The 107,377-nt window shown below is 33.8% G+C and overlaps 1 protein-coding gene across 3 annotated transcripts; it reads right to left on the bottom strand.

The window, feature by feature from the left end:
• Positions 1-37,374: 37,374 nt before the first annotated feature.
• LOC124369863 lies at positions 37,375-84,197 on the bottom strand. Of its 3 annotated transcripts, XR_006923119.1 has the most exons (8): positions 83,951-84,197; positions 71,486-71,659; positions 69,025-69,224; positions 63,785-63,938; positions 56,967-57,235; positions 52,639-52,869; positions 47,789-47,993; positions 37,375-45,229 (listed from the first exon to the last, which is right to left on the bottom strand). XR_006923119.1 is itself a non-coding variant. In XM_046827992.1 (7 exons), the coding sequence occupies exons 1-7, from the start codon at positions 83,991-83,993 to the stop codon at positions 47,940-47,942; spliced, it is 1,125 nt and encodes a 374-aa protein (XP_046683948.1). In that variant the 5' UTR covers positions 83,994-84,197; the 3' UTR covers positions 47,592-47,939. The 3 variants fall into 3 exon arrangements, 2 of the variants coding, with proteins under 2 accessions (XP_046683948.1, XP_046683949.1); XM_046827992.1 differs by lacking the exon at positions 37,375-45,229 and having other exon boundaries at positions 47,592-47,993; XM_046827993.1 differs by lacking the exon at positions 37,375-45,229 and having other exon boundaries at positions 47,592-47,993; positions 52,639-52,854; positions 83,951-84,195.
• Between the last annotated feature and the right edge of the window lie 23,180 nt (positions 84,198-107,377).

Raw genomic sequence — 107,377 nt, 5'->3', positions numbered from 1 at the left:
TAATCATATTGCATAGTAAGGTATTATAGTATTGCATCGGTATGATAGTTTTGGACCGAGTCCATTTGGCGCCTCTAATACTCTGGATACAATAAAGAATCTGCTTGGCAGAACTGCTACTGTAGCATTGTCGTGGATATATCACAACGCATATAACGAACATTACGTCATGTGTAGGCGTACCATTCAAATGATATTGCTTTTGATACACTGACATTGTTCCACTTCCTTACAACCCCGGACAGAATCGATAGACTTTAATATTTACTGTGGAAACGTATCATTTACACGACATATCAAAGCTGGACAGAAATTACTTGGCTAACCTAGTAAACTAGATACCATCGCGATAAACAATATGTGGTGCGTTGTCATATGATTCACAAGATATTGCTTTGCTGTGATGATATTACTTGGCATCTCTACTACTAGGAACAGTATCGATGGACATTATACTCCATGCTTGATGAGGACACGTATTATTTACACGGGATATCATTGTTGGACAGAAATTAGTTGGCAGACGTAGTAAAATAACCCAGTAAATTTACTAACCTAAATCGTAAGTCGAGATACTAAAATGCGTCCTTCTCTGATATATCGCGATATAGTATATCGTGGTACTACGCGGTATTACTTTGCTGGAATGGGATTACTTGGCAGCTCTACTACTATAGACATTATCGGTGGACAGTATTACTTGGTGTAGAGACGCATTATTTGCACGAGATAGCATTACTAGACAGAAATTACTTGGCAGATCTAATACTCGATCGTCGTGATACTACAATACGTGGTGCACTGTCATGTCATTTTCATTAAGCCAGAATCTGGTTAATACTTTCTCAAATAATAGAGTGGGAAGTCAATGTTATAAATTAGTAACGAAATTTTATTTCAGAGGACTGTTACGTTGTAGTACCCTTGTTAGCTCACTGAAACTGTTATTATCTTATTATTGCTGTGAAACCTAACTTAATAAACAAAATTGTGAATATATCATGTGGTAAGATATTACGACAAACATTTAATCTGTAAACCCTTCATTTTGCATGAAACTTGATTTATACATAGAAATGAATGGCCTTTATGATGGTTCATGTCTAACCATGGAATTTGGCTGAGCGTTAACGAAGCCTATCACTCAAGAGGCTGACACAATTTCTCTTTTGTCTGCCGCAGGATTTAAAAATGTATCTTCTTTATGATTGTCTGAAATGAGCTGCAAATTAAAAATATTCCAAAGCAACCCTTGCGAAGCCTGTTACACGACAAGTGGTTATAATTTATTTTTGCCTTGTTGTTAAACATAAATTGTTGTAAAAGTTCTCAAATGCTCATAATTATTTTTATATAGACTAATGATAAGACAGTAATATGTTAGATATGAACAAAAATACCTAAATAATAATTTTACATCAATAAGTGCATGCACATATTTTACAGCCATTTTTTCAAAACTATGCAGTTTTTTAATGTAATAAAGTGATGTAAAAGGAACCAACATTACAATCTTCCTCCAATATTTCGTTTCACTGTTGACGAATTATTATATCAATCTCATGTAACTTGTCTGTAAAGACGCACACCTTTTCCTACTTTACTTCAAAGGTCATTAGAGCAGCAGCAGCGGTTTCCTTGTACAGGTATCGATTTTGTGTTTATACGAGTTCAATCGTTAGCTTGCCTTGTTCTTGTCAAATTAAATCAATATGTCGACATTTCACACGTTTACATACGATATCAAAACATACACAGTTAGGATGTACAATACTGATATTTTATAAACATTTGTTTCCTACAAACTGTTCTTATTTTATGATAAGACACACAGTTCCTTAGTTTAGCATTGCATTTTTTCTAAGATTCTTATAAAACAACAGATTAGTTTTTGAACTGCTTTCCCAACGTTGTACAGTGTTTTCTTCTGTTTATTGATTTATTATGATCAACTCCATCAGTTGTACCAGTTGTACATATTAAAGTACCGGATAGGTTATCTATGGAAATGAACCCCGTAAGAAGGGTACAGAAGCGATTGATGAATTCAGAGCTGTCAATTCCAATTCAGTACTGTACGAGGAAGTTGGATATTTTAATTTTGCGTTAAGAACGGTCAGTATTCACAAAGCGGTGCGGAGGTACTTCAAAGATTTAGGAGCAGCAACAGAAACATAGACGACATTTAAGCATCTTGAATGGTATTCGTGGTAATAGAATCATTTAACCTACATTGGATGAAAGTTGTAGTCGGCTCTGTCCGTTTGTATGTACGATGTTATGTGACTACGAACAAACTAAAGAAATATCAGAATGATGGTGTAATTGTGTATATGTTTCCGTCTGGGGTATGAGGAGGTAAGTATGCATGGTGCCACAAGTATCAGAGTGGATGTGTACGAAGGTGGGGGGAGGGGGGCTCAACCTGTTCGTGGTGTATCGCAGCCCATGAACAAGAGTCGTACTGCAGTCTGCAGGAACAGACCAGGAACTGAACATATTGATTACTTCGTGGCATCAATTGGTGCATTTTGCAGGAACATACAATTTTTTACTCAGACTCGTCTTAATACGGAATTTCAGTGTTGCATTAATAAAGAGGTGTACGTAATTCACCTAGGTAGCTGTGTTGAATGTATATCTCAATGTACAAAAACACGGATAACCTTGAATTGATTCTAATTAAATGTGGCATGATAAATCATTATTTTACCGTAACCAAACATCGAAAAGTGTAACACACTAATTATACAGGACAACAACGTCCATATATCTTATAACAATTTATTACGTAAATATACCTTAGCACAGAGTTGGAATGCTGTGTTTGGCTTAGATGTGTAAACTTAAGGTGTCGTATTTTATTGAAACTGCAGGCTATAACGTACAATCGAACAGTACTCAATATTTTGAGGTTAGTGTGGCGTGGCGGAACGAAGAGCGGCAAAGCGAACACAAGGAGCAACTTTAGAAAAGTACTAGGATTTAATTTATTTTGAAAACGTGATAATAGATAAATTCCTGAGGAATATCTAAGTTCAAAATTATTTTACTTGACACTATGTTGACTAGGTTGACTAGGAGTACGAACAAAGTAGTTTTCCCAAAGAAGGAGGAAATTCCTATAAAAAAATATCTCATGTTAATAGCAGTAGGTTCTTTTCGAGCATATGTTATTTTTAAAACACAATGCTGAGTTGAATATTGTTATGATTAACAGTAAATGTGTTTTTGAACTAAACACCACCCTTTACAAAAAAATAAATAGTGAAATATACGAGATAGAATTCTTATATGATTAATAACTCTGTGAAAAATATCTAACTCACCGAAAAAGTTAGTGTTTTTGTCTACTGTGACTGGTATGCGAGGTTACATCAGACTTTGGTTTGTACTGTTTAACGCACTATCGGCGGAAGGAATGAATATTTTTAAATGTAATGAATTGTAACGAGATACTAAATTTTTAAATACACATAAAACATTAAATTCTAAATTTAAAAAGAAAATTATAAATTACTAATTTTAATAGTATTTGGCTAATAATAAAATTCAATCTAAACACTCGAGCTTTTTTCCAAGAATCTTCATGATGTAATCATTCGTTTTTGACCAGAGGTATTACATTAAAATAATGTAATTTTTTTCTTATTACATTGTTACGCTATTTTTTTTTTATCATTAAGAACGTATTTTAAATATAACGCAGTAAACTAAGGATATTAGATCTCAGTCGACTACATGTTCTGTCTGAGAAAGTTTGAAAAGCTCTACCATATTGGCTCGTACAATAAAACGTAAATAGACTTGTTTGATGCTGCTCTCGTCCTTCACATGCAAGAGGTCAATGTTTACCGCATATTTAATGGTTTCAGTATGCAAAGTTAAGAGAGTTATTGGTAGCTTCTGCCACCCTGGAAGTGAAGCTTGCAACGAAAACCACGACACCCATATCGCAGCATAGCGTTGGTTCACCACAACGAATGGCAGAGGCAAACAGACACTGAGGCGCCACGCTCATAAGCGCTCCAAAAACAAACCAGTTTGCGTCACGCTACGCTAGACGAAGCTTGCAGAGCACGCGCCCCTCTACTTAATGTCCCATAAACCTCCAACACAATGTCTAATCGGTTTATCAAGCATACCGGTGTAATCGTCAGTACAATTCGGCTTTGACGGTTTACGATATTTCTGTAATGTACAGAGTCCGTAGCTTTATAGCAGAACAGTCTAAAGTCCAACATACAATCACCTTGTCTACTTGTGTCTGCATTACACTGCACAAAGGATCTGTGTATTAATGCATTTATTCGTCTATTTTTCTATACCATATGCATTTAGTAAATAAAAACAATCAATTCTGTTTATATTCAAATCAGATTAAAAATAGTTTATTTCATACACTATTTTGTGCGTGGGAAGGGTCGTTATTGACTAACTGCATTGTAATTTTACGTGAATTTATAAGGCTACTGCTATATTTCAAAAGTACTAGGAATGAATGGTTTTATGACGAATTAGTGTAGAACATGTTAGGGTAACGCTAACCCGTACTACCAGCTGTAGATCAAGGTGCCAAGAAGGTCAGAAAATCGTTTGATAATATATGAGGTAACTTCTTATTTATTAATTAATACTTTTCTATTACGTTTGCTTATTAGGATAATAAAACTAAGTTGTTATTTATAAGTACTAAAATAAAAACTATTTTCGAAATTATTAATATTGTTTATTTCTGTGTCAAGATTTTGATTTTGTAATTCATTATTCTTCCATTTTTTACATGAGATAGGGTTTAAATGTCCTGGCTACATAGGTTTAGATAAATAGATAAACAATTTCTCTTTCCCCAAACCCCACACATACTCAGACCTTCATAGCAGTATTCATAAAAGTAAAGAATATGAAGCCAGAACATTCAAATTTCGTGATTCCAATCAATGAAGCCTGCAAGAGAAACACTCCCTGTTACCGCTGTGTTTCAAATCGCGTGGTGACCGAATTGAACATTCTGAAGTGCAGCAAGGAGAATGAAACCAAACATTCTCTTTTTTGTAACACTGGCTAATATCTGAAAATCCTGTTTCCTTCAGAGACCTAGCAGTTTTCTACTACAAAAGGCGATCAGGAAGACGCAAATGTATGAAATTAAATAAACTTGGCTTTATTAGACGTCTCGCTTCCTCATAACCTGAGTACAATCTATCGTATTAATAAACATATATAAATTAATTGAAAAGAGTATGATAACTTAAAAAAAATAAGTGATGTATGTATGTCACTTATTTTTCATATATATATATATATATATATATATATACATATATATACTGTTTCTTACAGAAATTAACTTTATGGAGGACGAACAAGTTTGAGCTTTATTTTGAGATTCATATGGAGGAGAACTTAATAATAAAAAGGTTTACATTAAGAACTTCGACTTTCATTAGAAAATAATATAATATTCCAGTAGATGAAGCATGTGTCTTTTCGACGACTCATATACCAATTATGTCGTTATCCAGCAGTTCAAACAAAGGTGGTTGGCTTCCCACATCGAAGGGAAAGAGATCAGTCATAATCCATGCAAGTTATGTGAATTTGCCCTATATGCCACAAACAACAAGTTGCAAGACACACAGTGACAACCATGTGATATTCTTGTGACTGTGATATTCATTATAATGTGTAATGGATAACAGAGAACTTACTGCCAAGTACGGAACCCACAAGTGTGGTGGTAATAGACAATACTGCATGCCACAATGTACAAATCGATGAGGCACCAACATCCAAATGGAAGGAACGTGTAATGAAAGACTGGTTTGCAATATTCTTTACAGTGATGAGAATATGAGCTAGAGATGTATGAATTGCTATTTTTCCATAAAGCAACCTTTTGTCACCATTTTCTTGATGAACCTGCCCATGCCATCCCTAGATTACCTTATTATTCGGATCTAAATCCCATAGAATTCACATTCACCTAGCCTATCATGAAGATTGTGTATCGAGCAAAATACAGCATTATATTTTCCCGAGTACAGGCCATAACCGAAGAATAGGTACTAAAATGGACCCAGCGAATAGAGCGAAGGCATGTTGATGTGTAGAAAATAGAGGACGGTTACTTTCGAAGGATGTGGAAATCAAAAATGTTTCATGACGTGTCTGCGGAGTGGTTTTGAGGACTTTGGAAGGGATGAGCGACTAGAAGGACAACAACAATCCGAACAAACCTAATTCACAATAATATATTTTGATGCTCTTATTTAACGTCAAGACATTTTAGGGATTTTAATTTCATGCAATATAGTCAAATTGCTACAACATATACAAAATCTATATTCATACGTTCTAAATTAAAAGTAGCAAGATATTTAATATAAGATGTTATTTCATTAACGCCATATATTTTAAACAAACAATGTTACTGAGATTTCATTGTGTTTGTTGTGTTTAATATGTTTCTTATACAACCGACATTCAAATAAACAACGAGATAGCAAAAGAGATAATAAGATCAAAGTTTTGAGAAGAAGACAATAACAGAACAACAATATGGGTAAACACTATAACTGCCGTAACTTTTTACCGTTTGCAACTACACCTTGCACGACTATGTACAATGTATCACATTTTAAGCCATACCGATGCATTCGAAAAGTTTAAATATAGCTGATGTTAATTTATAACACACTATCCTTATCTTTCACAAATAGGCAACAGAATTAAACAATCTAAAATGGGTTTGTATATTCGCATAACATTTTAAGCAAGGCTATGACACCGCATGGAGCAAAAATGCATTGTTTATAAGGAAATGAGTAATATTGATCCGCCAATCACAACTGAGATTTCAAGCAAAGTCGTTCTACATATTGGCGATAAGGTTATCAATGAATCTTCAATGTGATATTTCAAAATGACAATCACATTCTTGACTCAACCTTCTAGAGTTCAAGCGCACAGTATAACTGTGTACAACTGTTATTATTCCGTCAACGGTTCAGACTTTCTTGCCGCAATTTCACTTACACTAGTCGCTGAACTTGGTTCCCTCAGCACTTTCTTCTTCGCGGAATTTAGTGAAAAGCAAAATTTTAAAGAGAATATTGTGAACCACAAGCATCACTTACAGTAGTTTTGAACCGTTCGATCGTGTCGGATGGTCAAGATTCGACTGCTGCGCCTCGACTGCTGCGGCCAAGAAGGCTGAGGTTGCTCCTGACACTCCCGCTGCCGCCGCCACCGCCGCCACTCCGAACAGACTCATTACCGCTGACTCCGGAGCCCCCGATGCCAACTATATCCTATGACGACGCCGTGAAGGAAGATCGAAGAAATGGCCCTGTTATCCATTCTGCAGCTTCAAATTTACAAGAACAATGAATTGAGTCTGTTAATACTGTTTTTTAGGGACCCCTCTTTAAATCAGCAGAACAAAATTGGCAAAAATTCACCATCAAAAACTTACAACCAAATTGAATTGAAACTGCTTCACCAAAATGCCCAATTTGCAACCAACAAATTGGAAGAAATTCAACTCATGTGCGAGGATCTCAAAACAGACCTTGTTGTTGTCACTGAAAACGGTTTCAACATTGATAACATCGCACTGTGCAAAATTCCAAATTACAAATTAACTTCTCCTGCTGTAGACCCTACTCCAAAGGAGGAGCGGTTGCTGTTTTTATAAAACAAAATTTCACGTTTGACCCCTTTCCGATCCTTGGATCAAAATCAAAATTCAAAATCAACGGAAAAAGATTTTGAAGCAGTCGAGATAAAAATTCAAACGGATAAATCAAAATTAGTAGTGATAGGAATATATAAGAATCCCAGAGGAAACGAAGATTTTTTTCCAAAATTCGAACAATTATTGACAGACCTGACTGATCAACGTCAGAAATATGTCGTGATGGGGGATTTGAACATTGACGCGTTGGACAACACACACCATTTCACAGTTCGATTAGTTGATTTACTTAGGTAATTCGACCTGGAGTTGCTAGTCAAAACTGCGACGAGAGTGACGGCTACAACCCAATCGGATATCGACAACATAATCAATCACCAATCATCCAAGCGTTGCGGTATCTGTGGTAAACACAACTATATCTTACCACTACGGGCAAGAAGCTGTCGTCAGTGGAATGAAACTTGAAAGGGAGCCCAAAATTAATCAAACAGTAAGAGACACAAGGTCAGAAAACATCGCTCACCTCAACACATCCCTGTCAACATAAAATTGGAATTTCCTTCACTCTTATCAATCCGTAGAGCAGCAGTTCAAAACATTTAACGACGTCCTAAATTTCCATATTAACACATGCTGCTCTACAAAAACGAGTAATATTTGCAAAAAAACGTGAAAAAAACAAATGTATTACAAAAGGTATTTTGGATTCGAGAGAGAAAGTGAAATTTTTCTCCGAAATTAACAAACGTACTTGTAATGAAATTTCAAAATATTCTTCAAAAAATATAAAAAATTTACAGGAAAGTTATGGAGGCTGCGAAAGCATACAATGTCTCCAAATCTATTCTTTCTTCTAAAAATATTTCAATAAAAACTTGGGACATAATTAACAATAAAACAAAAACTAATAAAACAAATCAAAATTTAAAATGGGAATATACTTGTGGAGGATGGAACTGAGGTTTCTAATCAGTTTCACGAATTTTTTCGCATCCGTTGCTCTTGGGCAGGGTCCTCGGCCATCTGAATCGCAAATACGTCCCTCGCGAAGACCAGCAGCCTCAATGTTGCTGACGCCTGTCATTGAGGATGAGCTTCACCGAATTATTCAGCAGCTCCCAGCCAAAAAGTCAATCGATCTTAATCTAATGTCCACGTGGCTCAACAACAATGCTGCAAGCATTTGGTGAGGCGCTTAACTAAATTGGTAAATTCTTCATTCTAAATAGGAATTTTTCCCCTCCCTCCTGAAAATTGCAAAAGTTGTTCCAATTTTTAAAAAAGACGATCAATTTTCAATAAATAACTATCGGTCTGTCTCAATTTTGCAAGTATTGAGCAAATTTTTTTAAAGCGTTTTCTCTTCAGAATGCTTAACTTTTTTACAAATACAGTCCGCTCTCAAATAAACAATTTGTATTCAGAAAGGGCAAATCGACGACAGACATAGTAGTGAGTCTTGTCGATATGATTGTAGAGGGAATAGAATGTCGGAAGCACACAATGAGTGTGTTCTTAGACTTGTCCAAAGCATTCGACTGCGTTGGCCATAGTATACTGCTCGACAGACTTGGGTCCCATGGCATTAGAGGCGTGTCCCTTAAATGGCTTAGCTCATTTCTAAGTCATAGATCCCAAGTTGTCCAAATATCAAATCAATCGTCAAAACCAATAGAACTGAGCTACGGTGTTCCCCAGGGATCCATTCTCAGTCCTGTGCTTTTCCAGCTTTATGTCAACGACATAGGATCATCACTTCTTCATGGAGGACTAGTGCAGTATGCTGATGATACGACTCTCTGTTTTAGTGCAATATCAAGTGAAGTGTTGGAACAACAGGCCTTTGTTGACATCAATAACTGTGTACAATACTTCTAAAGCCTCAATCTCACAACAAACACATCAAGATCCAACGTTTTAAATTTTGCTTTGCACGATGTAAGCAACCATTGTGGACCTGCCGTCATTTTAGCTGATTCCACACTGGAAGAAATCTTCTCTTCAAAATTCCTAGAAATACACCGTGACCGAGGGCTGACTTGAAATCAGCACATCAATCATGTTTTCCTCAGGCATTTATGTCGAGATCCTTAGCAAAATACTGCCCAAGTCAGGTACTGATAACGGCGTATTATGGCTTAGTGTACCCCCCTTTTGTCCTACGGAGCGGTACTGTAGGGAGCGTGCGCAAACTCTCAGTTTCAGAGAGCATTCAAACTCCAAAAAAAGCTGTTCGAATAATCGCAAAAATAAAATTTAGAGAGTCGTGCAGGCAAGCTTAACCCTCCCGTCTGTACATTTTGGAAACCACTGGTTTGTATGTATAAGTGTGCCTTACCCAGAGGCCGTGACATACATATGCATGAGACACGAGGTAGAGAACTACTATGAACTGCAGTGACACTGCAAGCCACAGATCAGTGGGTTTTTGAACACCTGCCCTCGCAGGCAGGTGTTAATTTTATTAAGAAAGTGCCAAATTCAATAAAAAATTCCCTAACGCCCAAGGCGTTCAAAATGTGCCTTAAACACCTTTTGGTGTCACAAGAATTTTATACTGCAGGGGAGTTTTTAGCATTTAACTGGGAGACCGCCCAATTACATTACTGATTCTGCTGTTTAAAGTGGGTATATAGGCGAAGAATGAAAGGTGCATAGTTGTAAAATTGTATCTGTGAATGAGAATTGTGTGGTATGAATGTAAGAAATATTTGATTAAAATCTGTAGCTTAACGTTTGCTATACAATGTACTATTGTCGCTTCAATAAAACTGATTTGATTTGATTTAGTGTTCGACTGCTGGGGTTTACGGATCACACTTCAGTCACTGCCTCACCATCTACTGGTGGACTAAAATGTATGTGGAAGAGAGAGAATACGAAGGTAGCGTTAAAACGGCTGGGGGTTGGTGGAGATTGAAATTGATAGTCTAACGCTGGAAAAACTGCGAATGTCAAGATAAGGACAGTAGGGGTGTTGCACCGGCAAGGTCAAGTAAAAAGAAACACAAATCGTATCGTAACACAAAACAAGTTTGAACTCCTTCTGAAAATACCCTTTAATGTAAAAGAATACCCAATAGAGCCAACAGCAAGTAACAAGTAAAATCGCAAGGAAATTTTTAAATCTATAAAAAACGCTCGACGGACTGCTTTCATCAGAATAGATAGTCACACACGACACTAGCACCAGCTTTGGTCACTGCGCAGGTAAAGGGTGACTGTAGTACAGTCTGCTGCGACTCAACTAGACGGCAAGGTGCTAGTAGTTGACACAGTGACAGGGATGCTGGTAACCAGCGTTACCTATACAACTCGAGCAATGAGACCCGATATCACCAGCCTTGTCTTAACATTGAGTAGGCGGCTACCCTAGTGATCGAATACGTAGTAGAGGTCACGGCCAGGAATAAAATCCATTTTGTAGGCTTAAACTAAATCAGCTGGTGGATATGTATGCAGCAACGTGGCCCGCAATACAGTGTGAAGTCTCTGAAAGCCGATAGAATTATTAAAAGGACTCCGCCGCATTCGAATCCGGCATCTTGGCATAAGCCTGATCGTGCTTTCGTAGAGCCGACAACTTCCTCTCCGTGACTGCCAATGTCATGATTTTCGCAGCCCCTGTAGAACTCCGATTCAACACTTCCAAGGTCTGTAAAGTGTCCATTTCTCAAAAACTGTTGCTAGATCCAAAATCGATTGACTATCCATTGAAATTGGCATATGATATGGCGACGAGGGTAGTTATATCTAATGTTACTTTATCAAATTCAATTAATTATATTTCTGATCATTTTAAGTGTCATAACAACGAAATTAACGAAAAATGCAAAGTTACAAATAAAATATTCAGCCTTTATCAACTATTTTAAATTCCGTAATTATAAACTTTTCCAGGTTTGATTAGCAATAATTTGAACGGTTTGTTTCTGATAAAAACGTAAAGGAATAAATCTCTGTTGTGGACGTAAATAAACACTTAGATACGTGTAGCGATAAGATATTAATTGTCCACGAGAACTCTTCCCTTCTTATCTTGTCCGATTTGAAGAGAGGTTGAGGCGCTCACGCGATCTGAGCTCGACTTTTATATACTATCTTGAGGAGTGTTTATAGTGTCTCGCCAGAAGTGCGGAATGGTGCCGACGCCGCTACCGAAGCTCGCACTAATGGCCAGTAGCATTTTAGTCACTACTTTACCATGCACATAGCGGGTCCTACGATTTGGCACTAAAAAATAACGATCACAAATGCCCATGACCATCAGTGTGGACAACGGAAGCGTCTTTGGCGCCACCCTGCACTCCTGGCGTGAAAGAGAAAACATCCCTCAAGAAAGTATCAAAATTATTAAAACTTAGACCACGTAAGCTCTATGAACTCGCTGGGTGTTGATTTTATCGATAAGTTAAACAAGCGGAAATTATATTTACACTTTTATCTAATCGGTATATTACTTATTTATCTATCTTTATAACGCATGCAATTAAAATTGGATAATAAGTATTAATTAGCTGAGCGTTAGCGAAGCCTATGAAGCGTGGTGTGAAAACATTCCAGGTGTCTGTCTGCCTGTCTGTCCGCACGATATCTCGAAAACGAACTGACTTAAAGACCATGAAGCTTCATTTCTATACAAGGAACACTGAGTTCAATAATATGCATGTCACTCCATGGGATTTGACTGAGCATCAGCAAATACTTTTATATCGGTCTTATGACTAACCATGATGGCAACAAAAAATATAGTAGAATAAATAAATTTGTGAACAAACCAAGTACAACCATATAAGATTTTAACATATGTCATATTATCACATGGAGCTCATTTCATACACTAGCATTTTGAAATGCAATTTTAAAATGTTAAAATTATACACTGAAAAGTCAATTTTTAATTTTTGTGGCAAAATTTTATATCAGCAATCTTGTGTGATGTAGTAAACTCCTTAGATCACGTTTATTGTTTAAACACTACAATAAAACTTAACTCAATAAACAAAAATGGGAATGTATCAGTTGGCAAGATATATCGAGGAACATCATCTGTAGATATTAAATTTAATTTATATATACTCAAGAAGGAGTTTTATGATGGAGCATATCCAAACAAGGAATTTTGCTGGCCATCGTTAAAGAGTTGGGTGACACAATTTCACTTTTGTCTGCCAGGGGATTTAAAACGTTCTATTCTGTATGATTTATGTCTATTTTATTATTATCTGTCCACAGGACATCTAGAAAATAACATGAGCTACAGGAATTTTTCAGGCAACCTTAGGAAAACCTGCGTGGGTGTGTCATAGTCATATCTTGTAGATAAGAGATACTTTATTTCAATGTTTCATTACAAAACAAACATGTTTGCTTCACTCAATATTTTTAATTACTATTTTTAGTGTATTTAGTCTTTTTGATGTCTTTAAGCGTCTCAAATGTTCAGAAAATTCATATTGTAGTTTATTTCCGTAATAAAAAAAATTATAAGCAAAACAATTTTCCAAAAATGTCATCTAAATATATTGTGCAAAATTAAAATTAAAAAACTATTACAAACAAAAAATGGTTCATAGAAAAATAAAAAGTGCTCAAATCACTACCAACAACATGAAGGATCTGACACTCATGAGTGAAGAGGTAAACTTTGACAGCTGTAACGGAGCACATGTTCAAACAAGAATAATATTATTCATAAATTAAAACTTTTAACTGGAAAATAGTTTTAGATGACATATTAAAATCTTAAGACATAAGTTTGCAATTGTTTCAATTTTATTTCAGCTGTAACCAAGCGTTACTTTATATTATTATTCGATGATTCTATTAAAATGTATTCTTTCTGTACTGCTAACTTTATTAAACTATACTGAAATTAACAGTTTTCAGGGCCATACAGCGAGGATGTGTAACAGCAACTTTCTTATATTTATTAATAGTAGCTAAAGTAGCAATATTCTAGATAAATATACATCAAACATAATCTAACTAGACTATTTATCTACAACTTTTTTGGTGAAAATAGCATTTCGTAGCGATAAAAAAAACTTCCATTATGATAATGAATATTATCTATGTCCCAATCCATAATTTTAATTTAATAGACATTTTTTAACAGAGGATTTTTTCTACACACGTTCCACCACACAATCCTTTTTTTTCAACAAAGCCTAATAGTCATTAACAATACCATCATAAACTGGGGTTTGTATTACAGATTAGTGATTATATACTTCTTGTACAGGAACAGCTAGATCTTGGAGAAATTGTTGAAATCAATGAAGCAAAGTTTCGACAAAAGAAGATATAATCATGGTAGGATTATCTTATTGGCAGTGCATGTTGGGATACATAAAAAGAAATAATGAAGCTACATTACCAAACATGATACTGTTGCTGGTTGATATTAAAAAAATATTCCGCTCAATGTCAACAATGAGAAAGCGGATTGGCCCCAGCACTGATACGAGTACTTTAGTTGGTTGTTTGTAAGTGTAAAGAAACTGAAGGAGGTGCTGATTGGAATATACTGTAGAAAACTTCATTTACTATGTTTTTTGTTTCAAAAAATCTTATAAGAAGATTTTAATCACAGAAAATGTATTTATCAGGAATTGTGCCATTATATGTTCAAGCCTGCTACAATATGTGTTCACCCTCCTTCTTACTGAATATTACTAAATTGTAGAAAACTACAAAAAATAATTCATTACACTGTGTTAAATCTCATTGAATAGTTATTTTAACAGCTACCCAAATAAAAATCAGTGTATCACTCGCGTGTAAGAATGTTAATCCATATTCCATTGACATGTTTATTTTATTTTGAAGATAGGCTTAAAGGAGGTGCTCAGTTGTGGATTTAATGTAATGTTATAATGTAAATGTTAATGCTTAATTTTCGTACATATAAGGATTTTGCAATCTAAAATTTGTAAATAATACATAAAGGTATCGGTACAAAATTGTGTACAATAATGATTTCAAACCATATTTACTATTTGATAACTTCTTTGTACCACTCATATAATACGCTATGTATGTAAGAATATTGGAGAGCCTTGGATAAGCTGTTACAATTATATTTTACCAACAGCAAATTTTAATAAAAGTTTCAAGTCTCTAGGGTGTATCTATCACGATTTATTGAACAGATGTGACAGATAGACATGAAAATGGACTGCTCTTTGACCTTTTGGCTATAAATTCAATAAAGTTCTTCCTATGATCAAGAGGAACTTATGAACCAATTTTCAAGTCTCTAGGACCTTTCTACCATAAGTTATTGAAAAGACAGGTAGACAGACAGACTGCCCAATTACCTTTTGACCCCAAAATCAATTAGACCTTATTTGGACAGAGAGGAACATGCATACTAAGTTTCAAATCCCTAGGATCTTTTCATCAAGGGTTATTACACAGATGGGCAAACATAGAGAGACAGACAGACAGACAGTCTACCCTCTGATCTTTTAAACCTAAATTTAATAGGGTTTTATCTCCGTCTAAGAGGACCATACTGCCAAGTTTCAAGTCCTTAGAACCTTTCTACCAAGAGTTATTGCTAATACAGGTAAACAGACAGACTGTTCAATTAACTTTTAACAAATTGTAACTTAGCAAACATTTCAATAAAATAAAACAATAAAATAGAGTATTAAATGATGCAACAAAACATAATGAAAGAGTTATAGCATTGAGGAACAGACGGACAGACAGACCGTCTCCCCCATTAACCTTTTAAGTATCAAAATCAATAGGGTGTTCCTTGGACCAACAGGAACCTATTTACCAAGTTTCATATCTGTAGGACTTTCTATCAAGAATTATTGCACATATGGACAGACATACAGGCAGAGGAACTGTAAGTTTGTCCTTGGTTTAAGAAAAATATGTGACAAATTTCAAGTTTCAAAGACCTTTCTGTCAAGAATTAACACACAGACAGGTTGCCAACAGAATAATTTGTGATAAAGAAGGCCCTAATCTGTGATAAAGCAAAATAGAGTAAATTGATTAAACGTTTAAAATAGGATAATATATTATTAGGTTATTTTTCCCATTACTACACTTCCCTATTGGTTAGTTGTAACGTTAAATAACATTTACTATTATTCTTTTTCATTTAAGTACGAGAATTATTAATTTTGTTTAAAGCCAACTGGTATTTTTTTTGTTTTGGTTAGACCATGGGAAATGGGCTGACCCCCAGAGCCTGAGGGTCACCCAGTAACCTTTTAAAACATGTTTGATACCTATATATTTTGTGTATTTAACTGTTATTTAAAAAAAATATATAATATAAACACGCCAAACTTGATAGAAGTAGACCATTATTACAGGCTTCATATTGTAAATCATCGGGCATTGGTAGTGAAAGGATTAATTTTTTAAGTACTACTTTTTGATTTATGACATATGGATATAAATAAACTATAGCTAAATCATTGAAGAAGAAATTTAATAAATCTTTGATTAATTTAAAATAAATCTATGCGAATTAACATTAAACTGGATACCTGCCATAAGGATGAAAAAGATTAAGCATAAAAATGATAAATGAGACATAAAACTTTTAAAATAATACCTAAATTAAATTATTTAGACTTATTTGTATATTATACCAATGGTTTGTTCAGTGTTATCAGCATATTGTAACACAAACACAGTATATACATTTTGCCATTGCAATGCCCCTTCAGACAACCTAACCTCAAAATAGAGGCAAGTAAAACTCAACACAGTTATTTGCTTCAGTTTGGCTAATGCTTTATAATGTTTCTGTGCAATCTTAAAATGTTTACAGTCGTCTTTGAAAACCAAGGATTTATTTTATAAGACCACAATGTATTTGTTGAAGCTATTCTAAATTGTTATTTTAAATCCAGGTAAATTACAGTACTTCCTATAAGTTCAGTATAACTTCAATGTACTGGTATCACCATCTTCAAACACAGTGTTCTTGACTTTTATTATGAAAACCAATTCCAAAATTAAATATTAGAATAACTCAAATATTTCAAACCATTAGTTATTTAACAAATAAAATAAAGTATGAATGACAAACAATGACATTTTTTTTATAAAACATTCTTTCACTTATATTAATAGTCTTAGGTAAAATGTAAAAGTTTTCATTATTCACTAAACTGAACATAATAGTTAGTATTCATGCAGCTATCTACATTAAGTAGTGTTAATATTCATGCAGTTATATATGTTCAATAATACACATTTTAAAGTTTCAAGCTAAGAAAATTGCAAACAAAAATGTAGTTGTTTGTAGCATTGGTAAATTACTATACCATCTGTCTAAAAAAGGAATGTAATTTTAAGATATCTTACAAATTAATTTAAATTATACATATAAACAGTAAATAACAAGTTTATAATGTGATAAAAGAGTAATTATCATACCTTGTAATGAATAATTCTGGTATACATTTTAATAAGAAATTATTAACAAAAGAAATTGTTCTGTACAAACAGGAATTTGTAAAGACAATGATATAAATCAGCTGTTAACATAAATGACTAATCTCCAAGAAACTATCATTAATGTTTAACAAAAGTAAGGTAAAAAAAAATTAAAAAGATTTCATAGTTGATCAATTGGTACTTTTAATAACCATTAACCTATTATATATATATGTGTGTGTGTGTGTGTGTGTGTGTGTGTGTGTGTGTGTGTGTGTGTGTTTGTGAAACTTCTCAAATGCCTGAATCTATGTATTGTTAAAAGTAAATTAAATGAGTATTAATGTTCTTAAATATTAATACAGGTCAATAGTTTCTTATTTATGCATTGCAATTTACCAAATAGTTCAGTTTGTAATAATATTACAATAGCGTATCTTGCTTTATGTATACCACGTATTATCCTTACTTATTAAAATGTATTTTATAATTTGCTTCTTAAAATAAAGAATAATTTGATTATATAAATTTTATCAAGATATCAAAGATCTAGTATATACGAGGGCTGTTTTTTTTTTCAAGTTCCGTTTGTTTCTCCAAATAACCAGCGTAGTGGCGGGAGGCGGGGCTGCGTGTTGTGCAATTGCGCCGCTCCCCCACTACAACCAACGCCGTTGCCGGCTCCAATCCATCAGTCGTAGCCGAGCTACGGGCGAGTAAAGATGGCCGCTACGATCAATTCTCCCGCCAGTTGTGAGTTGCGAAGTGTGATTCGTTTCCTTCAAGCTGAAGGATGTAGTGCTGCTGAAATCCATCGCAGAATGAGTGTTGTGTATGTGAACACTATATGAGTGATAGCGCGATAAGAAAATGGTGTAGGCTATTTGCTGAAGGTCGAACAGACGTCCATGACGAAGGCGGTCAAGGACGCAAGTCGGTCGCTACTGCAAGTTTGGTTGAACGAGTTGACCAAGCGATCCGGGAGAAACGGAGGTTTACAATTGATGAACTTTCTACCGAATTTCCAGCCATTTCAAGGTCTTCCTTGTACAAGATTGTGACCACCGAGCTAGGGTACCGAAAATTGTGTGCCCGTTGGGTACCCAAAATGTTTGAGTGAGGATCACAAAACGAAGCGAATGGCGTCAGCCCTAACTTTTCTGACGCGATATATGACAACGAGAAAGACAGTTTTTTAAAGTCTATTGTTACTGGGGATGAAACTTGGGTCCTGTATGAAAATCCAGAAACCAAGGAACAATCAAAGCAATGGATGCACACTCACTCCCCTAGCAAGCCCAAAAAAATTCAAGCAGACTTTGACCAAAAGGAAAACAATGGCTACAGTGTTTTGGGACCAAAAAGGTGTGCTTCTGGTTGAGTTTCATGCAACAGGGAACAACGATAACAAAGGAATCATACTGTGAGACTCTACATCGCCTCCGGAGAGCAATACAAAACAAACGGAGAGGAATGCTGTCATCCGGCGTGGTCCTGATCCACGATAATGCACGACCGCATAGTGCCAATGTCACAAAAACAACTTCTGCAAAAGTTCAAATGGGAAGTTTTTCGACCATCCGCCGTATAGTCCTGACTTGGCGCCCAGTGACTATCACCTCTTTCGAGAAATGAAGGCGTGGTTAGGTGGACGACGACGCTTCGCTGACAACGAAGAGCTTCAAGCAACTGTAAGGTCTACCTGAGCTCACTGGCGGCAGACTTCTTCGAGGAGGGTATAGGAAAGCTTGTCTCTCGCTACGACAAGTGCCTCAACATTTTTGGTGACTACGTAGAAAAAATAAGTAAGAAATTACGAATCTTTTGGTAATAAAATCATCTTTTTATCTCAATGTGTTTATTATTTATGGCCTATCGGAACTTGAAAAAAAACAGCCCTCGTATATATATATATATATATATATATATATATATATATATATAAATAAATAAATATATATATATATATATATTTATATTTTATCAAAGATCTATATCATATATTTTGTAGTATTCACTATACATAGTATTAAATACATTCCATGGTAAAATTTTAATTTTAAGAGTGTATTTATTTTCCTTTAATATAAAATGTGCTATACATAAAGCTGAAATAACCTCAAAACCAATTTTCAACAAGTGTGTTGATTTAAAGATGTGTAAATTTCTAAACAAACATACTGTATACTTCAGAATTTGTGTCAGTTGCAAGAATTAAAATAATTATCTTTAAAAATAAGATTCCTATCATTATTAGATGAAAACCAAGTTTTTTGGTTCTAAGGTATACCATACTCTGTCCAGAGAACCTTGGTCCCTGAATGATAGCCGTTTAACACTCACTATAGACACACTATTATGGGCAGATATATTTTTGCAACCTTGTTAATGCTCCAAAGCTTTTTATCTGAACTATTCATTTCTTTTAAATATAGTTTTTTTGTGTCTAGTCTAAATTTTGATATCTTTATTTTTAAATATTTTGGTCACGATATTCACTGAAATTTATACAAGGTGTTTGAAAAGTATGGGTACGGCTTAATATTTTAAAAACCATAGGAGATAACATCTATAAACTTTGCACAGTGTCATATGGCTATGTAAACTATTTTTCCATGCTATTACCATGACATGCCAACCATGGGGGGACAGCCCACAGAGGAAAACATGGAAATCTTAAATGAGAGAGCGTGGTTCGAGTGATACCTCATTTGAAAGAGCTCACTTAGTAGAGTTGAATGCCGCAAACCGCATCTCAAAAGGTTTATCCAATCAGAAATGGCGGGTTGTTTTAGGTACACATTGTGAAGTACATTATGCACTGCCATTTCTGACTGGATCGTCATATTCTGATGCGGTACGCGGTGTTTCACTCTACTAACCGATGTGTTTTCACTGACTTTTTTTTAATTAGCAAGTTATGTCATAAAATTTATAACACAATAAATAAAACTAAAATGAATTCGTCATCTTTATGTTTATGAATTAATTAAGTTCTACCATTGTTCTTTGTTGGTGAAATAGTTAACTTACCACTTAATTTTTGAATTCAATTTTTTTTGTTATTTTTTATAAATACTAATAAGTGAAAACCATTAGTTAGTAGAGTGAAACGCCGCTTACTGCATCAGATCATGACGATCCAGTCAGAAATGGCAGTGCATAATGTACTTCACAATGTGTACCTAAAACAACCAGCCATTCTGATTGGATAAACCTTTTGAGATGCGGTTTGTAGCATTCAACTCTACTAAGTGAGCTCTTTCAAATGAGGTATCACTCGACCCATGCTCTCATTTAAGATTTCCATGTTTTCCTCTGTGGGCCGTCCCCCCATGGTTGGCATGTCATGGTAATAGCAAGAAAAAATAGTTTACATAGCCATATGACACTGTGCAAAGTTATCTCCTATGGTTTTTAAAATATTAAGCCGTACCCATACTTTTCAAACACCTTGTATATATATATTTATACATGAATTATAATTATATATAAATTATATTAAATATATAATTATTAGTTTAGTCCAACTTAAAAGATAGAATAGTTTTTATCTCAATTAATAGACGTCAATTTGTTATTGTGAATTTAAGTTTTTTTAAAAATAAAGGGTTGAATTCACTTCTAGAACATGTTGAATGTAATCAGCTGATCTGTGTAAACATAGTTTTATGACTGTATAACCATATTTTTAATTAATTTAACCCCAATTTTCAATTTGTTTACATTCATAGTCTTGAAAAAAAAAAAAACATTGTTTCGTGCCCCAATTTTTTGCATTTAACCCTGAATCCCTCAAAAACTACTACAGGTACAGTTCTGAAACCTATGTTATTAGTTTTATCATAAAAATACGTAAGAATCCATGATATTTCTTACTTAATTAACCTTTCCAAAAGTTCAGTATGGCTTTTTTTTACTCTTTACCCAGGAAATTCAGGCGAAATCTTTCGCTAGCTGTAACTCGCTAACGAAGCGTTTTCGGACCTATGTTTAATATAACATTTTTTCATTATTTTTACTAGTGCAATGTGCTGTAGAAGTGGGGGGAGAACTTCATGAATTCACCCTGTATACCTGTCTAAAGTCTATTATAGAATCCATCTTAGTTGTTTTTTTGACAGAAGTAGGCTTCTCTGTCCTGTGTATGTATAAATTTCTTCTTGATCGGGAAACCAGGCAACATCTACTATGGAACAAAAAATACAAAAACCAAATGTAAATTACAATGGCCATAAATATTCACTTTTACAGATTTTCTTCATTGTGGCAACAAGGTTAACTCAATATTGGCGACAGAATATAATTCACTCAAATCAGAAACGCTCATACACGTGCGAAGCTTACAAAATTGTGGTAGAATCCGCAGAATCCATGTAAGCTAGAAAGAATTTTTATGTTACTTATTGATTGTACTTGAATTTAATACAATACAATATAACAATGCATAATTTGTTCATATTATTAATTGTATAATAACCAAGCCACACCGAAGTGTGGCCAGGATAGTTAGTAGTGTTATAACGGATAAAAGAAAATCAGAATTCAATTACAAAAAATCATATAATCCAAATTCGACCACACTTGTTGAGAAGCTCTATTGTTACTTAAAAATGTAAGTAAAGGAAAAAATGTGAAGTGAAGTAAAAGAAATTACTGCTAAAATTGACTAATGATCATGTCATGAATCCTGTTTTTATCAAGCAGCAGGACTTACTTTTGATTTCAGTTAAGAACTCCTGGAAATTTACAATAACAAACAATTAATCAATTAGAACCCATTGGATTCCTCAATGTTTAAGGAAAACTTTGTCTTTCCATTATTCTATGAATTACCTTAACTATTAAATATCCCAATAGCTAGCAAAAATATTTGTTTCATTCACCATATGGAAATTGAACATAAACTACGTACGAAAAAATACTGTGTCCTAGGCAAAATTATAGTTTAAATTATGCCCTGTATTTATTATTGCCAGTAGAATATTCAATTCTGTAGGCTGATATTACAATTATAGTTTTAAATTTGAAATTCAAAATTTTAATTCTCATGGCTGTATGATACAAAAGCTTATTTTATGGAATTGGAGAATTGGTGGCCGATCATTTTAGAGCGTCAGTTTTGAATCTGGGTTAGAGACATGGCAGTTTCCTATCTGTGGCCATTTACTTTTTATCAGTAATATTGAACTTGTACTGTACTGATTCTCCTCCTTATTATGTTCAATAAGACACAGGCCAGTGGCCCATGGGGATGAGCAGAATAAGGCTGAATAAGAAATCAGCCATTCCTTAAAAAAAACACACAATTTTCTCATTATGTTCAATTATAGACAATAGACCATTTTTTTTTTACTAATTCTTTGAGAATTGTATATCCGTCAACTGAATAGTACTAAAATTACAATACATTTTCAGAGTAAAACATTACAACTGTTATAATAGTAATTCACAAAAGATCAGAGTTCTGTCAATAAATTGTGTCAGTGCCCCCTCTTCTAAAGTACTCTGCAATGGTATAAAAAGGATTCTGCTGCAACAGCCACAGCCTCACTTTAGTCTTGCATGCCCTTGCATTGTTCTTTGAGGTCTTCAGGTAAGTAGTTCCACAGTTTTAAGCTCATGTATGAGAGCTTCTTCTCAAACAGAGAAAGACGATGTGCAGGAAGATGGAAATCTGTTGCTTGTCTAGTGTTGTATTGGCGTGTGTTACAACCTCTGGGAAAGCCACTCTTATGAACAATGCCTACTGCCTCCAACACATACAGAGACACTACCATCAAGACTGAAAGGTTGATAAAAGCTGTACAACTTTCTCTCGGCGGTAAGCCAGAAAGTGATTTTACTGCTTTTTCTGGGCCACCAATATGGACTGAAGATTTCTTGTGGTTGAACCACCCAGGGGCGCATCGACAGGGGGTGGGGGGGTGGAGGGAGGTGTTCTGTTGCTCCAAAAGCATTTTATTTCAAAATAATCGATTGTCTAATAGTCTATTTTTGACCAAAAACAACATTTATGTTAGAACTTTGAAATCAGTCATAGTAAAATATAACATTATAACTATTTTAATTGACGAAACAATTGGCATTGCATATACAATAGTTGAATGTTGATCAATAAGCAAAATATTTTTATTTCACCGTCATGCAGTGACTACGAAAGTGAGGTTAGTTCTTACTATTTCTTGTGGCTACTACCTGTACCCGGTACTTTCAGTATCCAAGTACAGAATGTACTCATACTGATTTACAATCATACGTTACAGAATACTCCTAAAATGGTACAGGTACAGGTTCCATACTGTTACTGGTAAACAGGTTCAAGTACTTTGTACCACGAATGGCGGTTAATGTGTAAAGTATCTGTATCGCAAAATAACCTGTACCAAGTACTTTCAGTTTGTGGTAACTTATTCTTTCAGGACAGATGAGTACCCGGTACAAGGCATCTTTTGCCATAGTCCCGACTTGATCAGTTGTCACACTAGCAAGTGAGTTGCCGAGCTCTGAGCAGTTCTGTACTGTTACACTATGAGGCAGCACCGTCCTGGGCAGTGGTGATTTGCATGTTAAAACAAGCAATATCCGGTTACTTAAATTAACAAAAACTGCCCAATGTAAACTGTGTTAAATATTAAACGTTGTAAATAGTGTTTTACAAAGTCACACGCTCAACATAGAGCTCAGAATTACACTAAGCTCCATAACGTAACCATGCTGAATTTTATGGATCACCCGATCAAGAATAAAAGTTAAGATGGTAATTTAATAACAACTTTATTTTCATACTATTCTAAAATTCGAAAATTAAATACTCAATTATAGTACACAAATATTTATCTTGTATAATCATTTGGTCTAAATTGGATCACAACATTCTGAGTTTTAAATGTTGAAAAGTTACCCAGCAGGGATCACTTCTGGCTGGTTTATACCTACCAGTTGAACCCACCACTGGGCACAGCAAAAAACCGATGTGCCACTTCAATCTGGGCCACCTTATGGATGTCCAGTAGCGGCACATCACTAACCGCAAATGTTGAGATTCTGGGGTTCATGGGCAATTCGATAGGTCTAATCTACTGTGGAAGATGACTGTTGGAGTTGGTGGGGTTTGTTCCCTTACCTCAGAGGTTCTTGCTAGCCTCAACAAGGGTGTGCCACCCCCTGCCTACTTTGACTGTAGAGGCTCGTTCAGAGCTGGCCTCCCCTTCTTCTTCCAGGATGACTTTGAGATGTAGTGCCCTAACTCTACCTCATGGATCTCGATAGGAGGCGGCCCCTACTCCATAACCTTACCCATCCTGAATATCCTATCACTCCGGAAGCAGCGCAAAGGTTTCTTACAGGACTAAGTGCAATTTTTAAGCTTTTTGTCATAAGAGAAAAAAAAAAAAAAAATGTTGAAAGTTGCAGTTTTTTGAAAAGCACTAAAACCAGGTATTTTGTTGTTGTTGTTATGGATATAACAACTGGAAGTTATTGTTAGTAAACTGTTTAATATGTTGAAACGTAGAAATAAACAAGCTAAACTGTGATATAACTCCAGTTATTGTAACTCTATTAATTAGTTTGTGGTAAACTTTCAAATTTGTATATCTAAAATTTTGTATCCTGTATTTTGTAGAAATTATGTATTGTAAGAGTAGATATCAAGATTTAGATTTGGTCTTGATTTGTTATTTAAACTTCAACTATTTTATTCAATATCTTTTTATAGTTATGATAAAATTTTGTTTTAGTTAAATACACTTCATATAAACTGTATTTATTGCAGAATCCCTGTATAAGCTTCCTTTTTATTGGTGGTAGTTATTTTACTTTATACACTCTGACCTTATCTTTGCCCTCCTTTTATTAACCCGTTTCTGCCCAAATTATTTTTTTGTCAGATTTTTTGGTGGCCTTTGGTTATTTGCTTTATTATCAGTTATTTACTATAGTTTTAGTATGAAATATGTAAAATTTAATAATAACAATAAATTATAGCATGTCGACATATGTCGACAGTGGGCATGAACGGGTGCAGTTAGAGAATAGAGGCTAATGTAGACATTTGTCGACAGTGGGAATGAAAGGGGTGGTTTTAAAATAAGTTAAAAAATGAAATAATGATGCTTTTATTGTTCCATTACAGTATTTATGAATAGATTACATATCAGAAAGGATTGTATAAGAGATTACTTCCTCAGGAAGTATGGAAAAGCCTCCGCACAAAGCACATGGCATCAACTTGACAAGTCTTGCACCGTTTCCTTGTTGCTTTGGAACACAGTGCGCAGCGAATTTGCTTTTGAACTGTTTCTAAATGATGATCTTTTCCACTGAATCGGATTTCAGGCAACACCCTACTGGATACTGTCTGGCTTGGCCGTCCTGCAGAGGATCGATGGCTTGTGCATGTTCGCATGTACGTACGGACAATGTAGCGGGTGAATCCAAGAAGATCTAATTGTTCTTCAGCTCCTTTTGGCGTCATTCTGTATAAAATCCAAGCATTATTCATACTCACATTCAGCATGTATGCAACCATTGGCCAATACCACTTTTTGTTGCGAATATGAATACGGTAGGTAGATACATTTTCATCTAGCCTATCCACCCCACCCATATTCATATTGTACCAATTGACACAGTTTGGCTGTGGCACAACGATGTGTTTTTTATTGCTAGAGGACCAACGCTTTGCTTTCCCCTCAGGATGAACGCCTGTTGCTGTCGACGCTATAGTAAAAACGCTGTTGTCCATGTATCTTACAAGTGTTATGTTGGTGTCTGTGTCAGTTTTTTGATGGAAAGTACCTCTTGGTTCTTTCTTGAGATCTTGAGGTTTACGGAAGAGGGGCATCCTCAACTCTGTCTACCCTTATGGTCCCTGTACCATGATATCCCCTGTTTTTTAACGCTTCAAGCAGTTTTAAAGATGTAAAGAAGTTGTCGAAAAACAAACTATATTTTCTGTCCTGTGGGAGTTCAGATATAAGATCAATGACAACTGAGCCTCCCAGACCGAGCTCAGGAATAGTTGCTCCAGTCGCTTTGCCCTGATACGGTTCCGCTTGAATAGCGTAGCCTAACCTTGTAGCTAATATCCAAACTTTATATCCGAATCGGATAGGCTTCCCATGGATATGTTGTTTCAACCCGTGCCTTCCAAAATAAGGGTACCATGGATTTCATCAATGGATAAGTAAATGTCACCTGGGAAGTAACGAAGCCATCGCTCGTTCAGCATGCACATAACAGAGCGAACTTTGGCAAACTTGTCATCTTTGTCTAATTTATCATTTTCACAGAAGTGAATGTTTTTCAAGATATCCTGAAAACGATTACGTGAAATTGCACGGTGAAACTGCTTCATGATGTGTGTCCTCTGCCGTTTCCCAGTACATTCTGTAACGAGCCATAGTGTTGTATCCTGATAGAAAAAGAATGGCGAAAAACAGACGTATTTCATTTTTTGATGTAGAAAAGTTTATGTTTCCTTTTTCTAGGGAATATTGATTAGTGCAATAAACAATGTACTCTACGACCTCGTCATCAAAGAACATTTCAAACAGTTCTACAGGAGAATAATCATTTGACAAGAAATTCGCACGAGTAAACTCTATAGAGCTTACATCTGCAATGTCTTTTTCTTCCCATGTACGTTTTGACTTATTTCCTTTCACCTTCTTTTTTGTTCTAACATCTTTTATTTGTTTTCTTTTTTTAGTTCTGCTCTCTAACGTATTTTTACTAACTTTTCCTTGGGTTTCTTCTTCAAAAAACAAACATCTACGCTTACTACACTGTCATCTTCGTCCACAGGTTCCTCAAATTTCTTATCTTCTACTTGTTCCACTTCTTCTTGGTCACTTTTTTCTTCAGGTATTCCACCAATTCTTATTGTAACTAAACCCATCTTCAGTTAATTTTCTTCCTATCAGCTCACCACCAGCTCTGAGTTGGTTGCCAGATAAATGATTTTATGTTTGCCACTATCATCGTCATCGGAATCACAGTCACTGAGGGCTGGATTATCTGGTGGCTCAGTAAAAAATGTTGGATCTATAATATTTTCACTCTCTTCCAATATATTAGCGATGTCAGCTACCGTCAACCTAAAAAAAAAACAATTTGTTGTAATGGACATCGACCCCTACCGCTGGTGCCCACTGTCGACATTTGTCGACATCAATATTTATGATTGTAAAATCGATACCCTAAAAACAATATTTTACACGTTCAACACAGTAATACGTCATACACATATCTTATATCACTATAAATAGCGTATGGTAAATAATATTATTATTTACAAGGTTGTAATACACTTACCTGTCTATCAGTGACATAGTGAGGCTGAGAGTCAATCAGTAGAGTTGTTGACACAAAAGCACCAAACTAGCCACTGCCGCGGCGCATCAACTGCTAGTTCAGAGATACCAACATAACAGCGGGATATTATCGTAAGAGTCCTAGACAATCAAAATTTCCCACAAAAAAATATTAAGTTGCGTGTCGACAAATGTCGACAGTGGGAAGAAACGGGTTAATACAGAATTACTATAAAATAACTATTTTTGGATTTATTATTTAAAAATTTTCCTGGTGGAGGACTCCCAAGCCCCCAACTCATATGGGGAGTTTTCCATACTCCCGACTCCACGGTGTTTCGGAAACCCGCAGAGAAGATTTCTGGGTGCACCACTGAAACCACCCCAAACAAGGAGACTATAGCAAAGGTTAGATTCAAATAAGGCATAGTAAGCTATTTTGACTGATGCTTTGTCAGTGACTGCTTTTATTCTTTTTATGGTATATAATTACAATGTCATGTAAATAAACGTATATTTGAATTTGAATTTTGTGTTATACAAAGCCACAGTATAACAACCAATTTTATTATATGGAGCAGAGACGTGGACGTGGACTAAAAAATGATTTAAGCAGATTGCAAGCTGCAGAAATGAGATTTTTAAGAGGGATAGAGAAGACTACAAGAAGAGATAGAATAAGGAACGAAATAACCAGAGAAAGATTGAAGGTAGTTTCACTGCAAGAGACAATGGAAGGAAGAAGAATACAGTGGATGGGGCATGTGAAGAGGATGGGAGATAATAGAATGCCTAGAATAGCACTGGAGAAGGAGGAAGGAGGAAGAAGACCAAGAGGAAGACCGAGAGGAAGATGGGAGGACCAAGTGTGGAAAGACATAGAGAGAAGGGGACTACAGAAAATACAGGTGGATGAAGAGGAGACCTGGAAGGATAGACTAAAGTGGAGGAGGCTGTGTACGACGACGACCCGTGAGAACGGAAACGTCTGACGATGATGATGATGATGATGATGATGACAAAGCCACAGTGGACCTGGACAAGAAAAAAGCAACAAAGGTATCGAGTGAATAAACCACTACCTGTTCTTTAAAACAACTTTTTTAACATATGCTGTTCTTTCATACTTAAAAATAAATGAACCTAATTTGGAATAAAATCATTGTTTTTACAGTTCATATTGATTTTTAGTTTTGTACAAATTCTCAGTTCAGAACAATTGTTTTTCTTTTTCAGTAAATTTATTGATCTGTGTAACAAAATGTTCCTACCTTAAATGATGTTGCAATAAAAATATAATATACTGTATGTACCATGGTTTTTTGTTCAATGCTATGTCAAAGCAATTGTAAATTTTAAACTGACAAAAATATGACCCTGCTATGTGGCATTTATAGCATTTATTGTAGCTTAAAGAATTTCTTTATTACAATGTTTTTTCAGACCTACCGTACGCCCAAGTGATTTATTTGTGATAGTTATATTCTCAATGATCAAAGGTTAATTATGAAATATCTAAAAAGCAATGCTAGAATAGAAAACAATAATATTGAGTAGTAGTAGATTCTGACAAGTATTTGAGATTTTAGTAGGCAAGTGATTATGAGCAGTTATGTGAAAAATGCCCTGATAATATGAAATTAGGCATATTTGTAAAATAATAAAATGTGATATGTTTGCAGGGATTTCTATGATATATGCTCCTATATGTGCTATTTTTTGGAGTTTTACTTTATTTGTCATTATATATGTACAGAGTTTGGTATCTGTAGCTTTACTAGTTCTACAGATATTTTTTTCATAAAAAATACAAACTCGCCGCTAGTGACTAAACAACACATCTCTCAACCTATGTTTGTATGATATTTTTGTTTTAAATCATGAATACTATCAGCTACAGAAGTTCATGAGACCCTTTCATGAACACAATGTATAGATTTATGTATTATCAAGAAATAAAACTGTGAATATTATGATCTTGATTTCACATTTCTATTACTATAATCTTCCAACTTACAATTTCAAAGTCATGGATTAAGATACACCTCATTTATAAATTTCCCATATCAGTCACTTTAAACAATTTGTTAATTCACATAACTTGTGAACATATATAAATTTTGATTGAATGAAAGTAATGTTAGGGTAGTCATCAACAGGGAAAGGTGGAGTGAATAGAAACTGCAGCATAACACCAATGTGCACAGTGTATGCATAATGTTCCAAGTAGTCAGTGTAGTTAGACTTATTTAAAAGAATGATGACACTTGTCAAAATTTCTGTTGTAGCAACAAAGCATCTCGAGTCTTGCCATAGCAGACTTTGTTGTCTGCTTTGATGAGATAATAAGGAAAATTCCAAAGTTTGTTGAACTAATGTCCTACACATTCACCCAGAAGTGATGACCATAAAGACATGAACAAAAAAGTTTTGGATAAAATGGTTTACAACTGACACAAATTACTTTGGTTAATTCTTCTTGGAGTTTAAACGATTTTAAATCAAAATGTATAGTTAAAACGAATATTAAGACACAACAATGGCTTGATATTTTTAAATACATTGTTTGTAAGTTTTAAACTGATAAGAAATATATACTACAAAACTTCTTATTTCAACTCAGTCTAGGACAGAAGAACCAGCCATTTGTGTGCATGAACCCTCTTTACTAGCTCTGCAAAACCATACCTGTTCAAATCTGCTAGAGTTGTGACTAGCTCTAAGGACACTCTGCCACTGTTTCCTTTCTCCGTTCTTCTTCTGAGAAGTCAGACACCATAAATGGATCTTCCAGAATATGTTTCCTATGAAATGACTCCCTTCCTACAATATGGTAGTCTTGAATTGCCCAAACCTTCAGAGAAATATTTTGTTCATAACAGAAAAATAAACAGTATCCATCCATAATAAAATATATCTTCCAAGCAAAGTCCGAAGAAGGGTACATTTCATTTGTAGTTAGTTGTAATTTGAAATACCAAATTGAAGATTTCGATGACCTCTCCACACTAACAAAAAGTTTTATTAAAGAATGTCAAACAGTAGGCTTAGAGCTAAATGAAGATAAAACTAAAATTATTCATTTTGGAAGACATGCTGGAAATGTGAGAAAAAACTTAAGCATTGACAACTACTCGATTGGCTGTGTAGAAAGTTTTAAATATTCGGGTGTAACAATAAACAGCAAAAACGTGGAGGATATAGAGATACAAAGCAAATTAGCTAATGCAAATAGGTGTCTTGGGGCGTGTACAAAACTCTTTACGTCAAGATTGTCCACAATGCTCCAAAATAAGAATTTATAAAACAATCATTCAACCAGTCCTAATGTATGGAAGTGAAACATGGACATTAACGAGGAAAAATGAGGGGCGGTTGATTGTTTTTGAGAATAAAGTTCTCCGAAAAATATTTGGACCAATATGTGATGAAGGGGTGTGGCGAATAAGAAAAAATAGAGAATTAGGCAATGTATACCAAGATCCTGATATTGTGGCTTTGGTGAAGGCAAAGAGAATTAGCTGGCTAGGACATGTACATCGAAGAAAGGAGGACACAAGGTTAAAAGAGGTCTACCAGGCGGTACCGGCAGGAAGGCGCCCTTTGGGTAGGCCAAAGATAAGATGGTGCGATCAAGTGGTCGAAGATGTGACCCGGTGTGGAGGGTCTGTGGATTTGGCGGAAGACAGGGTGGTGTGGAAGAGGCTCATAGACGAGGCAAAGAATCGACTGAGATTTGTTACGCCCCGGCAGTAAGTAAGTAAGTAAATTGAAGATTCTGCAACATTTTGAATTTGTGTTGCATATATACCATTCCAAACACTGTATTTTTTATGCATAGCTTAAAAAGTAATGAATGTAAAAGCCCACAATTTTACTAATTTATATAAATAGCCTTATAGTTAAACATTAAGGCATAGTATAGCCGGTACAACGGTTATCACAAGATAACCGGATCAAGCAACGTCGAGCGTGGCTGCAGCTTGGATGGGTGACCGCTGAGCGATCCTGTCTTTACAAGCAGCCTGCCTGCTTGGCCGTTGGTGGTGGTTTGGAAGTCACCTTTAAGCTGTTGGTCTCCAGATTGTGTTAGAGAGGGCTTCTTAGCCTTTACTTCGCCTGGTAAAATAATAAATCTTTACTTTACTTTACTTTAAGGTTTTAGTCCGGAAAGTTTAATTTGAAAGATTGTGGAAGAATTCAGCTTTAAGAAAAGAATCCTCAGTTGTGGGAAATACATTATATCACTGAATGGAACATTGTACTTAGATAGCCAGTCTTATTTTCTTGTTTCTTAGTTTTGTATGTTCATGCCTTATTGATCTGTAGAGAGTATTGTATATTACTAAAGTTCTAAATTAGGCAGTAACTTATCTGTTGTCTATTTCTTGATTGACATTGCCATAGTAATTACCTGTGTGGCTTGTTACTTTTTATGTTGTGGGGGCAGTTTGGACAAATTCCTTTTTATCAACTGCATGAATCTCCTTTTAATTTGAGAGCTTGAATGCCTTCTTTAAATTATGAGACAATTATGACAGAGTTTCCACATGAATCAAAACAAAATAAGTGACATTGTGAAAAATAACTGGCATATTACTTAATAATGTGTGAGTTCTCACCACCACTTTTTTGCCACCACCTTAGCCTCATTTCCTTTAAAACTAAGGTACAAACTAGTTCTTCCACCTTTAAAACCAATACTTCCTTAAGTTTATCAAATAAAAGTTATTTATAAATTGAATTTATGAATTGTTTGTTCGATTAAACTATGATCAAAATCATCCAAATACATTATTTTAGGATGTAAAACTTTCTGGTTTAAGATTCAGGATCAAACACTCAAAAAAGATTTATTAATTCAGTGTTGATCATAGTAATTGGACCCCAAATCACAAATAACAACAGCGGTTTTAGTACACAGTTATTAATTGAAATAGTGACAGATTTGTTGCATTCTTTGTGTTTCATAAATATGTACATATTTGGAACTATTAATTCGGTTTAGAAGTATGCATGCAGCCTTGAAAATTTAATTTAATTTTCCATATTGTACAGATGATTCAGGATAGAAACCGTGTTTATTATAAAAATATGCTACAGTTATGAAGTTGAATCAAATAATAACTGCACCTTTCTTTTGAAACCTCTATAGATAAAATGAGAGATGCAACATCTTTATCTATGTTGTATGGCAATGCCAAGAGGAGGGAAGGGATGGTGCAGCTCATGAGACTAAGCGGGTTACTAGTAGAATAATGTCTGAGCAAGAGGTTCCACGTCTGTTCTTCCATATTTATTGAAGGCATGTAAAGTTATACCCATTTTCAAAAAGGATGATCCGTGCAAAATAAATTACTATTGTCCAATACCAATTTTACCAGTTTTTAGTAAGGTATATGAGAAACTTTTCCTTGAAAAACTTATAAATGTTCTGAAAAGGGTTGATATTTGGAAATGTGGACAGTTAAGATTTTGCAAGAATAAATCAACGATTGATACCATAACAAATCTTGTACAAACAGTTGTTGATGGTCTGGAGAGGCGCAAAAATGTGCTCAGCATATTTCTCAACCTATCTAATGCTTTTGACTGTGTGCTGGGTTTGCCGCACTGATGAATTATGTCTTACCTTAAGGGAAGAAGCCAGTGTGTACAGATCTTGGATGCTATATCTGAAAAAGTCAAATTACTCATGGAGTCCCCCTAGGATCAATTCTTGGGCCTGTTTTATTTCGAGGACTGATCCTTGATCAAGGTCTTACCTGGAATGACCAGACAGACCAAGCCTGCAGTAGGGTTACAACAGGTTTTTATGCCTTGCTAAATATTGCTCAGCCTGATATATAAAGAATGGTCTCTTATAGACTCATTTAACCACATCTTTCTTGGAATTGTAGTCTGGAGCAATAATGCTAAATATAAATTAGACAGATTATTTAGGCTCCATAAAAAAGCTATCTGAATAATTACAAACCTAAAATTTAGAGAATCTACCTTCAGGGAGCTCGAGTTACTGACTTTGCTTTACCTTTACATCTTTGAGGTGCAAGTTTACTGCTCGTCGAAGTGTGCTACAGTACACGTGAGACACTTCCATCACTATGGGACCAGAGAACACACAGATCACAATTACAGAACACAACAGCACAGAGTAGTAGCCTTTAAAAGTCTGCTATCGGAGGGTGGTTTCAATTTTATCAACCATTCCCTGAGGGTGTTCAAAATTTCAACATAATGAGCCAGTTCAAAGCTTGTCTGAAGTGCTTATTGGTAACTAAGGCATTCTACTCAAGTTTACGGAGAGGCACTGGGTTGATTGAAATCCAGTTTTTAGCACCACTGCTTATTGTTTATCATGAATGACGGCTTGACTGCAAAATTTAATTTTTTTGAATGAAGGTTTTCATGTGTTAATTGTAATCATAGTTTCATACTAATTTATAATGTAGTTCACTATTATTATTTATTGCTTTTATGACACATAAAATGTATAACTGTTAATTAATTTTAGATATATTTGAACTGTTATATAGTTTTAATCTATTGATATCAAAATAACATTGTGCTTATGTGCACTAAATATTGTAAAGTTTATGCTACTGTTTAGTACTATTGTAATATAGCAACTGTAACTAATTTTGACGATTGCAATACAATTGTAGAATTGTTCCAAGCAATAAAGAAGAGAAATCTGGCAAAAAGCGAGTTATTTCAAGTAAAATTCTGCTCCATTGCAACATTTGGCCACTCCCAGCAACATTGACTCAAAATAAATTAAACCAAATCCTTTGGAAAACACTCAAACATGTCTTAACAGTTCCAATCTGTTGCCATGTCACTTACACTTTTTTTGTCCATTTGAAAAGGAATTGGGAGGTCACTTTTGGTGATGAAGGGATGGAAATGTTCATACCTAACTAGTTATAGATACAGCCATCTTCATTCTTTGACAGTGACATTACAAGGCTTCCGATTTGGTGGGGAAAATGCCTCAATAAAAGAAATTATGTAGAAAAATAAATGTGCTCAAAATTATATTTACTCTATCAATAAATGTTCTAATAAAAAGTCCAGTTATTATTTCACCGATCCTTCTATTCACTCTTAACTAATTCACAAATTTCAATGAGTACATACACTTACACGTCTTGTTTATAACTGCAGTGAACAGCAAACGTTAAATCAGGGTCACCACTTTTTATGTAATATTTTAAAGGAAATTTGCCAGAAACATAGAATAACTGCATTAACATTACTTGTAAATTTTGTATGAACGTTATTTAAACCCAAATGTGGTAACTCACTGGATTGTTCAGTTTTTCATCTGTAATTAATCTTATCTATGAAGTATACCTATTCTCAATAAAATGACAATTAGCAATACTGATAACATAAATTATATACCTTTCAGAGTACCTACAAAATATAGTAGGCCTACACTGTTATTGTTATTGTTGTATATTGTTATTGTTGGTAATACCTTAAAATCAAAGAAATATTTTTTTCTTGACTCGGAGACGATTTGACTTTAGCACCAGGCTCCTGTCGAGGCAAATACTTGAGATTCTCGATTTAAATAATTCTATCTCCCCTTGACATCCATAGGTGTTTCGTTGGAAGAAAACCTATATACAAAGTGTGTAAAATGTTTAAGTATTGTGTTCACAGTTTTTATTAAAAAAGTAGTTTTAACTCTCTCCCATGCATTTGCCTCGACGGGGAGCCTGGCACTCAAGTCCAATCGTCTCTGATCGCCACCAACTGCTTTATCATTGTTTTCTACTTTGTGCTGCCTTCATATGAATGTTTTTGGAACTGCTAATGGAAATGTCTCTTGACAGTATTATTGTCCTGGTTCATTAAATGTTTTTATGCCTAGCGATACTATCTAGGAGCAACACATGAAATTTTCATAACCTCTTCATTTACAGTAATTTTGTTGTGTTTCATCACAATTCCTTCTAAAAAAATATGGGAATTATTTATAACTTTCTGCAACCACTGTGTTTAATGACATATTGGTGTTGTTTTTGTAGTTCTTTACACAAAAAAGTATGTTATTTTAATATCACAATACAAACATTCCTTGTACAAACAAGTTTTTGTTAAGATTTAGCTTTATCTTATAGGCTTAATCATTTTTCTAATGCCACCATATTGTAGAGAATTTAATCACATTTACAACAATGTATAACATGTTTCAGTTTCGTCCAGTAGAGATGTGAAAATAATAGAAAATTAAAACTGTTCTTCTGCGGTGGAGCAGCCCAATCAATTCAGCCCAGTAGCACCAGAAGTGCATCGTGACAATTTAACTGGAAGAGGATTAACAATATAGTAATAGTCAACACTAGATTTGTGATGGTACACTGTACCGGAACCTCTGTTTGGGACAAAATTTGAATATAAAACATAATTTTTAGAACTGTAGAACATTAAAGAGTTGTAGGTCAAAGTCAATTTTGTGTGACTGGACTGTTCTTTTAGCCTTACGAGTGGAGCTAGCTGTCTCATCCACCTTCTCTCTTGCCACATACCAGCACAAGTCCGTCATAAAAACCTTAAAATCAGTGTCCATTAAACGTTGCATCAGATTTAAACATTTTTGCACAGTACCTAACTAGTTTATAGTACAAACTAGAGAAAGAATTTTAAAACTGTATTATAAGAGAAAGAAGTTACTGTGAGAACTTTCCTCAAGGATTAAATATGGTCATGTCCTACATTCAAATAAGGCTCGTGTAAATACCATAAACCACATGTACAGAAATGATAAAACACATTGTACAGAAAATAATTAAATCAACCGATGTTTGCAATCATCATCTCATAAATCAACAACTTTGAGCCATAAATGAACTTAAATTTTGTTCATTAGAGTTTGCCTACAAGATTTAGGTATGGAGTGCCCTGTGACTTTGTTTTTGGACCTGGTTGAACTTGAAAGTGTGACCTCTTGGAATTTTTCAGGCTATCATTAAATGCCTTGAAGGTTACAAATGCCTTGTAAAAGATAAGTTTCCCTCTATCATTGTTTATCACTGCTCTAATCAAAAGCTATGTACCCGTATCAATCGCTTTAAAATGTTATTGGTACATTGTATGTTCTGTAACACGTCTCACCAAAGGACAGCCGAGAGTTACATTTGGTTGCAGACGAACTTGGAGTTCAACTGTCGAAAACTGGAAGGGTGTTAGATACATATTGAGTAGCATCAAACTCTCACACAGTTTCAGCAATTTTGGAGAGCTGCAAAATTCTGGCAAATTATTTTATGGCAGCTTAAAAAGACCTAACCTTTGACAGTTCAAACAGATGCAAATATGAAGGCCCACTTAGAAAAGTGACATCCACAGTTTTTGTTCTACATTAATATTAATTTTTGCCTTGTGTGAAATATCAGCTACCAATATGCAGCAATTGACATTCATGGTTTCTTAAAAACATGCTGGAATGTAGCGAAGGTAGGGAGAACATGCTTAACCCAAATTATTTATTATTTTGCCAGATTTGCATTACCCAAACCTATTATAGTTTCCAGCTTTGATGGTGATACTTCTCACATACAAAATAATTATGTATGACTGTAATACAGTAACGATTGCTTCAGATACAACATATCATCAACTACTGCTCCAGCACAATTAAATTAAAATAAATATAATTGAAAATACCAAGAATCTCCAATCTTTTTAATAAATAACCTAATTTTCACCTAGCCATTCCTCACTATGTTCCTCTAAAATTCTTTTTTTTTCTAAAGTAAGTAACATTGTATTTCATCCATATGCAGAGATCCTCATTTGTGTCTTGATTTACCAACATGATATCAAAACGATCACATGGACACAACAAATATATTTATAATTGGCCTGAGAGTCTGCACGGCCTTTACAAAAGCCAGGAATTTGTTTTTAGACGAATAGAAACCATTCATAGTAGTACTTCAAACTTTATATTTATTATTATCATAATTAAGTACACGACTCACCATATATAAACAACTACTTGATGACTCAATTAAGGCATCATTGGCACTTAGGTAAAAGCAAATAATAAAATATAGCTAAATAATCACAATACTTTTTTAAAAGCAAGCAACATATTGCTAAATATTTTAAAACATTGATGAAACTCTTTGAAAGAGGAATGAAAAAGTATTAAGACAGAGATGGTGTTTGAGAAAAAATAAAAATAACAAAGTTTATAAATAAAGTCATAGGCTGGTTTAAAAATTGGACATTAGTTATATAAAATTACCAACATTTTGTACAACTATCCTGGGCACTTTAAGTATCAATATCTTCAAAATTCATATTCTGTAGCCCCAGAACTGAATAATTAACTAAAATATGGTACTATACCGTGTCAAAACAGTTCCAAATGTTGTAGATTTCCACTACAAGTTTTTTTTGTTGTTATTTCGTGTCTGTTACTTTAAAATTTTTTAAACTCTGTCCATGTGGAGCACTTTTACCTCTTATTAACCACCTGATGGAGTAACATTAGTTCCGAGACATGTAGTGGAAACCTGCAACACCTGGAAATGTTTTGACAATGTATAGTTTATTAATCAACATCTTTTTTGTCAAAACAGTAGGGACTAAAATATAAAAATATACAGCACAACAGAACTTAAAAAAAGACAACATATATATAAGTATTACAAAAATATTATATGAGATATAAATAATACAGTGTGGTAGTGTGAGAACAAAATAGCACATCATCTAATAAAAGATTAAGTTTTGATTTTAATTATGCATAACATATTAACTGCTACGCAATATTTAAATCATACAAAAGTAGTTGATGCAACTTTACTCTTGTTATTCGTGTGAAAGAATTATTACATTTGCATTGTTAAGGTTAAAAAAAACACTGAGCAGGCATTTGAGATAACTCTCAGAGATTGTCTTGTGGATACACATGGAACAAACAAAAACTCGAGGACCGAGTGACGGCAACCACTGAGAGCAGGGATATCACTGAACAGTCAGCTCTCAGAGATTGCCTTGTGGATACACATAGGACAAACACACACTTGAGGACCGAGTGATGGCAACCACTGAGAGCAGGTGAAACACAGTCAGCTCTTTACTACAGCTTGAGATCTAATTATCAAAGTGTATATAGAAATCATTAATTATTTAAATATTGCGTATTAGTTTGATGAATTGACAACTTTTTGTACAATTAACCAGTGTTCCTGTCTACCTTTTTGTCTCAACAGGAGAGACTAACAAATGAAGATATACACCACAACAGAAATTTGTAAAAATGTCACCATAATTCTATGTATTAACACAAAATATGATATAGGATGTAATTAATACTGTGTAGTAGCGTGAAAACAAAATAGTATATCATGTATTACAATTTTGAGGCATTATTTTAATTGCGCAAATCATATTAACTACTATGCAAAAGAAGTTAAACCATCGATAAGTGTTTGATGCTACACTTTCCTTTTGTTATTTATATATAAGATTTATTAAGAACATTTTTATTGTTAAGGTTAAAAACAACCACTGAACAAGTGTTGAGGAAGCTTCAAGTCCCTTCCTAATTGTGTGAAGAGCTGTTACAAGGTGCTAAAGCTGGGGTGTAGGATGAGTTGGGGAGCAGACTACATTGCCAAACATTGAATTTTTTGAAAATGGAGCAGTGTTTGAGTAAGAGTTGTATGTGCTCTGGTTGAAAACCTCTAATCCTGGTTTTAGCTTACTTAGTCTCGCAGTAGGCATTAGAATTGATGGTTTGACCACATGGCAGTTCGGTTTAAATCTGATGATGGAAGTCAAATTCACAGTAGTAAATGAATGAAATGAAAAAGTTGCTCCTGGAAATTACAATTTTTATTAGAATTAATTTCTTTAAGAATAATTACTTGTGTATTGAAAACGGGAGTGGCATGAAAAGAAACTGAAGAGCAGAAAAGTAACCCCTCCCAATGTTAAGACAAAACGCGGCAAATAACTGGAAGGCCAAGCATGGTAAGGCACTGGAAGGTAAAACAAGCAGTCATTTGAAGAAAATGTAGTCAGTTACTGCGTTAAAACCGCACCTGAGTTTTCACGTACTTTTGAGAGGGGGTACCCGCTGATACGCATACAAGCGTACATAAAATTGTACATGTCACATTGTTGAGTGTAAAATGAGCCAATGGTAATATGCTGACTTTTTGAGATTTGTAAAATCTTACTGGTTCTTTTAAAATAACAAAAAAATAAAATTTTCAAAACAAAAACCATAGCCTATTGATGAACATACAATTAAACTATATGTTTTAAAATAAACATACCCGGGCAAACTACTTAGATAAATGAAGTAACATGACATTGATACTTATGTAAAATTAAATGTTTAACATTAGAGCGCAGAATAATATGGAAGGCTTTACATGTAAAACAACAAAAACATAATAATTCAAATCAATACAAATATATGACAAACAATAACAATACACTACGAAAATTTAATTTATTGTTATAGATTTATTTATCTATTTCTTTCAACATTAAAACAAACACACTTTCTCCTAACTAACAATATCAAAGCACAATCCAAGTACACAATAAACCTGCTACTAGATGTATATAAGTATTTCAATTACTAATTATACTATTATTAGGTACACATTAGGTTTTAAATTCCTTACACACTACAGAAAATATAAGTCTCACTTTAATCAAAAAAATTGTTTTTAATCCATAGGCACACTATATAATTCAGTACAATTTAATGAAATGTGTAAAACAATACATGATACAGTAAAGTTAACTAAAGTATATAGTACTTACAGAACACTACTAAGGAGAAGATACTACATTATGTAATCGTGTGAGTAGCGGGAACACAACCATAAGCTAAGATTTTGGGAACACTACTACAATCTTTGATTGAGTAAACAGTGGGAATACTACTACAATATGTTATTTATGAATGAAACTGTGGAAACATCAATATAAAGTGTGATTTGAAGAAGTATGGGATCCCTGCTACATTCTGTGGGAACACTATCACCTTAGGGTCCTAAGGTGGACAGAATCTTACTGAGACAGAAAATTATGTGACCCGTAGTAGAGGTTTAGTGGCACTAGAGGCTATCCAGTGTGTTTAACTAACCGTCTTCTGGACATCAGGAGACATCCAGTAGTGAGTAATATTCACATGACTAATTCATGGTGGGGGGGGGGGGAATGGAGCACCTAGTTCCTAATGGAAAGAAGATGAACAAGTTGAAAACTTTCTAAAATTTGTAACATAACATCCACGAAACTTGGCTGGACTATCCAAAGCTTCCAATGGAGTAGGAAGTCCTGCCAAACTCTGGGGAAGAAAACAAACTGAAGATCCTCCAGAAAAATTGAGAAGATTAAGAGAATCAGTCAAATATATAGACCTCAAAGCAAAACTGAAACATAAAGACAATTCTACACAGACTATCCATTGTGTGTAAAGGGAAAAAAAACAGCTTAACTCTCAAAAAGACAATAAGTCAAAGACTTGACAGAACTCAGAAGAAAAGAGCAAAAGGGACGTCTCTCAAGATTTTAATAGAGAAGGATGAACATTTATGACATCAAAAAAATATTCTTGACTCTACAAGGAGAGAAATTGTGTATAGAAGGAGAAGGATAATGCTCAATTTCAAAAACAATCCAGGGGACTTTTGACTCTCAAGAGTCCAGAAGTTCGTGGTTAGAGTTAATACACACGTTCTTCCAGTTACATCTCATACTAAGTAGCAAACGACAGTCACAGAAAGAGGCTATAAACAGAGATAGCTGTGGAATGTCCTGATGGGCTTGTGGAATGTCAAGAAAAGGAATATGGTCAGACAGAGCTCAGGCGATGAGGAGAACACAACTAAGTCATATATTGTGAAGGTATTCATAGAGACTCCCACTTTTAACTGGGGACACCTGGACACTTGACTAGGGAAAGGACACCCTTCTTATCAGACTGGGATCAAACACATTTTGTGAAATACATTGGTTTATCTATGGGCATTACATACAATACAATACAAAAGGACAGAGAATATTATGTATCTGTCTTGGAATTCCTATAGTAATGTATTTTAACCATGACTAATAATACTACGTACAAATATTATATCTGTAGAAAGTGATTTAACTATTGCTATTGTTCATAATCATTTCAAATTAATAGTTTTATAAATAAGCACATTTACACATGATTGTCAACATGGATATGTTAGGGAAGAGTTTTAAAGTCTGGGAACTCCATTAGGCCTACCACTTAACACGAAAAACGTTATAACTTTTTTGTACCTAGAAGCTTTGCATATAAAATTGAATGATTTAAGTGAAATGTAAGTATATGAAGCTATCATTCATTCATCGTAGTTATTTATTTGATCAGCATCTTCTAAATGTATGTGTATTATATGAAAAAACTGGGTTATGAAAATATATATCAATTAATAAATAAGAAAGTTGGGTTATATTTGAATTTTAAGAGCTACAATTAAAAATAATTTTAAATAGTTCAAAATTTGAAAATAGCATAATACATAAAACAAACTTTAGTATCAGTAGAATGTTATATAAACTGTAAAGTAGTTTTTTTTTTACTTTCCCTTGTGGTCCCTTAAATGGAAAAATACTGCATTGTTACTACCGTGAGTCACTTCAGCACTTAACTGACTAGCAAATGATTATTCCATACAAGTTTTATATTATAACAAAAAAGTCCACATAAGGAAAAAACAATTGTGTCAAATTGCCGCATCTTTACAATACTATAAGGAGACGTTTTAACTTTTCATCAACGGACAGATGAACTATCCCTCCGCATGACCTTGAACCAGATTAGTCGTTGACTGGCTGCAGGATGTGCAGTTCCTTCCTAAACTAAATCAACTAAATACACTGACTGTGAGGAATTTGCTAACACGCGTGCCGTCATGTTTTAACCATTAGCTATTTGCTTATGTATTGCAAATTTCTTTTTAACCCTCGAACTGGCAGTGTCTGCTCCTGTACTGGCACTCTTTTGTAGCTTTACATTAAACTATTATCTACCTCTCGAAATTCTTCATATGTACAACTATTAATACTTTTATTTTTATTTAAAAGAAAAAGGAGAAGCCCTTTAAGCCTTACTCTGCCCGTCCTCATGGGCCACTGGCCTATGCGAGGATCTTGTAAAACAGAATAAGAGGGAGAGTCATACAGTACAAGGTTGATTGTACTGATAAAAAGTGCAACAGTCACAGACAGGATTCAAACCTTCGCTATCTCTAACTCAGACTCAAAGTCCAACGTCTTAGACCACTCGGCCATTGACACTTCCAGATGGGAGTGTTTTCATCATTTACATCATTGTTTTCAGAATATTCCAAATAAAAATAATAAATTATCTTCATTAATATTTACTTTTTTTAATATTTTGGTGTTTGAATATGCTTGATATGAACTTTTTAAAATTATTTATACCTTTGCACTATGTTACCATATATTACACACAAACAAAGATGTATAAAAATTCCAAAATATACAAAAGAAGCACAATTTTATACTTACCCAATATATTTAGTTTTAGTGGCTTTACTTAAAAATTGTTTACTTTTTTGCAATGTTTAAACTTTAGTACAACATTCACTAACAATGCATGTTCAGCCTTTTTGTACAATTGCTTTAAAACACTGGAAATTCAACCTATATATGACTTGTTATACATTATTATTTTCAGAATATTTAAAGAAATAATAAAAAATGATTTATATTGTTATTTTCTTGCATTAGGAAAATTGTTGGTGTTTGAATATTGTTAATAAGAATTTGTTGAATTTTTTTATAACTGCACTATCTCATCATATATGGTGACAAGTGTATATAAATTCCAAATTATACAAAACAAACACAACTTTATACTTACCAAAAATATATAGTTTTAGCGCTTCAACTTAAAACAAATTATTACTTTTTTAGTAATTTATGAACTTTTGTGTAAAATCCACTAACATTGTACTTTCAGCCTTTATTCAAAGCTGAAATTCAACCTATACATGATGTTATATACCATTGTTATCTGGAAAACTAAAGGGATAATAACACTTGCTTATTATTGTTACTATAGGTTATTTATTCACAAAAAATGTAACTTTGAACAAGCCTTATAAGGAAGTCAGTTCCAATTCAGTTAATAGTACTCCCAAATTACTCGATTTGTTCCTAAAATTGAGTGTGTCTTCATCAGCCATATTACTAATAACCAAAACACAACACAAACTAAAAATAAATCAATTAGGCAGACACCAAAACACAACGACATCACAAGAAACTAATAATAATAAATCTTTTACTCCATAAGATATTGTTACAATAATTGTTTCGGAATCGTCAAATTTAGAAAGCTAAAATTTTCCATTCATTCTATCACAAAAGTCTATTTCATACATACATTGTTTGCCGTCACACTCTCTCACTCATTTGAATTGTGCCACTCTAGTCCCTAGTCAGTCTGCCAATCGAGGGTCTCCTAATTGAATGTCATAAACTCGTCCGTGTTGTAAAAATCGTTTGCAACTAAAGTTGATTTCAGACGAGCCTTAAATGCCTTCGGCGTTGCAGCATTTTTCAACGAATTTGGTAATCTGTTGAGAAAGAGAACTCCTGCCTGGGAAGGCATACGTTCAAACAATACCGTCCTGTGTGCCCCAGTTCGGTAGTTGTTCCTGCCTCTAGTTACATAAGAGTGTATGTCACTATCTCTTATGGCATTAAATTTAGATTAAAAAAAGACAGGTCTCTAAAATATAGAGGCAGGTTAACGTCAACAGTTACAGGTCTTTGAAAGCTTGCCTAAATGACTCTCTACAGCGCAGTTTGGTAATTATTCGGATCGCTTTTTTTAAGAATGAAGATCCTTGAGAAAATAATAAGACAGTCGCCCGGTCAGCTGGTCACAGTCAAAACAGTTGCTCGCACGAGGCACGAGACGTTTCTTTTAACCATACAAAGATGATTAAAGTTTGATTTATTGAGTAATAATATACCTCAATCGATAGCTTGATTATTCTGTCATCAATTGATAGTCGGTTTACACCAAAACATCGAAAATACGCAAATAATAACTGATTTGCTAATACTGCAGTGCCAGTACGCGAGCGGCCTAACTGCCATTTATACGGCAGTTGTCAGTTAGAGGGTTAAATTCAATGCTATTCCATACAGTGTGGTACAGAAATCTGTTGTAGAACGCATCTTATTGTCAACGTGTTTGGTTTGTTTCAAATAAAATCAAATATTTTCACTAAAACAGCAAAACTTAATCAGAACACAACAATTTACTAACAGTGCGTGCTAGCTAATAGCTAAATAAAACTAAGATTTTGTATGATGTTAGGATAAAACTTATAAAATAATATTTCACTGAAGACTATCAGCACATTTAGTAAGGTAAGATACGTAACAGTACTCATCAATATTATTATATTCAAAAGACTAGTATTATGAGGGTTACAGACAATTTAACAAGATCTGAGAAAATTTCGTGCCATTGCAGAAATAAAGTAGGGCACGTGCTTGCTTGTTAAATCACAAATACGATACAGTTAAGTACTTTTGTACTGCAGAAAAATAGCCTTCGCGAAAAATACGTTACGAGTTTTTTTGCTTAAACTCAAAGGTAAAACGGCAAGTGTTGCTGTGCCACCAGACCTGTAGGTCACAAACACTGTTGATTCTTCCACACTACTGCAACATGCTCTGCACATTGTGGCTAAATGTTGAAGGCGCATATAACTGCAACACACTACTGGAGATGTCACAGTTTACATGGAAGCGTGTATAGTTGGGTATCAAACAAACAGGACTCTACTCTACATAGAAGTGATTAATAAGAAAGTACAATTATCATCTTATTGTTTTATTATTACATATTTTTTATTGTTTGATATAAAAATCTAAAGATATTATGATAAATATTTAACAATATTAATTTAATTTTGAAGTTAAAGTAAACTTTATTAATATAACAAAAAAACTTTCACGTATTCAAATACATATTATAATCTTAATTTATTACATATTTAAATAAATGTATGTTCAAACGAATGTATAAGATTCAAAACAAACCAAACCTACAGTATAGTTGTAAAGCGATGTTTATGAATATGATCAAATGATTAGTAGGATTTCATGAGTAAAGGTTGTATAAGGGAGACATAGCAAAAGTTTAAGTAAAACTTTGTAGGCATGTGCAAAGCGCTACTTTTTAGAAACAAATTTTTATTTTTATTGAAGATAGAGATCCCTCCAGGGTTTAATGAACAAATCTTGAAGTATGTATTATAAAGATGTAAGCCTAGTAAAAATGAGAACTATGATAAGAAAAAAAAATGTTTTGACAATTAAAAAAAAAACTTTCACTTGAACTTTCATCCAACACTTCTCATCAGAAATAAATAAATAAAAAGTTTAAATGAATTACCACAATGCATAACAGTAACACAACGATATTATAAATATACAAAACAAACACAGGAATGCCGTTACAGCACATGCGCTCATAAAAAAAACCAAAAATTACATAGTTTAACATTATGTTGTGGTAGGATAAACTTTGGGAAACAAGAGAGCTAAGTCACCATGTAGGCAACATCTCTCTACAAGAACATTTGCTTGGAATAATTGTCTTTAATGAGCTTCAACTATCTACTGAATTTATCAGCAAACATTGTTTATAACAATATTGTTTTGGCAAACAACTAGAGGCTATTAGTAGGTTTATTCTTTCTTTGTTACTAATTTATCTTAAGATTGTAGTATTATTATTATTGTACCAAATAGTTAATGTATTCATTCAGGGCCGTACTCAGCTTTGGCGGACCCCAGAAAAGATAATCGGCCAGGCCCTGTCATGTACTACCACCCCGCCCCCGTCACAATGCTCATCCCCACCCCACTGTTACAAACATCCCCCCATTGACAACATCTTACTATTTTGTTAATGATATCCAGCAATAAGTTACAGTTATTAGATTGAGCTATTTCATCCGTTGACATAGTACCTTCAAATAGACGTGTGGCGGGGCCCGGCTCAGGCCCTGGTAAAATTTTCCAAAAAATAGCGGTCTGAGTACGGGCCTGTATTCATTTGCAACAAAGTAATACATTGGTAACCTGAATATAAGGCTTGTATCTTTGAAATGATCTTTATCAGAATCTGAAATTTATTGTCACATTAGATTTGAGCCCCAATTTGAATCTGTGATATACCAGATTCAAATCAGCAGAGTAAGGGTGTTTTCTTTTCTTACTTGTTCACATTATTTGTATATGAATCTATGTCAAAAAAATTAAGCTTTGATTTAAGCTATATTTAGATTGTAGCTTTGAGCAATTTCAGTTGTAAAACTTCACGTTTATACACATTTTTGTTATTCAAAAAAGAATGTTTTTTACTCTGAAATAAAAATATCAATAAATAGAACAAAAGACATTAACAAAGATAAGCGTATTTTCTAGAAAGTGTAACTTTCTAATGTATAGTATTATGTTTAAAAATAATTCTTCCATTTAACATGGACTGGAATATATGTATCATTGTTTTCAACAAAAAGGTTTTATAACATAAAATGTTTTTATTGTTTTATAGAATAAGACATGTATAACCTCAAATTATACCACAAGAGGTTTGTAACAACACTGATTTTATTTAAATTGAAATGTAATGATGCACCACAAATAGTTGTTGAATATTAAAAATATATTTTTGGTTTGAATGAATTTGGTAAAATATTAATCAAAAATTGAGATTAATACATTGAATTTGAAATTTCGAATCAAAATAAAAAATTTAAACAATAGACATGACTTAACTTTTATCTTTGTTCAAATCTCCATGTTTAAATATGATAACTGCTATATAACTTTGACTTTAACTATCTCCAGAATAATTGTCTCAAATCACCTTGTAGGCTTGGTGCATAAGTCCAATCGGACAAGACAGACTGTTCAAATTAGAGCAATGCAAATATTCCTCCACATCAAAACGACTCGATAAATTTACTACATCAAAAATTATGTATGTTTTGTCTTGATTTGTTTTTGTGGGAAGGACAGAATATATCCAAATAAATGTCAGTTAATACTAGGAAACTACACAAACTGAGTATGTATTCACAGTTTCTATTAGGCTAATATGTATTATAAATAAACTTTTGAGCAAGTCTACTACACCACCTATGAATTTTTACACACAGTGATTTATATAAAGCAACTTATTGAACATGAGCATTTGATTCCATATATCCACACATTCTTCAGAAAAACAACTTAACATAACCAAATAAAGCAAACACATAAATACCTTTGGTCCCTTACACACAACCAAGGTTCAAAATCTACTGCTCCGACTCAATTATAGCAGTCTAAAATTCCAGAGTATCTTTGGATTTTGGAATGTTGTTGGAACTTATACAGGTAACACGATATCACTGGAGAGCATCACAGACATGGTGCTATGTGCTCATCGTTTTCGGAAAGAGTTTCATTTCTGTCAAGTCATCTATAACCTGTTAAATACAAAAAATAAAATAAAATGTTGTACAGAATATTGTTAAAGAACTATTACATGTAAGTACACACCAATAATATTTAGCTATAAATGTTGAGTTTAGCTCCAATTCACCTTCCTCTTAGCGCAACGCCTGGGATCTGAGGGTTCGTCTGAAGAGATAAAAAAAAGTTGGTGACAAAGAAGCTCAAAACGACCGCTTTACATCATTTCTTCATCAGAGACACCTAGACTACAAAATACAGTGTAATCCTGGTGAAGACGTATTCTTATTGTCTCATCAGGTACACAACTGAGTGTACCTGAAATGAGTGATGGTGTAGCAACAGAGTTTTCCACACACAACGTAGCTATTGTGGGACGGATTGAGTCAAGTCTGTGACAGTGTCAGATTCCAGGCGCTGCACTAAGAAGAAGGTAAAATGGAGCTAAACTCAATAACCACATGAACTATATAGTTATTATAATATAATAAAATTAAAACACCATGTTAATAGTTAATATGTTAACCCTCTCTGGTACGAATTGTGGCAGCCTGTTCAGTTCCTAACGGGGGCTTTTCTGGGACTGGGGTGAATGTCTGTTTATCGCCAAACGGGGTACATTCGAGAATAGAAGAAGCAAATACTCCGCAAGCATAGACACAGGAAATAGCAACTGACAAGCTAAATATTATTTGCTAAACTACGATATTATTAATTTATTATATATTTGTTAAATAATTTATTATCTATCTAAATGTTTTCTTTAAAAAATACGGCAAAATCACTTTTTAACAATCGGAATTTGATTAGCTGTTGTCCACAAATAGAATGGTAATGATTGTTGTCTACAATTGTTTGAATATTTGATGGATTCTAGATCCAGATTCGAAATATTAATAGATGTGATATGTTAAGTATTTATGTTAATTTTATTTTTTATTTTGAAAACGGCTTTAGGATCGAGTTACAAGAGCAGGAGGACCAGTATCAGAATCAACCTATCTTTAATTTTTAATTTTCATTTCATATTGCTGACAAATCTTTGTATAACAACATTTGTATAAAGGAACATCCAAATAGGTGAAACCTAGAGATCATATATTTTCTTGAATTAATTTTAAATGGTGTTTATCATACTGTATATGTATTTTTTTTTAATATAGATGTTTGTTTAATTTTACTGCTTGGTTTTTATCTGTATTTGTTTAATACGAACAGTTTATAGCTTTAGAGCATGTACTTATTTTATTTTTTTTATTAATAGAACAATCAAAAATGGTTTTTAAAATAAAATCCAAATTATTTAATTTATTATTTGTTTATGACCTTTTTCAATACTGATTAGTTTTGTATTAACGATGGATGGTTTTAAAGAATAACAGGAGTTCGGGTATATGCCATCATTATGTTACAAAATGTATAACACAACGTTTCGAGGTTTGATATCTACCCTTTCTCAGGTGTAATAACAAAATATAAAACCTACAACATGTGACAATGCCACAAAAACAATGGAATCTTACCCGACAACAGCTTAAAGACCGGACAGGAGAAAATGAGCCCAGAATTGACAATGAATTCAACAATATCCGTCAGAGCATCCAAAATAAAGCAAAAAACTTTCCAAATCAATTAAGAAAAGAAAACCTCTAAACTTGAAAAACTCAGACCAACAAAAATTTTCCCTCTTAACAATAAAAACAAGGAAGTAAGAAATACTAAAAATTTTAAGTCACTTATCTAGGGTACTAAGCCAAACTACATATTATGCCGTTTTATCCAAAGTGTTAACTTTTCTGTTGCACATAAATCAGTGAAAGCTCAGGATTTCGTGACTGAATCGAGTCGGCTCTTACCCAGCTATCTGAGGAACAGTGTGACCAATTTTGGTGAAATGCTAGTCTCCAACTGAACAAAATTCGTCTCACAAACCCAATCTTAACACCTTCACTGCTGTTCTATACTAAGTGACATCGAACAAAGTACTAACACTTTGTGCCATAAGGCATCTGTTGTAGTCAACGTGTTAATAAGGAAGAACATAGGGCTGTATTGATATTTGGAAAGATGGCACAGTCAAAATATTACCATCCGACAAAGGAAAGACTTTTGTAGTTCTACACACAGTAATGTACAGGGTGGTGCAGAGAAACGGGAAATTTTGAAATAATCATAATAAACAAACAGCATTGTACAAACAGCTTTTTAATGCTTAAAATGTGTTAGGCAAGACTGGAAATTACATGAGAAATGTTTGAAATAACAATAAAGCTAAAGACACTTTTTAAAAATAACATCAGTTAAGTGCTGTCCATTGCGCCTAACACATTCATTCAATCGATTTCGAAAACTTATCATTGTGCGACGCAATGTGTTCTCTGGGATGTTGGCGACGTGTTATTCAATCTGAGTCTTGAGCTCAAGAAGATTTCTTGGCCTAGTCTGGTACACAATGCTCTTTAGATGTCCCCATAGAAAGAAGTCGCATACTGAGAGGTCAGGAAACCGTGGAGGCCAAGTGACGTTAGCTTTCCCTGAAATTATGCGCTCCCCAAACAAACGCCTCAGTGCTGCCATTGACAGATTGGCAGTGTGTGAGGTGGGTCCATCCTGTTGAGACCAGATTTGCTGATTGCCAATATCTGGAAAAGCATGAAGCCGTGGAGCAAAAAATGTCTCCGGTATATGAATGTAACGTTCAGATGTGACAGTTACAGTGGAACCATTACCATCCTCAAAGAAGTAATTATCCCTCGACAAGACACTGCACATCATACAGTAACTTTAAGACTGTGTAACGGACGTTGATGAAGTTCACCGGGACTTTCTGTGAGCCCAGTAACGCATGTTCTGCTTATTGACATGCCCATTTAAATGAAAGTGGGCCTCATCAGACATCCAAAAATTTGCGTCCTCATTGATTTTAGTCAGTAGCTGTTCACAAAAGCGTAATTCACCGTCATTTGGTTTTAGAGCATGAACAATCTGAAGCTTGAAAGGATGAAACTGCAGGCCGTGCAATATTCTTTGCACGCTCCGACGCTCAAGTCGCAATGATGAGGCGATTTTTCGTACAGAACGACGTGGACTCCTTTCCACTGTGACTCGCACTGCATCAACATTTTCTGGGGTTCGAACAGTCACTATACGCCCAGGAGGTTTTTTCTTTAAGGCTGAACCAGTCTCTTCAAAATTCCGAACCCATGATGATATGGCATGTGAAGAAGGAACTCGACTGCGGGGAGGAATATCATAATGGCGTCGGAACACTCGTTGTGCAGCTGTTACACTATCGCCATTTTTGTAATACGCTCTCACGGCAACGGCACGCTCTGCACCACTCCACTGCTCCATCTCAACTAAATGACCATTACTACTTAGCATCATGACTTCCGTCCCCCACTCCTACGAGACCTGCAGGTGTACCAACAACAACTTCAAAATTTCCCGTTTCTCTGCGCCACCCTGTATAAAGACAAAATTATGGAAACTAGTTGAATGCTGGCCAGTATACTATGCAGAAAAATCCAACTGATGCATTGGAGTGCAAAATAACCAAAATACTTTATAACCATAAAGAACATTTTTCAGACGAATTCAGATCAAAATTAACTCCTCATCCCGAAGTTAAGACCTCACTCTGAATTCCAAAATTCCACACATGTACGGCATTCCTAAAATCCACAAACTTTGCGTTCCTCTGCGAACAATTACTGAAATTTACTGTGTAGGAAAATACCTTAAAGTCTTATCGGGCATCCTAACACCACTTGTAGGAAACATTAACTCTTTATTAAAAATTCCAAAGACTGTTGAGAAGTTAAAAACATTAATACTACTTGAGACCGATAGGCTAGCTAGCTTTCACGTTGAAAATCTATTCACTAATGTACCAGTTCCAGAAACATTCAAAATCATTGAATTTTGGCTATAAGAAGATCAAACACTAAAGAAGAGAACCAAACTTGCTATCAACGTAATTATGCAACTATTAGAACTTTGAACTCAATGTAACTATTTTGAACTAGAGGTTAAAATTGACCATCAGGTTGAGAGAATTGTCGGAAGCAGCTGCCATTACCCCTCTCCCGACAATCACCTTTCTGTCTCATTGATTCAGATGACATACTGAGATACTATAGTAAATAAATTTTTTTAAATATAACAATGGCAAATCTCCTATTATTCTTTTTTATTCTAAAGTGTAAAACATCTATTATATGTTTCATTAAAAACCAACTCAAATGTTTTCAGGTTGTTTGTAATTCCAGTTTAAACCACATGAAATGTTTATTTTATACGATTTCACAACCATCCGGTTGGATTGGAAAGATGAGACTTTATTATCAGGATCTGACAATGTCTGATATTAAAAAAACATTATAAATTGTAGGTCACTAACCACCTGTAGTCTTTCAAGCATTACTATTATTCAAAGGAAATCACCTGGTGAAGATTAAAAATAAAAGACTAACAATGCTTTTCAACAGGAGACGTACTCTATGACTTTTCAAGACTACTGAATTAATAAGCGTAGTAAATAATATTGGTATAAATGTTAATTACATATACATAATTCTTTTGGAGTCACAATAAATTAAAGTTTTTGAGTCTCTGGCCAAATTTACAAATAATAAAAGCACAACATTAGACAACTACCTGTAGTAACAGCTGTTTGGTGAGCACCGGCTGGGTCAACGTGAACCCAGTGGCCTTGAGTTTCTCGTTGCTTAGGTTCAGATGTTTCTTATCGAGCAGCTCCTGGTGAATGTAAGGTGACAATGGAGTGTTCTCGACATTATTCAGTCTGCAGAGGTCGGCCCACGGCCCCATGTGCTTGTCATTGGCCTCATCCACCACCACTGACAGATCCCCCTGTACACGAATTAGCTGCAACACTCACACAGTAATTATAGTGCCAAGTATCAGGCAAAGGTATCATGCACAGCGGTGAGGCATGTAGCGCTGAGACTTAATGGCACTGAGGACATAGCCGAATAAAGCACATAGTAGTGCAAAGATCAAAGCTACACAGAGCACATGGAGGCACAGAAGATGGCAGATAGTGTTAAGGTTCCTGTAAGCCTAAGCATGAGGGAGTACTATCCACTCCGAGGCAACAAGCAGAAGAAGTACAGTGCACACGGTGGGACACACCAGACTGTTATACACAAAAAAAAATTAAAAAATATAGTTACTTACATCTTACTACCTTTAGAAAACTGTCATAACGACCATTTCTACTTTTGTCTGTCTAAAATCTCAAAATACATTCAATAGTATACAACAAAATTTTACTTTATTCATAAACTAATTAAAACATTTTATAAAAATATTGAAGGCTTACATAAAGAATAAAATCACTCAAAGTAGTTTTTTCACTTAGGAGAAAACCATGAGGAAACCTTTCGCTGCATTTAATTCTTTAAGGACTTGATATTCAGAATGGACGAGGATGGAGGATTGGAACCTCCTGCTGATATCCCATATATAACCAGCATGAAGAGGGATAACAGGCACTATGTCAGTAATGCTACTTTGGAAGAAAGGACGCTTTTTCTTGCTCAACCTCTACCAGTCAAAGCAGCCAATGGATAGCACTCCCTTATGCTTAGGCTTACAGAAACCTTAACACTAAGGGAGCCCTACCCACTTCAAAATACCATCCTCCTGAGTAAACTAAACCAAATCGATCAAGTTACCTTTACTTCAATATGCCAACATTTTCAATTAGCGCTGGTCGCTCTTGGACAACCCATTGTGTTGCCCATATTTCAATGACAAATCGCTTTGTGTTGTAACCAGTTTAGGTTTTAATGACAGGCATAAGCAAGACAAACGTGACCACGTGAAGTTCTTCCTGGGAGCTTAGTTACTGAAGAACTGGATCATGATATTCTAATTTTATTGAAACGTGAAAACATGAGCACTGAAGGTCGTCCACTCCATTTCTCATCATGAACATTCTTTCGACCATCTTTTAAACCACAAACCACAATTCTGACAGTGAACTAAAACTGCTTTCACGCCTTTAGCCCCAATAAAACTAATAAAAGCATGTACTTCACAGTCAGTGTTATTTTCAAATTAGGGGACATTTGAAATATGCATTAACATATGTAAAAATGTTAGATTATTGCTGTAATTGCATCTGTGACTTGCTAACAGAAGAATGTAGAAAGTGCACAAGCGTGGGTCACCGACCGCAGCAGCAGAATGTCAAAGTGGTACTTAAAGTCACTTTTGATTATCTATGGCAATCAATGCCAAGCCTCCCACGGTTAACCCCAAAACACAGTTGAAACAAACATGTTACACTAGTAATTAATTGCTAAATAAAAGGGTTTTTGGTTAAACTTGCATAATAAGAGCATTTGTAATTCATTTATATCATCTATTTAGTTGACAATAGAAAAAAGTTGTACAATTTAATAGACATAAAAATTAATAAACAATGTACAATATTTACTGATGATTATGATTACTTATTAACTTGGAAGAAATCGTTCATTGTTTTTGTCTTCACAGCAGCTACCCTCCTTATAATTGTCAAACTTAACTTCCGCAAAACCAGTCTGTCACAAAACAAACTGGGTTCCTGCCACTCAAAATAATCTAGCAAACGCTCAATGTGATTTATTTCTGCTCTACAACCTTGGGCTCAGCCAGCAAATCTTCCTCCCCTTCTCAATAATAATGGGTGGATTGAAGGATGTTTCAGAGAAAACAAAGGAGGGGGTCTAAAAATAGCCGCAATCAGAACACTTGCTACTACAACTACCCATATTCACTCACTACACAGTCACTTGTTATTTTAAACATTATTTTACTTTTTATATACAAATGCTGCATTGTTGTTTATCTAGTATTTATGATTATTATTGTTATTATTAAAACTCAAAAAAGGAAGCAAAATTGCCAAAAGATTATGCAGAATTGTTTTTTATTTCCATTTACCATAATTCTTTTTTACTGTCACAGACATTTTTTATCCCTATTCATCCTATTCCCTATTCATTGGTCGTTCTGTCCTAGGAAAGTCAGGAGTTGACTGTACTAAAAAACACAACTCGTAATTTAAGATTCAAATTGTGTTTGTCATTTTTCAATGTGGTTTGATCTGAGAAAACTTTCAATGATAGCCATGACACATCCCTGCATGGTCCACATTATAAAAATCTTAAAAATAAGGTAAATTAAGTGTAATAGTGACTTTAATACTTGGTTCCGCCCAAACTATTAGTGCTGTACAGAATCTTTATCGAGTCAACATAAAAATACATTGTTTAGCCATAAATCAATTCAGCTTGAAAATTATTATGGGATGAACATTGCAACTGAACTCAACAAACAACTAAGACAAAAAAAGTTAAAAACAAATAATCAGATTGGGAGCTCTGAACGTTGAACTTTTAACAACTTAACAAGATATTAGTTATCTAAAAGTTTAAATGCAATATTTGGGAACAATGGCAATGAACCGAAAAGATGAGGTAGTTGTATTGGAGAAAACATGCAGTTAAATAGAAACACATATAAAGACCTATTGGAAGCAAAAAAAAGTAGTATATTTACAATATGAAAATGCTTTTTTATATTTCAAATACTATGGTCTTCAGGCTAAGTATGAGGTACTGTTACTCATGTGTGCCCAAGACGAGGAACACATGAAAAGAACTTTAGGGTAATAAAACCAATTAGAATGTCATATAGCATACCTAACATCAACTATTATCAGGTTTTACAAATTGACAGTAATCCAAATAAGTAAAGTCAAAATGAAATTCAATACAGAAACAATAGAAAGTAAAAAAACGTGCCTACAGGGATGCTTGTAAAATGCATTAATTAGAGAAATCTGCAAATGTACAAAGCAAAAATATCTCTCGATGATAAAAATCTGTTTGTGGTGATATTATTACATAGCAAAAGCAAGCTAAACATGTTGATTAACTTTTTTTATAAACATATAACAATGGCAAATCCTACAATCCTTCAAATCGACCATCATCAATAAAAAATTTTAAACAAAGAGTTGAAATTATGTATTGAAAAATGCTAATGAAACGCACCTAAAAATTTACAAAAGAGAAATTGGTGTCATTGTGATAGGATCCAATGATGTAGCATCCTGCACTTTCTAATAAACACATCCAGCTAAAGAGTTACCTAGAAAATTGTTAAATTTTGTGGAACAAAACAATTTTGAAAATTGTTGTGAAACATGCCTCAGGAGTTTTACAATCATTTTAACCATTGTTTTATTTTCAATTATTTTCATGTGAAATTTAGATTTTGGTAGAGGTTTCTTTCCTTTATCTATTTTTACAAACTAAATTTTTACAGAATGTGATATTTTATGATTGCTTCTTGTACTATTTTTATTGTTCTACCATAATGCTTTTGTGAAAGAAATTTCAAAAATCATACGTTATAGTAGGTTATATGGCTTAACTTTTGAAACTGAAACCACTTTTAAAATCCTTTATTGTAACATTAACTTGAGAAACTGCCAAGTTACAACAGTAACAGAAGAAAGAGTCTAACAATTTGTAAAAACCGATAATATATTTTATCAACAGCCCAAATGGCTGAAGGAGAGACTATGAGATAAGCTCAAACAAGCAGTGACAAACGATATTTAAAGGTGTTCATTCACCCTCATTTTGTAGGCAGAATCCTCCAAGTAAAATGCCTTCCACTTAATTTTTAGCTTTTCAACTTTTAAGAAAATACACATATGCATCTCTCTCAAATATAACGGCAACGAAGTTGCCTAGCAACTGCACATATGCAAGAAAAATATATTATAATTACTTTCATAACTATACAATTAAGTTAACACGTTTAAATAAAAATTGAGTAGCTTTACCATTATGATGAGGAACGAAGATACCAAAAAATATGGTATAAAATGTAAAACCCTAGTGACTAATATAAGTACACCGAAAGCTGGAAAAAAAAACTTCACAGAAATCCATACTGACCTTACAAAGCGATGACAAAATATTCCCATAATAGTCATAGTTGATGTTGAATATATCAGAGATGATCTCTGTGACGGAGCCTTGTGTCGTGTGGCTGTCATCTACGACATTGTACACCTGGCCTACTGTGTCGTCACGTTGGATGAGGTACCAAAGAGCACAACAGACATCGTGCACGTGTACAGTATTCATCACCAGGTCTCGAGACCACAGTAGCTTCATACTCTCTCCCAGGTGTTGGTAGATACAGCCCAGAACCAGACGAGGAGCTACAGCGATCCAACATAATCACAAATCCATTGATGAGTGTATTCATTGGTTTAATAAACAGGATTTGAGACATTACTTTTTCTACAATAATATGACTATGTACCATAGTTAAAATTCATTTATGCTGAATCGCGGTAGGAAGTAGGCTCTTATTAACTAGACGCGGTGCGTGGACATTTTTTTGTTCAGTTGGACCGGCAATCAGCTGATCGGTCAGTGACGTATCGGGTGATGCGTTCCTCCTCCCGGCTCGCTGGTCAGTTCGAGTCTTGAAGCCACGACGACAAGGTCCTGTTGAGAATCGCAGCTCTTCCTCTAACCCTATAGTGTGGGATTTAGAGTAATTCCATTTTTTTTATCGCGTGTAAATTTAATTCAAGTTTTTTTTAATTTTTCTTCAGTGCGTATTAAATCCCTATCAGCCTCCGTAATCTTCAAAGTAGTAAGTCCCGTACCAGCGTTTAGTTAATATCTTTAATTTTTTATACTGTTGTAATTAAAATTTCTAAAGTTTCCCATCTTTCAGAGTCTGAGAATTAATTACATTTTTTGAAGTATTGTGAATTAAATTTTGGTCATAAAGTTAATATCAAGTTTTGTGTTATATTGATTTTGAGTATTTTGAGAAGAGAACTTTTATTTTATTTTGTTAATTTAAACCATTTTTGAGAAGTATAAATTTTTAGTTTCATTTTAATTTTAATTCATTTTTAATCAGACTCTTAATTAGATTTGTTCGATTGTGTGAAGTTTTGAAGAAAATCGAATCAAAAGTTTGTAAACTTTGTTAATTTTTTGGTAAACTTGAATTTCGGAATAAACCAAGTATTTCCGAAAAGTTGTTTAATTTATAAAGTATTAGCTCCATATAAATTTAAAATATGTGCTATAAAAACGGTACAACTATATTATCTGTGCTCGTTATGATATTGGGAATGATAATTAATATGAAACTATATTATAAGTATGCATATGTATATACCAAAACCCAATTGGCTGCACCTCCCTCTTACTTCAGATATAATCCTTGTGAGTATGCACTATTGCAGCCTCAGTGCACTCAGTGCAGCCAACACCTCTTTTGTGGACCTGCGTTTAATAACTGTTGCCATTTACTGTTGAAAAGTTGACTGTCATCAGGAAAATAAATAACTGAACTTGGTACACCCAAAACTGCGTTGTCATATTTCTAGACCCAGTTTGATTCGATGTACTCACTTTAATATCTTAACAGCTGATGGTTTGACATCATTCATATATCATCATCATAAAGATATTTAACTATTTCATGGTTTGTGCTATATCAGGAGAGCTAGAATCTTGCAAAACCTTATGCACCTTGATCAAACTGCTACCATCCAGCACTGCTGGGAGTAATTAGATTGATGTTCTGTGTGAAACTACAGAATTTAAAGAGTTCACGAAAACTGCTCTTAAGAAGTTTATAAACGTGTACCCCCAAGACAGATAATACCAATGCTAATTTGGCAGTAGTTAGCAAAATTATGAGTTCAAATCTAAAAGTGGCTATGTGACAATTACTGGCTTAGGTACAAGCAAAGTATTCGACAAGGAAGTTTTGACAAAGCATTGTGATGGGTGATTGAAATAAAAACCTAAATACAAAGCACATAAATTTTTCACAAGCGAAAATGTGCTACCAATTTTGATGTGCTAATGGGGAGATGGAGAGCATACAACCGTGACTATGTTTAACTGTTCTGAAGAAAAAAAGAGGTATTATGCTATACAACAATTAGGAGACAGAGACTCCAAAGCATTAACTGTGTTAATGAAAAATACCTATATGGTGGTGTAGTAAGAAAAAAAAAAACTCTTGTGTGTGGGGGAAAAATATGACAATAACTTGTAAATGAGAGGGAAATATACTTCACGAAGATAACCAAGAAAGCCCAGGCCTTCAGTTAGCATAGTGTCCCCCAAAGTGTGCGCCACGGTGCCCTTGGGGCGCCTCGAAAGCCTGCCAGGGGCGCTGCGGTTGACCGACAGAAAATATCATATCATGTGAAACAATTTTTAAAATATTTATTACTTCCTTCACGCTAGATTAGATTTATAATGTCATATTGAATTATTTAAATATCTTTAATATACCTACATCTCCATAAATTACTTTCATACTAAAACAATTACACATAAACAAAAGAGATTGCTGCGACCGGCACTCAAGGTCGGTTCGGTACAACCAACACATAACCCAAACTTCACTCTACTTTTAACTTTGTTAGACCTTTTGGGGTAAAAAAACAAACCTAAGAATACCACGCTACTTCGAGGGAATATGCAAAGATTCAGGGAAATAAATATATTTTTAAAATTAAAGTCATATAATCTACCTTCCGCTTTTAAATAATAGAAATGGCAGCTTATGAAATGAGCTTCCAGAATAAATTTCATTTACATTAAGCTTTATGGATATATAATTATAGAGAACTTATTTATGCGCAACCACACAAGTACGACATATAGATAAATTAAAATTAGCATCAGTCTACCGCAGAGCAGCTAACATCCGTGCATAGAACCAGCGTTGACAAATATAGACATAGAAAATATGAAGTTCAATTAAAATGTTATTTATATATCACGTTATAGCAATCAGTAATATATACTGCCGATCAGTTGTTGTCCATGAGCAAACGCAGCAAACTCGTGATGATGTGTAAAAATAAATATGGAAAAAACTAATTATTATTTATTAAACTGCAGTCATTTGTTAATTTGACTATCTATCAACATTTATTCATACAAGAAGTAAAAATGTGTTAGCAATCAGTAATTATCATATTGGCGATCATTTGTCGTCCCTGAAAAAGAGTTATTTGGATTTGAGATTCAGCTTACACAAATCACTAGTTGTGATATTGTGGAACCGTAACTTTCCAAGCATATTTTAATCACTTCTGTTGGTATCACAATCAAGTGAAAAGAGCCACAGTATCAAGTATAAGAATCAATTGTTTCCTAAAAATATTTCAGGGACTATCCACATGTTTTCTCGGAGCCCGAAATTCGTGCATAGTTTATGTTTTTCCAGATTATAATTGTTAGTGGCAGCCCTGGTTACAGTTTCGCGAGGTTATATGGTTCCAAACATATTCCACTGCCTGCCAATATATGAAGAATGCGTCCAGAAAGTTATCTGCTACAGACATTACAAAGTACGGTTAATTCGGGATCTGTAGGATAAGTAGATGTCAGTAGAGAAAAAAACCTTCCATAGTTACCATCAGAATACGATCACAATTAATGTTATCAATTACTGGCTCTTAAATATTTTAAATAAATAATTATAACAAAGGCTCTGGTTCAAGTCACAACATCTTTGTTAGATTATAGTAATGGACTACAAAACAACAAGAAGTAAGACTTCTTATATACGTTGGACTATTTGGTTTGGACAGTTTGATTACTGTTCAACCAATCGTCACTTGTACAGGAAGAACTGATGGGATTTCTACCAGCCGTCGTCCATCCAATGTCACTGTGACAACAAAAACTAAAGTGCGTGTAAGATTTGGTGGGCTGGCCGCTAGGACTGTTGCAAGTACTTGCTGCGAATATTAATAGATGACTGATCTAGAGTTCTTGCACACAACTGTCCGACACTGGTTACAGCAATGGTTGCTATAGCTCTTGCGCCCGTTTAGACTAGCAATTATTACTGTCCAACACAAAACTTGCACAGCTTTTTGCCAGTGTAAACGCAGCAGTTCAGTTGAGGTTTGGATGTGACCGTGATATCAAAACATAACATCACTTGATTTGTTTTATCTACGTAATCTGACATCCAATCGGAATGTGTATGTAAGGAGAAATCGTTCATAGATCAACCAAGGCCTCGGCCACAATTCAACGGTGGGTGGTGAGCGTTATAACAGCGACTTAAAGTTTAATGTTTATATTGCACATACAGAGAATGCTCCACACAAGCCACAACAGACGTGAGCAGCATGGCAGTACCACACAGTGCCAGTGATCGACCACTAATTCTAAATATTACATTTTTCTCCTGTCACTCAGCCCTCACTTCATTTTGTCATTGCTGTGTATCACAATGGACCCAAATGTCGTTTTCTCGGCTTTACTTGTTGTCCCAAAAATTCTCCAAATTCTGATGTACTCCAAAACTGGGTTGCATCTCTTATCAAACCGTCAAACAGGTGATAATATAACTCTAAGCCTGTTTATAAGGTGAACACTGTACAGTTTAGGCCTGCGCAATCTATCTAATAAACATCTTTTCAAAATGCTATTTTCACTTAAGAATAAAAGTTGGACAACTTTGTTTGGAGACCCATTTCGGTGACTGAATAAAAACAAAAACCTTTTGTATTGTGGCCACTAACTCTTTACCGCTCGTATAGTGGCCGAGATCTGAGACGATCGGACGGCTGACTTTATTTGTTCAATGTATTCTTGCATGTTTGGTGGCTTGCCAGGACACAGGGGTAGAACTAACAAAGATAAACTCCAATACACTAGTGGAGGCAATCGGCATCAGATGGGCTTGTGAACATATGTCAATTTTCATTCAAAATTTCACGGACCACGTCTCACAAAATACAACGTTTTGACATTAAACAGGTCTTGATTCAAGAAAGTATTAAATTATTTCTTGATTTTAAAAGTTCATAGAAACGGAAAAATTGTTATTGAGATTTTCTCAGTTCTACAAGAGATTCCCGGCTTATTCTCGGTTTCCCGGTTGGGTAGCCACCCTGATTTAAAATGATTTTAATTGCAAATTTGGCATTATTAGGCACCAAATCCAATGTTTTCACTTTAAAAAAAATCAAGGTTGTATCCTCAAATCCAAAGAAAATAATATAATTAGGTATCCTATTTAAGTAAGTCATAAATTTATAACATGTACAATATATGTCATGAACAAAATATCATCTGAACTATTTGCCTTCAAAGAAATGTCAAAAATCTGCAACCAAAACATTTTGAAACATATTTACTTTGAATCAATAATTCTCATATTAGTTATGGAATTGTATATATGGTGCAATTAAAAAAAAATCTTGACATGATCCTAAAAATACAAAAAAAGAAATTAGGAAAATACTAAGTTTAAAGTGGAAAGAAACTGTAAAACACCTGTTTTCTGAGCTAAAAATATTAACAGTTTACAATCAGTATAATATATTTGAAACAGTAATATATACACAAAATATAATACAAAGGCCAATCCCGTAACTCACGAGTATAATACCAGGAATAGGTTAGTCCTTGAGAACCATAACTTGGAATTATATAAAAAGAAAACAACCTACATGGGCTCAAAATTTTTGTTTTTCATAGCCTCTGAAATTAGAAACATAGAAGAAAAACATCTTTTCAAACGAAATCTTAAAAAATACCTTACGGAACATCCTGTTTATTCACTTGAAGAGTTTTTCCAGAGTTAGTGCAAAATTCAGTGATTGTCTAGGCTTATTTTATATTTTATATTATTGCATTTAATTGTATTTATTGTCTACAAAATATTCTTTAAACTAAGTAAATTTAGAATAAATTTGTTTTATTGTACTAGAATTGCACTATTCAATCTGTATTTTCCATGTGTATGTAGTAATGAATAAAGATATTTGAATTTATGGATACAAAATTTAAAATGAGGTTAGTTTTGGAATACAGTACTTTGGAATGTAATGATGGATGACCCATGGTGATACAAAGATAATTTCCTACATAACAGTGATTTCACTAACTCTAAAGAGTTCTGAAATGTTATTTTTCAAAGCAGAAAATTCCAATACTACTGGGACATAATAAATATCTATATAATTAATGGCTTAGCACCCAATAAAAAGCATTTATAATCTCTTGAATAACTCTTCTTTTATTAAATAGTGGTCGGTAATCTATCTTGGTGCTTGTGTTAAAATAGCTACTAACCACAGGCTGAGTTCTTATCTTTTGTGGCTTTTGCAAATACAAGTTGGCAGAAATACATTGTTTTGTTTGTAATTGAGAAAACATTTAAAATAAGTAGTTACCAGTCTTTGTCAATTCCCAGATTAAGGTGACAGCATAATGTCATAAAACATTTTATATTGAATATTAAAAGCTGATATTACACAGGAAAGGTAAATTGCACACAAAACCCAAGGGCTGAAAAAGTTATTTTAAGCCTACTAAAATCTGTTATTAACTATATTTGTTATTTATTTAGAAGAATAAAACAGAATTTAGAAATTTTTCTTCTTAATTTTAAAATACTTTACTTGAGGTGATAGTATGTTTGGTTTCAGCTGATGATATGATCATCGCTAATAATGCCTTTACTGCGAATACAGATAAGATTACAACTAAACACTGTAAACGGTATTTGTAATAACAGGCACTTGTTAGCTAATTTATATGCAAAATAACTTCATAAAATTATTGGAACATGATTTATTTATTTTATATTTGATTACAATAAAATATCTGCCTTGTTTATCTTGGATATGAAACATAGATGGACAAATGGATTTTAGATGATTTATCAACTGAATACTCTAGAAGGTACTCACTCAGTCCTGTCCTGTCACCAATCCCATACACAATCGCAGGTCTGATGACTGTATACTTCAAGCCTGGTATGGTTTTCAGATCCGATTCCACTTGAAGCTTGTACTTAGCGACTTTTGTCCATGGTTTCACCTGGTCCGATTCTTTATGCTCTACCTGATAAATAGAGATACAAATTTAAAAATTAAGAAGAAAACATTAAAAAATGTAATCACTAGAAATTTGTGGATAAATCCGAGCATATAGTTACAATACTAAGAAAATAGGTATGTATTTTAACTGAAAGGATCTGTACATGGTAGATTTAAGAGGCCAGTGTACCAGCTAATAACTACGCATGCACCTGTAAAGTTGGAATCATACACTCAGACACCATTAGATGAAACTAAATAATCTTAATATTTATGTCTGATTGCTATATAACACAAAATATTTTATAATTTAATAATGCAAAACCAACCAAATTTAACATTTGGAATTAGAACTAAATATTAACTTAATCATTACCCATTACTAAAATAGACTGTAGAAAGTCTAACAAACTTAAAAAGATTTATAATAAAGAATAAAGAAATAAGTATAATTCGCTTGCTGCAATCTGAAAACTGTTTTATAAAATATTTTTAAATGGTTAAAACCTTTTTATTAGAACTCATAATGTAAAGTTTTTTTACATAAAATCTTTAAAACATATAGTTAAGTAAATCAAATAAAGCAGATATTTAGCAAATGCAAGTTGTAGAGTTAGAGTATTCTCTAAATGTAATACCTCATTTTTCAGTTACAAGGAACAGGTGATTTTCTAATTTAAAAAAAGTACATGTTATTTTTCTATTGAGGATTCTAAAAAAACTAATTTGACAACTGACCGATTGTTAAATCTAAAACAACATGCATATTACAATAATTACAAGTATTTTAGATTAAGCTGTTTATAATGATTTACAAAACTATCATTAGTTTAATCTATCTAACACATTACTAAAGACTTTTTTGGTGGCATTCAAGCAGTACATACAGTTTACTACCGACAAAGCTTAATTTATTTGCAATTTGTTCGTTTAAAAAAAGTCCAACCATAAGTTCCTTTATATAAATAATTCTCAATTGCTAACAAGACAAATTTAGAACCATCTTAGCTAACTTTCCATTCAAAGTCAACTAATGTTAAAGGTACTACTGGCCACACTGGTGTTCATTAAGAGGATAGTGGAGAAGTTTGAAGAGGACCAGCCACATACTTCCTCTTAAAACTGCCCAATTGACACAAAGAACATTCAGTGTCAGCTACAGTAGAGGTTTTATTGGTAATTCTAACTAAAATGGTGTTTCAGTTTAAAGAAGACCAACCATATGTTCCCTCTTATAACTGCTTAACTACTCACTAAGCAAATTCAGCACTATCACAGATAACTACCCATCAACACTATGATATACTGAAGGTTTTATTGGACAGTTTGGTGATACTGATCTTCTGCTGTTTAAAGCAGAAAACTTATCCATATTCTTGTTTTAATTGCTCAATAATTCACACTGCACATTCATAACCTAATTATCACGGTTCACTGCCAGTTTAATGCCAATTGATGGTGGAGGTTCTATTAGCGAACATAGTGATAACGGTGTTCAGTTTAAAGAGGACCAGCCATATTTTCCCTCTTATAACTGCTTAATTACTCACAAAACGTATTCTAAACCATCACAGCTGACTACTAGTCCAATGACAAGTCATAAAAGAGGTTTATTGGTCATTTTGGTATGAATCGTCTTGAAATTTAATGTTATTCCAAACTCTCTACAGGCATTTTATGGACATATCTTATCTAAAAGTGACAATGTCCTTATATTGCTAAGCAAGCGTAGTTGATGTTAAAAATTACCTTTTACAAAAGTATCATTAATTTTATTAAAATCTCCTGAGTTTAAAAGGAATACACATTATTCTCTTTATAAATAATCACCAAATTTGTTGTAGTGTTGAAATTATGCAGCAATAGTAATCTTACTCAATTATGTACTATCAGACATGCAATGTTTAATAAGCGTTCAAGTAACATTTCATTAGCTAATGAAAGCTGCTTAGAGGAGCAAATGTTGCCAATTAGGACTTAGTTAGTCGAGTACAACCAATAAACCAGCAGCATGGAAATGTTCATTGTTAGGATTCAAAACAAATATTAACTTTACAACCAAGCATTGTAAACTGCTTATTAAACGACTATTATAAAAATCAGGCATATTATCCATACTCATCTCTTGTGCAGCTACTGGTATAAAGATATAAAGATTTGAAACCCTTCAAATTACAGTAATGATGCTGAGCCCTTAATACTAGCGTATGCCAATTTAAGTTAAATTTTTTGACCCTCATAAAATAAGAGCTAAACATACAGTGTTTTAATCAAGACAATTAATTATCTTTAAGTGGTAATAAGGCTGAATAATTTACTTGTTTAATACATAAGACAAAAATTGTGTAAAATCGTATTGCTCAGAACACACTTTAATACATTTGTAAGGTAATCTAAATTAATGCAGTGTCTTAATACATTTCAAAAAGATTGAGGAAAGAGCTGCATGTAATTCCATTACAACAATTAATTATTAAATTTCTCCTATTTAAATAAATTAGACTTGATAAAACACTTATTTTGATAATCTTTAATGCAATCAACCTGCTACGCTGAACTGAGAGCAATGTTACATTATATTTCTTTGTTTTAAGAAAAATACTTCAAGTCAAATAAAAAATTATGTAATATGTTAACATCTACGATCGCTTACATGGCTTATACTGTAACAGTTATGGATAGCAATAAGAGATTTAAAGAAATAACATAGATTTGGGTTGTAAACTTACCAATTGGGTTTAACTAATGTGTTATTTTCTTACATAACCATTGAAGATTTTTAACTTACTCAAGTTTTGTAAGGCTAGTAGTAAGTAATATAGTTTCGCTGAAGACAATGTAAGTGAATAAACAACAAAAGAGTAATATTTCTTTTCATAACAGTTTACAAATCCTGTTTTCTTTCCATATTTTCATCAAATACTTTAATTGATGCTACTTTACTTACATCTTCAATTAATTTATTCTATTGATAAATAGTAAAACCAATGCTTCTTAAGAAACTATGGATAAATATGCACTACAGCAACATGCCAATAACATCAGTAAAATCAGTACTAACAATTATCTGCAAATGACAAGGTATCTGGCAAAAGTGTAGACAGATATTTATATTGGAGTAGAGATTTTTAAATGAAACCTTCAAATATATATTTTGCCAACAGGAAGAAATTGCCTTGGTCATTATAATTTACCAAAAGCTGATTCTTATTTGACAAAAAAAGTATCATACCAACCCCTCTTATTTCATACATCTGATTGGTTTATCGATTAGTTTATGTGTACAGTGAAAGGCAAGTGTTTCTTTCGCCAGGAGAAAGGTTTATTTTACCCTCCAGTTGTACCTACACTGGGTTGACTCCTTGCGGGCCATCCCATTGACATGACAATAAATGGTAATTACTTCATAAAGTAGATTTATAGGAGCAGTAATGATGTACCAGGTTTTATTACTTTACCTGCAATCGTTCGGGAATTTTCAAGCCCGCGTAGGACTTTTTTTACACCCTGTATATCGTATAACATAAGAGGTTTAGAAAAAGCAACAAAAAATAACAATAACAATAAGCAACCTAAGAAATCTATTGTAAACGTGATCTAAACCATCAAAATTACTTCTGTTTTGAAAAATGTACAACATGGAATGGTAAACGGTAAATTAAAAGGCTTGCCAATGTTAAGAGTACCACTCGATAGGAAGAACTTCTCTATAAGTCTCTCGCTAGTCCAATCCCTAGACTATTCCCAGAGCCCTCATTTGGAGACAGAAGACTTTTTCAAACAAATTGGTATTACCCCAAAATATTATGCCGTATAATTCTGGACTCGAATAAGGCACCACAACCCAGTTTGAGTTTCCTGGGAGGCAAATGAAGATAAGTCCGAAAAGGCATAAATTGCTGAATTAAGCTGCTTTGCAAGGTAATTTATGTGGGAGTACCATTTAAGACTGTAATTTAAGTGGACACCCAAGAACTTAGAGAAAAGTGATTGTTAAGAAGAAAATGTGGAAGATTTTGTGTAGTTTGGGAGTGAAATTCCATGAGTTGAGTTTTAGCCAGATTGATATGAAGATTATTTGCTGCTAACGAATTAAGAAATCGGTCAGAAGTTTTAAGAAAATGCTGGGAGAGAACTTGATAATTACTGTGATGAAAATCAAACAGATATCATCTACAAAAAGGGATACAGTTAAAGAAAGCTTATTACGTTTGTTGGTAAGGACATTTGGAAGATCGTTTACCCAAAAGAAGTCCCAGCACTGAACCCTAAGGTACTTCTGTCTTGACTATCGAGAATTCTGATAAAGGAGTGTTTTCATCTTTGAGGATTTGGACGCACTAAACTCAACCAATTATATAACAATGAAACCAATTCAGTGCAACTCCTCTAATTCCATATCTTTCAAGTTTGCTAAGCAGGATTTTTTTATGTACCACATCAAATACCCTGCTTAGATCACAAAATAAGCCTAGAGTGTGTTCACTAGAGTCCAAGGAAGTCAGAAAATGCCTTAAAGTAAAAGCGGTTGTAGATGAAGTATTTCGGTTGGCTCTAAAACCAAACTGAGAGGGAGAAAAAAATTCCATTGGATTCTAAGAAGTCAAACAGCCTATTATGAACAAATTTTTCAAAAACTTTGAAAAATACAAGGGGCTATACAATTAGGCCTAAAAGAGGACCGATTTTATTTGAGGCATTTTTAAACAGTGGAATACTTTTATTGATTTTTAAATCATCAGTAAAAACGCCCTGAGACAATTTTTTACTAACATGATTTCAATACAACTTAAAACTCTTTTACTCATACTCACCCTACCATAAGTAACTTTGGCCAGTTCACTGGACGGTTTCCAGCTTGTTGCATATCTACAGGATTTAGGAATGTAAGGACATCAAAGTGCTTTCACCACCACTGATAATTCAAACACGGCTAACCTTCTGCTGAATTAACATACTCATAAAATGTGTTCCACACAATTTGATTACTATGATATAGCTAAAATAATTGTTACCATTTCTCGATGGTACACTTTAGCTACTAGAATAGTGGATGAGTTATCTAGCTGTCTACCAGTATGAAAACCGGTAGTCTATATCTGGACACTTACCTTCTCATTGGAATCAATCTGGCCAGAGGATATTTCTAGGAACCGCTTAACCCCGTGTTTGGCAGCAGCTGATGCACAGTTCACACTCACTTTGTAGACCCCTTCTTCGTAAACTTGGTCAGTCTGTCCCAGCTTTGTTTCTCCTGCACAGTTGATTGCATAGTCGAAGTCTCCATTCTCAAATGCCAGCTCTGCAGCTCCTAAACAGTATTTTTTGGAAAATGTATCATCATTTTTACTGCAATCACAAAATTTGAGTTAATTTTTATTTCAACATAACTTGGTATGGGATAATGTCTAAAACAATCTTTTGTTGATTCGATGGTTTTGCATTGTATTACATAATTTCATCTTGGTGCTTCTACTATATGGCAATAAGGGCCTGACTGACAGAATAATTTCAAATTAATTTCTGGTGCACCAGCCTGCAAATTAAAACCATTTATAGCTTAAAACATACTATGTCATAATATTCACAATGAATATTACCTACAGGTTTCGGTAAAAACATACTACCACCAAAGTTTAAAGTACATAGGTTATATCAGCATTGGCTTTGACGAAGTTGTTCAAAATTAAGTTGAAACAAAACAATTATTCAATATATGAAACACAAAAGGAATTAACATAATTTATTTTAACAGCATTGACAGCGTCATTGTGATGCATATCATGCAGAGGCAACTTTAAAAGCAAAATCACGTAAGAGTAACTAAGAGTCCTATATCAGGACTGTATAGGAATGGACGATCAGGTATCCAATCGAGATCTTGAGATTGATTAGCTTTGTGGGGATGTCCACACTTGTTGTTTTGGTTTGCATGAAACGGTTTTAACTGTCCACAAAAGCAGATTTAATTGTCACACCAAGAGGCCTTGAAATTTTCATTAACATTTTTATTATTTCAACCACATTAGAATAACATTTCCAATTATATGTTCTCCATAGTTGATGGATATAACTCTATGCTTGGTGTAGAAAAATTGTAAGATATACCTATAACATTAATGTGAAAGGAAGAACAAGTTGTCTACAAAGAAAGACGACTTCAGCGGATCTTGTTTTAGGCTGAGGATATGGTTGAATTTTTTTCATAATAGCAGCTGTGGTTTCCTACAAGATATAAGGGTTACTCAGAAAGTAAGGTTCGATTTCTTATAAAAATTAAATAACAACAGATTGTCCAAAAAAATTATTTTATTTCATTCCTGATATTTTTTTAATTATTTTCCAATATAGTTTCCATTTCTGTTTAAACATTTGTCATAACGTTCTACGAGCTTTTGAATGTCAATGTCCTATAAGTCTGCAGTCTGTTAGAGTAAAAATCTTTAACTGCTTCTTTCACCTCATCATCAGTGTTGAAGTGCTTACTGCTGAGAAACTTGTTTAGGTAGCGAAACAAGTGAAACTCGCTCGGCGCCAAGTCTGGGTTGTACGGAGAGTGGTCAATCTGTCCCAACCAAATGACCTGATGAGATTTTGGGTTTGGATGGCAAAGTGCGGTCTAGGGTTGTCATGCAACAAGAGTACTCCAGATTTCAAGAGGCCACATCACTTAATCTGTACTACAACTAGAAATTTAATCAGAGTATCGCAATAAGAGGCAGCATTTATTGTTCTTCCTTGTCCCATAAACACAACTAAGAATATTCCATGTCTATTCCAAAACATGGTCACCTTACCTTGCGTGTTGAGATTGTTTGTTTGGCCTTGACTTTAACCAATGACGTCATGTGATGCCATTCCAGTGAGTGGCGTTTCATTTTTGGGATTTTTAGATTGATGTGAGAAACCCATTCTCGTGTTCTGTGACAATGTCCTCAAAAGTGCACCGCCCTCAGGACAAAAACTCAAAAGCACCAATCTTTTCATAAACAACATTTACCAAATCTGTGACTAATGGCCGGCCAGATTGCGGTTCATCATGGGTATTTTTCTGTCCATCTATGAAAATTCTCACCCACTTCCGCATTTTGTTATCACTAATCACATTAGGGCTGTACACTTCACTTATCTTATTACTAAAAATATCCACTGCTGGTAAGTTTCTGGTCAAAAACCGGAAAACTGATTGTATTTCACAGTCGGCAGGTAGATCAATTGTTTTCAACATCTAAAATTTGCACAGTAAACAACACTATACATTGTATACTATGTATAACGATTTTACTGCAAATGGTTTCATTTCATATGCAAGGCATGCTGGGAGTCATTGTATATGTGCATTGTGCTATTCGTTCATCGCTCAAAGTTACTGCGAATCGACCTTACTTTCCAGTAGGCCCTGTACACACCATGCATTCGCATCTGCAAGAACTGATCCAGTGGAATATCAAAACAGTGCATACTTCAAAAAACATGTATCATGCATTAATTTTTGGTAACCAAAATTCACTGTAATATATTAAACTATATAATTTAGATAATACACTGAACAGACTAAATTGTATTGTTTACCTTGTATGATTAAGTTAACACTTCTGAACTCCACGAGATAATCATTAAAGATATCCTGGTGCCGTTTGTTGAGCCAGGCAATCTGTGGTGGAACTTTATCTACCACTCTCAGTCGAGATACTAACTCATTCGTGATCAAATACTCCACCAGATTCCGACCAATGAAGCCACTACCTATGGAAAAAAACATCAAAATAAACAGGTTATTGGGTTTAAATAAGCAATGTAATATTAAAGTAGTTTAATGCTCATGAATATCTACATACATGGTAGGTACTAGTAGAGGTGAAGCTATACAAACTTACTAAAAAAAGTTAAATGATTGATTTGATTGCTTCAGGGAACTTGCTTATAACAATTTTGAGGCAAATTTTAAACGTAATCAAAGTATTGAGCTTCTATTATTTTGAATTTTCAATACAACTAAGCAAATAAATGGTGGCCTTAAATATAGCAGCATTGCTTGGAACACAGGCCAGCTTTTCATCATAAAGATTTAAACTAGGCAGAAAAAAACAGTCACAGACGATTTAAATGCCCTCAGAAAATATTTTAGAAACTGGAAGATGAGTCTGAACCCTGAGAAGACTAAAGTAGTCTGTTTCCACTTGAACGATAAACTGTTTAATTATAAACTCACATCCTTTTTGATGGTGTCACACTAAATCATAATGAAAACCCTCAGTATGAGGCAGCTTCCTTAGATCAATTCTCAGTAATTTGTTAACATAGCTCCTCCTGAATCCGTCACAGAGAAGCAATCCTTAGAAAGTTTAAAAAGAACACTTCAATTCCTAACTTTCCCATTCTACAGAACCTGGCTCAGGCTAAAATTCATCTAAGGTCCTCTAAACCACTCCTACATACTGCTTTACAGTTGACCTCAGATTTTTCACCAAATGCTAACTGGGCACTCTCCTCGGATTTATTAAAAGGATGGAACAAGTGTCTGGTTTGCGATCCAACAACCACATTGGGTGGTATGGAAGTAGTGTATCCCTTTGATCCGATTTCAAACTGGAGTGAGCAGATGGTATGTATGGAAATCCAGGTTGAGAATGAGTCTAGGTCCGTCATGTAATAGTGAAGCGGGTTTTAAACAATAGAGTACTTTTCAATAACTGCTCCTTGCACTCTTTTCTGGGAGCTTTAGCTAGGGCTTCATAGCTTAGAGAGATCTTAGCTTGATTGGTTTTTTTGTTTTTGGATATGACTCCGTGACAGGGGATTAATAAATTAATTTGCTTAGGGTTAGTTTATATTACTATTTTTGATGATGTAAGTACTTTATACCTTAGTACGAATGATAAAACTAATGGCGGATGAAAAAATGCATAGAATACTTGCTGAAGGACCCATCACTGCCACACTAAAGTTCAGAAGACTTTAAGCTTGAATGTGGAATAATTAGCCAGATTTGATACTGGAAGGGAACTAACTAATTTCATTATGAGGTTTCAAATAATTCAAATGCGGGGATGATGATTGCTTTGAAGTTCACCAAGTTTTCATTTGAAATAAATTCTTACAACGTTGTGCTATGAATTAACTTAAGATATTTTTATCTTTAGAAATTAGGATGAATACCTGGATGAATGAAGTTAGAATGAAATTAGGACCTTACGAAGATAGAACTTTAAATATAAACTCTGCCTTATATTAACAGCTTTCACTTCTTTCATTTCCATATGTACATTTCTGTACTTGTTTTCTTGATAAAGCAATCTTAGAAATAATGGCTTCGTAACAAAACCAATTTAATTCCCCATTGCAGAGCCAACTCAACTGATGTCATTTTGTTATATTTTAATTTCATTGTTTATTTCCAATACTATCCACCTGTGCCTGACACCATAATAGGAACCTGTTTAATCACTTTTAGCTATTTTCATTAGTTTCACAAGAATAAAAATAAGTCAAAAGCTTACGATTTACCTTTTTCATAAGATTTAGTAATAAGTAAATTACAAAAAGTGTACATGATATAATATTATTCTTTAAAGTAACCAAGGTATATTTCAATAATCCAATAAACATGTAATAACAGTAACATTGTTTGTTATTTTATACCACTTGTTAACATATTTATTTTATTTTATGTTCTTGCATTAATACAGACTAACCAAATTACAAAGGGATATGTTAAGGTTATGTGTTTGATTATTTAACTTCAATTAAATATAGTGGCAACAAACTTTACCAATAAATCCTAAAATATATAAACAAAAAAATTTTTATTTATAAAATATAACATCCATTGAACAAATATTGAGAAAATAAATCTGGAACTTTTATTGGTTTTGACATGAGTTTTCTAACAGCAATAAAATTAATTATTATGTTGTGACAACTTATTGAACCTGAATATGAGTATTAAAAGTACAGATCACTCTGTCTGTAACTCAGAAATCTGTTAAATTTTCGTAAATCATAAAAATTAAATACATTACAAGAATACAAATTAATAGCAGAAAATATTTGTAACCAGCTTGAACCTGTGAAATTTGCCAGTCAATAGTTTCAATGAATAATCTGTGACATTTTGCCAGTCTACAGTTACACTGAATGCAATGTCAGTGGCTTAAACAACTGATTCACTGAGGCTTGGAAGACTAGGAAGTAAAGAGATAACACAGTAGGCCTTATCAAGATTAGTGCAATCTGTTGGTACTGAGAAACCTCAAATTAGTTTTTGTCTAGTGATTGATGAATTGTCAAAATACTGCAAACTTTAATATAACATTGGCTTAATTTATTATTAAGGATTTGACAGGTCTTTCCTAAAACTGTGCCCCTCTCTGTCTATATGACCATGTGATAATTCTTGATAGAAAGGTCTTAGAAACTTGAAATTTGTGAATATATTTGTATATACTTGATTGAACTGTCTGGTATACTGATATACAGTAAGTATATATATATATATACTGTACAGTCAACTCCCGATTATCCGCGGAATAGGGTGGCTTGGCGGCCGCGGATACGTGATTCGCGGATAATCCGCAAAACGTAAAGAAAGGCAAAGAAAAACTCGAAATAAGCAAAGTAGGACATTTAATGTCTTATAACTAAGTTTTTATTACATTTAAAAGGCTGGAATAAGTTCAAAGTTAACATTACGTACCGGTATTGTATACCGTTACGTAAACCTACAGTTAATACAGTATCGAGTACAAAAACAATTTAAAAGTTAGTAGTACTGTACTGTACATCATAGCTAACTAAAAAATATACATAGACGGGAATGAAAATACAGTACTGTTCTGTAAATACCCTACCCTACTACTAAATAATATATATTTTATATTACATTAACTGCAAATTAATTTGCTTTAAAAAAATCAGTAAGTTTCTTCTGTTTTGTTTTGTTATGGCACTTAACCCTTAATTTGTGATCTAAGTTTACGTAATGTAAGATCGTCTGCAACTGTCCTGAAGTCTTCGCCCTCTACATATTCAATAAGTCGTTCAACGTGTTGTAGAGCTGATTCATGTGAAACACGCGATTGAGGAGGCATCTCTTCTTCTTCATTGTTGTAAATTTCTTCCTCGACTCCCTGAGCTTTGTTAATGATGTCTTCATCACTCAGGAGTTCGTACCTGGGATCGTCAGCATCACAGTTCATCCATTCATTGCTGTTTTTCGTCACCCCCTTAACTTGCTCACCCCCTTCAACGGTTCTTGCCAATTGTGCTAAAGCTAATGCACAATCTACATCAGATTGATCTTGAAGGGCTTCTTCTTCTACACAGTCTATACAGTACATTATGTAGTTAATATTCCACCATATTACTTATTACTTAGTTATTAATTCTTTATCACTAATATGCATACAGTAAGTACAGTACATAGGCTATCGTTCGCGGATCGCGGATAATGCGCAAAGCGGATAACCCGCCCGCGGATAATCGGGAGTTGACTGTATATTGATAAAATGTATGAGCAACCATGATGGCAACAAGAAATCACAGAATACACAAATTTGTTAACAAACTGAGTACAATCAGATAAAATATTATCATGTGTTATAGAACACGTGTGATTAAGTAACTTTGTAAGTTCTGTTGGGTCCTTAACCACATACAGTATACACCATTGAATCGGTTTATTTACAAAATCATTTTTTTCTTCAAACTTTCATATGTATATAAAAAACACAAAATTGTCAGTTTAGTTATTTCATCCCAACAACCAAATTTTCCATAACTTGATATGCACTAACCTGGACTTCAAGATGCTCCCCCCAAGAAAAAAATATACAGGAACTCAAATTTACACTTGGTGAAAAGATTGGCTTACATAACCTCCATACTGAATATGCTATTGAACCATTGGAAAGATTAAGCGATACAATAATATACTTGCTATGAATGTATATACAAATGAGTTAATGGAAGATTATAAAACTCTTCACGACTCAAATATTTTGATTGCAACAAAGCCAAAACATGTATACCCGAGAGTCCTTCGTAAATATGATACGAAAGGAATTATCTGTGATACAGAAGAATAAAGAAATTAATTATGCCCTACAACCATAATTCCTGGGAAAAACCCACTTATGATCATGTCACCCGTGATGTAGGTAATATACCCTAGACTATGAGGGGAGCCATAATATCAAAATGGTTCAAGAAGAGAACACAGGTAAATAAAGCTAATATTTAATGCTAAACTCGCTGACAACTAAAAGAAGAAAAGTTGATCATTTGAATTCAATCCTTGGGTACATAACTAAAAAGCCACTGTGCAACAGAGAAGATTCTGCAGTCTCCCATTCTTTCACAGAATGTTTAACCTGACACATCCTCAAGCCAGAAATGAAAAACACCCACAAAAACACCACAGCTAATCATTTTATTGGCTATTAATTTAAACAAACTCTCCAATAATATAAAGTTTTTATTTTATTAGTTTAAATTAATAGATAATTTCCAATAAGACAAGAGCTTCAAGAATGTATTTTATTGGCTGTTAAAATAATCAGCTGATTGCCCTGTTTGCCCCTAAAACTAACTGTATTCAACAATCAGTTCTTTCAACAGCTAACGATATTTAATTTAGAAAAAAAAGAACCTTTCGGCTTATTTTGTTTGCAGTAATAATTAGAAATTTATAAAAATCCAAAAAAATATTTTTTTACCAAGTAAAGTATTATATTATACAATTCACAAGGTGTTTGACCTCTCCCAGATGTTTAGTGGCCTATTTTAGAAAATGATTTAACATATTTTTGTTGGGTTATTGATAATTTCCATTATAATTGGCCAAAAAAGTCACAAATCTTTAATATTTTGTGGGATATTAATAAATTAAATAACTAAATAATTAAATAAGATTGCTTTTAGTATAAAATTTAAAAAATATACATACATCTTGTAAAACGTTTATATGGATAAAGTGGAAGTTTACATTATAGACTTTATCCAGGCTTGCAATTTTTATATTGTTAAAATTAAATATTACTTTTAATTTTTTCATGGTAGGTATTTACAAGGACAGCCTATATAGTGTAATAGTCTTTATCATATAAATAGGGGACACGATGGAGTCTCCTCGAAGACTCCTGAACTAAAATTAAGAAAAGGACACGATAAATATAACATTATGAGTTTAGTTTTCAGGTTACCCCGGGCAACATTGACCTCATGTCAGCGACTAATCTTTCATCAAGTAGTAGCTGGATTCTGAACACTGTTGACCTCCCAGCTAAATCAGTTACCACAAATCAAACAGTCCTTCAAAGGGCGGTTGACTTCAGAAACATCGGATCTATTTTAAATGATCCATTTCAACGTAGAAGGCTTGAAAAGGTCCAAATCTGAATGCCTCAGTAAAATACTATCATTACAAGAAACTCATGTTGTAGATAACGAGGGAAGTTTAAGAGATAATATTTCTGGATTCGAGCTTGTGGAAGCTATTGGACAAAGGGTTTATGGGATAGCAACATATGTTCAACAGGACATCGAAAAGGTATCAATAATTCACAAAAGCTGTGGTGACTGGTCATTAGAATTTCCCCTATAACTATGGTACATTTTTACTTAAGCCTCCAAACATTTAATTACTTGATACTATGCTTCCATTGTTTTCCTAAACTACCATCTACGTTGGGGACTTTAGCAGTCATCACAGCTAATAGGGTTACACTTCTGATGATAACAATAACACAAATGTCTTGCCAATATGGCTGAAGATAACAACTTATTTCTCGCCTTTGATTCAAAAGACGCAAGTACTTTCTACTCAGATGGGTGGCAAAGAGGTTACTCCCCAAACTTGTGCTTTTGTTCTTGTAACCGAACTTTGAAACCGATGATTGTGGGTAGGAAGGTTCTCGATATTTTCCACATTCCACCACGGAACTATGATAATTTCGGTTGGAATCCAAATTCCTTTGGTCCGATCATATCCACGGCCAAGATGGAATTTCAAAAAGGCGGACTTGGAGTCATTTTCATCAAGCCTTGAGAGCATAACATCAGGTTCATTCCTCTCACTACAAAGTATTATGATCATTTCACAAAGTTAATCCTGCCAACAACTAAAAGGTACATTCCAAGAAGATTTCAAAAAGAATATATCCCAGAGTAGAATCGGGAGTGAAGATCTTTGTGGTTAGTTTTATGATACAGAAAATCCCAATACTGCTCCTGCTCCACAACCTGGATAAAGCGAGAAGAGAGAAATGGACAAGAGCCATAGAAAACCTCAATTTTACTCAAAATAGCCGGAAAACTTGGTCTCTTTTGAGAAAACTTTCCACCAGGAAACCTGTGGCTAAAATTGCATCATTGCAACCAAACCTAGTGATATAGCAAGAAGTATTTTTGATTTATCAAAAACAGAATGCTAATCTACTGATAAACAAGTTTCCTATATGCTTCATGATATAAAGAGGAGTCAGCGAACTTCCTTGGAGGTTTCCAAAAACTTTACTTTGAAGGAGCTGGAGGCGGCTATCACATCTTTGTCATGAGGAAAGGCAGCCGGAACGGACAGCATCTTTCAATTTTTGAAGAACACTGGCCCAAAAGTAAAAGTTTGTCTTTTGACTGTCTATAATGAAATCTTAGCAAGCGGTAGACCACCAACATCATTTAAATTATCAAAGATAATCATAATCTTGAAGCCAAGCAAAGTGCTACAGCAACCTGAAAGCTACCACCTCATAACGCTATTTAGTTAGTGTTATAAGCTCCTTGAGAAGCTAATGATCGATCACTAGAGTCTCTCCCATTCTCAATAGTATCCCTCCTGAGCAAGCTGGGTTTAGATCTTACAGCGGCTTATGACACTGTCTGGAGGATGGGCCTTCTTTAAAAATTTTACAATTTTGTCCTGTGTTCTGTACTTGTATAGCTTCTCAACTCCATATGGAGCGGGAGAATGTTCAAGGTCTTCCTTGGCCAAAGAAGAGCCCTTTTAGAACTCTCAAGGATGGCTTCCATCAGAGGTCAGTTCTTGCTCCCCTGCTTTTTAATGTACACACCGCTGACCTTCTCTTAACATAGTCCAGAAAGTTCATCTATGCAGATTATATTGCCCTAGTGACCCAGCACAATGACTTGAGTCAAACTGAGATTACCTTAACTCAAGATGTTTCCATCCTCTAAGAATATTTTACGAAATTTTAATAAAAAAATACAAACAGACAGATTAATCAGAAAACTTAGCACTGTTGGACATATAAATGGATGAAGTATAATAAACAGCCACTACCACAATCGAAACGATATTCAAGATCATGTGAACTAACAAAACTAAAATCTCAAACCGAATTACGTTATAGGTATTTCAAATGACAGTATAGTTCAGTGGTTTTACATCTAAAATATTAATAATGTAATGATGAATAAAAACTATCTACGCTATGTTTATTTATGAAATGTATCAAACATAACAGTGAAACAGTTAGTTACTTTTTATTATTTTGTAGGATAAACATGTCTGATAGCTTGTGACAAATAAGACTCGTACATCGAACCATTGTACTTGCAGCCATTACTTATTTAAATGCCATACAAATGATTTTACATTGTTTGAATTAATTTAAAACAATTTTGTTATTCAATACATTACAAAGAGCTGGTAATAATTAATTGTACATAACTATAATGAGAATGTTTTTGTATTCAATAGTCTAGGTATTTGTAATCAATAATTTTGTACCCTGATTTGATTGTGGTGGTGGCTGCTTACTATACTACAGCCATATACACTTTTTCTTCAAAGACAATAAACAAACTAAAATAATTTGCTCATAAGCCTATCTAAAATAGGTGATGTCATAAACTTTAAACGTGGCCAGTATCAAATAGCCTAGCCTATATGTCTTTATTTACATTGCATTACTTATTATATATCTAAATGTCTTTATTCTATTCTTTATTAACAAAACATCAAGAGTTGTGATGACATTATAATACATATCAATATTTATATTAAAGTTAAAATGTAATCATTAAAAAGTCATAAAATTAGATGTTTGATATTAAAAGTAATTATATTCTTTGTCCATTATTGATATACTCTGCAAAACGTCACAATGCAGTTTTTTAGCCAGGTTTAATAAACGATTCATGTTATAAAAAGGGTGTACAGATTTTTGTTCTAGCTTTGCCTGATTACTGTTGTCCAGATAGATAAAAAGCTGCCTCTTTATGTCAACTGTGAACTCAGTACTACAATACGAAACATGCTTATAAATATTTCTAAAAATACTGACTAGACTTTAGTTTATAATAATTAGATTTATAAGAGTATTGTTTTTTATTGTTTCTGACTTGAGTGCCATACAAAGCAATAGTTCTGGATTACCCCCACTGTCCCAGATGTTTCACTCAGTACTGGGAAGGACATTATCTGTGCATTTATTTACCCTCATAATACAGATGATGTAACTAACTCATCGAACAGTGGCATGAGTTGATCATCATTGGCACTGTTACTACCAATCATGCAACAGTGGTCATATGAATTGTTATAAGCTCAATTGATTTATAACATATGACTATACTTAGAAAATAAAATACATTATAAACAATTGCACATGGTATAATAGGCTAATAGTTTCATCATCAATATTAGGCCTATAAGGCATGACATCAACTGACATCATTTGTACTAATGATATCACTGGCTACATCATAAACCAAGATGGTGTAATAGTACATTACATGTAAATAAATTGTATTCATACAATTGATTATAATCATCAACCATAACAAATACAATTAATAAAAAATAGTTTTGAGACAAGATGTGTGACTTCCTTATATTAGACTCATTTTCAACATGTTAAGATACAAATTAATATTTTATTACAAAACCTTTTCTATTTGATTATAGGCTATACAGAAACACAGAGTGAATATATATTGATTATTTATTGTATTCCGTACCAAATAAAGTTTGCCTATCTTTTGACATAATAATGGCCAGTATATAATTGTGATTTAAAACTGTTTTAAAAATGCATACTTTAATTTGTTAATGATTTTATTTATATATCTATGGCTTACTTGTTTAGGTATGCCACACTTATTTACCTTAAAAATAAGTACATACTTCAAAATATTAGTGTGGATACTTATATATAATTTCAGTGTGATTTTTGAAAACTGATTCAAACCTTGATGGAAAGTACACGTTCCTCAGCACAACAATAATAATGAATTTTATAATGTTCGTAATTTACATATTTATAAAATACTTTCATAGCCAACGCATTTAGCATTTTAACACAGAAAACAAAAATAACATTTGAACTTGCGATTTTAATTTATTAGAATTCAAGCCTATAATTGTAATTTATTAGTGTAATTGGTATTTTATAATGCTTTCTGTTGCTATCATCATACTCTGTGGAAACATCTAATTATAATAATATGACAGTTAGGCTTATGTGCGTTTTATAAAGAGTTTGATGAACCAACTGCAAAAAGACCAAAACTGATCTACTGATTATGTAGTCTTTTCATGAAAAAGTGACTACAACGCTATGATTAATACAATTATTTCATTCTTCGAACTGACTTACAGTAGAGATTGTTAGTTATGGATTTAATGTTATATTATTCAAAGATAAATTAGTATCTAGGTAATTGTGAGCAACTACTGAATCAACCTCCATTGTTTTACTCTTGAATTATATCACAAAATGAACATGTATAGGCCTAACTATATTTTGGTTAGTTTGTGTTGCAAAAAAAAAAATACATTAAAAAAAATACAAAGTAATAAATATAATATTCTGTGTTTATCTTCTTGATACTTTAACTATGTTATTTTAAACTATTCCATGTCCAGTTCTTAATAACTTGAGCATGTTGTTTTTTAAATAAAAGTTAGGAGAAAAGCAGACTTTAATTCAAGGCAGAAACTTAATTTGAGGTGGTAATTTGAAGTGATAAGATGTTTACTGTCCATGCACCGCGCCGCTCCTTATCTCATCCAACATGAAGAAGGGTTTAGGTGCTCACGTTATCTGAGCTTGATTTTTTAGATACCACCTCAAGGGATGTTTTTAGGTTTTTCCAGAAGTGAAGGATGATGTCCAGGATGCCACGAAAGGCGCCATAGAATCTCAAATTTACCGCTGAGAACATTTGTGATCGGTATTTTCCATCCTCAGAGTACTTTAAATGATTTGGCACGAAAAAGTAAGAATCACAAATGCCACTAACTAGCCTTTAGGCTTCAGTAGGGCATTTTCAACCGACCCGCACTTCTGTTAGAAACAAAAAACATATTCCAGTAATAAAAGAATTGGAGCTAATCAAGCTCTGAAAACTGACAAAATTGTGCTGGATTTTTTAGCCGATATATTGTAAAAGTTATCTGGGATTGAAAAGGTTAAATGCTGTAATAAAATATTTAATATAGCCTTAGAATATTTTAGATTTTAAAATTCTGTTTTTGTGTAAAATAACAAAGTACGACTGTAAGCCTGATTCGCATTACTAGAGTAGGAAGGTGAGTTACTACACGTCAGTCAACTCAACTAGTGTAAATGATTGGGTGAGTCGAGTTGCAGACCCATTTGATGGTGAGTTTCGAGTAGTTCAGTGGAAAGACACCCACTAACCTCAACCTGACCATTTAAAGATTGGAATTTGTATGATAATTAAAACTTGGTTAAGATAGTATTTGCTGACTTCAACAGTGATTACAAAAATTATAGGCCATTTTAATGAATTCTATCAACAATCTTAAGAAACACGTTTTAGATTTTCAGTAGATACAGTATATGTGTATTTTACTGTTATATTCATTATTTAAATACGTGTGAAAAATTATCATTCTAATACAGGAAGAAGGTCCTTTAAATGTTTATTACCTTTGTAACTACAATTTTTAATACCTTAATAATTGCTGATGAAATCCCAAGAATTTGGATATATTAGTACCTGATACTTATCTCAAAGGACGTTTTTTGTTTTTCGCCAGAACTAGTTGGCAGATTTTATTACAAATATTATCAAAAATTTAAGACTTCAAGAGTTGTTATTCAAAATTCAAATGGGTCATTCTTTCCATATTTGAATGTTGATTCATCCTGTTTTTTGGACAATAATCCTTCTCAAATTGAGGAAAAAAAATCAGTGAAAGGTAGATTTTTGTCAAAAACAAGAAAAATAAGTGTCTAAATTTCACATTTAATCCTATTTACTATCACACTAATACACGACAAACTATTACTTAATGACGTGTTACTTAACTTTACTTTACTAACTCTTGAGTTGACTCGATTAATGTAAATAAGGCTTAATAAGTAAATGTTTACTTTACTCACTTCAAATTTATTTGTTTATTTTTCAAATGGAAACTCCTTAAAAGTGTATACTAATGCACCAGAAAACAAAGTGAGGAAAGCCCAGAAAATAAAAAAAAACCTTGTAAAAAGAACTAGTAGTCGTTCAAGCTGACACTAATACCTCTGGCAGTTGATGTTGTCCGGTAGGCTACTGATTAGTTCAAACAATAAAATCATTCATCAAGAGGCCTAGTGCCACCAATAATAGATCCTACTTTAGATCATTGTTCCAAAAACCAATATTAAGCCAACAATTTTAGGGTTTTGTCAGGAATGCCTGAAGCTAAAATAATTTATAAACGCACATAACCATAATGCACTAGATAATGTATCCCAACATTTCATATTAATTATTTGTGCACAAATGTTAGGAGAACCTCATAATTTGTCTTGAAAATGAAATTGTCCTATTACAGAAAATGGTTAACAGTATTTTAGATGCTTTGGATAACGTGGGTAAGCCAAAATGATGTGATCTCATTTTACATAAGCCATAACCTCTATGCCACGATATAAAAGCTAATAAAGTCACAAACTAATTATGCTACTTTAATATCTGCTAACTAGGATATTTAATATGTAATCAACAGTATAAACAACGATGCACTTGTTTACGGTATGTATGATTGGGTATTCTACTTACCTCCAAAAATAATTACTTTGGGTTTATCTACATTTTCTGCCATAACAATATTCCGCTTTCCACAATTGAAATAACAATTATATCCCAACTAATAATTATCTACTTCAACACAATGTCCGTAAGCAATTAAATATAGTAATACAATATGATAACACTAAACGGCACTTGCACTTTTCAATTAAGTACTTAAGACTTTATCTTTCGCTCTTTTTTCAGGCTAGTAAACGCACTAAGTTCTGAGCTGTGATGAAGATACCGCGTATAGGTTATACTGAAGTGTTGACATTTTTATTTAAAACGTTTAAGAACAGCTGTATGTTTAATCCATGAAGCCCTTTCAAACATATACCATTTATAACATTCTAAATACCCAAGTTGGTTAATCTATGAAGTCCTCAAAATAAAAAGTTTATTTATCTAGTTTATTTAAATATTTCAGTACTGTAAAGAAAAATGTCAAAGCACTTCAAAAATATATACAGTTTACTTGTCTCTTTGAAAAGAATTAAATTCCATACAATACCCAGCAATTGATACTTTACTTTACAGTTCTCAAATTAATATATTCTTGTGAGCTTTATGCATAGGGGGCATGGTCCTTATCCATGGAAGGGTTTTGGGTATTGTAGCCACTTCCCACATTGATACAAATGTTTAAGCTATTTTTAAACTTGTTTTAAACTGAAAACATGCTCGTACTCGAAACACAATACAATTTTTTACATTTGTTTTGATATTACAACTTTAACAGCAGACAGATAGTATATCACTATACTTGGGGCACTCCTTAAATTAAGTCACACAATGAGGGAGGATGTTTTTTAGCGTAATGAACTGTTACAAGGGAGGCGAGGGGTTCCGATGCAGTGTTAAGTAACTATTAAACCTCAACTATTAATTGCTTGAATTCGTTAACAATATTTTCCTGTTTGCCCCCAAAGATTTTAAAGTTAGTAATATATTTTTCTCCCATAGAACCAAATGGAAAGAAGTCTAAATCACCCATCCAAATGCTTCCTTAAATGATAAAGCATTTTGTTCGGTGCATGCTACACGAACAGAAATTTTTATTCCGACAGACATTGAAACATGAGAAGAGACGGAACACACGCCAATCGAAGCGTAAACGAAATTCCGTGTATCTGACTGTATGAGCCGAATTCTAGCAGAACTATAAACCAAAACATAACATGACGAAGGTTAACGTTGTTATTTCTGGTAGTGTTATAATTTTTTCTTGTACCTCTCCACAAATCAGGATCCCGTTCTAATGTGAAAAAATTATAGACCAATCGTCATTCAACCAGCTATGGCTAAAATATTTGAGAAATTGGTCTTGGACAGAATGACTTTTACATTTAAGAATCTGATTATCCCTGAACAACACGGATTTCAGCGAGGAAGATCTACTGCGACCAACTTAGTGGAGTTTTACTAGTGTTGTTCTTCCTGCATTGTCGAGAGGAAAACAGGTGGATTGTGTTTATCTGGACTTCAGCAAGGCCTTCGACAGAGTTGGACATTCCCATTTGCTGAAAAAACTTGAGGCTTTTGGTGTAACTGGAACCTTACACGCATGGTTTCGAAGCTACCTTGACGGGCGTACTCTTCAGGTCAAGTATGCAGGAACGCTCTCCAGACAAGTTAATGTTTTGTCTGGTGTTCCCCAGGGATCACATCTGGGACCCTTTTTGTTCTCCATGTTTATCAATGACATTGGTACTACTTTATCGAGCCAATATCTCCTGTTTGCTGATGACGTTAAGATCTTTGCTGAGAATCAAGTATCCAACATCAGCAGGAACTTCAAAGGGATCTACAACGAATTCAAGACTGGTGTCAAGCAAGTGGTATGGACTTAAACACTGATAAATGCAACACTATGTCGTACACCAGAGCTCATGAGATCCTGCAGTTCAATTATACGCTCTATGGTGTCACCCTTCAGAGAGTTACGAGAACCCGTGACCTTGGAGTTCTCCTTACATCAACGCTGGACTTTGGTGAGCACATTCGCAGCATCGTCAGTAAAGCAGTCTCAATCCTAGGGCTTTATATGCCGCACCTGTCGTCGTGGTTTCTCTGCTACTGTAGTCGGGACCCTGTATGCTGTTCTGGTCCGTCCGGTCCTCGAATTTTCTTCTGTGGTCTGGTCCCCCTACCAGGTTGGACACATCTCAATGCTTGAATCTGTTCAAAAGCGTGTGTTCAGAACTGTTGGTGTGAAGCTTGGTTACCAGTATCTCGATGTCGATTTGGAGACAATGTCTAATTTTCTTCACCTTCCACCGCTGTCAGTTCGCAGAACCTTAATGGACATGGTTTTCCTTTTTAAGATCTTGAATGGGATGATCGAATGTCCAGCCATTCTTCAGGCAATAGACCTTCATATACCTCGTAGTCAGGCACGGAGCTCCCAACTGTTCACCAGACGTCACCATCATACCAACTACCTTTACCACGGTACGATCCCGAGGCTGATGAGAACGGGCAACAGTATGTGTTCTGACGTAGACTTCTTTGATCCGTCTTTTCGTCATTTCAGGAGAAACGTACTGGCAGCTATAACTTCACCAACTGGAGCCTGAAAATCGACAGTGTGTTCTAAGTGATGAGTGCCTGGGTGGTGCCTTTAAAGGGCCACATCGTGCTTTATGCACGAATATTGGCTGTGATAGCAACTTAATAAGGGTCCACATAGTGCTGCGATGTTATATATTTGCTATCGTTACTGTTATCTATATTTTTATTATTTATGTTATTGTTACAATGTATTATATAGTTTATGTCCATTGTTATTGTCCTAGTTACTTATATTGTTATGTACTGTTATTAATTTATTATTGTATATATTATTGTTGCACGCTGCTTCTAAGTTACTAGTCCTCTTCTGAGCTAATTATTGATATTTTGTAAAATGGTGTATTGCCGTAAATGAAATAAATAAATAAATAAATTTATTTCTAACATATTACATCCGATACAGATAAGTTTATTGTGGAAGTGAAACAATTCCAGCTGTGTTACAATGTCAGCTGTAAGAAATATATTAATAAAAATAAAAGGACCAAGATGTTGGGCTGAAATTATCCAGATCAAAACTTAATCACATCTTACAGATAACTCAATAAATGCAAAGGACTGATACAAACGATTTCTTCAACATCCATTTCGACACTGAGTTAAAAACAAAATGAATGGGCGTTTCGTCTGCCTCGTATAGTTTGACATGTTGAAACTCGGCACATATAAAGTGCCGAAAAATCAGTTTGTATAGTCACGTTATATTTAAATTTATTAGAATAGAATCGTTTGTCGGTTCAATAGTATTGCCCAAGCAGCACAGTGAGTCCCATACCGTGCAATAATATCGTGATTGTCTTGCTACGTTATTGTTGCATTTAAATTTCTGTTAAAATGTCTCAAAAATATACATGGAAACTGTTCAATTCGTTGATTTTCAATTTCAAAAATGCACATCCCGAGAAGAAATAGCAAACAGTTCAAAGTTATTTTCTAAATGCCAGTTTTATATTTATAAATCATATTTTATTCTGGAGTTTAAAAATGAATTGTCTTTGTTATATCACAATCTTTAGAATAATATAAATTGGGGGGTGTTGGTGGCAGCGTTACGTAGTTATTGGGGGTCCGTTTAAAGGGGGTGGGGGGGTGGGGAGTTCTGAAAATTCCGATTTTAGCGTAGCGTAATTAAGGGTCGGCCCCTTGCGCCTGAATTTCCTAGTAAGAAGAATTCATTTGCAGTCCGTAGGGAATTGACAATAGTTGCTGTGACACTTCTCGAGCTTCTAGCGAGAGAAACAGCGATCAATGGAAATGAATGCCTACTAGTCATTTCATTGAATGGCTTTTTTGTAATAGTTCACAAATAACATAGTTCTAAAATCCTACGTTGTTTACTAAAATCATGTATTATTGACTTATTCCGATATAGTAGTATTGCTAATATTACATTTAAGGGGAGCGGGTCGTTCCTATCCCGCGCATGTTAAATTTACAAACTTTAGGTACATGTATTGTCAAAACTAAAGTAAGTTACAACCTTCAAATTTTTTGTAGGCAAAGAGTACTCCCTTTATAAACATCTCTTGCAACTTTAGTAAAAAAATCTTTAAAAAAAATTTTTTTAGGAATTTTTAAATATTGTGTGTAAAAAATTATTTTTTTATACAAAAAATTTTTTTTTCTCATTTGTTTTTTTTAGATAGAATGATAAAAGATGCAACACCATTTGGAATTGCACTGTTCTATATGCATACCAAATTTAAATTCTCTAGCATTTATAGTTTTTGAGATACATGTACCTTTATAATGAAAAAACCAAGTTTCCGGGAAATGTCCGGTAAAGGCAAAAATGACTGCTAAAACTAACCTTTTGCTGCTAAAACATCCCAGCTCCGTACTCAGGGTCATCTGGGTCTTCATTTTCCTCTTCTAATGCAAGTTTTCTTTTCCTCCTAGCAACTCTAGCCTCCTTGGTCATGTCTAAAAGCAGATTTTTCTGCCTTTTTCAATCGTATTGTATCAAAATTTCGCAATTGCGGCAACAGACTTCTCGCTCAGTTTGATTCCTAGCTTGTTTATACACATCCAATTTGCTGGTGAATCCATTATTAAAAGTTAAAACTGCATCATATATGCCAAGTTTTAGAGTGTTTAGCCTTACAAAAACATTTTGTTAGGCACCTTAGACCAGACGACATTGTTGAAACTTTCGTTTCTGGTTTTTGAGTCTTTTTGTCAAGGCATTTTTTTAGAAGATCCGGATTGGCTAAATCTCTATAAATTTGTTTGATCTGTACCATCACTTCATATGGCAAAATTGTGTGACTTATGGCTGAAAGTCTGATGTAGGGCTTCGGCTTTATTATAACCGCACCACGACTCCGGCCCCTTTGGACATAGGCCATGTTGCGGAGTGTCATCATTCGATATTTTGTGGAAATAAGTTGCCCACACATTTTTAACCATTTGTTGAAGATCTGATCCACCTCTTTTTATAGCTAGGCCATAATATTCTTGCAGCTTGTCTATGTCATTATTTGTTAGCCTATTCTTGCCCCCTATTGCTCTATTATCTTTTAGTTTTGTTTTTTCCCAACCGTTTCTTCAATTCCCCTTAGTCCCTGCTCCCCATTCTCTTCTTGACATGATTGACGCATTCCAGTTTTCTTACTTCTACTTCATCTCCATATGGCTTATCGTCAACCACCTTTTTAAAACCATTGCTGTCACCATCTCCTAAGTATCGTACATACCGTACATTTCGATCTCTGGACTTTCGGGAAAACATCTAGGGCACCCGCAACTTTCATGCCGCCACTTGACCCTTCGTAGTTTTTGGAACATATATGATCAGGTACTATTTTTTTTTTATTTTCATGTACAGTTGCAGATTTGACAGTATTTGGACATTATGGAAACATCCAACACCTTGCCAGTATCTAATGATGTTACGCTGACAACCCCATTCAGTGACTTGTGTCCCCTCCTTTTGCCAAGACCCATCTAAACAAACCGTCAAATCTCTTTTTGACGTTTCTTCACACTCATTTACAGACACAGCTTCCTCAATTGCCTGCTTCATACTTTCACTAGCACAATTTTCAACAGCCTGATATATTATGTTACTACAAGGTCCTATTTTTTGAGGTGGTAAAGGTAAGTCTAATAATGAACACAGAATGTTACCTGCACTGATACCTTTTCCGATCGTTCTCATGCCGTAAATAAATTTCAAGTTTACCTCATATTTTCCATTCTCATTTTTTTAGAGTTGTAAAAATTAGTTGATTCCAAACAAAACACAACATTTCAGTTCAATATTCACAGCCAATCCAAATCTTTTCTTATCCGTAGTACAAAGTTCTATGCAGTCTTCGCTATCGCAGAATTTACATTTTACAAATTTTTTTAATTGCTCACTAAATAAACTAAGATCCAAAATAACACTACCCATTCCAGTTCCTTCATAATTGTCATATTTATCAAAGGACAGTTTTTTAGAAGCAGAGCTAATGTTTGCATTAGTAGTAGGCCTAGGGCTAGGGCTAGCAGAATCTGTTTGGGTAGGCCTAGATTTAGAGTCCAACTTACGGTACTTTGTTTCCTCTAAACTCACGTTTAGATTTAGTTTTGTAACTAACCTTTTGCTCTTGGCATGGTTATAAGAAGTTGTAAAACACTTCAAGAAACAATACACACTCCTAATCTACCACTAACTATGAATAAAGTGCAACACTTTTAGTAAAACACAATTATCCGACACAAACACATATAACATAACCTCCTAAGCATATCAAAACAAATAAAGCAATATTCTTTCTGTCATCTGTATTCCCAGTTGTCAGTACCAGGTTGACCAACAGAGCAAAGCCATAACATACTTATAACTAACACACATGATATATATGATTGTGTCAGCCAACATCTTACTGGACTGCTGTAAAAAACTAGTGAACATCTTTTGTTTGTGAATTTTTTTTTGGTAATTTATAAATTTATTTGAGCATTAATACTTCCATATTTTTAAAATACACACTTTAAACTATAAAAAAATGCAATAAAAAATTTTTCTAATTTTTTTTAATTTTCATCGACCTGCTCCCCTTAAATTAAATTTGTATTACTTGAAAATTATTAAATTTCACTCGCTATTACTGTTACGATTTTCTGCATTGTCTTTATCCAAATTACGTGTGCGTGCACCGACTGTTTAAAGTTTATAAAAATAAATAGGATTGGAAACAAAACTGTTTTAAAATCAAGCCTCCCATGAAAATAAAATAACTAACTTTTAACTCTTTGACAGAGAATCCCAGATACATCACAAACTACGCAACAGTTAGTTCAGTTTACATTAATTTTATAGCATATGTTGATTAAATGTAAAAAAAATTCTAGGTACACAACCTTGGTAATGAAACGTTAGTATAATGCGATTATATTAACACACATACGCATCAATTACCTACATGTGATTTTTGAAGAAAATACTGGAATAAGAAAATACTCCCATTAACTGCCAATGTTAACTATAAACTAACATGTAAACCATTCCCATCCTTTTGATGAACACGCGGGTAGCAATATCACTACCATAAAAGTAGTGTAACCCAAGTCCTGATGTCATAAAATTAAATGTTTTTATTTATAATAACCATAGCAGGAAAAGGACTGTAAGTAAACAGTGATTTTTAAAGTGAAAGTAGACACGGGCTTCTCAGCTGATGGAGAAATGTGTAATTACCGCTCTATCTAAGCGGTTTACAATGTAAATGAGAGATGAAAACATTAAGTAGTCAACACTTTAAATTTGCTCTGTTATAATCAGCTGTTATACAGTAGTGTTGTGCATGAACTTTTTGAAATCATACGTGAGAGACTAACTATTCCTTATGCAAACATGACTTGACCTCCGGCGTCTGAAGAATAAATAAATGTGCCTTAAACGTAAAAACATTTAATTTGATCTTTGAAAATGTGTTGTGTCACCGTTGTAATTGCTCTTCACGGATGATATGAATATAATACAAACGATGTTATTAAAGATAATTCGAAACTTCATTACACCGCTATTTAGTTTAGGGTCAACCATTAGAGGTCAGGTTAATGGCATTGTACTCTACTAATAAATGCGTTTAATTTTATATACTATTCGAGCTATGCTCCCTTTGAAACTTTTCCTCTGACTCCTTGCGGGCCGTTCCCCTGGAGGGGGAGGGAGTAGCAGTCCACTGAATACGTGTTAAAATAGTTTCCATGTACAGGACAAACATGTAAAGTTTTTTTGCTCTATTTTTCATTGTTAAAATAATTTTATGCCACCCCGGGACTTAATCGACTCACTTTGTGTAATCACACAGTGTATTAAATGCGAAAACTTGAATATCGAGTTAAAATCAAACATTTTCGTACTACCAACACATCATAAACGTATGGAATCAATCCTAAAGCGATCTTATCGGAAACCACAGGAAATGCCATGCATTAAATATAATTTATCAGTGGAAAAAATACATTTAAAATGAAACATTAATTGAATAATAAATTGTAACATATTGAAGCTCAACCGTTAATTTATTCTTGTCATCCGACAATCGAGAATTGCCTAACTAACTAACTCGTTCGAAAAAATATTTACTTGATTACAAGTAAAACATGTATAGGAAATTAAATTAAGTGAACATATAAGCACAGCTTAAACATTAACGTGAATTGGACAAACATGCTATATTCACTGCTTCATCGTTTCATGAAATAATTTACAACGTTGTAAAATATTTAAATTTGATGATTATTTACAGTTTGCAATGTCAGAATCACAAATCTGATTCTTGCTTTGTATAACAAACAATAAAAAGAGAGGAATAATACTATTTTGACTCGAAGAAATATTTTGTTTACACAGATCTCCAAAACGGTAACCAAAGTAAGGGTGACATCAAGTGATGATTGCAATATCTGCATATTTTAAAATATTTATACAAGTCAAGAATGTGTCATATAGCCTCCTATGGGTATTCAGTAATTTTCTGTACCGCATCATTTAAATACTGCTATTTGCGTAGTTTATTACATGATCAATTTTATCAAATATGAATTGATCCTTAAGCTTTCCTGCAGTAGGAATATCGCGATCCAGATATACTCATAACTTTCAAAGACAAAGAGAAACACCAACAAGTGTTTCAGATGTGAAATTTTCAGAAGTGAAATTAGTCTTTTAATAGCATACTAGACTTTAATTCGTTTATGTATTGTTTTAAGTGAACTTTTCATGCAGTACTTTTTAGTGGAATGGTAAGCATTGTTTAATTTAAATGAAAGCATTTTCAGTTGAGAATTAAGTTTTGAAGTCGATGTAGCTAAAACACAATTAAAACAAATTTATACTCAGACAAATAATAGCACTTATTATTTGTGTTCACGATTTAATAAATCAAATAGTCTTTGATAGTTTACTCGAATTTATTAGTTTTTAATTTATTATCTAAAAGAATTATGGTATCTGAGATTCTTTACCATATGGTGATAAAAACTCCTACGATATAGAGTTGTCGGCCATTTCTTTCTAAACAACGGGAATTTTTCATTGTTATATTTATATGCCTAAAAATAAGCAAAATAAGTTACGTGTATTCCTTATTTGTTATACGCCATTTCCTTAGAATTAACCGTAGAAAATTCACTTGCAAATTAATATAGAGACGTTGAAGATAACAATTTTTACGAGGTTGGAATTATTGGGTTTTCCAATCCAAAAAAAGTATTCAAAGTTCTAAAAATTCCAAGGTATTGTTTTTACAGTTCAAACACTTACATGCAACAGATTACAAATTTATCGCAAATACCTAACCTTAAATCTGTAACAGTCTGAACTATATTTAATGGAAACTACAACACTGCGTTTTATTCAAATAAACGTTTTAACTCACGATAATTAGAGTTCACAATTTAATAAGAAATATGTGGTGTTTTGTGGTGAGAAGATAGATTAATAAATAAAACTAGTGTTTATAAACTCTATGAGAGAGTAGATCTGTTATCCAATAACCCAATCGAGTGGTTTATTGTCTTTTCATAGTAAAACACGAGGGGAATGGCCTCTATATAAAGAGTAAAGTTTAGTAATATTGTTAAAGGACTTTCTGTGGACTACACAAACTCACTTAGATAGTTTGTGCTGTCTTGAGTGTGTTGAAGCTAGTAATATACGAATAGTTGATGTACCATTTCTTCTGCCCCGAAATATCTTGGTTAAATTAAATAAAGTGATTATAAGTACAAATACTGCATAAAGAATGGAATATTAATTCTTTATAACATATTAAGGGTAGAAAAATTATATGTTTTTGGTTTTAAACACCAAACAAACATCTTAGTTGTTACACTTATCAATTATACACTCATCAATTATGTTACAACTTATAATTTCGTGTGAACCCTGTCCTTAAGAGCCTACTGTGACCTTGAACTTCATAAGAACAGTGCTAAAGTTCACTTACACACTTTTACACCCTTTACAGTTTTAATTTTTTTCCATACAGCTATGGGAGATGTTTCTTTTAAAGATATAACTAATTCGAATCCAAACTCTTTTGAGTTTTGTCTTGTAAACTTTATACTTTTTGAATATTTAAACAATGACGATTATCGCTCAAAAATGTATAATCTGACATAGCACTATTTAGAAAAACATGTTCTTAATGTCCTAATCCTAAACACTTCCTTCTGATAACGCAGAGTACCCCAAATCATTTTCTTCATAAAAATACTTCCGTTTAATTGGACGTGAGTGTTGGCTCATCGGATACTGATGGTCATGAAGGCTGATAACCGTCATACTATCTTGACTACGAAAACACGACCTCAAAATGTTAACCACGAATTGTCGACCACGAAACTTTACGCTCACAAACTCGCCTAAAAACCCTAATTATCTTGTAGAGACACTAATTAATCAAATACAAATTGCTTGAACAGAAGGGTTCAGCACTTGTAATTTAATTACTGGTTTTAATTATCAAAAACTATAGGGTATTCACTGAATCACTTTTATAATTGACTGTATTTTTATTGAGATTAATATTTACAGGAGATTTGGCTATAACATCTATTCATACGCAAAATTATACATACGAACACTTGGCTTTTATTAGTCAGTCTTTCGTCTGACGGATGTCACCACACTTATACCGGAAGTGACGTTTAACTCAGCCATGCATAAAAAACAGGTGCGTTCTGCGTCAGATTTGTTTATGGTACTACCTATATTATAATTTATTAGAGTTGGTATAACTTTAGTTTCAAAGTGTAGACTGGCAATTTGCTACAACTAAGAACGAGCTGATTTATGACGATAGGAAGGCCTCTTGAGCTTTATGGGTCAAAGGCTAACCCTTTGTTTTTTCACACAAGCCTAACCGATTACCTGGCCCAAGTGGGACAAAGCCGCTTTCTCATAATAAAGTTGCTTCTTGGCATAGGTCAAAGGCAAAATTTTATTCGTACTTGTCTTCTAGCCTACATTTTGCAATGGATTGCTCAATTTTTCGCTGGTAGTTGGGCTACTTCTTGTTAACAAAAAAGAGTGATTTGCAAAGATAGTAATTTTTGGGATAAAAATGTTAATCCTTAAAAAATAAATAGCAAATTGATGAACATCACCAATTTTTTATACTGTATTCATTCGTATAAAAGTTAATATAGCACGAAGATGTAGCAGGCATTTGTTTCCTTGAAAATATAAACGCCTGTTTTCATTGAGGCAAGATCAAAAGACTTTTTTACAAAGAGAGTTTATTTTCATTGTAAAAATACTATCGATTTTCATTATAGAGGTTTTTAGGCCTACAATAATATTACCAGTGTATATAGTGTCTTAATAAATGTAAGATGATTAGCTGAACTAACCGATAAGAAACTACTATTAAAATCACGCACTGACTTTCCGCGTTGGACGGATTCGTCTGCAACTCAGAAGATACTGTTCCTGCACTACATAACTGTGTGAAGATTGCCTTCAGATAAATTGAAGGTTCACTTGTGGAACCTATGTAAGCTATTTTGTATTTATTAGTTAATTGTAGTGATTCTATTATGTGACATGGATTTCACGCTTGAACAAACAAAAAGTGGCAAAAATTGTATTTTTTCTAGAATCATAAATACAGAGAAAGGAGGGAATATGCTAATGGTGATGTAAACTGGTGCTGTATCAGTCGTACTTGTGGAGAGTCGTTGAGAACGGATTCAAGAAAAGCAATACTAATATCTATCTGCAATGAAAAACATTCTGGGTACCATAAAATTACGATAATGACCTTGTCACCAAGCCCTTCACTAATGTCTTCTGGTAATATATTAACGGCAGAAGTCAGTCAATATAGTGCCCTGCCATCCTCCCCACTAATATCGCGATTGATATGTGCTAAAATGATGTAGGCCTTGAGTGTCAGACCGATGACATTCATTTGAAATTTGAGGATGAGTTAGTGGGTCGGATCAATGAACTAACCAGTAGAAAAGCTGGTATGGTGGAAAAGATACAGGAGTGGAACAGAAAGCTTGAAGACGCAAAGGTTAATTACATAGGCACATAGTTCAAGAAGTCGATTTTAATGAGAGTGATTCTAAGTCCATCCAAAGGATCCTTAATCCTCAGATAAATCCCTTCACACAGAAAACTTAGAAGATTGACTTTTGTTCAATGAAAAATACTTCAAGAGGAAACAGAAAAACATATTTCTACTATCCGAACATTAGATGAAGGAGTTCAAGCTGCCAAGGAAAATGCACAATATCCTGAATTTTTAGAAATAAAAAACAGATATACGGCGTTTTTTTGAAATGATTCAAACGCCTCATCAGATATTTAAATGTGTTTATTTGTGTGAACACTGGTGCGTTCTAATTCTGTACATTCCAAACAACTGTTTGGAAGTGGCAAAAACGCGTGGAGATAAGGATATTGTGGTAATAATAGCGGGTTCTAATATCAGTACCATACAAATATATAACAGTTCACCAGCGTCCCCCGTGGTGGAACAACTCACTCGGTTATAGAAGACGAATAAACGTACAAATTCCGTAGTGGTAAATGTATTATACCGACACGATCTTCTTCCTAACGGACTAATTAATATAGAAATTGGAAGAACTATTGTAGGAGTACCTTATGTCTTAAAATAGTTTTTTGCATAGAAACAAATTATTCTGAGTTATAAAAAATGATCCCTTCTGAGTTCTAGCTTTATGCAGCTTTCTTCTTTACGAAGCTTTTGTTCGGCTGTAAAACACAGTTCGTGGAAATGCTCATCATTAAGTGACGATTTGATTTCCGTCTTTTTGTTGGTGGACTACATTTTAAAAACACTTTAAGTGGTTGTCCAAGCCCAGTATTTGGCAACACCAAATTTTAACTTGGGGAATCTACTTTAAAATTTCGTTTCTACCTTCCAAGAATTTGTCAGGGCCAGATTACAATATAGGCCATACCCATTAGCATTTTCGTAAACGCATCAAGTCACTTTTGAATATACTCTCTGAATAAATCAGAGGATTCTGGATCTTCAAAGCACTCTATCCACTCGAAGTGTAATTTATTCCCTTCTAAAGGGATTGGAAGTTCTTGCCAGTTCACTCTTAATGGTTTAATATAACGGTTCTCTTTTAATCAGGAATACATTTTTAATCAAGGTTTTGCACTCTGGAATTAAAATTAGGTTCATTGTTAAGAGTGAAAATTTTTCATATAAAACTACAATCAAATTACTCAAATATAGGTTAGAAATATACTAAAAGATTAATTGGCAGGTTGTGTAAGGTCCCCTAGATTGTATAGTCTATTAATTACTCATAAATAATTTTTTAACACATTTTCATACAACAATTGGAAAACATTTAATAATACTTATTTTCATAGTTCATAAAATATTGTACAGATGGTAATAAGAAATTAATTACCTCCCTCGATATACTGTCCTGTTTAAATCTAAATTATACAGAGATTAACAATAAAAAACGGAGCATTTTATCAGTTGAAATCTCTTGCAATGTTAATAACTTACCGCATCTTTATAACTTTGGCTAACTTTGTTGTTAATTTGGGCAGTTCAGAGTCCAAGAATATACGAACATTCCTGCCTGTTTGTGGGTTCTCTTACTCATAGTGATAATAAGGATGGCATATACTCGTAAATATTAAAAACCAGCTTTTTACTTCATTTTATTTTACTTCAGTTTCATTTTTAACTTTGGACGGCTAAAGTGGCGTTTGACCACATTGCGCGCCCTATCAAGAATAAAGGATAAGATATTAATTTAATACCAACCTTTTCCATACAATTCTAAAATTATATATTCGTAAAAGAACACTTGTACCTATCTTGCATATACATTTTATCTTAATAGGATCACAAGTTTCCGAGATAGAAATTTTCTAAATTATACAGTCAAAACCAGTACCCTTCTATAAATACTGGAAGTCATTCTTGGTTTAAAGTTAGTTATTGACGGTGGAAGTTTTGAAAGGATAATAGGATTTAGGACATTTACCATCGTTACGTTACAAAATGTATAACACAACGTTTCCAGGATTGAAATCTACCTAAGAAAGAGTGGAAATCATTATTTGTAAATTATTTTATTTATATAACTAAACAGGGAAATAAAGAATTAAATTTGTATTTAACTCCCGTTATTGTAGCTATGCTAGTGATTAACTTTCAAACTCGGGTGTATATACTTTTCGATCAGACACTAGGATAAATTTAATGTAAATATTAATACTATAAAATAGCTAAAATATGGATAAAACATTATATTATGTTGTACATAAAAAATAGAAGACTACTGTACTAACTATTGATGTACTGTTGTTAATTTTCGATGTTATATCAGATTTTTTGATAATCAATACATGGGATGGCTAGTCTCTGGTATTTTAATTACAAATTTCAGACTGTAAAATAAATTTTTTACCATTTATTGATTTAATATGTAAAAAATGCCACACAAATTACATATAATAGTTTTAAAATGGTTATTAAATCTTAAAAATATGTTTGAGATATGACATTTTTCAAAACAAGTAACTAGTTTAAACTTACCAGTTATTGTTAAAATTATAACTGCAACATGATACACGTAATCGCGTCAATAATTTTTACAGTCAAATTCAAAATATTACAAAAAAGCGAGAAAGTACATAAAAACGAGTCGTTAGATGGCGGCTGTATCAAAGATGTCAACAACAACTGTGAATAGGACTTCTCACTGGGTAAAGTCGTCTAATGAATACCTTTTGAGTCTTTTGATTTTATTTTCATTTACAAGAGAGGAGAGAAAGCATATCTTATTTTCGCCTCATATAATGATGATATAAAATTCAAGGAAGGTATCGAGTGACTCTAAACAAATTTTCTAAGTGTATTTTCATACTTAGGAATTATATTTTGTAACTACGAAAATAAGTGTACAGTATACAGTTAAGAAATGTATATTTATGTATGTTTACTGTTGTGTTCAAAACATTCTATTGGATATTTAATACGCTTGGTTTTTAGATGAAATCATGCATTAGATGTATGTATGTTTTTAGACAACTGGGATATACATGATATTTATATTACTTATTTGTAAAAAAAGTATATAATAATATTTTTTAAACTTCCCCGTGATGCTATCTAAATAACTTAAACAATATTTGGGTTACCAATTGAAAAATGTGTAAAAATTCTACTTTTTATGTGTGTATAGAATATGGCTTAACTTACTTTGTTTGACAGTTTAATCAACTGATTGGGTATAAGGATGTTACAATCAGAACTAGCCCATACAAATAAATTTATCATTAATGAATCTAACCATCCACCTGCACTAAAAAGAGTGACTTTTAATTAAATAATTTACAAACCTTCAAATACACCATTCCCAACAGAAAACTACAATAAATAACTAAATTGCATAAACAATATTGCTAACTTAAATGGTTACACTAAACAACTTATTAACAATATACAAAAAAGGATTAAAAATAAAAACTAGAAAATATTACGACCACTTCAAGAAAGAAAAAAAGAATTTATTTGTACAACATACAAAACTTTCTTGAATAAAATACACAATAAATGTCAAAAGCATACAAATAAACACTGAAAGAACAAAAAAACTATCCCAATTATTTGGAAACCCTAAATATAAAGTTTCAAATGATGACAAATCAATAATTTATGCAACATCAATAATTTATCCAACTACGGAGACAACATTTATATTATACAAACGAGAAGAACTATAACAACCAGATTCAAAGAGCATTTTTACACGCAAAATATGGAAGATTTGAAAAATCTGCTGTAGCACTGCATTTTTGTGTGTGTGATAAGACGCACACTATCAAATAAAAATCTAAAATTAATAAAAGAAGTAACAAACCCAATGGACTTATAAGGTTAACAAAACCACTTTATAAGATTAATTATAAGCAAACAAAAAATGGAAAGCTCTTTTCCTCTATTTAGTGATATGAAGGTTTTACCTATTTAGCATCTTAATTTTTTAAAGTTTTGACATTATTTTATTTGCGTAGCGAAAACACTGGGACCACCGATCTCTTTTATAGTTGACCAGAAGCATTGATCGTAGTATGTTCAGAACGTTGAAAGTCTTTATTTAAGCATTTCTTTCAGGATAGCGGTCCAAAATTATTCAATATATATTTCCGGAGGAAATAAAGAAAGCGCAAACAATTTTTGCGTTCAAATGAAAAACTGGTTATTTTGTCAACCAGATATTTCTCTTTTCAAGGATTAATTGCATGAACAAGGCTGTATAGCTGAAATATTTTACTTGTTACAACATGTTCAAGTTTCTTCTATTACAGGGTGAGTTGCTTATTTTTGTTTTTAATTCTTATTTTTAGTTTAAAATCTTTCTTTTAAACATTGTGAGTATGAAAGTTTTGTTTATTATAAGCATGCAGTAAAATAGTTTTGGAAAAAGTACTACAGCTTTTGAAGTAGTTTTTGTCTTTAGTCTAAATATGTTTGTCGTTTGTTAATTAGTAAGATAAAAGTCAGCTGTGTCTGACACACGCCACAAAGTGCGGCTCAACCGGTAGCAACATAATATTTATGGACTCAAGAATTGTACTAGTTTTTATTTAATGCTATCACTGACCACAATACTTGCAAGAGTGGTCAGTGTTTCCCAGAGAAATTTTAATTTAATATGTTTTGTGCATTAAAAATGCTGGAATAAATCATTATTCTCATTATTCACTATAAAATACTTGGGAAACATTTACCCATAAACAGGAATAAAGAAAATCCCCAAAACAATGAAGAAGTACCTATTGAAAATATATTCTTCTTTCTCCCCAGTTTATTAAAAAACTAAACTGTAGTCATATCTACTTTTTCATACTGGCTGAAATATTTCCAATTTTTTGTATTTGCATATTTAAGCCATATGGTATTTTAATATTAATTATAATAAAAATAATGTAAATATTCACTTGTAGAGTCACCTGACGATGAAACATTTGCTTTAGTAAGTCGTCGTCCTAAAAGAAAATTATATTGGAAAAGTGGTTTTAGTATCTACTAGTTAAAAACTTTTCTTGCTCCAAGATTTTTCAAATTTCCAAGACAATTCAACGTCTGCGAAACAAAGTCAACCGCTTTGATTCTTTATCACGTTTCCACCTATAGAGATGACGTCGAAATGTCCCCAATGAATGTTCCATTTGCAGGTTTCATTACTAGCTGCACGACTCACAAAGTACTGATTCACCGGGAACCAGAGTACTTATGTGAGAAGCTAAAGTTTCGGAATGAGGTCTTAGAACGCAGCACCGTAATGACTCGTCAGCTCCACTTTCCTCGAGTAAGACTTGAAGCTGGCAGGGCTTTTCCTACTTTGGGCCTATCATGTATAGTAAACTTCCTGGGCACCTCAAAATGTTATGCCAAGAAAGCTTCAAGAGGAGAGCTTGTGATTATAATTCGTATGATATTTTTAGTACAGTAAGTAACGATACTATTTTAAGTGACTAGAGTTGTTGGGAAAACTGAGAAAAGCTCGCAATGAAAGACATTTTAAACTAATTAACTTGTTTATTCTCCGCTGTGATTTTGAATTCTAATCACACTTTTTAAACTAGCTCACTATGATTGGTTCATTACTACTTAATTATTAAGTAGTGTTAGTTTGCACAACTCTAAGATCAATTTAAGACTTTTTAGTTTTCATCTTAAAATCTCTAATGTAGGTTTGATCTGGATTTCATTTTTGTAATTATGAATAATACGCATATTAGCTAATACTTACGTTTCTACCCCTCTATTATTATTATTTAATTTTAACATTGCAATATTGCAGTGCCGCTTGATTCCTACTATACCGTTACCATCCGAAACCCTTTAGTTTTTGTACTGTAACAATTGTTTCATCCCCCCCCCCCACCAATGAAAAACTAGGCATCAAAATGTCGTTCGTTAATCAGCCTTCCAATGACCGTGAAAGAAACATCAGAAACATTTTAAGTACTTAATAAAAGTGAAAATGTCGTTTCTTATGTTAATTAAATTGATAATGATCACATTTTAACCAAAATGGCACGACATTTGCTCGAGAAGTTTTGTAAAACCTTAAGCACCAGGCAGAAGAGCTTCTACCCGGAGAACGCCCATTGCTGAGATTGAAAACCAATTTGCTCTCCGTCCACTGGATTCGAGGCGTCAAATCAGTGACTTGGTTACGTTATACAAGCTAGTAAATGGATTGATTGACTGCCCGGTTCTACTCAGCAGTGTTGATCTCTCTGTCTCAAGAGGAACCCGTTCCAGAACGATATTTCAAAGACGCCATCGTTCGACTTATTATTCCTACCACAGCGACCTCTCTAGACTCCTGAGAACTGGAAGTGATATTGCTACTCATGTAGACTTTTTCAATGAATCTGTTGTGTCTTTTAAATGTAAGGTAGCTTCCATTATTTGATATGTAATTTAGCTAGCCAGCTAGCCTATAGGTACTAATGTCAGTCTTGTTATTTATTTTCCTAGTTTAATTCAATATTGTTTTGTTACCATTCGTTAAGTAATGTATCTATTTGTTTCATATTTTGTTATTGTTGTGTAGTATTTATTAATCCTAGTCATATTCTTGTTACTGTTGTACTTATATATAAAACTAAAACACTAAGTTACTCTGTACTATTCTATTTGTATAAATGGTGTGTACCGTTGAAATAAATAAACGCTCAGCACCCCCCCCCCTTTACCCATAGTCCCCTTACCACTAGGAACAGTAATACGACTAAGGCACTAGTCGTAAATGCTTTATATTTGTAAACTTATTTCAGTGAAGTTAAAAGATAAACTACATACAATCCTGGGTAAATCCACACTTCAATGTCTTTGACCTTAGTGAGATAAAGGTAGATCAAATAATTAGTAATTTATGAGCAGTTAAATGGAGATTTTAGAATATAGTAAGGACAATTTGAACTTTACAGAACTAAACAGAAAAAAGAATATATTTTGGTTTTTAGTTTTAACAATTGTAGCAGCGCATGTTTCGTTTTCATACGCATTATATCCCAAATTTAATCAAATAACTTAGACAAAATAGAATAACCTTTTATTTGTAAGCTACACACAGTGATGCCTAAATATGTGATGGTCATGAACTTTATGACATTGTAAGTAAAATATGAAAAATATTATTATATATTCTTTATTGTCTTCTTAGGACAAGAAGCTTTGAAATTGCACTTAGTCCTGAAAGGACCTTTGGGTTGCTTCCGGAGTGACAGGATATTCTGGATGGGTAAGTAGCCTAGTGGCCGTCTCCTGTCAAGACCCAAGCGGAAGGATTTTGGGCATTAATCCTAGTCATGTCTCCCTGGAAGAAGGTACCAGCCCCCTCACTCTAAGGTGGCACGCTCTTATGTCTAGCACGCTAGGCTAGCAATAGTCCTTAGCTGTCAGGGAGCCCCACCAACTCCAACAATCATCTCCCGCAGTAGACTTGACCTAGCGATCCATCCTTGTGCCTCAATATCTCAACATTTACTGTTGTATTAGTGATACTGCTCCTGGTCCATATTTACGTAACACATCGGTTTTTTCTTTACCCAGTGTAGGTTTTACTGAAAAGTATAAACTAATCAGAAGTGAACCATCCTGGGTAAATTATTATATCTTATTTTCCATGGTAGTTGAATTAGGGATATTTAAAGTAGAATGCTGTCAGCATATATGCAATCTGCCAGTGTGTATGATAAAACGCTATGGGTTCGTCTGAATAACTTATTACAACAACAGAAAATGTATGTAACTTAAATTAAGCTGAATCCGTCCTTAATTTTGTATCAGAATGTCCAATTTTTAGAATAATACGGACATACTTTTTTGGAAAAAGTTTTCTTTAACGATGTGTTTAGTTTAAAGTTGAAAAAACTAAATGAATTTAAGTTGGACAGTTCTGGAGAATGTAAGCCAGTGTGGATATGTGGTATTTTCATATTATCTTTGCCACTTCAACTTAATTTTTTCTATTTTTACTATCAAAGTTTTGTTATTTGAGTTCAAAATAAAACACTTTCATTCGTTCCTTCATATTTAAAATCCCTTGAACTGTAACCTAGTCCAGCCATCATGTAACTTGAATGTAATTAACGTAACTTTACTTTATTTATTTATTTCATTTACGGCAATACACCATTTTACAAAATATCAATAACTAGCTCAGAAGAGGACTAGTAACTTAGAAGCAGCGTGCAACAATAATATATACAATAATAAATTAATAACAGTACATAACAATATAAATAACTAGGGCAATAACAATGGACATAAACTATATAATACATTGTAACAATAACATAAATAATAAAATATAGATAACAGATAGATAACAGTAACGATAGCAAATATATAACATCGCAGCACTATGTGGACTTTTAAAGGCACCACCAAAACATAAGTTGATATCACAGCCAATATTCGTGCATAAAGCACGATGTGGCCCTTTAAAGGCACCACCCAGGCACTCATCACCTAGAACACACTGTCGATTTTCAGGCTCCAGTTGGTGAAGTTATAGCTGCCAGTACGTTTCTCCTGAAGTGACGAAAAGACGGATCAAAGAAGTCCAAGTCAGAACACATACTGTTGCCCGTTCTCATCAGCCTCGGGATCGTACCGTGGTAAAGGTAGTTGGTATGATGGTGACGTCTGGTGAACAGTTGGGAGCTCCGTGCTTGACTACGAGACTAGCATAAAACTGGTGCAAAGTAGCCCCTTAATATTTAAAAAAAATGCTTTGTATTTTCTTTATCTTATTATTCACATTTATAGTACATAATGCTTATTATTTTACATAAATTGTAACTATTTACTTACTTATTTACAAAGATAAATGCATAGGCCAACCAGTAAACAATAGACAATCTAATAATTATTTTGCATTTAAATTTTAAAAATAATTTCATATTTAGTATTTTTTGTACCTTATAGAACAATGAGTTTAATAAATATTGACATAATATCCAGTAGAGTGTTCTATTTTTAATATTTTGATTGCACTTTCTTTTAGCCTACTAATACAAAAATTATTGATAATAGTAGTAGGTCTGACACTGGTAACTGTGGTGTTTCAGAATGGTGCGAGTTTATAAGAGGAAGCTGGGAGCTCGTAAATATGCAGACTACACAAAAGAAAAATTAGAAGAGTGTCTGGAAGCAATAAGAAATGGAATCTTTACCCAAAGACAAGCTGAGGCACATTTTAACATTCCTCGAAGGACAATAAACTATAAACTTAAACAGAAACATGACAAATTACCAGGCAAGCAGCCCATATTTACTAGAGAAGAGGAGGAAACATTTGTTTCTTACATTGAAGCTATGAGTGATTATGGCTTTCCCATGACTTATCATGATCTTAGATTTGTCATTGGTTCATATCTCAGCCGAATTGGCAGAGTTATTAAGGAATTCTACAACAATCTCCCTGGCAGGGATTGAGTGAAGAGCTTGTTGATGCGATACCCTAGGCTTAAAGAACGTTTTGCCTCAAATATTAAACGTAGCAGAGCGGCGTTGACGAGGAAATAGTGCGAGACTTCATTTCTAATCTAAGAGATGTTGTAAAAGATGTTCCAGCAGAAAACATATGGAATCTGGACAAAACTAACCTGACTGATGACCCAGGCAAAAAAGAGTCATTTGTCGGCGTGGGACAAAATATCCAGAAAATGTTTGCAATTTTTCAAAATCTAGCACTTCGGTCATGATATGTGGAAATGCAGTTGAAGAAATTTTACCTCCGTTTGTTGTCTACAAAGCGACTCAGCTGTGGGACACATGGATGGAAGGAGGACCGAAGAACTGTCGCTACCAAAGCACCAAATCAGGTTGGTTTGATGGAGTGGCGTTTAATGAATGGTTTGAAAGCCTCATGTTACCAAGAATAAAGAAACTGGCAGGTAAAAAAGTACTTATTGCTGATAATTTGTCTGCACACCTCAACATAAGCATTTTCAAGAAGTGCAAAGAAAATGACGTCCATTTCATCTGTTTACCTCCCAACAGTACGCATCTAACTCAGCCATTAGACGTCGCGTTTTTCCGCCCCATGAAGGTAGCTTGGAGAAAAGTCCTGAGTGATTGGAAATTATCTCCTGAGGGTATGAACCATACTGTTGTACCAAAACACCAATTTCCATCTCTACTTAAAAAAGTCCTTGAACGTCTAGAGCCAAACATAAAAAAAATGTTAGAAAGTGGCTTCAAAAAAACTGGAATCTATCCCTGTGATGAAGATCCTTTACTGCAGAGAATTGCACACAAACAAGTGGAGCCTTCAGCTGTTTGTTCTGCTTTCCTCGTTGCCCTGCAGTCAACACGAGAGGCCTGCAGCACAAAGCCACAAATAACAAGAAAAAAGAAACTTGCTGTGCCAGCAGGAAAAAGTTTATCTCACGAAGAAACAATTTCCATGCAATCACTTGTAACTAGTGATAATGCTAGTGTTAAACCCCCACAATCCATGACTGATGACCAAACACCAAGCACGAGTAAGGCAGCCACAAAGACTTGTTTAACTAAAAGTAAAAAAATCGTGTCGGCCTAAATTTCAACTGGATAGTAGTGATGAGTCCATAGATGACCCATCAGAAATGTGTATTGATGAAAGTTCCTCCGACGATGACTGGGAGTCCTATAGGAAAAATAAATTAGAGGAGATCAATGAAGCAGCAAAAGAAGAGGCTTTTCTAACAATAAAATCAGGACTGAGACCCATTAACAAGTCTAATCTACAAGTAGATTCATTTGTTGTTGTTAACTACGAAAACGAATATTACCCAGGTACCATTGTAAGCGTTGATGAAATTGGAGCTTTTGTAAGTGCAATGATGAAGTCCCTAGGCAACTGGAAGTGGCCTGTTAATAAGGATGTTTTATTTTATGAGAGGAATGAAATTGCTGGATCTATAAATCCACCCAAAATTTTGAGCATAAGAGGAATATTTGCAGTTCCAGAGCTTCAAGACAATTTTGGAAAAATGGACTAATTTTTTTTAAGAAAATGCATTATTAAGTGTGTATTATATGTTATAATTTTTTTGAACATAGACCTGCAAGTATTTATTAGGTTTTAAGCTTCAGAATCTCTAAGTTTGTCATTTTTTCACTGTCAATTTTCCCATGTTAAATACACTTTGTGACGTATCATGAGTTTTTGTTGTTTTTCTCCCTTTCAGGTGAAAAAATTAAATCATATAAGTATTCAGTGGTGCCAACAGATGTTTAAGGGTTTATGAATGGGTCTTATACTTTGCACCAAAAATTTTTTTCATAAAAAGATAAATAATTTTTCAGGTGGTGCAAA

The sequence above is a fragment of the Homalodisca vitripennis genome, chromosome X (genome assembly GCF_021130785.1).
Source record: "Homalodisca vitripennis isolate AUS2020 chromosome X, UT_GWSS_2.1, whole genome shotgun sequence".
Taxonomy (NCBI): Eukaryota; Metazoa; Arthropoda; class Insecta; order Hemiptera; family Cicadellidae; genus Homalodisca; species Homalodisca vitripennis.
Note: the sequence above shows the minus strand (reverse complement) of the source record. Positions and strands in the feature narration are given on the sequence as shown.

Bases quoted from the DNA above. Each gene is read 5' to 3' on its own strand.
- LOC124369863 (XM_046827992.1), bottom strand. From the start codon at position 83,993: ATGGCAGAAAATGTAGATAAACCCAAAGTAATTATTTTTGGAG. The intron at 69,225-71,485 runs GTAAACAATACA...AATACTGTTTAG, and splicing joins TGTTAACTTAATCATACAAG to GAGCTGCAGAGCTGGCATTT. The intron at 52,870-56,966 runs GTCAGTATGGAT...TGAGTGTTGCAG, and splicing joins TTTTGTCATCGCTTTGTAAG to CTAATTCGTGTACAGGGGGA.